General features: G+C 37.2%; 6 protein-coding genes and 1 long non-coding RNA gene across 8 annotated transcripts; 4 read left to right on the plus strand and 3 right to left on the minus strand.

The window, feature by feature from the left end:
* Nucleotides 1-6: 6 nt before the first annotated feature.
* Nucleotides 7-4,481, plus strand: LOC141334406 (uncharacterized). Its single transcript, XR_012355551.1, has 2 exons — nucleotides 7-1,540; nucleotides 1,722-4,481. It is a non-coding gene; the product is annotated as an uncharacterized lncRNA (long non-coding RNA).
* Nucleotides 4,482-7,672: 3,191 nt separating this feature from the next.
* Nucleotides 7,673-23,634, minus strand: traf7 (TNF receptor-associated factor 7). The gene is made up of 20 exons (XM_073839478.1): nucleotides 23,504-23,634; nucleotides 23,356-23,413; nucleotides 22,945-23,030; nucleotides 20,359-20,475; nucleotides 20,129-20,221; nucleotides 19,821-19,854; nucleotides 18,417-18,600; nucleotides 18,170-18,304; nucleotides 17,854-18,071; nucleotides 17,696-17,769; nucleotides 17,552-17,600; nucleotides 17,338-17,465; nucleotides 17,161-17,243; nucleotides 15,751-15,790; nucleotides 15,548-15,664; nucleotides 15,016-15,138; nucleotides 11,414-11,533; nucleotides 11,186-11,317; nucleotides 10,984-11,103; nucleotides 7,673-9,896 (listed from the first exon to the last, which is right to left on the minus strand). The coding sequence occupies exons 1-20, from the start codon at nucleotides 23,597-23,599 to the stop codon at nucleotides 9,882-9,884; spliced, it is 2,022 nt and encodes a 673-aa protein (XP_073695579.1). The 5' UTR covers nucleotides 23,600-23,634; the 3' UTR covers nucleotides 7,673-9,881.
* An 8,351-nt stretch (nucleotides 23,635-31,985) lies between these two features.
* Nucleotides 31,986-40,202, plus strand: gng13b (guanine nucleotide binding protein (G protein), gamma 13b). Its single transcript, XM_073834426.1, has 3 exons — nucleotides 31,986-32,479; nucleotides 34,913-35,045; nucleotides 38,883-40,202. Exons 2-3 carry the CDS (start codon nucleotides 34,948-34,950, stop codon nucleotides 38,986-38,988), a joined length of 204 nt encoding a protein of 67 aa, XP_073690527.1. The 5' UTR covers nucleotides 31,986-32,479; nucleotides 34,913-34,947; the 3' UTR covers nucleotides 38,989-40,202.
* A 21,593-nt stretch (nucleotides 40,203-61,795) lies between these two features.
* On the plus strand, nucleotides 61,796-63,492 carry dctn5 (dynactin 5). Its single transcript, XM_073839491.1, has 6 exons — nucleotides 61,796-61,920; nucleotides 62,174-62,242; nucleotides 62,323-62,441; nucleotides 62,539-62,650; nucleotides 62,724-62,826; nucleotides 62,912-63,492. Exons 1-6 carry the CDS (start codon nucleotides 61,873-61,875, stop codon nucleotides 63,007-63,009), a joined length of 549 nt encoding a protein of 182 aa, XP_073695592.1. The 5' UTR covers nucleotides 61,796-61,872; the 3' UTR covers nucleotides 63,010-63,492.
* On the minus strand, nucleotides 63,371-70,098 carry rpusd1 (RNA pseudouridine synthase domain containing 1). Its single transcript, XM_073834503.1, has 6 exons — nucleotides 69,820-70,098; nucleotides 69,531-69,726; nucleotides 67,496-67,619; nucleotides 67,314-67,416; nucleotides 66,924-67,025; nucleotides 63,371-66,839 (listed from the first exon to the last, which is right to left on the minus strand). Exons 2-6 carry the CDS (start codon nucleotides 69,710-69,712, stop codon nucleotides 66,469-66,471), a joined length of 882 nt encoding a protein of 293 aa, XP_073690604.1. The 5' UTR covers nucleotides 69,713-69,726; nucleotides 69,820-70,098; the 3' UTR covers nucleotides 63,371-66,468.
* A 467-nt stretch (nucleotides 70,099-70,565) lies between these two features.
* ndufab1b (NADH:ubiquinone oxidoreductase subunit AB1b) lies at nucleotides 70,566-73,421 on the plus strand. Its single transcript, XM_073834598.1, has 5 exons — nucleotides 70,566-70,745; nucleotides 71,342-71,464; nucleotides 72,484-72,571; nucleotides 72,670-72,775; nucleotides 73,222-73,421. Exons 1-4 carry the CDS (start codon nucleotides 70,575-70,577, stop codon nucleotides 72,759-72,761), a joined length of 474 nt encoding a protein of 157 aa, XP_073690699.1. The 5' UTR covers nucleotides 70,566-70,574; the 3' UTR covers nucleotides 72,762-72,775; nucleotides 73,222-73,421.
* Nucleotides 73,422-76,361: 2,940 nt separating this feature from the next.
* On the minus strand, nucleotides 76,362-115,849 carry LOC141334426 (trinucleotide repeat-containing gene 6A protein-like). Of its 2 annotated transcripts, none has more exons than XM_073839503.1 (23): nucleotides 115,715-115,849; nucleotides 113,821-113,868; nucleotides 108,498-108,587; nucleotides 102,509-102,823; nucleotides 100,907-100,954; nucleotides 96,671-99,244; nucleotides 95,560-95,769; nucleotides 95,236-95,396; nucleotides 95,049-95,126; nucleotides 94,874-94,925; nucleotides 94,640-94,767; nucleotides 93,301-93,432; nucleotides 89,412-89,549; nucleotides 89,241-89,312; nucleotides 88,944-89,148; nucleotides 88,060-88,197; nucleotides 85,153-85,314; nucleotides 84,864-85,004; nucleotides 84,374-84,481; nucleotides 84,078-84,287; nucleotides 83,906-83,973; nucleotides 82,774-82,913; nucleotides 76,362-80,846 (listed from the first exon to the last, which is right to left on the minus strand). In XM_073839503.1, exons 5-23 carry the CDS (start codon nucleotides 100,950-100,952, stop codon nucleotides 80,471-80,473), a joined length of 5,139 nt encoding a protein of 1,712 aa, XP_073695604.1. In that variant the 5' UTR covers nucleotides 100,953-100,954; nucleotides 102,509-102,823; nucleotides 108,498-108,587; nucleotides 113,821-113,868; nucleotides 115,715-115,849; the 3' UTR covers nucleotides 76,362-80,470. The 2 variants fall into 2 exon arrangements, with proteins under 2 accessions (XP_073695604.1, XP_073695596.1); XM_073839495.1 differs by having other exon boundaries at nucleotides 88,710-89,148.
* Nucleotides 115,850-130,043: the final 14,194 nt, after the last annotated feature.

Genomic DNA, 130,043 nt, shown 5'->3' on the forward strand with positions numbered 1-130,043 from the left:
CCTTTCCTCCTTCACCTGCCCTCTTTCTCTTCCTGCCCTCATCATGTGCAGTGTCCTGTGTGCCTTAACATGAGAGGTGACCTCAGTGCTTCTAACACACGCAAGCAAACAGAACTGAGAAAGGTCCAGTGTCATGTGGGAGGCATTGCCTTAAGCCAGTAGGAAAGGAAGAGCCTGTGTGCTCTGATTTGGTGAGGAGTGACTTCATCCTTTAGTCATCTGCAACAAGGTGATATACAGTTCAGGCCTTGAAGTTTCCAGCCAAAATGTACAGTGGGACTATTCTTTGGCAGTTGAGTGGATGGTGAAGGTAGGCATTGAACACCAGAATAGCTATTGGTTAGCATTATGCAATAGCCTGTGTGGCCTAAGTAAAGTGTGATGATGAATCATCCACAATAAGACTAGGATGTTGACTTGAGTGACCTCAGAAACACAGGCAAGAACAAGCTATAAGGGTCCATTGATGGTTGACGGCTGTCAGAAGGTGGGACGTCAGGAAGCACAAAGTGAGGAAGTTGCAAATGTGTGCGTGTGTGAGTGGCATAAAACAGGAATCTAAAAGAAACTTGCATGTAAGATGCTACAGACTGGCAGAGTTGTGAACTAACAAGAATTTCGCAAATGTTGATGTGGCTTGATGCTCAGCATTTCCACCTACCCAAGAAGTCTTCTTCGTAGCTTAAAGGGGTACTTCACCCAAAAAAAAGAAAATTCTGTCATTGAAAATTAAGCCCCCTCATGTCGTTCCAAACCTGTAAGACCTTTGTTCATCTTCAGAACAAAAATTAATATATTTTTGATGAAATTCGAGAGCTTTCTGACCCGGCTTTCTGACCCTGCATAGACAGCAACGCAACTGACACATGACCCAGAAATGTAGTAAGAACATTGTTATAATAGTTCATGTGAAATCGGTGGTTGAACCGGAATTTTATGAAGCTACCAGAATTCTTTCTTTTTGTGTGCAAAAAAAACAAAACTAACATTAGAACGCCGGTTCTGCGTTAGCAGCACCACACGCTAGTAAAGGGAGAATTGAACCTTTACAAAGCTTCAAATCAATTGAACCAATTGCTTTGCAAAATGTGGTGTTTCGAAGTGCTTGAACTTGAGTGTTAATGCAACAAAAACATGCATAAAACCAGTTTTTAAAAACCCATTGCAAATGTTTTATTGAAAGTATAATACATTTAAATCAATAAAAAATACCATTAAATATGCAGGGTCTGTATATTTGTTTTTTTAAATATTTCATATTAATTTGTAGTGTTCACGCTTTGTTTGTTTTTTGGACAGCTTATACAGTTGAGGTCAAAAGTTTACACTTCTTCCAGAATCTGCAAAATGTTAATTATTTTACCAAAATAAGAGGGATCGTACAAAATGCATGTTATTGTTTACTTAGTACTGACCGGAATAAAATATTAAGTCCACTAAAGAGAAAACCCTGTTCAAAAATCCCCTTGATTCTTAATACTGTGTTCTTACCTGAATGAAAACTTCAGGGTAAATGTAACATATTTTGTCTTCTAGGACAGTGGTTCCCAATTCCAGTCCTGGGGACCCCCTGCTCTGCACATTTTGCATGTCTCCCTTTTTTAACACACCTGACAGAGATCATCAGCTTGTTAAGGGAGAGAGCCATGAACTGAACTAATGATCTGATGATCTCAATCAGGTGTGTTAAAAAAGGGAGACATGCAAAATGTGCAGAGCAGGGGGTCCCCAGGACTGGAATTGGGAACCACTGTTCTAGGAAACATGTAACTATCTTCTGTAGCCTCTAAAAGGCAGTACTAAATGAAAAAACAAAATCAAATTTAGGCAAAAACTCCAATTTAAAGTTCTCCATTCTGGCTCTTAATTCATCTGGAGCATCAGTGAGTGTTTGAACCTTCTGCAATAGTTGCAAATGAGTTCCTCAGTTGTCCTCAGTGTGAAAAGATGGATCTCAAAATCATACAGTCATTATTGGAAAGGGTTCAAATACACAAAAATGCTGGAAAACCCTAGAATTTGTGGGACCTGAAGGATTTTTTTTAAGAACAGCTGGCAGTTGAACTGTTCCGGGCAAACTTGGGACTCATGAACCACTATCACTAAACAAAAAAAAAAAAAAATTAAAAACAGCTGTGGATCATTCAGGTAACAACACAGTTAAGGATCAAGTGTATGTAAACTTTTGAAAGGGGTCATTTTTATCAATTCAACTATTATTTTCTCCTGTGGACTATATGTAAACGTTTTTATGTGAAATATCTTATTCAGGTCAGTACTAAATAAAAAATAAAATAAAATGCATTTGTATGATCCCTATTATTTTGGTAAAATAATTAACATTTTGCAGATTCTGAAAGGGGGTGTAAACTTTTGACCTCAACTGTATATAGAAGCCAGTAAAACACTATTACCTACTTCTCATCCTTTTAATTATGCAAATGTCTCATTAAAAATGTCTACAAATTGAAGAAACTGATCTGATATCAGGAAAAACCCATAGACGCTGATTCAATGGTTCGTCCGCTGTGGAGCGATCTCATGCGATCTCGCATGACCCCAAATGACAAACCATTAAAATTGTGCGTGTGGTGGAGACTGAATAGGAAGAGTTGTATTCTTGTAGCTTCATAAAATTAAGGTTGAACTGCTGAGTCACATGGACTATTTTATCAATGTCCTTCCTTTCTGGGCCTTGAATGTGTCAGTTGCATTGCGGTCTATGCAGGATCATAAAGCTCTTGGATTTCATCAAAAATATCTTGTGTTCGAAAGATGAACGAAGGTCTTACGTGTCTGTAACAACATGAGGGTGAGTAATTAATCACAGAATTTACATTTTTGGGTTACTATTCCTTTAAGAGTCTGTGAGCTTGGACAGGTGTAGTTCCATTGGAAGCCTGCATGCAGTCTGATCTCAGCACATCGCTCCTCAGTGGCTGTTGAAGGGTGTGAATGTACCATGGTGTGCCTGCTTTGTTTGGCATTCTTCCCCAGTATCATCCAGACAGATATTTCCTTAATGACCAAAGTAAGAGCACTAGTCCAAGATGCAGCCCATAACTTCTGCAACACATAGCAGTATCTAGGTTAAACATATTCACCGCGAATCACATTAGTAACTTTATAGGGACACATTGAGGGTAGACTGAGTGATGCTTTTACAGTTGTAAAGTTTGGTGTCTGTGGACATAAGATGTTTCCAGATGCCATTCTCTCTCATTCATAGTGAAAGCGCAGTTCGCTGTTATGACAGCACCGGTCATAGCCTCTGAATGTCATTATCTCATTGCCAGCAAACTCACAGTCTCTCATTATCTTTAACCATCTTTGTTGCCATGACAATCTGCCTGCTCATTATTAGAATCATCACAGTATCACAACGATCTTAAATGTAATTAACGAAAGGGCCCAAAGGAAGGGGACGCAAGCAAGAAAGTCGTTGTGTTAAGTCCCACAATGCTTTACACGCTTTCAGTAGCTCCATATATGCTTAATCCCTTCCCTGGTTCTCAGAAGAGCATTTGTAATATTTAAGTTATGAACAGAGATTATTATAGATGTTTTCAACAAGTATTTAATGATGAAGCATCAAGAGGGCTTGTTGATGAAACTGCAAATATTTGAGATAAAAGTTTAAAGTGTCAAAAGTGTTTTAAATGAATTGTAAATGGTCATTTTTTTAGAACTCCAGTTTTCTTTTTTAAGGTAGCTTTTTGTGATAAGTTTTTTGACTGCCATGTCTTCAGATGAAATAAGTTGTATATTATGCAAATGTTATGGGTTTTTTTTAAAAACATGTATGTGCCTTGCTTTAGTTCTTTTCGTTTTGTCTTTCATGTGTGGAGGATATGTGGCCGGTCTTTGTCCACCAGATGTTCAAAGTTACATCCCTTTTTGTTGCGGTCTGCTCTGTAGACAGAGCGCAGATGTCTGGCATGGGAATGGCTTTTATAAAAGCTTCATCGTGCCTATCGCTTCAAAGAACTAGGTGTCGATCCAGTGTTAATCGAGTTGTTACGGCCCTGTCCCTCCTTCTTCTGTGTATATAGCTGGATGTTTGTCACTGTGAGTGTGAATCGTCATTTTTATTTTAAAACTTGTTTTCTCCACTTCTCATTCCGTCTTTTTCTTATTGTCATGTTTGCTTGTTTTTCTTTTGTCTTTTTTAAATACCAGAGAAAAAAAAACTATGAAAAATAATGAAATTCTGAAAACACTGAAGTCAAACTTATTGTTGGTGCAAGATGTTATTTAATAATGAAAGCTGTTTTCAATTCCATCCTATTTGCAGAGACGTTTAAAAAAAAAATGAAAAGAAAAAGAAATCTGCACTGCTCAGTGTGTGCAGGCTGTATATTGTGTTGATGTTCTGCCATTGACTTGTATGATACCTGCTGTGACTGGCATTGGGAACAGTGGTGTGCTTGCAGTGACTGCATCAACAGCCACCTGCTCTAAATAAACATTATATACAAACACTCTTATAGCCGTCCAATTACTGAATACCAACAAGACCAGCTGGAAACTGCTTAACACCATAGTGTTTCATTAGTTAGCATATAAGCGCTAACAACCCTGCTGAAAAAAACAGCTAAAACCAGCTGGTCATAGCTGGTCAGCAGGCTGGTTTTAGAGGGGTTTAGGCCACTTTCCCAGCCTGGCCAGTCAGGTTGGTCTTAGCTGGTCAGGCTGGGAAACCACCAGCTAAAACCAGCTACTTCCAGCTTAAACCAGCTAAGACCAGCTAACCAACCTATGCTGGTTTTAGCTGTTTTTTTCAGCAGGGAAGCTAGTAACGTTACCAAAGGGCGACACATCCCTGCACAGATTTATTTCTTAGCTCAAAATGTATTAAAGGGATAGTTCATCCAAAAATGAAAATTTGATGTTTATCTGCTTACCCCCAATGCATCCAAGATGTAGGTGACTTTGTTTCCTCAGAAAAACACAAACGAAGATTTTTAATGAAAACCGGTGCAGTCTGCCAGCCTTTTCATGGAGATGGATGGGCACCAAACCTTTAAAAGTAAACAAAAACACGCACAGACAAATCCAAATTACACCCTGCGGCTCGTGATGATACATTGATGTCTTAAGACACGAAACGATCGTTTTTTGTGAGAAACTGAACAGTATTTATATCATTTTTTACCTTTGATACACAGCCACGTCCATCTGTCATGAGCACGAGTTTGGCATCAGTCACGTCACATGTGCACGCGCTTCTGGCGTAGAATACGCAAACTCCGGAAGCCGCGATCTGTCGCATGAATACGACACTCATTGTTTACACAGTGCACAGAGATTGTGGGTATAGCGGCTATTCAAAATGGTAATTACTTGTGCTTGTCCTGATTGTTTAAACCGATTTAAAGCTAAAAGATTGCGTTTGCTTGCGCAAACTCATCCGGGACTTTTCACTGATTTCCCCTTACGGCGTTTGCGTATTCTACGCCAGAAGCGCGTGCACATGTGACGTGACTGATGCCAAACTCGTGCTCATGACAGATGGACGTGGCTGTGTATCAAAGGTAAAAAATGATATAAATACTGTTAAGTTTCTCGCAAAAACCGATCGTTTCATGTCTTAAGACATCAATGTATCGTCACGAGCCGCGGGGTGTAATTTGGATTTGTCTGTGCATGTTTTTGTTTACTTTTAAAGGTTTGGTGCCCATCCACGTACATGATAAGGCTGACAGACTGCACCGGTTTTCATTAAAAATCTTCGTTTGTGTTTTCTGAGGAAACAAAGTCACCTACATCTTGGATGCATTGGGGGTAAGCAGATAAACATCAAATTTTCATTTTTGGGTGAACTATCCCTTTAAGGACACTAGAGGGAGTCAACGCCACATTATGACTCAAATTACTCAAGTTCACTCAATACAAGCATTGAAAGTTTATGTATTTTATGCAAGTAACTGTTTTCAGTTGGTATCTGAACAGTCTCAACCTCATATTCTCTCACAAGCTTAAGTGGATAAATTCTGTCATATAGAATTACTCACCCTTGTTGTTCAAAACCCGCAAGACAGTCGTTTATTTTCGGAACACAAATTAAGATGTTTTTGATGAATTCGAGGGCTTTTTGTGCGCAAAGAAAAGACAAACGACTTAATTCAGCAAGTTCTTTTCCAAGTCACTGTTTGACGCGCGTTCACGAGAGTACCGTGGATGTGTAGTCACAGGAAAAGAAATTGAATAAAGTCTAATAAAGTATTTTTGTAGCTTCACAGAATTAAGGTTGAACCACTGCTGTACATCGACTATTTTATCGATGTTCTTACTGTCTTTCTGGGTCTCGAACGTGCTATTTAAGGGTGATTCTTAGACTATGGGCACTTTTATGTACTTTGGTCATATTTTTAAAAATACATATAATTTTGGACAAATTCCTCTTTCTTTGTCAAGCTATCAATAGAACCAACCTAAAAAAAATTACTACCTTTGTATTATGATTTTTTCATACTTTTCAACCTTCTTATAGGTGTCAAAATCAGTGTTTTCTCCTTGTCACACACCCAGACTTTTAAACTTCAACAATGAAAATAGTTTAAAAATATGACTTATCTGGCAACTATTAATGTCCTTGAATTAAGCACTAGTAAAATAATTAAAATACATTATAGTATTTAATATGAGACCTCTATCAATATTACTTTTTATACAAAATATTCCATTTCCACCACAACACTGTAATGTATCTTTAAAAAGTTTGTGTGAAAGATTTTTTTGGTGTTTTCTATGGAAACGTTGAGACATGGAGGGAATTTCCATTTTCATCAACAACAAATGAAGAAAAATCAAAGTAAAAATTGCTTGATCAGTTAATATATTTATTCTACGTCATTTCCACCACATGCTGAACCGTCAATGGTGTTATTAAAAAGCTAAAAATTTTAAGTTAAATAAGAGTATTTTACATACACGAAATGCTAAGTAATAATTCAAAGCCAATCAGTGAAGCTATCTTCCATTTTTTCACAAAAAACTACTGAAATGTCATTTCCACCACACTGCCCTCTCTGTGGTGGAAATGACATTATGGTTACAAAGCACAATTTATATGGATTGCAAGAATAGATTTGCATGACTGCAAATGTTTCAATCCAGAAACAGTCATGTTCCAGCATTGGGATGAAGCTTTCCTACATTTACCTTAATTTCTTGTCATTTCCACAATACGCTGTCATTTCAACCACCACGTCATTTCCATCACAAACACATTTTTAAAAAATATTTAGAGTTCTCATCACACATTAAAAAAAATATCCACAATTTATGAATCATGCTTTACTTAATATAAAAACCAAAGTTATTCTATTTTTTAAATAACAGCTACTGATATGCACATTTGTTCATTGCAGGTCGAAAATAAAATGTAAAATATTAACCATTTCTCTTGTAATCTAAGTTTGTCCTCTTACAGACCTTAAAACTAGACATTATTTAAACTTATGAGACTGTGTTATGTGACTTTTGAAAAATTTTTTCTTCTTCAAATTCTCAAGGCTAAAAGTGCACCTAGTTGAAGAAACGCCCTTAAATTGTTGTCTATGCAGAGTCTAAGCGCTCGGATTTTATCAAAAATATCTTAATTTGAGTCGGACGAACGAAGGTCTTATGGGGTATGGAACGACATAAGGGTGAATAATTAATGACAGAATTTTCATTTTCGGGTTAATTATGCTTTTAATGAGGGAAAAATACATGAACAACACTGCTGAAATCTATTACTTCGGTTGTCCTAAATGTGTGGAGCTCTATTGAGTATCTCCATGCCACAAAAAGGCACTGATATTCAAAATAACTGCTTTACAGCCTACCTTTTGACTTAGACTAGCGTTGACATTAGTACACTTCAGGTTAAAGGGACAGTTCACCCAAAAATGAAAATTCTGTCAATTTACAATTTACACACCCTCATGTTGCTCAAAACCTTTATTTTTTTTTTAAATGAACCCTGGGTATCAAGACATATATGGCTTAATATAATGTAAATTATGTCTCTTACTAAAACCCATGAAAGTTATTTTAAAAATCCACATTGTTTCATACATATTTTGGACTATTGAGGGTGCAATTATTTTGATGATTCGTGACCTTCTGGCGCTACCTGTTGCTATTTTTAATCCCAACACAACTCATAAAATAAAATACTGATATGATGACCACTGAAGCTATTGAAAGAACTTGTGGAGATGGCTATTACATATTTACATCCTACAAATATGGCATCTAGCCAGTTCTTTCAGTAGTTGTGGTCTACTAAAAGCTTTAAAGGCATCAAGGCTAAAGTGTAAAGAACAAAGTTGCGGGTCTTGAGTTTTATTTGTCTATAGGCATCTTTCCATTCTTTTCTCCTCTTCTTATTGCTACGTCGCTTGCTTCTCTTGTTGCCCTTCAACTGAAAATTACAACCAAAAGCCACACAATGTGGCATTGTATCAGTATTTCATTTTCCAAGTTGTGTTGTGGTAAAAATAGCAACAGGTTGTGTAAGTGGCTCACCGTGCGCAACCATTTCATGTCATCGAAATAATGGAGGCCATTGTCCAAAATATGTATACAACGATGATGTTTCATGTTGTCTACTACATATTTCATTAAGAGACATCATTTACGCTATATTAAGCCATAGAAGTCTATATATCCAGGGTTCCCTGTAAGTAAGTTGGTAACCAAATAATTTTGAAACATTTTTCAAAATATCTATATGTATTTGTCATACAGGATGGGACAAAACAAAGATGAGTAAAAGATGATTCATTTTTAGGTGAACTGACACTTTAAGCTGAGAGAGAAACTCAACTTCACGTTAATGCAACACAGTGTGACCTTATTACTTTTTGAAAGTTATGCAGGGATGCTTAGTGATAATGAATTAAGTGCTTTACACTCATCAAACTAATTAGAATTACTGTTATTCAGTTCAAAATGACTTTGTAACTAGCATGAATTACGCTATAAAAGTCTTGCTAGATTTGCATGGGCAAAATCTGGCTTCCATGGCACACATGGATCCATGCAGGAAGCAGTTGTACTTTTGGTAAGGAAACATTGCATTATTTACACAAAAGCATGATGGATGAGTTGGTCATACAAAGGTTTCACATCGGTCATCAGGCAGTTAGAAAATATCTGAGCAGTTTCGAGCGCTCAGTTGGCACTGTCAAATCTGCGGTAAAAACACGGGCACTGTTAACCAAAACAATGCTCTGCTGTTTCAGGCCCAAGTTGGTGTAGTGTACGTCTTCATTCAGCCCTGGGATGATGCATCTCCACTGGCGTCAGACTAAAGCTTAGGCACTCACTCAGTCGTGAGACTGCAACTCATAAAAGTCAAAGTTCAACAGTCATCGCTGAGGCCACTGACGCAGCAACTTTTCCATGATTTTAGGGAACATGAGTCACGACTTTAGACTGGATTCAGCTTCATTTGCAGAGTTGAAGTTAACCAAATCTAAACCATACTTTTATAGGAAATGGTCTTATGTATATAAAATACAGTGTTGTCATGTTTATGACCTATGCTGGCTGCGCTCCGCCCGGGTCTTCATAAACACTGAAGGTCTGGAGGTTCTGTTTGCTGTCAAGAAGCGTCCAAACGAAAGCAAACGAGCAACATCCATCCGGCGCACGAAGCAAGGCGCTTTTGTCTAACAGTTTACTGCAAAATTCACACGGGACAAATGCCCAAGTCCACAGGGTACAGAATAAAAACATTTCTGGTTCAACGTATGTTGTAATGTTCTCTTCATACTAATATTCATACTGTAAGTCTGTGCATCAGAGTTCATGTTGTTTCTGAGTTCCAGGAAATCTGCGATGCATTACTCAACATGTCGACAGCTAATAATGATTAGCTGTCATGTTTAGCACGTCCACACCTGAGAAGGAGAAACAGAATAAATCGTTAGAGCTCATATGTGACCCTGGATCACAAAACCAGTCATAAGGTTAAATTTTACAAAACTGAGATATATGCATCATATGAAAGCTCAATAAATAAGCTTTCTATTGATGTATGGTTTGTTAGGATAGGACAATATTTGGCCGAGATACATCTATTTGAAAATCTGGAATCTAAGGGTGCAAAAAAATCAAAATACTGAGAAAATCACCTTTAAAGTTGTCCAAATCAAGTTCTTAACAATGCATATTACTAATCAAAAATTACATTTTGATAGGTTTACAGTAGGAATTTTACAAAAAATCTTAATGTAACATGATCTTTACTTAATTTCCTAATGAATTTTGGCATAAAAGAAAAATCAATAATTTTGACCCATACTATGTATTTTTGGCTATTGCTACAAATATATCCCAGCGACTTAAGACTGGTTTTGTGGTCCAGGGTCACAAATAGAGTGAAAGATCTGATAGCAGTAGAAAAGGGTTTAAGGAAAGGTGTACACAGTATTGATCAAATGTGACATTTGTTGTCGTTCCAAACCTGTAAAAACTTTGTTCATCTTCACAGCACAAATTAGAATATTTTTGATGAAATCTGAGAGCTTTCTGACCCTGCATAGACAGCAACACAACTACCATATTCAAGGCCCAGAAAGATATAGTAGTAAGGACATCAATAAAATAATCCATGTGACATCAGTGGTTGAGCTGTTTTATAAAGCTACAAGAATACTTCTTGTGCACAAAGAAAACAAAAATAATGAGTTTATTCAACCATTTCTCCTCTTCCGTGTCAGTCTTCGACTATTTTAAAAATGTCCTTACTACCTTTCTGGGCCTTGATTGTGGTAGTTGCGTTGCTGTCTATGCAGGGTCAGAAAGCTCTTGGATTTCACCAAAAATATCTTAATTTATGTTTAGAAGATGAAAGGTCTTACTGGTTTGGAAAGAAATGAGGGTGAGTAATTAACAGAATTTTGGGTAGAACAAAAAAGTAGCCCATATCTTGGCAAGCTACAGTTTCAAAACAGCATCTCTAAACTCATTGTATGATTCTCTGACCTTTACAGTGCTGTCTACAGCTCCAGAGAAGAGTCTTCCTCTGGACACAGCGAGTGCTGTTACACTGCCCTGGTGCCGCAGAAGAGTCTGGGTGCAAATCATGTTGTCCATGCTCCACACCTGCACAAGAATAACAATCAGTGCATAAAGAGGTGGCACAAATCCCTGTATTTCACACTCTAAACTCAAGTCTTGTCCTTACCCTGAGAGAGCGATCATAGGAGGCACTGAACACTTTGGTCTGATCGGGTGTTGAGATGACGGCCAGGGCATACACTGTGCCCACGTGGCCTGTCAGCGTCCGCACCTGCTCTTTGGACTCAATGTCCCAAACCTTATTCACAAGGAAAGAGGAAAAATCTACATTTTAACAAATGTTCTGACATTTTCAGTTTTATATAAAGGTATTCTAAATTCTAATACTACTTACATGAATGAGGTTCTCATAGGTGCCACAAACTATATGGTGATTGGTGACTGCAATGGAGTACACACTGCCTCCAGAGGTCTGGAGCACATGGACACACTCCAGAGAACGGATGTCCCAGATCTGAGGGGAAATAACATGCAGACCATTTAGCAAAAATCCATTTTTGTTGACACTAGATAGTATGCCCTTTATAATGCAAGTTCTGCATGAGACATTAAAAGAATGTGTCCATATTAAAAAATATAAATAAAAATCAATAGTCAGATTACTGCTGAAGAACTACACTACCCAAAATCCTTTTACTTTTGGATCAACCAATTAGAGAAGTCACTGTTAACATGAAAACGAGAAGAGTGCAAACAAAGCTTAGCAACAACCCCCACACTCATTAAGAACATGCAAATTATGTAATTGAGTCAGTATCCCTACGCTTTCTATCTAATACAAATCGAGTATTTGTATATATTCCAATATTTAATATTTCAAATATACAGTTGAAGTCAAAAGTTTACATACACCTTGTAGAACCTGCAAAATGTTATTATTTTACTGTTATTTTTATTTAGTGCTGACCTGTGTAAGATATTACACATAGAAGACATTTACATATAATCCACAATAGATAATAATAGTGGAACTTTTACAAATGACCGCGTTTAAAAGTTTACATACACTTGATTCTTAATACTGTGTTGATATCTGTATGATCCACAGCTGTGTTTGTTTAGTGATAGTTGTTCATGAGTTCCTTTTTGAACAGTTCAACTGTCTACTGTTCTTCAGAAAAATCCTTTAGGTCCCACAAATTCTGTGGTTTTTCAACATTTTTGTGGATTTGAACCCTTTTCAACAATGACTGTATGATTTTGAGATTCATCTTTTCACACTGAGGACAACTGAGGGACTCATATGCAACTATTACAGAAGGCTCAAACACTCACTGATGCTTCAGAAGGAAACACGATGCATTAAGAGCCAGGGGTGTAAACATTTGAACAGAATAAAGGTGTGTACATTTTTCTTATTTTGCCCAAATATCTTCTTTTTGTTTTCTCCCTTCAAAAGCTACAGAAGATAATTACATGTTTCCCAGAAGACAAAATAAGTTAAATTTACCCTGATCTTCAAATTCAAAACGTTTTCACCCCCCTTGGCTCTTAATGCATTATTTTTCCTTTTGGAGCATCAGTGAGTGTTTGAACCTTGTGTAATATTTGTATATGAGCCCCTCAGTGAGAAAAGATGGATCTCAAAATTTTACAGTCATCGTTGGAAAGGGTTCAATTACACAAAACTACTGAAAATCTAAAGAAATTGTGGGCAATGAGGGATTTTTCTGAAGAACAGCAGGCAGTTTAACTGTTCAGGACAAACAAGGGATTCATAAACAACTATCACTAAACAAAAAAAAAAAAAAAACACAGCTGTGGATCATTCAGGTAACAACACAGTATTAAGAAACAAACTTTTGAACGGGGTCATTTTTATCAATTCAACTACTATTTTCTCTTAACATTTTGCAGATTCTGCAAGGTCTATGTAAACTTTTGACTTTAATTGTATTCATGATCAATAACTATAAGTCAGTAGTTCATACTGTACAATATTTATTTTATTGCATTATTCACCATGCTTTGTGGGTTGTGTAGCTTTTTGCCATCTGTCACACTGATTTTCCCTTTCCTCCAATTATCATAAACTACTTTTTGTTCAATTAAAGGTTGTAATGTTGTAATCCATCCCAGAGTTAGTTTGTTTAGTTCATTGCTTAACCTCTTTATTAAATCATTATTTTTCAAAACACTATGGAAGCAATGAATGGGAAATAATTTCATAACATAGTCTGCTGAAAAAGCGATGGTCACTGTTGCACTCTACAGTGATTGTGGAGCATTGTATCTATTTGTGAGCATTTGCAGCAGTCAGCTTCCTTTCTGAGATCTCTGGGGTCTTAATTAGACAACTTGAGACAACAAGCAGCTTTGGTTTGTCTGTCTTATCTGGTTTTACAACAACTTGGGAGAACTGCTCTCTTTTTTACCAGTTAGACTGAACAGTAAAGGAACTTATAATGTAAACTGTAATGCTACTGTTACAGGAATATAAATAAAAACAGGGCCCTTTAAAAACAAGGACAGAATCACTGAATAAAATGGAATTTCCTTCATAATGCGGAATGTCACAGAAACTAGCAAAACTGGGAATTGCAGAAACCAGTCACAAAAATGGAATATAACACGGAAGTAAGCTTATGGACGAGACTTCCGGTTCATTAACTGCTACAGGGAAATAACGAGAAGAATAACAACGTGCAGTAAATGGTACAACAGTTTGCACTACAAACCAGTGTGTTCATAATTAAGAGAATACATTAAAATAATATGGTAAGACACACCAATTTGCATTATCAAGCAGCAAAATGAGCTGTTTTGTACAGCTAAAAATATCTAGACGCAGATGGGACCAGAAACCAGACCCATAAAATTTACAAATGGCCGTACACACTCCTTATAGAAAAAATAAGGTGGCTATGAAGATTTCAGATGCAAAACCCAGTAAAAGCCACCTCCATCAAAAATGATACTTCAAGTCAATGCTCTGCACATAGTATAAGTGCAAATGTGATATTGATTTTATACAACAATTCAATAAATAAGAAATTAATATTGTGTTATATTTTTGACACAATATCATGTTTGAATGAACAAATGACTTGCTCATTAATACATTTACCACCATCTTTTGATAGTTTTTGTTTCCTATTTATAGTATCATTTCAGAAGGTCATTTAAAAGAAAAGAATGCCAGACAGATACATTATGTTATACATCTTAAAGGGACAGTTCACCCAAAAATGAAAATTTGATGTGTATTTGCTTAGCCCAGGGCATCCAAGATGTACGTGACTTTGTTTCTTCAGTAGAACACAAACAAAGATTTTTAACTTAAACCTTTGCAGTCTGTCATGTAATATAATGGCAGTCAAAGGGACCCACGGCTTTGAGAGTCAAAAAAACATACATAGACAAAAACCAAATTAAACCCTGCGGCTCGTGACGATACATTGAGGTCCTAAGACACAACACAATCAGTCTGTGCAAGAAACTGAACAGTATTTGTATAATTTCTTTTAACTCTGATCCACCGCAATGTCCAACTGTCCTGAGCGCGTTCACAACGGTGCATGACCGGTGCATCAGTTTCTTGCACAGACTGATTGTTTCATGTCTTAGGACTTCAATGTATCGTCACGAGATGCAGAGTTTAATTTGATTTTGTCTGTGTATGTTTTTTTTTTTACTCTTAAAGCCATGGGTCCCATTGACTGCCATTATATGACTGACAGACTGCAACAGTTTGAGTTAAAAATCTTTGTTCGTGTTCTACTGAAGAAACAAAATCACCTACATCTTGAATGCCCTGGAGGTAAGCAGATAAGCATCAAATTGTTTTTTTATTTTTGGGTAAACTATCGCTTTAAGAGTAAACTTATGAGCATGACTGGATGTGAAAGCTGAAAATTTAATTAATCAGTATGCATACGGTCATTTATGATGAAATCAGGGCGTTTCTGAAGCAGTTCAAAGTTTAACACTTCTAACCTTTATGGTTTGATAAGATCCGCTGTACAGATGATTCTGAGAAGCAACCAGAGCTCGAACCCAGTGATTCAAGCCAGTTAGTTCCTTCTTTAGCTTCAGCTCTGTGCCCACAATATCCCACACCTACAGAAGAACAGAGAACAAGAAAGAGAGAGATGTTCAATCACTTGAAGAACATTCAGAACTGGTAAACTGGAAAGTCCCAGAGAGATGAGATCATTCTACTTTAAAGCCTCCACTCCCTCATTCCTCCCACACATCACCATGGAGATACGAGCTCAGCGTGCGCTCTTCAGACGGGCTCTCAGAGCCAAGTGGATCTAATTCTGCTCCACTCGTGTCTCAGTAACTTAAGTCTGTGCCTTCTCTTCTTTGCTGGAGCACAGATCGCATCCTTCACATCACTTTAAGAAAACCGTACACGGCAAACATGTACATCAGCAAATGGGGCAGAGTGAAGCTCAATATTAGCTGCTTGATTGGGCTTGCGTCTGCAGACACGCACATCTTCTCTTTAACAGATGCCACTGACCTTAATGGCTTTGAGAGAGCCGCTGAACAGCATGTTGTGTGAGGACACCAGAGTGCACACTGGGTTGTCATGGGCCCGGATGGTGTTCACTTTCTGCAGGGTCTGGATATCCCAAACCTGAGGGAGAGCAAGCACATATCTGCATTAGATGCACATGGACCATGCGATGAACAGTTTGATAAATGCATTGGAGGAACACCTACAATGATGGTGCAGTCAGCTGAGCCACTGTAAAGCTTGTTCCTGTAGCAGAAAAAAGAAAATACAAAACCCATTGTCCAATTAATACCAACATGATAACAGTTTCAAACCCATTTTACTCTCACAATTATGTTTCCAAATCTAATTTTTGTTAAATTTTTACATTTTAGTTGCATTCTTTATTATGCAATGACTGGCACAAAAAAGTTGTTTTACATTTGAAAAACTATGAAAACATTTTTCCTTTCTGTAACATTATGCATGATCAATCACAGTAACCCAAAAAAACAAATAGGGTCAATTTTGATTTCCTTTTTTGACTTCACAGCTCATTTGTATAAATTTTACACATTTAAATAAATAAATATAAAAACAGAAACACTTATTGCATATTTACACGTTTATTTGTAATATTGCAAGATAATATTTATATAGAGGAATTAGCAATATATATATATTAATTACTTAGACTACCAGTTAAAAGTTTTTGGACAGTAAGATTTTTCATGTTTTTTAAAGAAGTGCTTTCTGCTCACCAAGCCTTAATTTATTTGATTCAGCATATAGCAAACACAGTACAAAATTTTAATATTTTTTGGATTTACAATAACTGATTTCTATTTGAATATATTTTAAAATGTAATTTATTCAGATGATTTCAAAGCTGATTTTTAGCATCATTACTCCAGTCACATGATCCATCAGAAATCATTCTAATATTCTGATTTGCTGCTCAAATTTTTTTATATATATATTATTATGTTAAAACAGCGGAGTAGAAGTTTCTTTGATGTATGTTTGAAAGAACAGCGTTTATCTGAAATAAAAATCTTTTGTAACATTATAAATGTCTTTATCATTACTTTTGATCAATTTAAACCATCCTTGCTAATTTAAAAGAATATATCTATATTTCTTTCCCGGAAAAAAAAAAAACTGACTCCAAGCTTTTGAATGATATAGTGTATGATGTTACAAAAGCTTTTTATTTCAGATAAATGCTGATCTTTGGATCTTTTTATTTATCAGAGAATACTGAATAAAATGTACTTGACCGTTTTAAATATTGATAATAATAATAAAAAAATGTTTCTTGAAATCCGCATATTAGAATGATTTCTGAAGGATCATGTGACACTGAGGAGTAATGATGCTGAAAATTAAGATTTGATCACAGGAATAGATTACATCTTAAAATATATTCAAACAGAAAACAGTTATTTCAAGTAGTAAAAATATTTAAAACTTTTACTGTTTTTCTGTACTTTAAACCAAGTAAATGCAGGCCTGGTGAGCAGAAGAGACTTCTTAAAAAAAAAAAAAGAAAAGAAAAAACTTACTGTTCAAAAACTTTTGACTGTTAGTGTATTTTTATTTGTTCAAATATTTATGCCTGAACTCAAAATACTTACCCCTGAATGCACAATGCCAAAACTATGCCATCATGGCCCTCAAGGGTCTTCTGGCACTTATATGTGGTGCATGTGTCCCAAACCTACGTTGGAGCACAAAAGTACAAGCAATTTATCCAGATGAAGAGGGATGCACAAAAACAAAAGCGACAGAAAGCTAATGGCATGTTAAATTACCTTGATGGACTTATCTGATGACCCACTAAAGAGGAGATCGCCGGTAGAATAGACACACAAACACCACACTGGACCCTGGTGGCCCACAAAAGTACCCTTGCATTTGAAGATCTGCTGCGGGTCGTAAGCTGCAAAACATTTCATGCAGTCAGACAATGACATATTTCATTATCCTCACATAAATTCGGAGTATAAATGAAAAAAAGACACTCACAGCCTAGTATACCCATATTGAGCCTGGCATTGATGTGGGACAGTTCATCCTGCAAAAAGAGGGATGGGTTAGAAAGCTCTTAATACTGAATCACAACAGTCGTACGCCTTAATTTAGTGGAAGCCAGAGTGAAAATAGACCAACATTCAGCATAGAAGCATCTCGTCTGAACTCCATCAGATCTTCACTGAGCTTGCTCTGGTTCTCATCCAGCACATCTGCCATATTAGCACAAGAAAAGACCAACATTCAGGCATCTTTTGGCTTAAAAACAGTAAGCAGTTAAGAGTTTGTTTCCTCACCAAACTTGAGTTCCAAGTTCTTCTCCAGCTGGTCTAGTTTCTCTGAGAGTTTGCCCAGCATGGAGCGCAGGAACGAGATGTCCTGGTCCTTCTGAGCCAGTGTCACCTGCATCTCATGGAACCTGTCATCGGTCTGCTGGAGAAACTCCTTCAGCCCTTCGAACTTACACACCTCCAGGTGCGTCTCATATGTGTCCTGATTGCCGATGAAGGTGCAACTGGAAAAAAAAATTGGCAGAGATAAATTCAAGGCTGTTTTATTTTCTTATCTATGGAGCTGTAGGAAAGAATGATAGCTTTTCTCAAACTTCCATACCCATATTTAGAGTGAGGGCACTTAATGTGTTCACACTCCTTCAGATGGGCCTCCAGGTTCATGGTGAGCAATGGAGGACAGTTGGGGTTGTTGGGACAGCGAACAGGTCTGTAGTCACAGCTTACTTCATGATCTCTGAAACAAGTAATCCAAAGTCATTACACTCCCTTCGCATGACTCATGACTATGTCGCAACAATAGAAATGAAACGCTGATATTGTGAAAGCCAATGAACCGGCGTACTCACTTCCTGGTGCTGAGCTTGATGGTGAAAGGACAGCCAAGTGGGTCAACCTCAAAGGCACCGGGTTTGCCCGAGGCAGCTGGCCGACAGCCGTACTTGCAGTGGACAAAAAGCTCTCCGATTTGCTCGGCCACCGCTATGTTATTCACTACCACTGTGAGCTTGGAGTTGTCCACGGGGCATTTCTCTGTGGAGAAACAGGTTATTGGCAAAACAAAAATGCCACTGTATGTTGAAAACATCGCTCAGACCAAGAACATGAAATGAAAGATTCAGCATGGAGAGGAAATGAAAGAGGAACTGAGGTAAAGACCTGGTAGAGAGATAGCACTTGGTCTTAGCACTTTAAGCCACACCTGCCAATGGCGAGTGAATTTAGAAACATTAAATATTAAAAAAATAAATAAATTTAAGGAAGTATTCAGAACTCTGAATTTTCTTTCACAATTTATGTTGCATGCACCTTTCTACTAAATGCTTTTTACCATTTAAAAAAATACACTATTTGAATATATTTAAAATGTAATTTATTCCTGCGATCACAGCAAAATTTTCAGCATCATTACTCTTCAGTGTCACATGATCCTTCAGAAATCATTCTAATATGCGGATTTGCTGTTCAAGAAACATTTATTATTATTATCAATATTTAAATCAGTTGAGCACATTTTTTCAAAAAATTTTGATGAATAGAAAGATCCAAAGATCAGCATCAGCTTATCTGACAAAAAAAGCTTTTGTAACATTATACGGGAATAATTTACATTTTTTAAATTGTTTTCAAATAGAAAACATTATTTTAAATTGTAAAAATATTTCAAAATTCTACTGTTTTTGTTGTACTTTGGATCAAATAATTGCAGGTAGGTGAGCAGAAGAGAACATTAAAAAAAACATTAAAAATCTTACTGAAATAATAAATCATTCTAATTAAGAAATACATTTTTATCTGCTACTATAAAATCAATAACCTCAAAAAAAACTTCAAGACAGATTAAGATCATGTACAAGTCATATTTTAATTTTGCTTTGATGTAAAAAAAAAAAGGAAATTAACGTAAAGAATGTAAATCTGATGAAAACCTAATTTTTCCATCTAGGCATCCTTGATATATTCTGAATGGTTGATATATTCTGAATGGATCCACTCAGATGATGTTTGTCTATATCTATGTCAGACAAAATCAGATTTTCACTACATGATTATTGTGGCCAAAAGAATTTACAACATTACTGTATACCTATAATAACCTATAAAAAAATAACAATATTATCAGTCAAATTCATGTTCATGTTGTGATTCACTTTTTTGGCCAATGAATGAAACTTAAAATAAGTGTAGGGAAACGGTCATCATAGGAAAGGCGAAAGCAGGACAAATGCTGAAATTAAAAATGCTATCCTTACCTGAGGTCAAGGCACATCGCCTGCAAAATGTGTGCTGAGGTGACAAAGGAAGAGAAAAGAAAACACAATGAGAGTGAATAAAAACTGAATTTTCATTTTCAACTACTCAGCTATTTTAAGTGTAATTCATCTCTCAACAGACACTTGTACTGTGGTGTTCAATGGCCTGACAGAGCCGTAGGAAACGGGTCAATGAGGCGTGCTGTTCACGGCCCAAGCTGACAGGAAATCAATACATGGCCTGGAACCAGATCATGACAGACAGCCCTATCCTGAGGGAGAGGTGAGGGGACGGCTGGCTGACTCACTCCGCAGGTGGTGATGACGGGGTCCTTGAACACGCTGCAGCACAGCTGGCAACAAAGCTTCACTGAGGGCTGCTCCGCAAACACCTGTGGCTCCTGGGTAGGAAAAGAGAGGGCGAGTGAGAGCGAGATAAGTCAATCTCGTGCTAGGCACAGGTGTATGCCTGTCAGTCTTTTGCGTCACTATACTAGATCAACATGCGAAAAGGAAACAGAAGAACGCTGACACTCACTGTGTCTTCCTCTTCCTCGTGCAGGGAAAAGGTGGAGCGCAGCGACATGTTGGACTCGGAGTGCAGAGAGCGAACCGAGATGGCAGAGTCTGAGCGACGAGGGGTACTAATTGGTGGCTGCAGAGACAGAAGCAAATTTGCAGAAATACTTTATAAAGGTTATTTAGATGACATCTGCAAGCAATTGTGTGACATACCCAGGAACGTTTATATACAAGTAAACTTTTCAATTTTTAAATACATAGGCAACTTTCAGGACATGCAAGCAGCCATAGCAACTTAAGGCCTATTCACACCAATCCATTTGTTAAGTCCAAACACTCTATCAGATGCCACAAGAAAGCAACAAACGGTCATAATTTACACTTACAATGTGTTATACACTATTAAAAAATTATAATCCTAACCTTTATCTTTAAATCCCAGATGGCCAGACAATGATTCATTTTTTGTAAATCTTTAAAATATTTGTGGCTGGGATGCTGAGCACAAAGATCCAGTCATAAAAATGGAATTTACTGTATAACATGGAAAGTCATGGAATTTGACAAATTTGGGATGAATAAATCAAAAGTAGGTCAGCTCACATAAATCAAAACGCAATACAGACTAGTGTCTGTGAATATTAAGCTGCAAAAAGACTATTTAAATATAAATCCCGCATGATCTCTATGTCTATGTGTGAATGAATGGCGCAAACGCATGGTTTCGTTTACTACACATATGCTAAGAGTACATGAACATAATCTCTAGTACTGCTCTGAGAGTTACTTCATGATCATTTTACCGTTTCTTTTAAGAAAAACTATCGCCATCGTAAGGTCTTCAAAGCAACCGTCAAAATAAAAATGTTTTGAAGCTAGTTAACTTGAAGAAATTGTGACAGAAATATATTACTTAATGTAATGATAGTACTACTGCAACTACTAAAATTATTAGTCAAATATTAAGGAATATTTACCAGAAAAATTGCTTACTAGAATTTATTTACCAGAAAAATGTAAATACACAATAATAATTAATTAATTTTAATTCATTTAAGATGCCTTTTGATTATTAAAAAATTAATGAAACCAGAAAATCAATGGAAAACATAGAATGAGAAAAAATAAAACAGAATTTGAGTTCACAGAACCTTAAAATGTAATTTTTGTTAAACTTTTAATAATTAGCTGTTACACTGTGTATGATTCATGATTTCAATTAATTAGACATGTTTTTTATTAATATTTTAAATTTAACCATTAAAACAGAGTCTAGAAAAAAACAGAATCCAGAAAAATGTAAAAGGAAAAAAAAACAACAGAATCTGGAAAAAATGGAAAAATGGAAATTGGGAAAAAATTAAATGGATTTCATAGGGCTCTACACCAAAGATGACAAATATAAAGATAAAGATAAGGATATAGTTCTAAAAATCATTCTCAATATTAAAAAATAGTTCACTTTAACGGTGAAGGCACAATTCAGTGCACTGATGAGGCTTCAGTGACAGATTTCACACAATATTATTACACTGTTTTTTATTTTTATTTTAAAGCACTAATATAATATAAACCATGTTGATTTTACTATAATTTAATTCTCATCTCACATACAATCTCCTTTCACAAGTGTGTATTGTTTCTTTTTTTTCCAACAGGGTATTTGTTTTACATAATTCTGTTTCTATAGTAAAAATACAAAAAAAGGGTTTTCAAGACTAAAGATAAAAAACTGTTACACAATTCCCCAGTATGTGTAAATGTAAAGTGCTAAAAGAAGATAGAAGATAGGAAGTAGTTCTTCTTACTGTAAGCTCAGATGCAGTCCTAGCGGGTTCACCGTAAATGTTCTCTAATTTGACTGAACTTACTGAACTGATAACCACAATTATGAAAGGTTTGCGTTGGAGGAGATCTGGCTTTATGTGAATAAGTAATTCTGATTTCTGTAATACCCGCCTAGGCGTTATAAAAAGACGCACTCCCTCCTAGACAAACCCCATCCTATAAACACACCTTCAAGCTTCCTGTAACCAGGAAAGTGTGTCATCATCACTCATCTCACCAAAATCAACATCAGTAAAACTTGACTTGCACAACAAAGCAACAACTACTAACAACAACAAACTAATCTGATTCAGCTACTTCAGCTTATCTCACATACTGGCTTTCTGTGAATGTCCAAATGTACAGCCTACAGGAAAACACCTTCTGATTCACTTAAATTTAGTGAAAAACAAATCAGATTTTAATATATGCATTACCATAAACCAATTTTGCACCTAGCCAGGCATTAACAGCCACATTACAGGATACGCCTATGCAAATATTCATGCCGTGGCTTTGTGGGAAATATATTTTTTTTTTAAAAAGAGCATGCTTGAGCACTCTCACATAAACAGTCTGCATTTCTAAACCAGAAACAGCAAAACAATTTATCAGATGCATTTATGAAAAACTAAGCACTGCTCAAAGAGCAAATAAGCTAGTCCAAAAGCTTGCCATTATCTACGTCAACGACAAAATTGTGAGGTGTTTGATTTCCATTCCTCAGTATGTAAATGTGATTGGCTGTTTTGCAAAGGAATGGCGTCGTGATTACCATGCCATCATCGTCGTCACGAGGGGAGTAGGTCAGAGTGCTGGAGGATGAAGGGGTTCTGCGATGCTGTTTGTAATTAGTTTCCGCTGAAATGAAAGAGCACGAGCATTACAAGCCACTGATTGAAGCTTGTTGCTAGGCAAACGCTCACATGGGTTTCTGTACAATCAATGCTGATCGAGGTCATTTTCAACACCAGCAATTTCATTCATAGTGGTGCAACACTCAAAATGTAAATGTTAACTCTTCATTTACTCTTTATTTTTTAGATATTTTAAAACAGCTGTATCATGCACTTTAATACAGCTGTAAGGACCACTTAATATGTCATCTTTATGCCATATTTTAGTTTTTAATGACCTTTTTCCATCTTCTAATCTCAATCCATGAAGTGCAACAGATAATACTGACCTTTTGCTACTTGAGGGACTGCTGGGAACGTGGATCCAAAACTAGCTTCCATTTTGGTCTGCATACAAAATATTAAGGAAAAAAAAGATTTATTGTTTCACATAAATCATAATAATGTAAATAAACGTGAATGTCCATTCGTTCTTACCCGGTTGCTGATGTCAGGTGAGGGTACAGTGGTAGCGGCACCTGCCACAGATCCTTCTGAGAAACGATCGAAGCGTGATGGTTTACTACAGCTCATAATACAACAAAGCTCCGTAGAAAATATCTGCTGCAGCCTGTAGATAAACAAGAGAGAGAAAAAAAAATCACATTTCAAACATAAGCTATCTATCTATGTACATACACACATATGTACATAAGACATATTACATATACAGTTGAGGTCAAAGGTATTCATACACCTTGGACAATCTGAGAGGGATCATACAAAATGCATGTTATTTTTTTTATTTTTATTTAGTACTGACCTTTAATAAGACATTTCACTTAAAATATGTTTCTATATAATCCAAGAAAAGGTTTACAAAAGTAATAGTTGAATTTAAAAATTACCTCAAAAGTGCAAATACGCTTGATTCTTAATACTGTGTTGTTACCTGGATGATCCACAGATGTTTTTTTTTTTACTTTGGTGTAGTAATAGTTGCCCACGAGACCCTTGTTTGTCCTGAACAGTTCAACCGCCTGCTGTTCTTCAGAAACATCCTTTAGATCCAAAAAATACTTTGGTTTTTCAGAATTTTTTGTGTATTTGAACCTTTTCCAACAATGACTATGATTTTGAGATCCATCTTTTCACACTGAGGACAACTGAGAGACACATATGCAACTATAACAGAAGTTATCTTCTGTAGGTTCTGAAGGGCAGGACTAACAGAAAAAAATATGATATTTAGGCAAAATAAGAAAAATGTACACATCTTCATTCCATTCAAAAGTTTTCACCCCTAGCTTTTAATGCATTGTGTTTCCTTCTGAAGCATCAGTGAGTGTTTGAACTTTTTGCAATAGTTAAATATGAGCCCCTCAGTTGTCCTCAGTGTGAAAACATGGATCTCAAAATCATACAGTCACTGTTGGAAAGGGTTCAAATACGCAAAAATGCTGAAAAAGCAAATAATTTGTGGGACCTAAAGGAATTTTCTGAAGAACAGCGGGCAGTTGAACTGTTCAGGACAAACAAGTGACTCATGAACAACTATCAACTGTATGTTATACATTAGTATGTCTGTAATTTGCTATACTTTATCTAATAGTGCATTCTGTTCATTTTTAAGGACAAAAAATAAATAAATCAAACCTCAGGACAATTTAAAATGAGCACAATGTGAATAAAACGTTTTAAAAATTAAGAATGCTGAACCTAAGATACGGTGTAAATGTAACCTAAAATCTTCAGAAAAAAAGTAAACAACCCATTTTCGAAAAGCGCTGTTGATTTAAATGTGACGATACACACTCTTTTATTAAATATTCAAAGAATATCTGCTGTGAAGAGAAGCAGACACACTTCCCGACATATAACATCAAAACAAATCAAAGCGTTTTATGTGTCCGAATAAACATGAACGGAACTGTATGTTAGCAATACAGACATAAGATCAAAGCTTCAGCTTTCTTTATGTCTCACAATTGGTTTGATTCAAAACGTCCAAAAGCACCTATTATAGACAAATATGCTTTTGAAGTACGCAGCTCACTATATTTTGAGACGGCCAAGATTTTGTTAGCGGGTGACTGCTAAAAATATGGACATTGTTCTATTAGCATCAGATAAAACGCGAATAAAACACATAGCATGTTTAGCGCACTGTTAGCAACAGCAAAACAAGCTAGAAGACAAACAAGCCGATATGTTTGATGATCTGTTAGTGATTCGCGTGCCTGAAGTGAGCTGGCTAGCTGTGTTGGCTAGCTAACGAAGTTGGTTTGTCGAACAGCTTTAATAAAACAACAGATTTAGCTTTACGAAAATGTAGTAAGACAGACCTCTAGCTTAGCTGCAAAAGACATGATGACATTAGCAACATCTCGCATGTCTATTTAGCCAAACAAAGTAGGTTCTCACCATGATGCTAAATCAAAGTCTGCAGATGGTCCAAATTTAATCTTTTTCTCACACACCCAGACGCATATTCCAGAGGATTGTGGGACATGTAGTGCGGAACAGCAAATGTTACGCTTCATTGCCAGGAACTGACACAAGTTCCTGGAATCGGTCGAGGATTATTGAATATTTAAAAAGATGCGATTAATATGGTTGGATCATGATTTTTACTGGGCATTTTCAAGTGAGTTTAAAAGTTTAAACTTAAATTGTTTACATTAGTGGTTTGGATTTTGATTCTTTTGAGTCGAATCTTTTGAATCCTGCAGGTTGCACCGTTAGTTCAGTATGTGGCTCTTTTTGGATTGGACTCGATTCGAGAAACGGATTCGTTCAACAAGTCTTATTAAAATGTACTCTTCTCTCTGCAAGCCAGGCTTTAAAAAGTAGAGGCTCCATGGAAAAATGAGTCAGTGAATGGAAGTGAACGAGAACGATTCGCTCCTTTTGATTCATATACTTAAAAGATTCGTTCACGAACAGCACTTGTTCCAATTCAACATGTACGTGTCACATCACGTTGCGATTTTTGTTAGTAAGTTATATATTTTAGTTATGATTGCCTCCGTTTTTGTGTACAACAATGTTTGTCATTCTATTCTGTACCTACAGTTCTGTTTACATTACAATTCTGGGTCTACCATTTTGAGTTAATTAGTTAAACGGAAGGGGGTGCTGTTTGCTCAGATCCTAAGTGTTCATGAATTAAACTCCTCTAATTCATATTCACTCAGCAGATCAGACAAGCCTGACAGCAAAAATACCTTTTTATAAGTTGTTTGCTGTGTTTGACTTATGATGTTGTCTCAAAAACAAAAAAAACAAAAAATTTACTTAGGCCATGATAAGTTTGTTTCTTCATTACATCACTTGCTCACCAGTGGATCCTCTGCAGTGAATGGGTGCCGTCAAAATGACAGCTGATAAAAATCATAATAATCCACAGGACTCCAGCCCATTGCTTAACATCCTGTCAAGCAAAAAGCTGTAAGAAACAAATCCATCAAGATGTTTTTAACTTAAAACTGCCTCCAGCTATTGCTTTCTTCAGTAAAAAAAAAATCATCTGGTAAGAAATTTACACAGATCAAGCAGTGTTTACAAGCAAAAACAATCAATTATGGTTTAATAATGGATTATAGACTTGTGTTTTGACCAGTAGTGACTGTCTAATGTTAATGATGGACTTGTTTCTTACAAACACACAGTTTTTCACGAGATGTTACTTGTTGGACTAGAGTTGTGTACAATTACTTGTGTATTATCGTGATGTTTTATTGGCTCTCATTCTGACGGCACCCATTCACTTCAGAGGATGCACTGGTGAGTAAATGATGCAATGGAGAAACTCATTCACATCAACAATTATTACTTTAATTTCTGCCATGTAGTTTTTGTCAATTACAGATATTTCAGTGAAATATTTTGGAAATCTTCCTTTGTGTGCAGTAAACTCTGTCACCTGCTGTGGTATTTTAGGAATATGCTGTACATATTAAAATTTTATAATACCTATAATTGTATCCATTAAAATGTATGAAATGATAATGATATTTTGGCAGTGTTACTATCATCCACTTTTGAGCAGAGATGAATGATTTGACCTGCATTCACCTGGCTGCAGACGCTCCATTATGCTGTTCTCAGGTACACCACTTACGGCCAAAATAAATGCTGAAATGTTGTGAATATTACATGTGTTGGACTACTACACTCTTGATTCCTTTCAGCTGCAGCCTCCATTAGAGTAGCTTACGGCCCCTTGCATTTGCTCTCTGTGTTAAAGCACTAATGGCAGATTCTCATGGACACCCATCAATTTAGGACACATGGAACGTGTTTTTATCTTCAGAATGCGGTCCCTGGCTATTGAAGGGTATCTGTGTAAATTCTCTTTGATGAAGCATCGCTGCCTCTATGAACTGTTGTCCTACATGCCACTTAAGATACTCTTTGCACTGTTAAGCCAAAGAATAGCCAGCGGACCCATCAAAAGCTTGACCCCGTCGGCAAGCCATTGCAGGAAGTTCTTCATTCAGGATCCATTAAGCGTATTCAGAGCAGCGCTCCATTCTTCCCGATTGCCCATGCAATAAATGATGGATGCCATAAAAATAGGATGTGCTAAAGTTAGGGAGTAGATGCTGAAGGGAGAACTGGACTGGTCAGTGGTTATTAGTCTGTTTCTGTTTGTGAAACACATATATCTGAAAAAGAAAATTCAAACTGGTTAATGCATTTTCTAAATGCAGCTAATACTGATCAACTGTATTAAATACACTTAAAAAGCAGTCAGATTGGATAAAAATACTTAAAAACAATCACCTCTTATAGTTTAGTCATGACATACACTCACACTTTAAAAATAAAGGTTCTTTTTTTGGCATCAATAGTTCCATGAAGAACTTTGAACATCCATGGAAGCTTTCAATTGCAGAAAAGGTTCTTTCTAGTGGAAAAAAGGTTTTTTAGATTTTTTAAATGTTTTTTTTTTTTTTTCAAAGAAATGTTCACTGAAAGGTTATTTGGGAAACCAAAATTGTTCTTCTATGGCATTACCACAAAAACACCCCTTTGGAGCTTTTATTTTTAAGAGTGTATGATAATGAGTTTGGTGTTCTAGTACTGTGATCTTATAATGGAGGTTTGCAATCAACTCTCAGAATATGTTTAATCCATCTAGAATTGTGCACATTAATTATCTGGTGCACCATTAATCTTATCAAGCCTATATTTAGCATATAGGTACTTTAAATTATATTTATCTCACATGTTTTGTCTATAGTATATCAGCAGTGGTTCACTTTGGTTAGAGGCATCCACTTCTTCTCCATCTTCACATTATTGATTTTGTTTAGTTAATGAGATGAGCAGTTTTCATATTAAATGGATTCTGTGGTGATTTTTTTTTTTAAGAAACAGCCATTGGTTAATGTTTTTGTCTGTCCTTCACCAAGAGTTCCGTTGTTTCTTTTTGCATTAGATAAAAATGCATTGCATGGTGATTGTGGTCCAACAAAAGGAGGCCGATTTGCTGCTCCTGCTGTCCTACAGGCAACTCTCCTCATCTTACACCTCCTGATGTTGCTCTTGGGTGTAATATCACAGAAGACTGACATAAATGCTGCTCTGAGATGAGCAGATGACAGATGTCCTTGTATCAGCCAACAGACAAAAGTTTTAAATCTCCCCAATAGCAGTTTACAGCTGTTCCACTTTTGATAGAATATTATTGCCAGTGCTTTCAGTTTTGTGTCAAATTGTGTGCAATAGCATTTGCAATATGTGACCCTGGACCACAAAACCAGTCGTAAGAAGCATGGGTTTATTTGTAGCAATAGCCAAAAATACATTGTATGGGTCAAAATTATTAAATTTTCTTTTATGTCAAAAATCATTAGGATATTAAGTAAAGATCATGTTCCATAAAGAGGTTTTGTAAATTTTCTACCATAAAATCTTTAAAACTTAATTTTTTTAGTAATATGCATTGCTAAGAACTTCATTTGGACAATTTTAAAGGCGATTTTCTCAATATTTAGATTTTTTTGCACCCTCACATTCCAGATTTTCAATAGCCAAATATTGTCTTATGACTGGTTTCGTGGTCCAGGTTCACATATATTTATTACAACCTACGGATCAAATTTTGTTATGTTTCTGTTTTGCATAAATGAACAGTATTAAACAACACAGTCTCTATTGTTCACACTGTGTAACTTTTGTCCCTCTAGCAGTTAAAACAATCTAAAACTTCATGTGTTTTACAGAAGAACATTGTTTTGGTTGTGGCTCTGCTCCTCTGCATTGATAAATGAGGTTTGAGGCACCAGTGGACACAGGACATCCTATTAGAACAGATGGGGAATTTTTGTTTTGGTTTTAAAACCGGTGATTCCCCAGAGGCTTGCCACTTTGAATGATTCATGGTCAATTTTTCTAATTTGTTGTGACAACAAATTTTCAGCTTCACGCTGTTCACAACCAGAGCTACTTTTGTAGCGTGTACGAATATGATGCAAGATGCATGGGCAAATGATGTATGATGAATAATGCAATTTTACACAAAATTCGCCCGACAGGTCTACAATATGAACACTGAAATGTAACCCTGGACCACAAAACCAGTCATAAGTAGCATGGGTATATTTGTAGCAATAGCCATTGTAACAATACAGTGTATGGGTATAAGACCATTCATCTACGGAACACAAATTAAGATATTTTCTGAGAGCTCTCTGACCTTGTGTAGACAGCAACACAGCTGCCACATTCCCAGAAAGGTAGTAAGGACTTTATTAAATTGTCCATTTGACATCTTTCAACCATAATTTTACGCAGCTACAAGAATAATTTTGTGTGTGCAAAGAAAACAAAAATAATTACTTTATTTAACAATTTCTTCTCTTTCTTGTCAGTCTTCGACTGCACAGCGGAGATTGACACGGAAGAAAAGACATTGCTGAATAAATTCACATAAATTCATTCTCATTGCTTCCGGTTCACTCGATTTGCATTTGCATTGTTAAATATAAAGCTATTTTACCTTCAAAGATACCTTCAAAGTAGATACCAAAGAGGATCATAACCAATGTCCATCACATATAAGGATTGATATATAAAAGTTTTGTCTTTATTCTTTTCACTAACATTTAGATTAAAAAAAAAAATAGAATTAAATCCCATATGAAAATTGGTTTTATTATAGTACATGTGTAGTAACCATGGTTTTTTGGTGTATTGATTAGCATTTGTATAACCACAGTTTTATTACAAATATCATGGTTGAACTATGGTTAGTGTAGCAAAACAATGGTTAATTTGTGGTTACCATAATTTAACTATAGTAACCATGTTTTTTTGGTTTCATTTGTAGTAAAACCATGGTTAAAATTATGGTTAAAGCTAGCTTGTTTAACTGATTACCTTAAAGGGGTCATCGAATGCAACTAACTTTTACATATTGTTTGAACATTAATGTGTGTTGGCAGTTTATGTACACAACCAGACTACAATTATAAAAATCCACACAGTAGTATTTTTTTAATCTTTAAAAGTAATACCCCCTTTTTAAAATAGAATCCCACGATAGAAGATTGACATGAAGACCGCCCTCACCGAGTGCACAGTCCGACTCCGATCGTCAATTTGGTCGACTCAGGTGCAGGGGAAGACAAGAATGTCTCTGATTGAGCGATTGAAGTGTTCTGTTGTTAAATGTAATAATAAACATAGCCGTCGTCATTTACTCCTGACATCAGAGCCGCTAAAGATGCAGAGGATTAACGTTACTTTCCGTTTTAAAAGGAAAGCACCGATGCTGATCTACATATGCGTCTATGTTTGTGTGAATCATTCATGATGCAGCTTTACCCACAGCAGAAGTGAGTATAAGGGTTTTTTATGCATCTTTGCAAATGGCCTTTCTTAATAATGTGCTTGTTGGCAAGTTTCATGGCTGAAGTAAACATTAAGGCTCATCATCCCATGGCAGAGAGAGGCGGGGCGAGCAGAGCTCATTTGCATTTAAAGGAACATGCAATAAAATGAGTTGATTTTTTGCAGAGCTGATTTTGACAAGGCAAAAGGCTGTTTTTTTTACACTACTATTGAGAATTTTTTACCAAAGTATATTATAGACTCTGAAGAATCATATGAACTTGTGGAAAATGGGCATCTGATTACCCCTTTAAAAGTCCATAAATATCGCCATAATTTAATACAGCTATTAACATGTTCTCCGACAAGCGAAAACGATGAGACGTGTTTTCCGTTCGACATATACCCTGTTACAGAATGCTTTAAATCCAACCTTTTCTACAAAGTGGAAGTAACCCTATGTGTGGTTCATTATCTGCAATAGATAAATAATGTGAAATTTGCACTACAAACCAGTGTGTTCTTAACTAAGATAATACATTCAAATAGCATGGTAAGTCACACCAATTTGCATTATCAAGCAGCAAAAGGAGCTGCTTTGTACAGCTAAAAACAGCTGGACGTGGATGACACCAGACCCATAAAATTTACAAATGGCCGTGCCTGCTCTGGGGTGCGTTTCCCAAAAGCAACCATGGTCGCAAGTTCCGTCGTTACCAATAGAGTTCAATGGAACTAACGATCATAGTTAGCTAACGATGCTTTTGGGAAACGTACCCCTGAAAGAAAGAAAAAGATAGGAAAGTTCGAGATCCAGCTCAAAATACACTCCGTTTCCACACGGTCTTTCAAACTACATGTTGCTTGGCAACAGGAAAAGCTTGATATTGCAGCTGGAACTATTTTAGTTGGCGGAGAGAAAATAAACAAACTTGACCAATTTTTCTTGCTTACTAAACGGTTTTATTTAAGTAAGAGATTCGACAGCCGTGATATTCAGAAAAGCACCCTTGCGGTGTGATTTTGCTTGAATTAAGCAGGACATAAATGAATGGTACAGCTAAATAATGTAAATGTTTTCTTTAACAAAAACGCTTAACCTCACGTTGGAGCTCAATTTGGGCATAGATAGTGGACTAAACGTAGCAGGAGAGTAGAAGCCTATGCGTATGGAAAATCTAAACACCGACACGGACAATTCTAGCGAAAAGGACATCGGGTGTCCTTTTGTCTCCAACATTAGCAGAGGCATTTCGACTTGAACAGCATATAACCGCCCTCCGATTCCCCCCTCCCAGACAGATTTGCCCCAGCACCTCCTCTACATTGGCCCAGCAGCGGCTGAACAGCGTCCTTGCACTTTACTAGGCTGTAACCACTGCCATCAGCTCAACTTCTTCAGCATCGTTTCAGCTGTCTCTGCCGCTGCTGCCGGAGCTCAGCAGCCTATCTTTAGTCTGTCCGTCCAGTCCTTTGGCTGTCTACATCGGATACACAGTCGTCCGTCGTTTTTCGCCAATTAGACACAGGCGTATGTCTGTTTTTGATTAATCTGAGGACATTTCCCATAGATAAGAACAGTCTGCACCAAAGACGGGCTTCGGGTCTATTACCCAAAGATACATCACCGAGGTAAGCGACACAGATTTGAATTCATATCGATCTCATCCTTTCCGTGATCGACTCTTGATGACAGTTAACATAACTTATGATGTTAGCGTGAAATGTTAGTTAGTGATATCCACATATTCTCATTTTGTTGCATTTCATATCGTTTTCCCCACTCCCTCCATCACCGCTGTGGCTGCCAGCGATTTTGCCGGTGTTACATAAAACTTCGATTTTCATCGTCCTGCTTTTATACATCTCCTTTTTTTGATTAATACAGTCATTGGGTTATTTAAATGTAGACTATATTTACAGGAAGGAGTAAATTAGGAAGCCTATTTCAGCCTCAGCCTGCAGTATCTTCCTAATAGTTTTATCTGCTATGTGAAACCTAAATATGCCTATTGGAGGTAATTGAGATACAGCAAGTCATGCTGGTTTTCATCAGATGATCATGTAGCAACAAAAAATGTGCTAACATATTTATTGACTGATTTAATTTCTCTTCCTCTTTAGTTCTGTCCACACCACTATATCAGATAGGATGCAACATAGCCTACACATATTCAATGCTTTTGCTTAGTACATTTTGAATTCATTTTGTGAGTCAAAATGACATTTTATCCTACCTATTTGAATGCAATGTTGTGATGACCTACATCATTGAACGACCTACATGAAGAACTTGGCTTGGGAAGTTCATCCTGGTCCTCCATCTAATATGTCACACTGTCCTACTGTACTGATGTGTACATATAATATTATGAACAAATCAAACACGTCAACCTGAATAGTATCATCCATTTATTTGATGCATTAATTATATTCGGTTCATCACTAATGGGTGAGTGGAAAAAAGTGGTTTATGGCTTGCGGCAAACTGGTTTATATTCTAGGACACTATTGATTATATATTTGTTTAGGACTTCAGTGAAGCACTGAAATCAGTGTATTTACCTTCTGGCAACAACTGATTTCTACTTCCATTGTATTGATACACAATGTAACTTTTAAAAAGTATTTCTATGAATGAAGTATTTATGGATGGTTTAAAAGAAGTGAAAAGACAGCACAATCTCCCAGCTGCTCTTAGTGTGTTTAGTCTCAGATAGTGAAATCAGAGCTTTTAAAGTGCGAGGCTCCAGCGCCTGGCTGGTGTTGCTGGGAAGCGCTTAAAAGCCTTTATGGGACGGATGTAGAGAAGCAGCAGAACACCTGCATGCTGAACTGTCTCTGCTCTCTGGCTCACAGATGCCCTAATGCTGGACTCCTCTCAAGATTCAAACTCTCAAGACTCAAACTCTGATCCCTCTTAACTCCTGCTCAGAGAGGAGGAAGCTTTAGACATGCATCTAATTACTGAGATCTTTATTTATTTGAAAGCTAAATACATGCACAAGTACATCAGATCAAAACAGAGAAGGGAAAAACTGAATAAGTGTGGTTACAGTATGTTCACTGTAGAAATGTGATTCATGTGGTGAAATCTATCAGTTTTTCAAGTCAAAAATAAAACGTAAAACTGAATTAGCCTTATAACCTTAGACTACACCATTAAAACATTTTTTAAGGGATAGATCAGATAGGGAACAGGCTCTTTAAGTTGATAAACGGACAAAAATACAAGAAGTCAATAAAAATTAAATTACTGAATCAAAAATGTTTTATACACCATAAAAAGCTGAATAAAGCTTTCCATTGATGTATGGTTTGTTAGGATAGGACAATATTTGGCTGAGATACAACTATTTGAAAATCTGAGGGTGCAAAAAAATCTAAATATTGAGAAAATCGTCTTTTAAGTTCTCTAAGTGAAGTTCCTAGCAGTGCATATCACTCATCAAAAAATACGTTTTGATATATTTACGGTAGGAAATTTACAAAATATCTCCATGGAACATGATCTTTACTTAATATCCTACTGATTTTTGGCATAAACGAAAAATGTAAAATTTTGACCCATACAATGTATTTTGGGCTTTTGCTGCAAATATACCCGTGCTACTTAAGACTGGTTTTGTGGTCCAGGGTCACATATTAGCTGAAAAGACCAGATTGAATTATTGTGGTAGTCAAAGCAACTAAATAAACATTGCAAAAAGTGATGTCATTGTTTATTTTTATAACGTGGAACATATGCAAACTGTTCCGCATGTTCATACAAATCACATTCATTTATCATTATTACATACAAATAGTGTGAGGTGTTGGTTTAGCAAGATTATTATTTACAATCCTTATTGACTGATGCAAAATCAGCTGTTTGAGATACATCCAAATAAAAATACATTTGTATGTTACATTTACATTTTGAGTGCTAAAAACTCCTCTTAGTTTAGGCTGTTGAACGAATCACTGAGTCATGTAAACGATCCGCTAAGGCAATTTAAGTACAAGCATCTGTTTTGGGACACAATGTGCAAAAACAATCTTCTTTCTTGTTTCAATCTTGTTTAGGTTCAGTTTGATCACTTCCACATCAAGCCGCAGTCATGGATGAGATGGACTTGCCCCAGATGAAGAAGGAGGTAGAAAGCCTCAAGTACCAGCTGGCCTTCAAAAGGGAGAAATCCTCAAAGACAGTGACAGAGTGAGTGTGCGCTCTTTTGTTCTTCACACTGTGATAGTCTCTGTTCCAACCCATATATTTTACGCTGTCGCCCCATATCACAACAGAAAAGATAATGACTTCTACCCTTATTCTATTTTTGTTGCGTTTCGTCACGTAATCAAGTACAGAGAAACCGAACAGCAAGTCATTAGAACATCACCCAAGTATTCTGTCCTCTTATTACACAAATACTTAAAGCAATAGTTCACCCAAAATTACAGATTTTGTCATTGTTTACTCACCCTCATGTAGTTCCAAAAGAAGAGTTTCTTTCTTATGTTGATCATAAAAGAAGATGCTGGTAATCAAACAGTTGATGGTCCCCATTGACTTCCATATAATTTATTTCCCTATTATGGAGGTCAATAGGAACCAAAAACAGTTTGGTTATTTAAAATTCTTAGTTCTTAAAATATCTTTTGTGTTCAACATAAGAAAGAAACTTATGCAGGTTTGGAACAACATGAGGGTGAGTAAATGATGAATCCCTTTAATTGTCATTGGTTAAAATGGCATTGAGCAGTCAATGTTTTGTTATAATGAATTTCTGCTGTGGATAAAAAAAAAAAACGCATTTTATGGGTTTCAGTAATATTTCAGTACACACTACAGTGCAAAGGTTTGGGGGTCAATATGAATTTTTTTTATATTTCTAAAAAAAAGTCTCTTATTCTGACTACGGCTGCATTTATTTGTTCAAAAATACAGTAAAAATAGTAATATTGTGAAATATAATTAGAATTGGAAATAACTGTTCTATTTTAATACACTTTAAAGTGGAACTTATCTCTATGATGGCAAAGCTGAATTTTCAGCAGTCATTTCTTCAGTCTTCAGTGTCACATGATCCTTCAGAAAGAATTTTATTTACACTGATTTGCTGCTTAAGAAAACTATTATCTATGTTGCAAACAGTTGCCTAATATTTTTGTAAAAAAAAAATTCATTCATTTTCAGCTTTCTTTAATGAATAGAAAGTTCAAAAGAACAGTCTTTGAGATTTTTTGCATTGTAAAATGTATGTCTTACCAGATCAGAGATACCAGATCTGTTAAAGACTTTACTGTCTTTACTAGGCGTCGACCGATTATCAGAACTAATATTAAACATTTTTATAATTATCGGTATCTGTCATTTTAAAAACCATTTATGACAATATTTTTGTCAGAGCCCTTGTTATTCTTAACTTTGAAATTCATTTTCATTTTTACCCCAGACATATATATCGGTTTAGGCTATGTTTTCATTTTAAAACGCGTAACTTTTGCAACAATGTTTACACTACTCCAGCATTTTTAAACCATCAAAAACTGAGACTTTCAAAAATGCTACAGACCCCGTTTTAGTTTGAAAACTCCAGGGTTGCATTTTAGTGTAAACAGACCAAAACAGAGACTTTTGAAAACGATGGCATGACTGCCCACATTGGCCCTTGATGACCATGTAAACAATAACATCATGCTCATTTGTTGCGTCTCATTTAAGAAAAGTAACCATTAAATTGCAAAGTGAAAAAAGAAATTACACCCCAAGAAATAACAGTCAATTTTATTGTGGTTACTTCTCTTAAAATAAAATATGCCTGATGACTTGGTTTTGATTTTGCATTTTCAGTTGTGTAGTGTGGACAGAGATTGTTTCTGAAACGCAGTGAAAACATCGGTATAGACGAGGATCATTTTGATTTTCAAATGCGTGTTAAAACAAACGTGCACTAGTGAAAACAGGGCCTCAAAGTATCGGTTATCGGTCTACTTGATCTGTAAAGATGCATTTGCACCAGACGCGAATTCAGCGTTAAGCGCGAGTTATTTACATGTTAAGTGAATGCAAAGACGCAATACAGATCCTGTGGAGGGAATTTCGCGATTTGCACAAATTAAGCATTTGACGTGCTTAACACGTGATTCGTGCGAGTTTGAAAAATCTGAAATTTGACGAATATTTGCGCCGTGTTAACCAATCAGGAGCTTGCTCTAGTAGTGACGTGATTACGACGTAGCAAGCGGAGGCAGAAATCCGAAACAACAGCGGAGGACAAAATCATTGTCGCTGTATGTGGATACTCGGAGCTGTACGATACATCTTCGTACTTTTATAGAAACAGGAATAAAAAGGATCTTGCTTGGAAGAAAGTGAGTGAGGATGTCGGACAATCTGGTAAGTTGTAAAACACGCTCTTTACTCAATTTAAGCTATATATATACATATTGAGACACAGCACCGAACAAGTCTACACCGTTTTTCAGCCTTCCACAGCACATAAAGTGCAGCTACCCTCTCAACAAAATCCATGTCTAGTTCGCAGCGAGACTGGAGCCGCCTGGCAGAAGCCCCTCCCATGACGCGAATCTGTGTCTGTTGTGAAGTGAATTTCATGTGCGAATGAAGCGAGTAAACTCAAAATGTTCAAGCGTCCACTATGTGCGAATAGCGTTATTTATTTGCGCAAGTCTAATGTGGTGTGAATGCCCCATAATGATCAGTATGAAAACACAAATCAGTCGACCCCTAGTCTTTACTGTCAAATAGGAATTGTAGTGTATGGTAAACATACGACCTCAACAATATATTAGTGCTATCAAAATTCGCGCATTAACGCAGGAGATTAAAATAAAGACCTTCCAGAAACACTTCAATTCGCCTCAGGTAAGGTGACGAGGCACGTTCAGTAGAACGTCAGTGAACTGTGGTCAGATGAGATGTTGTCAGGCAATATGTAGTAAAAACTAATTTATCTGTCCTGTCAGCCGCTATACTGTGCTCGTAGCACGCGCGCTTAAGTTGCACGCACAAATGTGACTGTGCACGCTGAAGCCTGTATAATTTCATATTAAAGTGCGAAATGAAACTACAAGCATACGTGTCAGATCTGCGTCACATTCAGCGGTAGCTCCTAAAGTAATAGCAGCCAAAGAACATTTCCATTTTTTTTTTGGGTAAATTGCCCTCTAATATGCTAAAAACTGCATTTAAGTATTTTGACCTAACTTATCCACTCACCATAGTTCGTATCTCATAGTTCCTGCTGTGGAGAGTAATCCGTTTTGTCAGTGGATTCTCTAAACTGCTTCCTGATTGAATAACCCTTACGCCACCATGAACTCACTGCAGTTATTTCTGAATTTTCAGGTTCACCTCATGTCACAAATTAGGCTGCCCAGAGGCCAGGTCCTCTTGGTGATTGTTCAGGACAAAGCTAATGCTCTCAGATCTCTGGTGCTTTACTCTCCAATTTGAGAGCAAGCGTGGCCTCCTAGTCACACCCGCCACTGTCACATTACAGTGACATCTCATTTCCCTGCGTCCCAGGGCTCTCTTCCTGAAATATTCACAATGGTAATTTCTCTGTTGCAAATTACCTTTTACCGGCCAGTAGTGAACAGCCCAGTTTACGCCAGCATAGAGGTTCCTTCAGCATTATTGTGCGGTTTAGCTGAATAAGCAGTTGTGGAGCCATAATGTTGGGTCATGATGTCTTAATTGCATTTGGATTTAAATGGAGTCTAGCAAGAATCTAAAAATATCACTCTCATCTTTGACACACCATTTCTATTAATCGCCCATGATGAATGGCGCTTCAGCAAAGAGTTACGTGATTATCACCCTCATTTATCATTTGTTAAACATGGGTGCGATGGCCCCGATTCCTTAAAACTTAACATCCGTGTTCAAAGTCACACGCATCCTGAGCAAATCTCTGCTCTATTTACTCCAAAACAGTGCTCATTTTGGTGAGGTTTGTTACTTTAAATAGATTACGCAGTTAGCATTGTGTCCCAGAATGATGAGGAAACTTCTCCTTCCTCTCCTCAGCCTGGTGAAGTGGATTGAGGAGTGTGTGCCTGAGGACCCTTTCCTGAATCCCGAGCTGATGAAGAACAATCCATGGGTGGAGAAGGGCAAGTGTGTGCTTCTATAAAAGAGTAGCAGCAGCAGCAGCAGCAGCAGCAGCGGTCGCCCCAGCCCTCCGTCTGAGCCTCCACCAGCCTGACAGGATCACACGGCGCTTGCTCTCTCTGTTTCATTCCCTCATCATGAATGTACAGCAGTTTAGCATCCACTGCACAACGAAACACACACTCATGCACACAACATTAGCTCTATCGTATATAGTCACTTGCAGAATTTGACACTTTGACATGCATTACTATTATATTTATAACCATCAATATATCTTTATATGCAGTTAGTGGAATTTCTCTTGCCTACTCGATTTCAGTGTTGTCGCCGCTGCTTGCATGCTCGATCTTGAGTTCAAGCATGTAGTGTCGACATCGAAAGGCCAGAAAAGGCCTGTTAGACAACATACCGCATGACAGGGGCGAAAAGAAGCGGCAAACGAATGAGTTTCCCTCTGTTACGCAGCATGTTCGGCTCTCCTGCAGGCCCGTGCACTATTTACACCACACACACAATCTCACTTACAAACCATTTTTAAACATGTACAGATCGTTTTAATTTATTAACTTATTTATGAGCATTAATTTATTTATTTATGGTTTGATTCACTACAAGCTGTCGGCGCCGACTGCTTTAGAAGCTACAGTGGACCTGCTGTTGTTCAACTGCACCCTTCCTTCCTTCAAAGCTAAAGGATAGAAAAAAGAAACGCATCTTGCCAGGTCACCATCGAATACTGCCTTGTACACAATTTCCTTAAAAAGAATGTATGTGTGTTGTGAGGGACTAGTAAACCATCAGCACCCTTAAGCATCGAATGGATATGCAAACGGAGAGGTTGTGCACTGGCCAAGGCTTTTTTTCTTCTTAGATTAACAGTTCAATCTGCACTTACGGCAAGGATGTGGGGTTAATTTATGACTTTTGATTTGTTCATGTTTTTATATATTCAAACAGTAGAAACCTGTCTAATTATCTAGAGGTGTGTTACATATGAGAATGCTTTGAGAAAATATGCATAAGATCAAGTACTAGTTTAATAAAAAGCAATAAGTGATTACATTTTTTTATTGAATGTTTTACAAAACATCTTATTGAATAAAGTAGAGGATTTTTAGACAGCTTTAATGTCATTTGTGTGTTTCACTTGGGTGTGTGTCATGGCCTTGGCAAGTTTATACTTGACTGTTTACAATTAGTTCACTTCCAAAATAAACATTTCCTGATAATTTACTCACCCCCATGTCATCCAACATGTCCATGTCTTTCTTTCTTCAGTCGAAAATAATTTGTTTTGAGGAAAACATTCTTGGATTTTTCTCAGCATAGTGAACTTCAATGGGGATCAACGAGTTGAAGGTACAAATTGCAGTTTCAATGCAGCTTCAAAGGGCTCTGCGCGATCCCAGCCGAGGAACAAGGATCTTATCTAGTGAAAGATAAAAAAGAAAAATGTATATAATTTCTAACAACAAATGCTCGTCTTGCCCTAGCTTGACTTCATCCATTACGTAGTCTCGTTGGAAAGGTCACGCATGACGTAGGTGGGAAATACCGACTAAGTGTTTACAAAGCAATTGTGCAAAGAAAGTCAAATGCACGTTACAAAAAAAGGTAAAACATCGAAGTTGGACAATTTTGAAGTTGAAGTTTTTTTCGCCCTACCCTACCTTTTTGAACGAAGTACACATATGAAGCCATAGACATGCATCGCTGAGCTAGAGCAAGCTGAGCATTTGTGGTTAAAAAGTATAGAAATTTTATTTTTTTTGAAATGATCGTTTCACTAGATAAGACCCTTATTCCTCGGCTGGGATCGTGTGGAGCCCTTTGAAGCTGCACTGAAACTGCAGTTTGGACCTTCAACCCATTGATCCCCATTGAAGTCAATTATACAGAGAAAAATCCTGTATTGTTTTCCTCAAAAACCTTCATTTCTTTTAGAATGAAGAAAGAAAGACATGAAGATCTTGGATGACATGGGGATGAGTAAATCACCAGGAAATGTTTATTCTGGAAGTAAACTAATCCTTTAATTTAGTTTGAGAATGTGCTAATATAATCATAAATTCTGATAAAAAAATAACAAAATAAAGAAAAAAATCACCACTTTGTACTAATTTGTTCCCTCATTTTAGTTTAATTGTGGCCATGATTAAAACAAGTAACAAATTACTACAACATGGCTACAATTTCACTAAAATGAGGGAACAAATGACTAAAATATGGCCATGAATTAATAAGTTGTTAGAAGAAATTCTTCATCTGCGGCCACATTATCTTTTTTTCAGCATTTTTTTCTTACTGTAAGAGCCAAGCTTGGATTACCACTTTTATGTTTTTGCAGGCTAAAGAATAAGAGAAGCAAAACAGCTAGACAACTGAATGGTTTCAAAGTTCAGACGTGAACTTGTTAATTTTACAGAAACACAACACTCATGGTTTGAGCTGAAAAACAGCAGGATGTGACACAACAACTGCGGGTCACACTTTATTCAATTTTAAGGTCCATTTCTCGCAATTAACAAACCATTTACTATGAATTTTCCCTTAATCAACTCCTAATCTACTGCTTAATAATAGTTAGGTAGTTGTTAAGTATTAAGGGATGCAGAATATGGTCAGGCAGAATATCTGCTTTATAAGTACTAATAAACAGGCAATATTTTAAAAATAGGCATGCAAACAAGCAACTAGTTATTAGTGAGAATTGGTCCCTACTAAACTGCTAAAGTGTTACCCAACTGCATGTTTACACAGACAAACAATTAAAAAATATCAGAGACAATTAAAAAGAATGTTTCCCATGTGAACGGCCTCTAAGTTTCAAACAGCTTGACAGACTCAATTGAACGGACTGCTGTGGACTGTAGCCAGGTTATAGGCTTATGTCCTATGATATTTAAATAAAACAAACAATAGTGACTTCTAAAACCACTTTGTATGTTTATTCAGTCAGTGCTTCCATCACATGTAAGCTAATGTCTTCATCTTCATTTGGCTGCTTTTCTCAACAAATATTACATTTACATTTATTAAGTTAGTAGATGCTTTTATCCAAGCCAACCTACACATAAGGAATACAAGTGATTAATTCTAAACTATCTTAGATGTTTTTTCTCCCATGTCCTGCTGAGAAAGACAACTGTCTTTAACACATCTGTATCTCTTTTTGTAAAAGTAAGCCATAGCACAACTTTGGTACAACAAGCATAATGAGCACAGTCTGTCATCTCTTTATCCGCATTCCCAAATCACTGCAAAAAGCATTACAAACTCATTTCCAGCTAAATAATAAAACACATGAGAGTCGTTTTCTCCAAACTAAGAAAACAGCATTTTTTCCCACTAAGGGAAAGAATGTAGCTCTTTTTTTTTTTACACACTTTGACTTCACTCTGTCCAGATCTGTGTATTGCAAGTGTAACGTTACCAGGCATTATAATCAAAGGCAATGCATCAGACCGTACAGCAGTCACACATTTACCAAACAAAGATACCATGAGTGGTTCTGGGGACCATAAGACTAATGCAGTGGATAATGGCTCACTCTCTCAGATTAGGATTGGTAATCCTGATGCCCATTGCCTAGCCACACATTCACATGATTGCTCTCTACGCCGGTTGAACCCGCAGCAGATGACACTCTAATCTGCCAAAAATAATCCACTCTCTCAGCCCCGCCACAAATCTCCATTTCTAAATACATATGGGATCACATGGACCAATAGTCTGCTTAAATGTACACATCTGGGGTAAAGTGCTATTCTGACGAAGTTTGACACAATGGCCGTAAATCTACATATATGGCTTAATACCTCTTTAATCTAAATACGGCAAATACATGCATTTGTACTCTATATCTGGATCTGAAATGGGGATTTATGCTAAGAAGGGCATATGGCCTGCATGTGAATGGACATATCACAGGAGATAATAAATGATGGGTTCTGACTTGTAAAACCACTTGCTGCTCTAAACACTCTTGCTGTTCTCCTTTGAGAATCCGAAAAAGATGTGTGAAGAGAACAATCTCAGAGTGTAAAAGTGTGATCCAGGCAGTATTTTCAACATCACAAAGGTCCAGTTCAGATGAGGCTAGTGGTCACCAGGGTTTGTGGTTGTTTAAACATACTTAGTGTCAATCCTACGCATATAATTTTATTTTTAACCACAAGGCAGTGCTAATCTAACCTTTTAGTCTGTGCATGACCATGTTTTGAAGGGACAGTTCACCCAAAAATTTAAATTCGTATGCGCCGTGGTATTCTTATGAACGCGTCGAAGCCGGACACAAAAGAGCAGAAATTGTTGAATATAGTTGTTATTTTTGTTTCCTTTGTGCACAAAAATTGTTGCTTCATAAAATTATGGTTGAATCACTGATGTCACATGGACTATTTTAACAATGTCCTTACTAAAATGTTTCAGTTGTGCTGCTGTCTATACAGGGTCAGAAAGCTCTTGGATTTTATCAAAAATATCATTTGTGTTCCAAAGACGAACAAAGGTCTTACGAGTTTGAAATGACGTGAGGGTGAGTAATTAATGAGAGAATTTTCATTTCTGGGTGAACTGTCCCTTTAAGAACACAATGAACTACATATTACCCGAAGTAGGCAAATATCCATGTCAAGTCCATTATCAAAACAAAAGAAACAACATTTTCATCTCATATATAGGAGATATATATATATAGTGCTAAATTTTTAAAATTTGAAAGAAAAAAAAATTACTAATAAATAAATGATTATGCAAAAAATACTGTACTTTGTAAGACTGATTATATTCTTTAACTTTTTTTCTTTATAATATCAGGGCAGCTGTGTCACTGACATTTTTTACTTATAAAATAAATTTTCATTTAGAAATTAAAAAAATATATATTTGGCAAGAGGTACATTCAAATCACTGTATGTATAAACAGATTTTTTTAAATGCTTTAAATTACTGAAAAATTACAAAAAGCAAAACAAATAAGCAAACGTAAAAAAAAAAAAAACATATATGCATTGTAAAAAAAAATGTTTAATCTTAAAATAATTTACTACCCCACTAAAAATTTTAAGTTTTGTCAACTAAAATATCCAACTTGTCACTTAACAACATTAAGTAACTTAAAATTTCAAGTTGACTCAAGCCAGTGGGGTAATTATTTACAGTGGGGTTAATTATTTTGTCGATTTTTTTTAATGCTTTAAATGACTGGGAATTACAAAAATTCTCAAAAAGGTAAATGTAAAATAATATATAGTAATACTTCACAACAAGGTTCATTAGTTAACATTAGCTACCTACTTTAGTTAACATGAACTACGAATAAACAATACTTCTACAGCATTTATTAGTCTCAGGTAATTTCATATTTTCTAATGCATTATTAAAATCAAAAGTTGTGCTTGTTAACATTAGTTAATGCACTGTGAATTAACATGAACTAACAATGAACTGTATTTTCAATAACTAACATTAACAAAAATTTATAAATACTGTAATAAATGTATTGTTCATTGTTTGTTCATTTTAGTTAATACAATAACTAACATTAACTAATGGAACCTTACTGTAATGTGTTACCAAATATATACATTTATATCAAATTTCTATACATACATACATTTAAATGTCACTGGTCTATGTGTATACAGTAGGTAACACCAGCTGATCTCTCATTAACCTGATTTCCAGGTGCAATTTCTACTTCAGGCTCCATGAGGAGTTTATTTAGGAGTGGGACTCAGCTTAAGACTCAGAAGCATTCGTTCTGGTATCGGGGTTGTGAGATGGACAACGGCAATGAGCAAGTAGGCTTCTTGAGACTTAATATATGTAGAGTGTATGCATGGAGTGTGTGGCCATTTATGAGCCATTTCTGTCACTGCACCGTTGCTCTTGTCCCCTGGCAAAGGCAACTGATCCAGTTCTGTCAGCGCACTCTTATATAGTCAACCTACACGTATATTTTAGCACTGTCGAACACCTGCACGCCTCACTCCATTTGCCTGAGCGCCAAGGGAGACAGGTCAAGCTGAGGCCATGCTTCATTTCCTCAAATGAGGACAGTGCAAAGATTCTGGAGACACCCTTTTTTTGCTCTCCCCTCTAAACTCTTCGGTTTCCGCGCCCAGGGCTAATTGGAATCGGCTGAGTGTAAATTGAATGAGTGGAGATGTGTGTTGGGATTGTGATCTTTGGCCCACTTTTGGCACATGTGCAAACGTGCTCTAAGAGGGAGATGTATGGATGTAGCACTGCGAACAGCAGCCTGATCGTACACTGAACCTGAGAGGTTTCTTCCCAAGGTACGTGTTCTTACAGTTCAGAATCGGCCATTTTACAAGGCAAACAAAAACAAACTCGAGCACGGCTGCCCATTATTCCACTGTGGTGTCATTACATGGCTGAGTTAACCCCAGTGGGCCTGCTGTGTTTGCACAACGTTCTGGCTGAACTGCCCAAGAGGGACTGAATGCTTCATATTCCGCTCAGTGTTACGTGGCCACTCCTCCTATCTCTCAGGCAACCAAGATGAAAACACGTACAGTGGGAGTCTTTTGTTAATAAGCAAAAAGCATCATCCTTCACTTCGCCTCACCTCCTAAGTCGCGCATAAATGCTGTCACTGCCATCCCTCCTTCAGACAACAGGCAGTGACAGGAAGTATGTGCTGTGACGTGCCTGTGTGCCCCAGCGGTCCCTCTTTAGGAGATTAAAGCCCCGAGCTGACAGCTCTTTAATCTCTGGTGCTTTGTTAGCAGACCAAGTAGCAGTGCCTTATGGGGAATAGGTCTGGGACGAAGTCTTCCACAGCATTTCACATCATCAGCAGCTGAGATAGAGGTAAAAATCATCAAACGTCACCCTAAATATTAATCGCTGAGCTGACAGATTCTGAAAAATGCATTTAAAATATTATTGAAATATGCATCTTCTCGAATATTTTTTGCCAAGGCCAACATTTTAAGTATGTTGCAGTCCACGGGACATTCCAAACCGTGCACATCATCCGTGTGCCATCTACGACTGCCGGCAGCTGTATATGCTGTATGTCTTACTGTGGAAAAATACTGACTCACTCTAACTGACTGTGTGACATAAGGAGAGGGAGCGGCACTCAGGGAATTCCATGGCAACACGCTGACCGAGAGACGACAAGATTCTAGAAATATTCCAAAAGAAGAAATACAGGGTACATGCTTTAAGACCACAGTCTTCCTTTTATAGCGCTCTATCCCTGTGTGCTTTCAACAGTGGGAGATTTGCCAGTGTGCCAGTGTTTATGGGGAGATAATAAGGTTGCATTCTTTGATTCTGCGTTGTTCTCTTGCAAGATACTTTTTGAAAACATCCTAATTAATTTGTAGTTGGGTTTAAAATGTAGCGAAACAGAGCATACAAATGGTTGTGGATTATTAATAAATCAAAGACGTGCAGACAGTGCAGACTGCACAGCTGGAATAAAATATTTAGTGGTAAAGTTTTGAATGCACGCTTACGAAAATACCACCCACAGTGCAAAAACCTACAAAACACAGAATTACGCAAACCATTTGATTAGAGCAGGATCCAAAAATTACAACAGGCCCCCATAATACTAAAAATGGGAACAAAATTAGAATATTAAATAGTGCTGGTGCTAATAGCCCCATGGTTAGTGCGGTGACCCGAGTTCGAATCCCGTCTTGTAGTCCTTTTCCAATCCCACTCCTTTCTCTTCACCCAAAGCTTTTCTGTCTGTTCTCCACTGCTTGTCTAAATAAAGGCATAAAAAGCCCCAAAATAATACAAAATAGTATATACACTACTGTTCAAATGTTTGGGGACTATACAATTTTTTTAATGTTTCTTATGCTGTACTACCCAACAAGGCTGTATTTATTGTAACAAAAATACAGTAAAAACAGAAATATTGTGAAATTTTGTTACAATTTAAAATAACTTTTCTAATTTATTCTCAAAATGGCATAATTTTAAGCAGCCATTACTTCAGTCTTTAGTGTAACATGATCCTTCAGAAATAATTCTAATATGCTGATTTGCTGCTTAAGAAAGTATTTGAAGTAGGGATGCTCATATTGACCGTTTAACCGTTAACCGACAGTAAGAATTTTAACCGATTATTACTATCAGTTAAACGGTTTAAAAGGGTTTTTTTCTATTCTTTTTTTTTTTTTTTTTTTTTTTTTTTTTTACGTTTGCTGCATGGTGAAAGAAATAATGCTATTTGTAAGTTATCCGTTTACTCACGCGCAGTGTGGCTGTACAGACATATTTCGCTTCACCTTTACTTAGTAAACAGATGTAGTATATGCAACTCAATGGCAAGTGGCATTACTGGGTTATCAGAGAGTGAATCCGTGAGTGAATGTATTCAAATTCTGAATGAATTATAGTCTAGAAAGTGCGCAATAGGCGCTCCCGTTACAATCACTGGAAAGCTATCACTCATCCTAGAGTAGTTCATCGCAATCTCATAAACTTATTAAAAAGTAATAAAATAACCTTTACACTGCACAATTAATCTCTTATTTATATAATGCCAACACTTTCTTTGTTTTAATAAGAGAGTTCGCGAAAGTGTAGATATCAGCAAAACTGAAACCGGCACTTTGGTTGGTGAGTGGATTGTAACATAGCCTCCTCTGATTGGCCACAGTGATAATCAAATCAACATACATGTCTGTGATTGGCTATTGCTGAATGCTGTAAAACACGCGCTTCTCCTCACGCATATGACAGTGGATGGAAGTCCAGAACCACAAATTGAAAGGGTTTTTGTGATGTTGTTTTGTTCGCGGATCTAAGAGTTAACAGGCAGCGGTCCTGCCTATCCGTACAGCATGTGGACATGTTAAAAACTAGGCACACTGAGGTATTGGCTGGCCTGCTATATATTTTTATGTCCGACGAGAAGAATAAGACCGGTACAGTTCTTCAAAGCGCATAAAAGGATTCAGTGTGTTTTAGTTTTGTCATCTTAATTAGGTAGTTATTTAATTTATCCATATTTAGTGTAGGCCTATTTATATTATTCTTTTTTTTCATTCAGATTTTCTCTGTTCTCAGAACCGCTGCGGATGTGTGATAATTTAAGTATATGTCAATACAGTTTTTGTTGTTGCTCTGTATGCTGCTGTTTGCACGTTAAAATAAAACATTTGCTTGTATTTTTAATGTATCATCACAGATACTCGTGCATTCTATTTTTATTTTAAACTAATTTATTATTCTAATTTTATCAGTTAACGGTTAATGTTCGGATAACGAGCAGCGGTTGTCGGTCAGGAAAATTAACCGAAATGAGCATCCCTAATTTGAAGAATAGAAAGTTCATCAGCATTTATTTGAAATATAACTTTTGTTTGTAACAAGATAAAAGTCTTTCTTTGCTGTCACTTTAAAGGGATAGTGCACCAAACAATTCTGTTGTTAATTACTCCCCCTTATGTCATTCCAAACTCGTAAGACCTCCATTCATCTTGGGAACACAAATTTAGATATTTTTGATATAATTCAAGACCTTTCTGACCCTGCACAGACAGCAACACAACTACCACATTCAAAGCCCAGAAAAGTAGTCAAGACATTGATAAAATAGTCCAACCGTAATGTTATGAAGCTATGAGAATACTTTTTGTATGCAAAGAAAACAAAAATAATGTCAACAGTTTTTTCACTTCCGTATCAGTCTTGATCGTGCATTTACGACAGTATCACATATGCGTGTGGTGCTGCTGACGCAGGAGCCGTCATTCTGTCGTAGAACCCTGATGCGCCGCTCCTTGTTTACAAGCAGAGGAATTACGGATGCATTGTGGTACTGTCATGAACTTGCACCAAAAACGGACATGAAAGAGAAAAAATTGTTTAATAAACCCAGCAGGCACATAACATCATAAGACGTTGATTTTTGGTTAAATTTTGGTTGCAACGTCTAATGACAATGTTAATTTTACATCCAATATCAATGTCAACTGACTTTGATATTTAGTTGTTTTTAGGCTGTGTTGCAAAGTAACCAAAATCCAACGTGCGGTATAGTGACCAAAACCCAGCATCTTCTAAACGTCATAATGGCAATGTACACACAATGTCAAATTGTAACATCATTAGACATTGATCTTTTGTTGGTTTTAGGTCATGACATTAACTAACCAAAATTTTACGTCATGCAAACGTCTCAAGCCATCATCAGATTGACGTCAACCTCCAACATCGGACAGACGTTCCATTTTGGTTAAAACATTAACCATGTGTTGCTGTCACAACCCAATGTCAGGTGGACATTTCCAACCAAAAGTCAACTCGATTTTCATTTTTAACCAAAATGGAACGCCTGGCCGAAATTGGAGGTTGACGTCAATCTGTCGTTGGGTTCTGACATCAATTTGATTTTCATTTTTAACCAAAATGCAACATCTGGCTGACATTGGAGGTTGACATCAATTGACATCAATTGTCGTCAATTTTGGGCGAATTCCAAACGGCTATTTTGCGCCCTTCAAGGGCACTTCTAGAAGGGGACGCCATTTGTAGGGACGTTCCAAACGAAAGTGAGCAACTTAATCCCTTCACGAAGGGCCCTTCCAGAAGGCCGTTAGCGAAGGGAACATTCCATGGTCACTTCACGGAAGTGATTTCCGTTAGTGATCACGTTTGCGCAGCGTTGTCAAGGTAACATTTCGTCAGTCATTCCCTTCGCCAAGGGAGTTCCAAACGGTTAAAAGAGACAGAAATGCCCTACTCCCTTAAAAGAACTCACTTCAAAGGGATCTGCCCTTCGGAGGGAGTAGGGCGTAGGGATGCGCACTTCCATTTGGAATTTGCCCTCTGTTTTCTTCGCACACGAAAAGTATTCTAGTAGCTTCATAATATTACAATTGAGCCACTTATGTCACATGGACTGTTTTAACGATGCACTTACTACCTTTCTGGGCCTTGAATGTGGTAGTTGAGTTGCTGTCTATGCAGGGTGAGAAAGCTTTTGGATTTCATCAAAAATATCCTAATTTGTGTTCTGAACTGAACTTGAACAAAGATCTTATGGGTTTTGAATGACATGAGGGTGAGTAATGACAGAATTTTCATTTTTGGGCGAACCTTCCCTTTAATGCGTCCTTGCTGAATAAAACTTTTAATTAATTTAATACATATCAATCCAATTTAATGGAAAAGTTACTTTCTGACACTGCATGAGAGTTGGAACATCAGACACATAGATTTATTTCCCCATCCAACCTGGTGAGATCTACTGTGCATAGATAATGCCACTTTTCTTTGTCAGTTTTGTTCTCTCCTGCTCCGTCCCTTAGGTCTAATTAACCAGCTCAGGCTCAGCAAAGCGCAGTCAGCCAATTCAAAGGCATTAACAATTCATGGACAGACATCACAGAAATAACCAGACCTTCTCTTTCCATTTGCCTCTGGAAGGGGGAGGGTGGGTCAGGGAGGTCCCTGGTAGAGAGCCGTGTAGGTCTATCATGTAATCGGTTCGCTCTCTCCTCCGGTACAGCATCCTTTTGCTTGATCCCATGAGGTTGCACATGCTGGAGCACTCTTATGAAACTGGACCCCTGCCATAGAGATTGAATGATGCACAGTGAGATAGAGTTCCTTCTGCACCATCAAAGAAGGCCCATCAACACTGCATGATCTTTATGAGACATTAGAGACCATATTTACTTTTGCTACAGTAGCAAACACTTTAAAGGGATAGTTCATCCAAAAATTTAAATTCTGTCATCATTTACTCACCCCTGTGTTGTTGCAAGCATATATTTGCAAGCATATATAAAATATACTAAAATATAAAATAACATCATAAATAAGTGAGCCGTATATAAACACACTGAGCTCTGATAGCTCATGTCACAGAAAACATATTTCTCACACAAACAAATAAGGAGGTCTGCATTTGCCGCAAGATTTATGCCTCGACTTTTGGCATCTCCCCGTCCAGAGAAAGCTGCTCAATAAAACATTGCTGTCATGGTAAAACTTTAATGGCTCTGTCTTCGAGCATTAACCCACATGAACACACATTTAGGGCATCTTTTCTGCATAAGCCTCAGTTGAAAACACCCGCCACCCCACCTCCCCACTCCTAAAATCACCAGATTTAACAGTCATTTAGAAAATAGAGCTCCCCAGCTCAGATCAAAAGGCATTATGTCTGTTCAAATGGCAGCATGGGTGACTGTGTATTAACCCTTTTACATGACAGGTGGATGAGGCGTCCTATAAATCATCCTCTATTGTTGTATGTGGTTGTTGCTCTTAGCTACAGTAAACACAGACAATGGTCTTCCTTGTATATTCATAAAATGTGTGATAGACATTAAATAGATAACATTAGTTCACAATTTTGTCATCATTTACTTACCCTCATGACACTCCAAACCCAGATTTGTTTTACTTCCACTGTGAATTTTCAATCTTGGCCACCTCTTTCTATTGTTGTGTTTTTATATTATTTTTATTTATATAGTTTTGCGAGATAAACCCCCTGTGTTTATTTTAAATCGATATTAAATGACAACCATCTCCTCCTCTGTTTCTGCCAAATCAAATATGGCGCCGTTAAGGAGACACATAAGAACCAATGGCGTTTAGCGTGAATGATGTTAGGCGCCATTTTTGTAGTCCGTATAGCTTTTGTAGTCCATTTCAGCTTCGACTGTGAGGGAATAATTATATCTATCTAAAAATAATTATATAATGGCAGAATTTTAACTATTAATTTAAGCAAATATGAGCTAAAACAGATCCTTTGGTTAGAAACAATAGTCACACGTACACACTGAACATATAGGCTACGTCAGTGTACACAAACAAGTGAGATTTGTGGACGCCCACATCCACAAAAACAGTGAGGGGATTAAGCGCTAATCTGATGATGGGGCACTCCAGTCAAATACAATAAAATAAAATAGACCTCCTTTTATTGAAGGCTGTTGATTAAAACAGCTTACCTCGCCATATACAAAAGCCACATGATCCTAGAAATCCACTGAAGCCTTGCTCCTATAATGTCCTAAGCACGTTAGAGGCCATTACTGAGGCCAATTACTAAGAAACTAAGGTATTCAAATCCATTTATTAAATAATTAAACTGGTTTAATTATTTTAAATAATGTAGGCTAAAAAAAGTGTTTAGATATATGTTAAAAAATGCTATTTTGTATAGATTTTTGCTCTTTTTAATGCCACGTGACTATCTTTTTTTTTTAGCAACCTGTTCCAAATAAATATTCTTTATTTGACTATATCATAGTATCAACTCCATATCATTTTCTCTGCCTCTCTCTCTCACTCACACACACTTCTCACACACACAAAAACATGCATACATATGGTGGCTGTATAAGACTTTGTTACATCACAGTGGAGGCTGCAGGATTTCAACAAAGTAGAAGTCTGCCCTCCATCGTCCTGTTCCCTGAACATATCCACAGATCACAGTCAGTGGCCACATTTAATTTAATGATAAAATCAGAATCAGAATCAGAATGAGCTTTATTGCCAGGTATGTTTACACATACTAGGAATTTGTTTTAGTGACAGCAGCTCCACAGTGCAACAAAGTGACAGTGACAAGACAAAACATAGATTACAAAGAAAAGATGAAAAAACGAAGCGTTTCATCCTAGTGAGCAATAATATAAACATATCATTAGTTGACAGTGCAATACAGAACTTTATTAGTTTAAATATTGTATAAATAAGATCTTGTCAAATATGAATCATTTGCAAAGTTAATAGGGTACATTTTGTGTTAAAAGGGCACATATATCACATTATACATAAATCGTTTGACAAAATTTGACAGATTAACCAATCACAATGATTCATTTTACATGTACAACATTTTTCGCTGGTTTGTATCCAAAGGCCACCCACCTTCCTTGAGCTGAATAGATTTGCTGTGCTTGTTTGATTGAGCAAGGAATTTAAACAGAATATTTACAAGTTCTACTATCATAGTGATTTTTTTCTGGCTTACACGATAAGCTGCAATGATGACTTCTGTATGACTAATTCCTTTCCCTCGGGCTGTACTGGAAACACACGTTGTCCTATGAGGCGAGAAATCTCAGAGCTCCACGGTCCTCCTCCTCCTCCAAGTGTGGCAAAATATGATTCACCATTCACATCTCCAGAGCTGGATCTATTCTTGGTGTCTTAGTTTTGTGCATAAAGCAAAAACTTAAAAGAAATCCCAGGGCCGCTTGTGTTTCTTCATCACCATCAGATAAAGAAGTGCTGCTTCATGGTTTTCAAGGTTCAGGTTACTTGCATAGAAGGATATAAAAACAGCCATGTCAGTCTTAGGTGGACGAATGCATTGCTCAGTCCTCTTTAGGAAGGAAGTCCACATTGGCGCTCTGGTTGGTGAGGGCCTGTTCCAGCAGGGCTCTTTGCGTGACTGCAGGCAGGTAGAGGAACCCGTAGAGGAGCCCCAGTAGCAGAAGAGCGATGATCAGAGGAAGACCCCAGTCTGTGGTCATGATTGGCTGTTCACAGCGGGCCTGGAGGAAAGAGCCCTGCATTGTGCCGGTAGCCGTCGGAGAGAGTCGGAGAAAAGCGTCTGTTGTCCAGAGGCTGCTTGAAAGTGTGTGTCCGTATGCGTCTCTTTGGCAGGACACACCTGCCACTAGCCGCTCTGCTTGGCACCGAGACACAGCTGTCAATGATACACTCCAGCCAGATGTCACCAAATCAGGCCTGCCCGAGGAGGGACATCCCCAGACTGACAGCAGACACGATGACCTACGTCAAAGACATGCAGAACTCTGATGGCGTCATACATAAACATCAAGCAAAGAATGTTTCGTCGTCAAACCCTTATAAGTGTATTACCTGTGCATGACCTTGTTGACCTATAAGCCACTCTCAAGGTGGCATATGGGTAACACTGAATACAGCGTAGAGCTGATTTGAAATGTTATGCAACGTTGTTTGGGCACATCACACTGTGTTACGACTAATACCTGCTTTCAGTGCTTCCTCATTACCGAAAATCACCTCCCAAATCTAGAATATGGATTATAGTGCTTGCATAACGTAATTATGTAATTCTTGGTAACATTTTATGACACCATATTTTATGAATCAGACTAAATTGCCTGCACTTCTTGGATAGATTTGGATTATTGTGGGATATTTTACACATAGACTTGTAGCGCAGGGTTTTTCAAACTTTGAAATGCCATAAAGCTCCCAAATATGATAGACCCCCTTCCTAAAACATAAAGACAACAGTATATAATAATAGTAATAATAATAATAATAATAATTATAATACAAATACACTCAATAAAAAAAATAAAATGTTGTTTTGACCCAGCTGTTGGGTTAAATGTTTAAAAATTACTATATGGCTGGCTTAAAATGAACCCAAAATAAGTTGTAAATTAAACACATAAATCAGACACGTAATTACTATGTGGCATCAGCAATAATCAAAGGGTGAACATTTATTAATAAGCCATTTAAAAACTGATTATTTATTTAATCATTATTTATTTTAATAATAAATGTTTGTTTATTGAACATTTTAATAAATGTTAATTAATTTTAACTGTACATGTTAAGCAGTAGTTAAGTTAAATAAAACTACACAGAAGATGGGGTTAAACATTTACACAACCGCTAGGTCAAAACAACCCAATCGCTGAGTTTGTCCATATTTCACCCAGCATTTTTTAGAGTGTAATAATAATAATAATATTAAAAATAACAACAACAACAACATATCTAATGAATAATAATAAATAGTGCAAAATGTTGTTAATAATAAAAATATATATTTTTTTAACATTTTTAATATAAATAATTTCATAAAAGAAATTATTCAGATTTATTTTGAAAAACAGAAACCGCTTGTCCTATTTATAGCATAATATATATAAACTTATATACAATAATACTAATAATATAAAAAAAATTTATATCGGACATTTCTAAAACATATATATTTTAAGATAACTTTTTCTTTCCAATTTTCTGCAGACTCCGTAACAGCCCCTTGCGGCCCTCTAGTTTTGTAAGGAAGTTTTAAGACATAAAAACATATTCAGAATAACTGTCAAGTACAGCATAATATATATATATATAGTGCCTTACGAAAGTATTTAAACCCCTTAATTTTTTTCACGTTTTGTTATGTTACAGCCGTATGTTAAACTGTTTTAAATAATGTGCTTTTTTCCACATCAATCTACACTCCATAAACCATAATGACAAAGTAAAAAGCATGTTTGTGACAACTATGCAAATTTATTACAAATGAAAAACTGAAATGATTCCATTGCATAAGTATTCATACCCTTATCTGGGACACTTGAAATTTAGCTCAGGAGCATTCATATCACTTGTAGATGTTACTACACTTCGAGTGAAGTTAACCTGTGGCAAATTCAATTCAATGGGTATGATTTTAAAAGACACACACCTCTCCATAAAAGGTCTAATAGTTGGAAATGCATATTAGAGCAAAAACCAAGACATGAGGTCAAAAGAACTGCCTGTCGAGCTCAGAGACAGGATTGTGTCAAGCCACTCATCTACGGAGGAGTTCAGAAAAAGGTTCTGCTGCACTGGACAACTAGGACTCTTCCTAAAGCTGGCCTCCTGGCCAAACTGAGCGTTCAACGGAGAAGGGTCTTGGTGCGACTGGTGCCCAAGAAGCTCCATGATCATTTATGCAGATGGGAGAAACTTACAGAAAGACAAACATCACTGCAACACTCCACTGATCTGGGCTTTATGGCAGTGTGGCAAGACTCAATCCTCTCCTCAGTGAAAACACATGGAACACACTCTGAATTTTCATCAAAGCAACTAAAGAACTCTCAGATTGTGAGAAACAAGATTCTCTAGTCTGGATCTCAATTCCAAGCATCATGTTTGAAAGACACCATGTACTACTCATCACCTGCAGAGTACAATCCCAAAAGTCTCATGCTGTGGAGCTGTTTTTCAGCGGCAGGGACTGAGGGACTTGACAGAGTAGAAGGAAAGATCAACAAAGTAAAAAATTGAGATAGCCTTAATGACAACCCAGTCCAGAGCATTCACACAGAAAGTAACTTTCCAGCAGGACAATGACCCTAAGCACACAGCAAGAGTGGCTTATAGACAACTCTGTGAATGTCCTTGTGTGGCCCAGCCACAGCCTAGGCTTAAATCAAACATTTCTGGAGAAACCTGAAAATGTACATCCAACCTGACAGATCTTGAGGGGTGAAGAGGTGAGCAAGGAATGGCAGATAATTGCTAACTGCAGATGTGCAAAGCTTGTCGCATCATACCCAAAAAGATTTAGGTACTTAAGTAGGTATGAATACTTATGCAATGTACTTATTTCAGTTTTTTAATTTTAATAAATTTGCAAAGGTTGTCACAAATCAGTTTTTTTGCTTCATCATTATGTATGAAGTATGTATGGAGTGGGAAAAAAAGCTATTTTAAGCAGTTCAACATAACTTTCATTTTATCATGAAGGTCTATCCTTGAAAGGCCTGGTTATTTATACATTCAGTTCAAATGAGCCACATTTTCATTTAAACTTAAAGCAGGAAAAGGACAGTAAGTATGATGGTGCTCATACATGCATTCTGACTCAGACAGGCTGTCTTAACCTCCACAGAGAAAGGCCTCTCCCTCAGCGCCTGCAAAATCAGGTCACCTCACTGTGGAGCACCAAAGCAAGGACAGGACACACAGTGCTGGTGAAACCTCAAAGGTGTCCATTGTTTTTTACACACAAAAGCATTTTACACATAATTGTTCCCTCTGTTTTGTCTTTTCATGATTGAATCCGATTCATCATTTATTTATTTATTTATTTGTTGTCAGATGTTGTAAAGATTACAGACAGACATGGCTAGTCAAGACACAGAGGTGCCTAGAGTAGAGTGACAATAGAAGGTCTAAGCAACAACTTGTTTTTTTATTATGAGTGAACATGGCTCTTAAGTGGAATATTTTTGCAATTTGGAAGCTGTTAATTGCTTTGGATGAAGAACATGAACTTAATAATGTTGTTGTTGCAATTCTTTAGGCCTATAGGTCATTCATCATTAAAAACTGTGTTTATTATGTCAGGGTCAGGGTCATTTTCTCAGAGCTTTATTAAGAATGTGTGTTACACCAAGGTGTAATATTGTACATACATGAGTAGTTGACATTTAACTAAATAACACGCGGAACACACCATACCTATCAAATTAAACATGTTCAGACTAATAAATAAATAAACTACCAGTCAGAAGTTTTTAAACAGTAAGATTTTTAAAGTTTTAAAGAAGTCTCTTCTGCTCACCAAGCCTGCATTTATTTGATCCAAAGTACAGAAAAACAGTACAATTTTAAAATATTTTTACTATTTAAAATAACTGCTTTCTTTTTTTATATATATATTTTAAAGTGTAATTTATTCCTGTGATTTTAAAAGCTGATTTTTTACTCTAGTCGCATGATCCTTCAGAAATAAGTCAAAAAACAGTTATGTTAAAAAAAAAAAAAAGAGTACATTTTTTTAGGTTTTTTGATGAATAGAAAGTTCAGACAAACCTCATTTATCTCAAATAGAAATATTTGGTAAAATTATAAATCTAAGTCTTTATCATCACTTTTGATCAATTTAAAACATCCTTGCTATAAAAGTATTCATTTCTATAATTTATTTCCCAAAAAGAAAAGAAAAAATATACTGAATCCAAGCTTTTGAATGAGTGTATAATGTATAATGCTTTTTATTTCAGATAAACGCTGATCTTTGGATCTTTCTATTCATCAAAGAATCCTGAAAAAAATGTACTCAGCTGTTTTAAATATTTATATTAATAATAAAAATGTTTCTTGAACAGCAAATCAGCATATTAGAATGATTTCTGAAGGATCATGTGACACTGAAGACTGGAGTAATGATGCTGAAAATGTAGCTCTGATCACAGAAAAAAATAGATTTTAAAATACATTTAAATAAAAAGCCGTTATTATAAATGATAAAAAGATTTCACAATATTACTGCTTTTGCTGTAGCTTGGATCAAATAAATGCAGGCTTGGTGAGCAGAAGAGAATTCTTAAAAAACATTAAAAATCTATACTGTGGTAGTGTAAATAAATAAATTGGACACCTGCATTTTCTTTCCCTATTACCACAAAATTGTCCAAATAATTGGCTCTCCAGAATATCCAGTATTGTCATTCCATCTGTCCATTTATTCACAGCTAACCTCAATATTAGTTACAGATTTAATGAATAAATTAGCCAGATTAGTTGATTGTTTTGATACAGAAAAAAATGATGTGTGAACAACGAAACATATAACAGATGATACACCATATGAGCTTAGAATTAACGTCTCGGCTATAACTGACATTTTAAATATTCTACGAATACAAAATTTGTTTTTATTATTAACATTGGGGATGCACTTATTTGATCAAAAGTGACAGTAAAGATGTTTCTAATGCTACAAATGTTTTCTATTTCAAATAAATGCTGTTCTTTTGGACTTTCTATTCCTCAAAGAATATTCCACAAAAATATAAAGCAGCACAACTGTTTTCAACATTGATAATAATAATACATGTTTCTTGAGCAGCAAATCAGCATATTAGAAAAATTTCTGAAGGATCGTGTGACACTGAAGACTGCAGTAATGATACTGAAGATTCAGCTTTGCATCACAGAATAAATTACATTTTTAAGTATATAAATAGAAAACAGCAATTGTAAATTGTAATAATATTTTACAATATTAAAACTATAATACGTTTGTTGTATTTTAACAAAATGCAGCTTTGGTAAGCATAAGAGTCTCTTTAATTGCAAAAAATTTTATTGACTTTAAAACATTGTTTTTATATTTACTGCACACAGCATGTCCTGCCAACCATCTATTTCAATGGCCATTATACTAAAGTAATTATATGATTCAATACATATGATCCAGTTGCAGGGAGGATGGCATTAGATAGCATTTTCCCAAAACAGGAAGCATTACATAACCACTCAACAGAGACAAAACCTACACACTCCAAATCAGGAGAGAAAGAAATAACAATTAAAGGACAGAGAGAAAGGAGACAAGCAAACAGTGCCTCCAATTTTCCTATTCTTTTCAAGCACATCCTGAACAAATCATCTCGACACACACAATCATCTCAATACAGTCCTGACTTGGGCTCCACTGGCTCTTCTCAACAGATAGATAGCGTGTCCGTCGCCCACAGACATGGGGGCTGTATGTATTATATAAAGCCCTCGTGAAACCCTGGCCACTGCAATGATGACTACATGATGACGGCAAGTCTCCACATATCTTACACGCACACACACAAAGTACCTAAAAGCACATTCTCTAGACACAGTGACCCCTGCGCTATTTTTAGCTCCGCTAGTGCTGAGAACTTCACTGCTAAAGGAAGCATGATTCAGAAAAGTATGAAAATAGTTTATGTTATTTAAAGAGCCCTGACAAACACTGCAGAGACAGCAATCTCTGGACAAGACAGAATTTAGTGATGAAAACAGTGAAGTCTTGCTTATGTGAACATCAAAACACTCCCTTCAGCAGATATACAAAGAGATAAAGCACCTCCTCAGTGCTTGGACACATATAAACAGATATGCTTCCTGAGGTAAATCTATCGATAAAGACTCAAATGAGCAAGACAAATCCTCCCACACAGACGCCAACAGCCAATCATCAACACATGGTCTAATAAGAATAGATTTTACAGTTAACTGTTTGTGTTAAAGATACACGCAGGCCAACGGAGCATGAGGAGGGAGTGTTGGTTGTGGGGGCACACAATGTATAGCCTATAGCTGTGTATACGATTGAATAACTAGTCAATACAACGTCAAAGTGACCTCTGCTGTGAGATTGTGATAACTGATCTGTGGTATTGTATAACTATAAGAGAATTTCAAGCTGGCAGATGTGGTCAGCGAGGGATTACAGGAGCACCTTACACAACAGTGTGTTTGCTTGAGCACATTTCAGTCAAGGTGAGTGGGCTGTGTATTCAAGAGGATGTTCCCAGCTCATGAGTAAACAGAAATACTGCAGAGGTGCTTGAACTAGAATGTATTTTATGATAAAGAAACAACGATTAGAAATGGATTTTTCAAATTGGACTGATTGGTTTATAGTCAATAGCTTCCCTGCTGAAAGAACAATAGAAACCGCCACAGAAATTTTAATGGTTTCCATTACAAATACCATGACAAACCATCAACTTTTAACCATTCAAACAATTAAAAAATGGGTTCCTGTAGTGTGTTTTGGGACATATTATAAACATGAGGATTTAGTGGTTTTAACAAGCCATCAGTAGAGACCAACAGGCACCATTACAGTTTCCATTAAAACCACAATTCCCATTATAACCAGTAGGCCTAAAACCATTACAAATTTTGTGATGGTTTCCATTTTTTTTATTTTTTAGCGGGGTTGCTAGAATTTATGGCGCATCTTTTTAGTTGTGTTTGTAGTACATACTACACTAACTTTTGCATAGTAAACTTTTAACAGACCGATAAAAGCTCATCAAAATTGTGGGTGAGATTCGAGCCCACGAGAGCAGAGCTCTGTAGATTAATGAGGCACGTTTCAAAATCATACCGCCTCCGTACTGCGGGAAAGTGGGAGTTAAAACTGTGAAACGATACAGCAGCGCCATTTTGCGGTTGAAGAGGGTCTGGCAGGTTATACAATTTTGCAGGATGGATACCCGAGCCGAGCCCGACGGTACCCGACGGAACTCGACGGGCCGGGCCGGGTTCGGACAGATATTTAGAAAGGATGCTCGGGTTCGGGTCGGGCTCGGTTACATCAGCGCGATAGTGCGCCTGTGTTATAACAGCGCTTTTTGCCCCGTGTGCACTGATGCGCTCATCTGTTGACATTTCCGAACGCCTTCCTACAGTTGCTTAATAAAAGCGGGCTTTCCACACAAAAAACTGCACGTGTCATTAGTATGAGAAAAAAAAAAGATTTTAACTGTGTCGGGCTGGGATCGGGCTCGGACATAAATATCTTAATGCCTGTCGGGTTCGGGTCGGGCTCGGTTACTGATCTGTCGGACGCGGGCCGGGCTCGGACAGAAAAATGCGGCCCGATCCGCACTCTATAACAAAGCATGAATCAAATATGATTTGATAAATTGATATGCATTCAAATATAAAGCATAAAACACATAAATATTCAGCAAAAATATAAATTAACTGAAAGGAGACTTACACTTGCGTTTCTGTTCGCTGTTTGTTGTTGATCATGCATATGTATATTTTATATATTTAGTTATTTTCTCGTTAAAATATTTGTGTATATGCAATGGAATTATATAAAAATAAATAACGTGATGTGCCTGGACCACAAAACCAGTCATTAGGGTCAGTTTGATTGAATTGAGATTTATACATCATCCGAAAGCTTGATGCATGGTTTGTTAGGATCAATATTTGTCCGAGATACAACTATTTGAAAATCTGGATCCTGGGGGTGCAAAAAAAAAAAAAAAAAAAAAAAAAAAAAAAAACGAAATATTGAGAAAATCGCCTTTAAAGTTGTCTAAATGAAGCAAAGCACATTACTAATAAAAAAAAGTATTTATGTATTTACGGAACGGAATACGGAATACATATATTCATGGACCATGATCTTTACGTAATCCTAATAATTTTTGGCATAAAAGAAAAATCGATCATTTTGACCTGTGCTATTTATGGTTTTGTGGTCCAGGGTCACAAATAGTTCCTTGCCATTTCTATGTTCTGCAAGTGATGTCTTGGCACTAACCGGAAGCGGAAATAGCAAGGGAGCGGTTGACAGCTTCTGGTCATCTGAAGCGGTTCGCCAGGAAAACAACAAAACTCTGCAAAGATGGAGCTTTGTGAAATATTATACAACAAGGCTGAATACATTGAGACGGTAAGTTAATTCAAATCGATAATATCCGTCAGCTGAATTAAGCGGTTGCAAATGATAAATGCAGATGATCTGATTCGATTATTATGTATCTGCAAACCGAATGTGCATTGTATTAAACACAAAGATGGTTCACCAGTACAAAAGTGTTAGTTTGTCATAACTGTATCATTTGCACATGGTGTTTATGAAATACTCACATCAGCCCAGAGCTGAACCGTCATGTGATGCTAACATTCACATTTGATCTCTCCAGGCATCAGGCAACAAAGTCAGCAGACAGTCAGTTCTTTGCGGGAGTCAGAACATTGTCCTCAATGGAAAAGTGAGTTTGCTCTTTTTTATTTCGTCTTATTTTCTCCACCCATGTGTTAACTATACAAAATGACCTCTTTATTTTTTCAGACTATCGTGATGAATGACTGTATCATCAGAGGAGATCTTGCTAATGTCAGAGTTGGGCGTCACTGTGTCATTAAAAGTCGTAGTGTGATCAGACCTCCGTTTAAGAAATTCAGCAAAGGGTGAGCATTGCTGCTGATTTAACATGAAGAATCTGTATTTTTACTGATACACTTTGGTTTGATTTAACTTTGTTGCTTTTTGTTCTGTGTACATCAGCGTGGCTTTCTTCCCCTTGCATATTGGAGATCATGTGTTCATAGAGGAGGACTGTGTTGTCAATGCCGCACAGATAGGATCATACGTCCACATTGGCAAGAACTGTGTGATTGTAAGTAGCCCTTTCATTTGTATCTTCCAATTTTGATCTGGTGGTGCTTAATTGCAACGCATGGTTTGTTTAGGGTCGGCGCTGTGTCTTGAAGGACTGTTGTAAGATACTGGATAATACTGTCCTTCCTCCAGAGACAGTGGTTCCTCCATTTACAGTATTCTCTGGCTGTCCAGGTAGGCATTCTTAGATATTATTATATTATTTATTACTAAGTAAGTGTAAATCTAGTCTAAGCTTGTTTGTTATTCTGCATTTCAGGTTTATTTTCAGGAGAGCTCCCTGAATGCACACAAGAGCTCATGATCGATGTCACCAAGAGTTACTACCAGAAATTCCTCCCTCTCAGCCAGATTTAGGACTGAACTTTAGATTGTGTCTCACTCACTTTCATTCTGGGACCAAAGGAACCAATATGGACTAATATTCCCTCAACTATTTCTTTGGCTCGGTTGTAAATCTAAAAAAAAACAAAGAAATACCACTATTAGTTTTGTTTACAGTTGTATCCACTTGCAGTAAAATCCCTTGCTATGATCATGGCTGTGTTAACTTAACATAGAATCGGAAATTAGAAAATATGTGACTTGTACACAAAACACCATATCTCTCTGTCTTGTCATGTCAGTATTTTTAGATTTCTGTTAATGCATCTCATATAATGTCACTGTACACTGCAGTCCTGTTGGTGTGACTGGGAAAAATATCATGACGCAGTGATTAGCTGTTAGACTGAAGGGCCTTTATTTATTAAACTTTGCCATTTCTGCAACACTAAACATTTTCTGTTTGTAAAGACAGATTACAGATGGTAATAAATGCTTTTTGTAAAGAAAAAAAAAGTTTATTTTAAATGATCACAGCATGTTTTAGAGGCTTTTACCAAACAACACGCTCCTACTGTAAGGTACAGTCACATTGGTGACCACTGTCTATTGTCGACAGTGTAGCTATGTAAGAAGCACAGCTCACACAAAGGTCACTTTCAAATCAAGCAGCCTTCTGTTGGTTAGTGGTGAAATCATGTGACCAACTTGAACCTGTTGTAAGAATCTGTTTGGGGACATTTTTCTCCCTCGGATCTTGATCACGTGAATTTCTATTTAAATGGATTTAGCTTATGTATGTTTGCTGAACAACAGTAATTGTAAGTGCACCAAGTCTTACAAATATCTATATAGTATGACATGCAAAAAATACTCTTCAGATAGACTCATTCAATTACATACTTAAATTTCATTTGCCAAAGCAACATTTTCAGTTTTTTTGAGGTAGGGATTGTTTAGTCTATTTGAAGCAATGGATTTCTATTAACATGCTTCACACAATTCAAGTACATAAATTAAATAGACATTTTATCCATGTATACTGTAACTTGGCTGTTTGTGTAATGAGAAAAAAAAACTAAGTCTACGCCCCTTCTAGACCACAAAAAATACAAAAATAAGAATTAAAAAATCATAAATATGTAAAATCTCTTGCTTTAAAAGCACAAATGTTAAATCCATACAGTTATGCATTCATACAATGCACAATACCACTCGTACACATAGCATACTTGCATTTGAAAGAGGAAAAGATACTTAATTGAGATCATTTTTAAAAAGTTATTCCTTTCAGCACTCTAATATCATGCTCTACCTTTTCTTTTGATATTTTTCCAAATTAGGTATACTACTGTTCAAACGTTCAGAGTCGGTAAGATCTTTGTTTTTTTTTTTAAAGAAAATTAATAGTTTTTAATTGTTTTATTCAGCAATAAATGTATTTATTCAGAAACAAATTACATTTTAAAATATAGTGGCAAGCAGCAATTAAGGGGCCAAGCACAAGAGAGGTAAACTGAAGAGCTAAGGAGCTGTCTTTAATTACTCAGTAAAAACCAGGGTTCTCCAACCCTGCTCCTCGAGAGCAACGTTCCTGCAGAACTTATTCCAAAGCCACTAGAAGGCAAGCCTGCAACCTTTAGCCAAAAAAAGTGTAACGGCTTATGTTAATAGAAAGGAGACCAGAGGCTGTTTTTCAATGGATGTCAATTTACTACGCTGAATAAACATCTTTTTAGAGGAAACAGCTCATCATTTAATCAATTGACAGCCAATCGACTAATCTTCAACATATTTATACTACACAACACCTTTGGATTGAACTATTTTTAGAGTTAACACCAATAAGAGAAGTCACTGACCCTTTTACGACAGGTGGGATTCAGCTTAGGCCAATTCTCATTAATTCCTTTGGTATCCGCAAACTGCGATTGAGTGTCGCACAACTCTGAGATTCAATGACATCAAGGCTGTAATGTGATTGATTTTTAAGGCACACGTGACCAAGTTCACCTCTGCTTAAATTCCAACCCTGCTTAAACACACCTGTCTGTATTTTAGTAGCCCTGAACACCTTGATTAGCTGGTTCAGGTATGTTTGATTAGGGTTGAAGAGTTACTGTTAAAGAGATTTGTTGATACAGAATTTTTTCCACAAAACTCAAAATGGCTAATGCCCAGAAATGCCAACATAATTGGACTCAGTCAGTATGCCATTCTGAATCTAACAAAACCAACCTTATAATTTTTGGCCAAACTGGTTAGAGTTTATTAGCAAAAATATATTTTGACCAGTAGGTGGCGCTGCGCCAAAACTATTCATGGGCCTTCCATTCATGCTTGTTATAACACATACCAAGTTTGACCAGAATCTACTAAAGCATTGCGGAGATATAGCCTTATGTCCATTTTTGCAAAAACTTTGTCAAATATGTTAACGTGCTTATGCATTTGACTTGGTATGAGTCAAGTAATCAGAGGGGGAAAAAATTGCTTTTAGACCTAGGTTTTAAAAGTTATTACCAGAAACATGAGTGCAAATTTTGTGAGACTGTCCTCTATCTGTGTGCCATTTTTTTTTTATAACTTTTCCGCAAGCAATTCTATAAGATTCATAACAATATGCTAAAATGTCTGAAAAATACAGCATTTTACTATAAAATTTGGAATGGTCCACATTCAAAATGGTTGACATAGGGTGTTAGGGTAAATTTGGTATTGTTTGATTTGGTATGCCGCTCTAAATTAAGATCACTCTTACAATTTTTGGTTAAACTGGTCAGCAATCTTTTGACTAGTAGGGGGCGCTGTGCCGAAACTACTCATGTGCCCTCAGGTCATGCTTGGTATAACACATACCAAGTTTAGTCTCAATCCACTAAAGCGTTGTGAAGATATAGCCACATGTCAATTTTTGCGCAAATTTCATCAAATTATTTAAAAAGCTCTTTTCTGACATTGATCTGAGCCAATTTTGGTGAAAATCAGACAAACCGTCTAGGATAAGTTTGCAAAAGTTCAATTTGAGAAAAAAGTTTGAGATAGAGACTTCAAATTTGCTATCTGTGTGCCAAATTTCATCACTTTCCCTTAAGCGGTTCTATGGGCTGCCATAGACTCCCAGAGTGGAAGAAGAATTAGAAAACTAATGGATACAATAGGTGCTTGGCCCCTAAATATATTTAAATAAAAAAGTTTTTTTTTAATCATGAGAATATTTCACAATGCTACTGTTTTTACTGTATTTTGGATTATATAAAAGCAGGCTTGGTGTGCACTTTCTTTAAAAAAAATCAATCTTACCAGTGCTCTTCTTCATAAAAAAATAAGTCAAATGCTTTAAAACTCCTTCGTGCCTTCAGTTCTTACTCTATACGGTTCTTGAGGAGCGCTGGCTACCATCTATCTTTCAGAAAATAGGGTACTCTATAGAGCTGGGGACACTGCAGTGTAGCTTCAGTATCTTAGTGGTAAAACAGGTAAAAGGGTGCCTCAATCCAGATTCCATTCACATAACCACTGCTGACACTGTGCCTGTTGCTCCTCACTCTCCACTGGGCTGCTGTTCCTGGGCACAGGCTCTGGTTCTTCTTGGATTTCAGTTTGTGGTTTTGTCAAAATATTCTTCAGTAGGTCATCCAGAACATTCACAAATCTTTGTGGTGCCCATTTGGAGTCGAGGGTGGGTACAAAGGGATCTGGGGCTGTGACGTGGATTGGTTCATCCTCTAGTGGGATGTGCAGGAAGTAGGCATGCAGCATCATGCGATACGGAGCATTGTCCGTGCGTAGACTGTAAGTGTAGTCTCCCACTATGGGGTGACCAATGGCACTGCAGTGAACTCGGAGCTGGTGCGTCCTTCCTACAAGGTTTTTGATACTTAGAGTTTTTCCATTTGACACCATGTTTCATCTATATTTTGGGTGTATTGTTGATAAAACTGTACCTGTCAGAGGCTGCAGAAGCACTTTTGTGACCGGATCGCCGTCATATTCTCCATACTCTAAAACTGTCAGCTCTGTTTGGCAAGGCTTAGGATTCTCACAACCTACCACACATAATATCAAATGGATGTATGAATGCGTTTCTATTAGTTTAAATCAATAGTTCATCCAGAAACAAAAATGTGCTCACCTTCAGACTATCCAAGATGTAGAAGAGTTTGTTTCTTAATCGAAACTCTTAATTGAAATTTGATAAATCTGTTCTGATGAAGAAACAAACTCATTTACATCTTGGATGGCCTGAGGGTAAATTGTCAATTTGGAAATTTTTCATTTTTGGGGTGAACTATTTTTAACATTTGTGCTTAATTTGAGGCAAAAGAGATTCTGACCTTCAGTTCCTTCAGTACACATCATATGAGTCTTGCCCTCTGTTGTGTTCTTGCCGATCGCAAAGTCCAGGGTCATTTTCTCCTCAGCCACAATGCCACGGACCTGCACAAGAAATATAAATGGCCTTTATTATTATGAAAAACCTTTTATATATCTAATGAATGTCTGAATGTTACTGTACCAGAGCGAGATAAGCTTTAGTAACAAGTCTTTCTTTAAAACAGCGGTATGCATGCCCTGCTGCTGCCTTGTTCAGTGCTACACACAAAGCACCACTGGTAGAGAAATCCAGTTGATGGCAAAACCTGCAAAATATCAGAATAAAATGAATAAACTACTGATAAGATACAGTTGTGGCCAAATTTTACACACACCTTGCAGAATCTGCAAATTGTTAATTATTTGACCAAAATAAGAGGGATCATACAAAATGCATGTTATTTTTATTTAGTACTGACTTGAATAAGATAATTTCAGACATTTACAATAGTACACAAGAGAAAATAATAGTTGAATTTATAACAATGACCCCGTTCAAAAGTTTACATACCACTTGATTCTTAATACTGTGTTTTTACCTGAATGATCCACAGCTGTGTTTTTTTTTGTTTAGTGATAGTTGCTCATGAGTTCCTTTTTTGTCCCTTGCCTGTTGTTCCTTTAGATCCCAAAAATTATTTGGTTTTCCAGCATTTTGTGTATTTAAACCCTTTCTAACAATCACTGTATGATTTTGAGATCCATCTTTTCACACTGAGATATTTATTTGTAACTATAACAAAAGGTTCAAAAACTCACTGATGCTTCAGAATTATGCATTAAGCACTGGGGTTTAAAGGATCAGGGTAAATGTAACTTATTTTGTCTTTTGGGAAACATGTAAGTATCTTCTGTAGCTTATGAAGGGCAGTACTAAATGAAAAATATGACATTCAGGCAAAATAAGAAAAATTAAAGTTTACACCCCTGGCTCTTAATGAATAATTTTCCTTCTGAAGCATCATTGAGTGTTTGAACCATCTGTAATAGTTGCATATGAGTCCCTCAGTTGTCATCAGTGTGAAAAGATGGATCTCAAAATCATACAGTCATTGTTGGAAAGCGTTCAAATACACAAAAATGCTGAAAAGCCAAAGAATTTGTGAGACCTGAAAGATTTTTTCTGAAGAACAACCGGCAGTTTAACCCATCTCACCAAAAAAGCCCTCTGCATAGCAGCAGATCCATCCCACTCTGTGCAAAGCTTCTTCAACCTGCTGCCATCAGGGAGGAGACTGCGGAGTCTCCAGGCCAGGACCAGCAGACTGAAGGGACAGCTTCATCCATCAGGCTGTCAGGAAGCTTAACTCTTTACCAGCTCTGCCCCCACTCCCTTCTGTCCCACAAACTTCCTGAACTGCGACACACACACATACTCAAACACACTCACCCACCGACCTGCACCAGTCACTTGTGTAGTGTAGTGTAGTTTGGTGCTCCGCTAACTACCACTTACTATACTCAGACTACCTCTAAAGACTTGTCTGCTATAACTGTCACTTTATTACACTTATAAGCTCCTTTTGCACCTTATTCTTTTTGCATTTGCACTACTCTGTCCAGTTTGCACTGTTTGCACTGTGCCATGTGCCCTTACTTGTATGTTGTTTTTGTTTTATATATATTATATGTATAATTGTATTTATTTGTATTTTTAAATTCCTACCTTTTGTATTTAATGTTACGTGTATGCACCTAGGGGCTGAGAGTAACACAATTTCAACTCTCTGTATGTCCGGTACATATAGCAGAAGTGACAATAAAGTTGACTTTGACTTTGAGTTTAAATATTCAGGACAAACAAGGGACTCATGAACAACTATCACTAAACAAACAAACAAACAAACAAAAAAACACAGCTGTGGATCATTCAGGGAACAACACAGTACTAAGAATCAAGTGTATGTAAACTTTTGAACGGTAATTTTTATATATTCAATATTATTTTCTCTTATGGACTATATGTTAATGTCAATTATTTTAAATTATCTTATGCAGGTCAGTACTAAATAAAAATAACATGCATTTTATATGATACCTGTTATTTTGGTAAAATACACCTCCAAGGTGTACATAAACTTTTGACCTCAACTGTACATGTGTTTGTTTAAATTATTTGTCTCAGCACAAAGTAACAAAAAAAAAAAAAAAAAAAAAAAAACTGAAAAAAAAAAGACCTGAAGCCGTAGTAGGTGCCAGGATCTGCAAGCTCTGGGAAGCGATGTTTCAGCTGACTCTGGACAGTCTGTTTCTCATACCACATTTTGCTGTCAATACGGATGTCCCAATGTTTATTGACAACTATATAGTTTGCACTGTGGTACAAAACACACAAGTTCTCCAGGCTCGCAGGCTCCATGCTCCAGTGTTATTCTGTGTGGTACATTAAAAAGTTAGGTGGCAATATTTGTAACACATATAATAAAACTGTAAAAAGTATATAATGACTAATAAAGACTGACTTACCATTAAAGGCACAGATAGCACATGTTGTTTGCCTTGTTACCTCTGTATTGTTATTGACCCAGCTTTAACTGTTGATGTGCAGCATGCTGGTTGTGGATTATTTACATCCAGTCTCCTGTTTATCTTTCCTCGGCGCAGAGCAAACCTTCTCCTTTTGAAGAAGCATTAAATCCTTTTATTCAATGGTCGTGCAGATGTATTATTAGACTGCTTTTCGTTTCTAGATAACATCGTAGGTTAAATAAATTTACTCTGATAGAGCATTTCTCTATGATCATCCCATGCGTAACTGGCAGCCATGATAGTTTCAAAATAAAAGCCTTGTTATTTTAAACTATATTGCACATACAGAATATTCCATAATTGAATAGTTATTTTATGTAATAAAAAAAAAGTTAACAAGAATAACATTAAAAAAAGCAAAATAGTTTACCGTTTCTCTAATTCCGATTCGTAGTCATTCTTTTGAGTCGGATCTTTTCAATGAATTGATTTCGCTCACTCGGTTCCGTTTTCGAGCTGATTCTTTGAAGCAAACTGTTCAAAAGAGCCGACTCGCACAAACGTTCTACAGATAGTGATGCATTAATAATTCGTTTAAGTCTGAACTGAATGAATTTATTCATTCATTTTGAACGAACTGTTCAAAAGATCCGATTCGCGGAACACCATACTTGCCCCGACAAAGTGCGCACGCGCATGTCAAATTTATGTCCAGTTTGTCGCAGTGAATTGTGGGATAGAAATTCACAGACATGGCGTCCCGTGCGCTTGCATCCTGTGTGCGCTCCGTCGCTCGCACCTCTGCAAGGTTAAGTCATGGGAATGTGCTCACAAGATCCGCCTGCGCGCCCTTCGTCTCAATCCAGCGACCGCTGTCTGTCATTTCATGCAGCCAGCGGACGAGGTGGACTGAACTAGTCCGGGTGAGTTTACTGCAGATGGGGAATGTTTGTATGTGTGGCCTACTAGTGCTGGATTACTCAGTGACCTACCTGTGTCTTTCCGACAAATCTATTCGTGCATGACAGTTTGGAGACAAACAAAGTAAAAGTAGTGTGCATTCACAACATACATCATCTACATCAGTTACTAATGTTTTTTCAGTTATGACTTGCAAGACTGTTAATAGCTGATCAACGCCCAAAGTTTATACATACTATGACTCTTGTCTTTACAGCAACTGCTTCTGCCAGTCTCCTTGCATCTTTTACTCTAGTTATTATGTAGTTCACGCAAAAGTGAACATTTTGTCGTCAACAAAATATGTTTGGCAGAATGACAGCCGCTTAATTTGATTGTATACAATTATTTCTCTAAGAGATTATTCAAAATGACAAACGTGTTTTTTTTCTGTAACACCAAGGTGGTCACCATTTGTGTTCTACTGGTCTTTCTTTTAATAACCCTGGCATTGTGTTTAATATTGTTGACTCTGTGGTGAATTGTGTGTTCCATGTGTAAGTCATTTTGAACAAAGCATCTGGTAAGTGAATAAATGTAAATATTTGAATGTCTTTAGATTTCAGGCCCATCTGCTCATCTGTGTCGGCATTATGGGGATCTTCCACCCCTCACTTTAGAGAACATCCAAGAGCGTGTCATGTACGTCCTTAAACTGTACGACAAGATCAATCCAGAGAAGGTGAGCGATACCACAGACTTATTGTACTGTAACATTAAAGCCTGGTTTCACAGACATGGCTTAGACTAAGCCAGGATTAGGCCATAGATCAATTAGAACATTTAAGTCATTTTTATAAACATGCTTAGAAAAAAACATTACTGGTGTGCATTTTGAGACAGAACAAAGGCACTGATTTATTTTAAGATCAATCAGTGCAATTTTATTTCAGTTGAAACTGCTCAGACTTAGATTTTAGTCTAGGACTAGGCTTAAGCCTTGTCTGTGAAACCGAGGGTACATGTATAAGATAATCTCCATCTAAATTCTAAGGACAATGGTATGCAATTTCTGTGTTAACTGGAAACTACATACCTACCTTCTGTATTTCAGTGCATTTCATTTGCTGTAACACTTTACAAAATGTTCCCATTAGTTAATTCATTAACTAACAATGAGCATTACATGTGGTACAATGTTTTTTTTGTTAAAGGGTTAGTTCACCCAAAAAATGAAAATTGTGTCATTAATTACTCACCCTCACGTCTTTTCAAACCAGTAAGACCTAAATTAAGATATTTTGATGAAATATGAGAGCTTTCCGACCCTGCATAGATGGGAACATAACTGACACGTTTAAGGCCCAGAAAGATGTGTTGAAGACTGACACGGAAGAGAAGAAAATGTTGAATAAAGTCGATATTTTTGTTTCCTGTGTGCACAAAAAGTGTTCTTGTAGCTTCATAACATTGAACCACTGATATCACATGGACTATTTTTAAGATGTCCTTACTACCTTTCTGAGTCAAAAAGCTTTTGGATATCATCCGAAATATCTTAATTTGTGTTCTGAAGATGAACGAAAGTCTTACGGGTTTGAAACAACATGAGGGTGAGTAATTAATGACACAATTTTCATTTATGGGTGAACAATTCCTTTAACGTTAATAAAAATACAACTGTTTATGTTAGCTCAGGTTGTTTTTTTTATTATTATACATATTCCTAGCATCATTTTCTGACTTTTTTTCTTCCTCAAGCTGCAAACATCGACTCATTTCATGAAAGATCTGGGGCTGGATAGCTTGGACCAGGTGGAGATTATAATGGCTATGGAAGATGAGTTTGGTCAGTATGGGTTTGTTGCCATACCATTAAAAACTGTGATATACCTTCTAAACATTTAATTTGAATTGTGGTACTCAAAGATATTGTTCCATCCGCAGGATTTGAGATCCCAGATGCAGAGGCCGAGAAGCTTATGACTCCGGCGGAGATCGTGCAGTACATCGCAGATAAAAAAGATGTGTATGAATAGAAGCAAGTCAAATGGTATGTACATCCTGGCTTTTGGGCTAATGCTTAGATTGTAGGTAACCATTGCTTGCTTAATAATTTGTGACCCTGGGCCACAAAACCAGTCATAAGGGTCAATTTAAAAAAAAAAGAGATTAATACATCAATATTTGGCTAAGATGCAACTATTTGAAAATCAAAATAAAAAAAGTAAATATTGAGAAAATATTGGAAAGTTGTCCAAATTAAGTTCTCTGCAGTGCGTATTGCTAATCAAAAATTAAGTATTGATATATTTACGGTAGGAAACTTACTAAGTATCTTCATGGAACATGATCTTTACTTAATATCCTAATGATTTTTGACCCATACAATGGATTGTTGGCTATTGCTACAAATATACCCGTGCTACTTAAGACTGGTTTTGTGGTCCAGGGTCACATTTTATCTTAAGTCTCACATTTCCTTTTTTCCCTCCACAGGTACGGATGATTGACTCCGTATTAAACAATATGGATGTGGATCAGCTACGTCCACACAGTGTCCAGTTTCTGTCATACCATTTTCTTCCGTCTCTTGCTTATGGAGTCAACTGCCTTGTCTTGTACTGTTGTATTTAATGAAAATGTCACTATAAACTCGTGGGAACTTGAGCTGAAAATAAAGCGAAGGCTAAATTGTAGTTCTTTGGTTTGTCATGCCCCAAGCAAAGCCTCATTGTGATCCCTCTAGCGGATGGGCAGTGTAACTGCAACTTAAATTCAAGGTCAGTGCCACTTTGCCAATGTCAGTGCAAGAACTTAACGCTGCTGTGCAATAATTCATCAAAATACTGCATCCACTCACCAGTTTAAAATACATCATTTCAACACCTCTTCAGCAGCCTGACAGATTTCCAGATTTCCCACAATTTCCAAGACTGTTTTGTGTGCTTATGCTCACTAGATAAAGGTTGTACAAATTCAGGCTGATACACTAAAGAATAATTTAGACTGATTTATGAACCAGTTAAGTATATTTTCATGGCATAATTAAAAAAAGTGACTTTTTTTCAGACTTTGGTTTTTTCATGACAAATAAGCACTCAAACCCATTTAAAAAGTTTTTTTTTTTTGTTGTTTGAAAATTCATTTGATGCTGCTAGAGGCACAGAAATGACTGCAGCTTTAAAGGTGTGTTTAGGTCATTTCATATTTCACTGGTCATAGATTATATAATGGCACCAGCATGAGTCAGCTCACAAGTTTGTTTATGACATAAAAATACCATTTTGCAAGCATATGTCACCCATGATTTATTCTGCAGTGACACAGTGACCAATAATAGGATTACTGAGCTAAAGCAATTTCAAAATGATGGCCTACATTCATGTAGAATAAAACCACTGTATGACTGGAGTCTTTGTCATGTAAACATTTTAAACCTCTTAAAAGCACTGTTAAGGGGAGACTGTGAAAGACTAGTGGAAAGAATCCACCTAAAAGACACTAAGTGTTTCTTTCATAGCACTTTATTTGTGTCAACAGATTTCAAGTACAGTACATAGTTTTATTATTTCTTTTTTTTTTCTCCTACACTGAGCCATAAATCTCCACTTCAGTGGCACTTACACCAAACTTTACATTTGTATTCCTGTTTATATCCTTAAGGTTTTTACAGAGGGATTTGTTCATATACAATTAGCTTGATCTTATACGACATTTTACTTCCCCAAAAAGGGTAAAAAAAATACATGGTTTTCTGTCTGTTCAAAGTTTTTTTTTTCTGAATTGAGTAACAAAATGAGATACCCAAAATCCCCTCTGTAAAAAGATTTGACTTTAATGTGTCAAAAAATTAAACAAGAATTTCAAAACTGACTTAATCCAGGGTTTAGATTTTAGAAAAAAAAGAAAAAAAGCAAGCTAGTGTTAGAGACCTAAAAATAAATAGAACAAAAGGAACAGAAGCAGAAGGTTTTTTTCTTTTTTTTAAAGAAAACAAGCAGTAAGTAAATTAATAGAGATAGAATACAACAAGAACAGAGTTAGTTTTTTTTTTTAAAGAAAACAAGCAGTAAGTAAGTCTAAAAGGGCAAGATTTTTTCTCTCTTTTTTTTTTGAGGGCCAAATAAAGATGGAAGAGATGTGTTTTTAGCCGATTCTTGAAGATGGCTAAGGACTCAGCTGTTCAGAATTAATCTTGCAGACGCATTCTGGTCATTCCACCAGAAGGGTACATTTAGTGTAAAAGTGATTTTGTTGCTCTTTGGGATGGCACAATAATGCGCCGTTTACTTGCAGAACACAAGCTTTTAGAGGGCACATAGGTCTGAAATAATGAATTTAGGTAAAGGGGAGCAGAGCCAGTGGTGGTTTTGTAGGCAAACATAAATGCCTTGAATTTTATGCGAGCAGCTATATGATAGCCAGTGCAAATTGATGAAGGGGTGTGACGTGCGTTCTTTTTGGCTCATTAAAAATTAATCTTGCAGCCGCATTCTGGATTAATTGTAAAAGTTTGATAGAACTGGGTGGAAGACCTGCCAAAAGAGCATTGCAATAGTCCAGCCTGGACAGAACAAGAGCTTGAACAATGAGTTTTAAAGCATATTCCGAAAGAAATGGCCTGATCTTCCTGATGTTGAATAATAGCAATGTGGTCTGAGAAAGTCATCTGATCATCAATTACAACTCCAGTATTATATTTCATTAAATAATGCCTCATTTGCAAGAGCTAACATTTTAGTAAACTTGTACTACAAAAATGTTTGAAATGATCTGGGTAAGATGATAACTTAGGTTTATTTTTTTTTTACCCTATTCACCTGCAGTGTCTTGCCTTAATGTTTTTTTTGTTGTGTAGAAATATTCCATATACCAACAAGCAAAACATTTATAGTTATCAAAATGAAATTGTCTTCAACGCTCCCATTTAAAGCATGAACAAACCTGAAAATGAAAACCGTCATTAATTACTCACCCTCATGTCGTTCCAAACCTGTAAGACCATCTTCTGAACACAAATTAGGGCCCAGAAAGGTAGCAAGGACATTAATAAAATAGTCCATGTGACATCAGAGGTTCAACCCTAATTATATGAAGCTACGACCTTAACTTTATTCAATTTCTTCTTCAGTGTCAGTCTTTGTTTATGAGAGCATCACAACGCAGTTTTGTGATGCTACTGATGCAGGAGCTGGCGTTCTGATGTAGAAAGACCATCTATCTTAGTTAATAGTCTGTATAAGTACAGCTGGGCAAAAAATTGCAAATCACCCTTTATCAATGTCTTTTCTACCTTTCTTGAACATATCAGTTGCGTTGCTGTCTGTGCATGGTCAAAGCTCTTGGACTTCATTAAAAATGTCAATTTGTGTTCTGAAGATGAACGAAGGTCTTACGGGTTTGAAACAACATGAGAGTGAGTAACTAATGATAGAATTTTCATTTTTGGGTCAACTAAACCTTTAATATTATTGCATATTAGTTGCGTGTACTCCATGTAAATGTTTTGTGATGAGGCCCTATGAGGCAACTATTCACCAGCTACGTATTTGCAGTTGCAATTGATAAAATGTGGTGAAATTAATGCAAAAAGTGTTTTCCAAATGCATAAAGAAGAAATGACATTACACACGATATCACTGTTAGGTTTTATTGCGGGTTGTACCCAAGTTATACAGCTTTTTGTATTCCGATATCAAGATCAGGACTTTACAAACAGTTATTATCAGTCTACAAGTACAGCCAACAAAAGACCTAAAAACTACTCTATTACTCCAACTACCTCGTTACATATGCACTTAAGGGTACTAAAATCGAAAAACCAAGCAACAAAGAGAAGGAAAACAAAAAAAAACAAAAGAAAAACAGCATTACAGGAAACATTCATCACTACACATTTGAGTATCTACCATGTATTACTAGACTAAACCTTGTGTCAATTGTTACCGATACAAATAAGGATTGTCCTTCAAAAAGTGCAGTTCCCCAAGTTAAAATTCTAAGATGACCCCAGGAAGACGCTGAAAAGAACTTCCTGCTCATTTAAGTTATCTTATTGATGTTTATTTCTAGTCATTTTTTAAACAGTCTACCAAAGCAGTGTGCATATAGGTTACATGTGAGCAAACTATTTTCCTCGACAGACCACTAGAAGAAATGTTGGAGTTGAGAATTTGCCGTTCCACAGGCCGTCCCGTGAGGAGCAGCGCCGTGGAAAAGGAAATGTTAATGCAACCCTCCATTTGCTACAACTGGCCAATTTTTCGTGTGTGTGAGACAAAGTGAAAGAAAATGTCAATCATGGCACATTACAAGGAATCGCGTTTTTTAAATCCGACCACGACGGCGGTCAGGATTTTCTTAAGCAAAGACACAGACATGGAAGCCTCACCCTACACTGCATAGACTCTCTTAGAATTTCCCCATGGTGGAAGTTTCGATTTAAACTCTCGTTCGTCCGTTTCTTGTGCTGGTTTTACTAAAGCTTTTCGGGTTTATAATGACATGACAGCGATACTCACAGTTTAAGTCAATTGCCTTAGCACATTGTTCAACAGTAGGAACCATTTAAAAGACAAGGGTATATTTGCTCACAGGATAAATCAGAAAACAATGACATTTTTCAGTACAAAAGTAGAATGTCAGGCCAAGTCACTTTGTCGTTTCCTCTACGCTCAACCTGGCTATAAAAACGGGGATTGTACATTGCTCATGAATATCCTCAAAACATCCATTTTGCAAGTGACATTTGAAGCATATACATTGTCCAGCTTTTACAAAAGCACAAATCCCTTTCCACCCCCTGCTTGATAATTTGGCATGACAGTGAATTATCAAAATGTCTCAGCATGACAGTTCTGTCTAACACCAAACAGCTGCACATACATAAAACAAAATTAAGAGGAAAAAACAGGGAGGGGGAACCAAAAAAGATAAACAAAAGCAAATTAAAAGTGGAAATCAACTGGGTGCCAATGGCTTTTCCCTACGCTTTCGAAAGTAAAAAGCCACAAAGAAGCACGTCTGAAGCACCCCCCCCATTCAGAACCATTGGTAAAGCTCAGCGCTACGAAACATGTAACCAAAGCACGAAAGATTGAGCGATCCACATCGAGGGAGTAAACAAAGTCACGGCATAAACGATCGGCGACACCTGTAGTTCTACGCCCCCTAAACACGAGGAGAATACTTGGGCTCCTGATGCGCAGGAATGGAGTGGACCACTCAAGCACGCAGGCACAATGTACACGAAGAATCAAAAGACAAACAAAAGGCAAAGTCCTCCGTCCGTGCCGTCCAGTCTCCAAAAAAGCTACACTCTGCCTCCAGAACACAAATACAGTACAAGCTTTTCTAGTTTATTATGTACACCAAGTGCAATTCCAAGAAAACAAGTCATTTACGGCTTTCGTTATGTAGTTTCTCTCCAATGTTTCACTTTAAGATAAGCCAGGTCTGGAATTAAGTAAACAAGTCCTTTGATTGAAGTATATTTGGTAAAGCGGTTACTTAAAATGGTTCAATACTGGCACGCAACCATAAAGTGAGGGTAATACTCAGGGTTTTGTACGATGAGTCATTAAATATGGATAAGTTAACACACCATGCAAGTTCTACTTCTCAAATAAAACAAAAATGGAGCAAACACAACAGCTTAAACAATTAAGGTCCATGGCTTAGCCTAATGCTGACATCTTTCTCTCCCTCTCGCTCTTGAAGCGTCTCCTAAATTGTGCACCTAAAATATAGTACAATAAAAGGTCAATAATCTACGCACATATTATTTCTAACTACCAGCAATAGATTACATTCACCTCTAATCCAGCCTTCCTTGGCCACAAGTACAGAGGCAAGCCATTTTCAATGACAAACCAGCTTTGAGGAAGGGGAGGGAAAGGGGGGGAAAAAAAACCCCGAAACAAAACAAATCTTAAATTAAAATAAAATGGTAATGAGCAGCCAAAACATTGATTTATTAATATTGTAAGGAACTTCAGATTTAACACAACCAAACTGTACACATTACAATCATTTTTCTATTTGTAAACAGTTAAAAGCCACTTGACTTGTTGCATCTTCGGACACAAATTGAATCAAGGCAATGAAATGTGGACGACTTTTGCACTGTTAAAATAACCAAACAAGATTTTCTTTAACACCAGCTCTGGCGATGAGGAAAATATATAGAGATATATGTATATAATATATCAAACAATGTATATGCAAATTACCGAAACATATAAAACATTACTTCAGACAAAGAAAAAGCGATTCTGTAGGCCGAGTCGTTGGCTACAGTATGCATAGTTACAGATTTCTGCTTTTTCTTCTGACGTTTTTGACAGTTACTTCGACAGTCACAAAGCGAAAAACATTGAGCCACTCAGTGGGAAAAAGGGAAGAAGGACTAGATAGTGATTCAGCAAACCATATCCACTCATTAATAAAAAGACAGCATATTCGAAAAGCAGTATGTAGAATGTCTCCAGCTTAAAGCAGTTATTTGGCAGAGAAAAACTTACAGAGCTATAAGTAGTTTCAGTGCTAAAAGTTGGATTTTCCTACAAGGAGTTTCTATGGGGGAAAACTGGCTATATTTCCTGAGAACCATGCTGGTTATTTAGCAGACAAGAGGAATAGATAAAATAACCAATGACATGGCCAAACACTGATCAGTATTCCCAGAGATAAAAAGCTTCGTCTTCATCCTCAAGATTTGTTTTTGTTTTTGTTTTTTTGTTGATTTTTTTTTTTGGTATTTTTTATTTGCTTTTATAATTTTTCTAAGATTTTGCTTTGATTTTTTAAATTCTTTATGCATTTTTTTTTCTTTTTCTTTTTTTTTTTACTCCATTTAAAATAAAAGGAAGAATGACCATACTTTCCCCCTCAAAAAGTTTTGTAAACAAGAGGGCACAATGTGATGCCTCCAAAACAAAATTGAAAGCCTATTTTGAAAGTGCTGTTCCCCCTGGCTTGCAGGTCGGGTTTGCAAGTCACAGCTGTGGCTACAGTTTTTTAGACTGCAGAGCTAAATTCTTTAGTTTTAAAACAAAATTGGTGCAATACTTATTTCTGTAATATCATCAAATAACCCTAAGTCAGCATCTATATCTTGATCTCGAACTCCACAATACCACAATAAGGTAGGCGTACATCAAGGCATAGTAGAGCGCACACTTTTAAGAACATCCTTGAGTAAACAACTACACTGGAACTGTCGGCTCCCTCCATATTGCAGATTATACTGAGAAAAACCACATTCAGTGCAAAGTTAAAAAAGCTCAAACTCCAACAATTGTCAGCAAACAAAATGCAAATAATAAAAACAAAACGAAAAGAATTGGAATTCAAATAAACATGATGAATAAACAGATGAGCTCATCCGAAGCTTTTTTCTGTATGAAGAGCACTACCTGGAAGTGTAAATACATCCTTTCACATTATAGAATTGGCCTGCATAATTCAAGTATTCAAACTGATATGTTTTGGGCTAAAACAAAGTGGACATATGTGCAGAAAAGAACGTAACTTGTTTCCACAGGGTGACCCCGCATTGTTTTTTTTTTCTTTTTGTAAGTGAAGAAAGTCTAACTAGTGCCATTTGATTTTTTTCATATATAATATATATATGGTCATATGATTATGATTAAGTATTTCCACATTGAGGTCACGGGTTTGTATGTTTGTTTTTTTGGTCATTTTTTTTTTTTTGTCGTTTTTAAGTCAGAAGGTGAAAGATGCACTACATGGACTCCCCACCTCCCATCAGGTGGTCAACAGGAAGGAAGGAGCTGATGGGGGAGGGACTGTTGATTCTCCCCCCCTCACCGCCACTGGGGCTGCCCCACAGGCTCGTGGAGTAATTGGGAACGCCCCAGAGAGACGAGCCATGCAGGTCTCCGCTGCCAGCTCCTGACAGCCCGCTGCCGTTCCAGTGATTTGGATCAGTGCGGTTCGGGAAGGGGTGAGAACCTTCGATGGATCCGATCCGGTTCTGAGAAGAGCCCAGCGTTTGCCAGCTGGGAGAGGCAGTCATTGACTGACCTTGTGCAAAGAAACGATTAATTTCCTCTTCACTAGCAAACTCTGCAAGAATAGTAGTGTTCCCTAAAACACACCTGAGGAGGAAAAGGAAGAGCAGAACCTGTATCAGTACGATGCCTCATTCTTTTTGTGAACAAAAGTTTTTGTGAACTTCAGCATGGAGTTCTGGAAATTTGGAAACAGCTTTCGATCGAAAGAGAGAGCACAGCCTGATAAATCATTCATTTGTGACCCTGGACCACAAAACCTCAAGTAGCCAAAAAATACACTGTATGGGGCAAAATGATGCCAAAAATCATTAGGATATTAAGTAAAGATCTTGCTCCATAAAGATATTTTGTACATTTTCTATCGTAAATATATCAAAACCTAATTTTTGATTGGTAATATGCATTGCTAAAAACTTCATTTGGACAACTTTAAAAGGTGATTTTACTAATATTTTGAGAGATCACCCTCAGATTCCAGATTTTCAAATAGCTGCATCTCTGCCAAATATGTATAAATCTCAAATTAAAAAAATTGACCTTTATGACTGGTTTTGTGGTCCAGGGTCACTTTTAACAAGCATTACGGGTCTTAAACGAATCATTTCAGATACAGAATGTTTTTTCCCCCCCATTACAAAAATCTATTAAAGTAATTGCTAAGAATACTAGTATATTAACAGAATGTTGGAGTTATTCCAAATAAATAACCCCCATATAAAAAATGTAAATATTTGATTTTTGCTAATAACTTGAGTGCATGATTAAGTTATATTGTGCATATCACGTTAATGTAGTGGTTCTCAAACAGGGAGCCAGGGGCCAGTAGAGGGCCTCAGCAAACTTCCAAAGAGCGAACAAACATATTTCTAGTTATGCCAAGCTTTAAAATTAGACAAAAACCTTGGCTTTAAAGGGATAGCTCACCCAAAAATTAAAAACTATTCCTCAAAAATAAAAACAAAATAACCTGCAAGATCTCTGTTCATCTTCAGAACACAAATTAAGATATTTCTGAATAAATCAGAGATTTCTGACCCTCCATGAACAGCAAAGCAACTACCACGTTCCAGATCCAGAAAGGTAGTAAGGACACTGTTAAAATTGTCCATGTGACATCAATGGTTCAACTGTAATTTTATAAAGCTTCAAGAACACTTTTTGTGTGCAAAGAAAACAAAAATAACTACTTTACTCAATTTCGATGCACATTCACAAGAGTATCCTAACGCATACATGTGGGTGCTGCTGATGCAGTAGCAGGTGTTCTGATGTAGAATCCGGATGTGCTGTGCTTTTTTTTTTTTTTTTTTTTACAAGCAGAAGACGCATGTATATGTTGGGGCATCCTTGTGAATTTCTGCTTTCTTTGCACACAAAAAGTATTCTTGTAGCTTCATGAAATCACAGTTGAACCACTGATGTCACATGGACTATTTTTCCTTACTACCTTTCTGGGTCTTGAACGTGCGAGTCGCATTGCTGTCTATGCAGGGTCAGAAAGCTCTCAGATTTCATTTTTTTTCAATTAAGTATCTTAATTTGAGTTCTGATAATGACGGTGAGTCATTATTGACAGAATTGTTATTTTTGGGTGAATTATCCCTCTGTTCCCTCACATTAAAAGTGGGGCCTTCAAATATTGTCAAAAATGTTGAGAACCACTGAATTGCATAAGTCGATTTCATAATAGAAAAAAAAGTTGTTTTAAAATGCACTGACAGTCATTTAATGTGATACACAAATGTATCAAACCTCAATATATTAATCATGTATCACAAGATGATAACATTAACTTGCAGTCTAAAACAGTACTTACTGAAAATTCTAATTACTATAATTAAAACCATTTAGTGCTTATGATAAATCTAGTTATTCCAGAAATGATCAAGTTATTAATAGCTGACTTAAATACACTAATATCCTTATAAACGGCTTAGTAATTATTAGCTTTAGTAGTAACATTTATCTTTACCCACATGAGGGGGTGGGAAAAAAAAAAAGATGGACTTACATGTGCAGTGACTTCTGGGCTTTTGCCGCCTCCTCCTTAGAGCTGTAGCAGACGACAGCATTGCCATGGGGAAGGTTCAGATGGAATGTGATCAGTGGACCGTGCTGCATGCACAGAGTTCGCAAGGTGGAGCCATCAATCTGTAAAACATGGACATGACTTCTTACCCAAGAGTTGACTCTGCTGTGGCTTTATATATAAAACAATCCCTAGGTTTCTACACAAAGTATTTGCTTTAATAACAACCATTAATTACAAAAACGTTATTAAGAGTTGGCCACAGAGAATTACAAACCTGATCATGGTGAAATTTTATTTACATGAGCAGGGGACTACACTGACATCAAACTGGTAATTAAATTCAACAAGATGCAACCCACTGCCCAAAATGCAGCTTATAGACTTAGGCAAAAGTATTTGTGTGCCTGATACATTAAAGGATAGTTCACCCAACAATTAAAATTGTTAATACTCCCTTTATTCAAATTTCATAGTTATCTTAATTTGTGTTCTAAGGAGGTATTCCTTAGAACACAAATTAAGATAATTATGAAATTTGAGCTTTCTGACCATCCATAGACAGCAATGCAACTGACATGTTCAAGGCCAAGAAAGGTAGTAAGGAGATTGTTAAAATAGTCCATGTGACATCAGTGGTTCAACCGTAACGTTATAAAGCTACAAGAATAATTTTTGTACGCAAAGAACCAAAAATAATGTCTTAATTCAACAATTTCTTCTCTTCAGTGTCAGTCTTTGATGCACATTCAGTTGCGTTGCTGTCTATGCAAGGTCAGAAAACGCTCATATCATCAGATATATCTTAATTTGTGTTCTGAACATGAACGAAAGCCTTACGGGTTTAGAAGGACATGAGGGTGAGTAATTAACAACAGAATTTTAATTTTTGGGTGAACTCTTCAATCCCAACAGATTTGCTTTTTGTGTAAATTATCTATGTTAAGTAATTAATGGCGATTCATAAAACCCTAAATTACAAAACGGTGTTGATAATAGTTTTAAAGTGCATTTTCAATGCGTTTTCTGCTATAAATGCTGCAAAAATCAGGCAGTGTGAATGCTATGACCTGTTAAAATGAGTCAGTTCATACCAAATCATTATATGTCTTACCTGAGGTGTGAGGTTTTTGAGAACAAGCCAATTAGTTCTCCCTGAGCTGCTGTCACCCCAGCTGGAACCTGCAGACAATGATGATTTTAGGTCTCTCTTGTTTCTTTAAACTCTACATCATTTACACTATTAATAGAGTTTATGTAGGTGAAAGGGATTATAACTGACTAACCAGAATTGAATCTGGATTCAGAGCTGCCCCAGCCTGGCAGTCTCAGAGAGCCGTTGTCCCAAGATGAGGGCTGTTTCTGGCCAGTCAGACCAGGCGGGGGGCGGGACGGAGCAGAGATACCTTTAGAGGGGAGAGGAACCTTCCACAGCTCATGAGCCAAAGAGGTGTTGGTGACTGTACCAGGAGACCATTTGGAGTCACTGTTTCTGGCTGCAGGAAAGAAGAAAATATGAAGTTAAAAGAGTGTATAAGGGGCACAGGTCTGCGTGGCTACATCTAAATAGCTGCCCACCAACCTGAAGTGCTTTGTGCTGTACTGCTGAGGGAACTATTGTGGTTGGAGGCACGAATGGATGTCCAGGCACTATTTGAAGGCAGCGTGGTGTTAAGTGATGAGGATGGCCCTGGAAAAACACACACAAAAAAATAATTGATAAACACTAATATACACAATTCAGCAAATTATACTACAGAGTTTTTGTAATGTTTTTGAAAGTCGTCTGCATTTAATCAGACACAGTACAAATAGTAATATTATGAAAATGTATTACAATTTAAATGTAACTTGTCTATTTTAATATATTTTATAAGGTAATTTATTTTTGTGATGGCAAAGCTCAATTTTAAGCAGCCATTACTCCAGTCTTCAGTGTCAAACAATCCTTCAGAAATCATACTAATATGCTGATTTTGTCCAAAAAGTAATCAATATTGAAAACATCTTACTGACCCCAAACGTTTGAACGGCAGTGTATACAGATTTAGCTGGTTTAAAAGATTGCTTACCATTGTTCCTGTCCCTGAGGTGATCAACATCCCGGACTGTATTAATGGAGAGATTATTAATCACACTGCCAGGAGTGACAAATGGGTCAGTTTCAGGATCAATGTTTGGATATCCTTTCCAGGGCTCACCAGGACGGAACTCTGCCAAACAAACATGACTTGGTTAGTTCAATTACGCTACAATGGCACAGCACCATATTCAACCATCTGAGCTTCTCTGTAATATTTTGTTTCAATGCAAGATTTGATTGGAACAAGTAAAGCATTTATGAAGCAAATGTGTCCGAACCTGGTGGCCAGTTGACATTGGTGGAACCATGAGGTGATTTGGCACGGCTGGGCCAGCCATCTCCCACAGAGCCAGGAGGACTAATGGGAGCGTTACTGGCATTGATGAAGTCATATGGACCAAAGGGTGAGTCTTCAAGCCTCAGGCCAGATGTTATAGCACCTAGAGTAAAATCATATCCATCAGACTTTTCGCACATTTTCAAAACAGCAAACATTACCTGTCAAAGTTTTTTGCAATCTTTTCTGCTCACCAAGCCTGCATGTATTTGATCCAAAGTACAGCAAAAACAGTACAAATTTTACCATTAAAAAGAACTTTTCTATTTGAATGCATTTCAAAATAAAATTCATTCATAAAAAGCTGAATTTTTAGCATCATTACTTCAGTCACACGATCCTTCAGAAATCATTCTAATATTTTTATTTGCAGCTCAAAAAAACATTATTATTAATGAAAACAGCAGAGTAGATTTTTTCAGGTTTTTTGATGAATAGAAAGTTCAGAACAGCATAATCAAAATCTTTTGTAATATTATAACTGCCTCTATCATCACTTTTGATCAATTGAACAGCATCCTTGCTAAATAAAATTATTTCTATAATTTCAAAAACAAAACTCCAAGCTTTTGAATGGTATAGTTTATGATGCAACAAAAGCTTATTATTTCAGATAAATGCTGATCTTTGGATCTTCCTTTTCATCAAAGAATCCTGAAAAAAATGACTTAACCGTTTTAAATATTGATGATAATAATGTTTCTAGAGCAGCAAATCAGCATATTACAAGGATTTCTGAAGGATCATGAGACACTGAAGAGTAATGATACTGAAAATGTAGCTTTGATCACAGGAATAAATTACATTAAAATATATTGAAATAGAAAGCAGTTATTTTAAATAGTAAAAATATTTCACAATATTACCACTTTTGCTGCATTTTGGATCAAATAAATGCCATTTGGTGAGCAGAAGAAATATTAATCTTACTGATCAACAACTTTGAACTGGCAGAGTATGAAAAGCTTTTTTGTTAAGATAAAATTAGGGCTGCACAATTATGACAAAAAAGTATTGGTGATTATTATCCCGGTTGATGGCCGCGTGAGCGTGATGCGTGTTGATGTCTAACTTTTAGACAAACATTTACAAAGACCGTGATTTATCAGCTACGACTGACCCTTATTAGGTTGGTAAAGTTTATATCCTCAAACTGTGTAACGAAGTGCTATATTTTGGACTAAATTATGGGGGATCACGAGAAACAAGGGACTTTGCGAAGTTCCAAAAATAAGAATGAGAGCGAGTGTTGCAGCAGCAATACTGCGGTAATGAAAGAACTGAAAGTGATTAACTCAAGACCGGACCGTATGCTGAGCGACATGGAAAAGCAAGTCAACTCTAGAATTGATAGCATGGAAAAACAACTAAATTCTAGTGTTGATAAGTTGCGTGGATTGATGGAGAGGATGATGTTGGAAAATCAGGATATTGTGCGGAAAGAGATTGAAAAGGCCTCTAAAGACATGAAGGCAAATCTGGACATTGAGGTGGGAATTGTGTGTGCACGGATGGAAAAGATGGAGCAGAAAATATCCGAAAAAGAAGAGTTTTGATCCAGATGTCTCCCTGATAGTTGTGGGGCTCCCTCAATCAGAAGGAGAGGATTTAATGGCCAAAGTGAAGGATTTGCTGAATGTCGGCCTTGGATGTGATACTGTGCGCTGCCCCGTGGAAGTGGAGCAGCTGCCGGCGCATGGAGACCGACCAGGGATCGTCAAAGTGGAGATGAACTCGGTTCAGGAAAGTTTTTGGAAAGGTAGCTGTTGAAGGGGATGCAGGTTGGGATCCTTGTATAATAAAACAAAGATGTGAAATGGTGCGATTGTGGAACCGTCTTGTCAGTCTGCCTGAGGAAAGGTTAACTAGGAAAATTTTTAATTGGGACAGAACAAACCATCACCCCTGGTTTAGAGAGGTTTCAATAATATTGTCTGCTTCTGACATGCATATAATGCTTCGGAATAACCTGCAATGTAATATAAATGATGTCAGACAGGGATTAGTTACAAAATATAAAGATCAATGGAAGCAGGAGATTTGGAGGAAGCCAAAGCTTAGAAATTATGTTCAGTTTAAAAGTGATTACGTTACAGAACCTTATATTTTGTTTAATTTAAAGGCAGAGGTGCCTCTGTGCTCAGCTAAGAACCGGTACCTTGCCTCTGGCAGTAGAAGTTGGTCGATTTAAAGGTATACCTGAACATTTACGTTTGTGTGAATTTTGTGATCTCCAGGTTGTGGAGGATGAATTTCATTTTATTTTTCATTGTCCTTTATACAGCGATCTAAGGTATTATCTTTTTGAATCGATTCAGTTGAAAAATCTTGATTTATTTTGGAAATATGAAGCTGAAATGCTGTGTTGGTTGTTTGAAAATAATGTTTTTTGCTTTTGCAAAATTTGTGGAAAAGGCCTGGTGTCTGCGGCAAAGTATTTTGTATCCCACTTGACAAATTTTTTTTGTATGTGCCCATATGTTGTGCTTTGCTTTGTATTCTGCCACGTGGCTATTGTATATAATCTGTCAAAGTGTCTAATAAGCCCATGATGGCTGGGCACCAATTAAGGTGTTTGACACTCAAATAAAATATATCATAATCATCATTGTATTCATTTGTGTAGGTCAACTGCATGGCATTCTTTATCTACAAATCCAAAACTCAATTTACTGCCATTTTACACATGAGAATTTCAATGCTAAACAGTCAAAACTCTACACTCTCAACAAACAAACAAATAAATAAACTTTAACAATTAAATCACAGCTGTTGTAATAATTATTTAAGATTAACTGTGCAGTCCTAAAACTGATTACAAAAAAGAAACAAAAATGGGGAAACCCACCAGATTTGCTGGGGTTTTGATCAAGTGGCGAGTTAACGGAAATGTCCATGGCAGTCCACTTCTTCAGACGGGACTGTGGCTCCTTAAAACCAACACTTCCAATGTCGAGGTTGTTTACATTCAAGTTTGAGTTCAAACCTAGAGAAATACAAAAAAAAAAAAAAGTTAAAAAACAAGAAATACATTCAGCCCGAAAATGAGGTTAACAGCATTTGTGGTATCCAGGAATTAACATCAACAGCAGCAACAACAAAAAGTGCACTTAGCAGTTTTTTTTCTCATTAATTTTGATAAAGAGCACTTCATAATCATTAATTCTGGAGACTGCATCAGTAAAGTCAATGCTTTTGCATAACAATGTTCATGCCACTATGCCAGTTGCAACAACGAAAAATTACCAAGTGCACAATAAAACATGGGAAAACATATGGAAGGGAAGACAAGCACAAAGAAAATCAACCTTATTATTGTCAAGCGGCAGAAATTATAAGTAGAAGCACCATACGTATGCCAGCCAAACATTGGATTTCCAATCAAATAATAAGGGTCTGAACTCAAAAGGTTTCGAAACATAGCACGGTTTTCTTTTCCCTCAAATAGAAAATGCAAGAGGAAATTTAACTGGGGACAACAAAATAGACTGTATTCACCTCTTGCTGGCAGAGAGCTGCTGTCAGGACAGAAGTTCTTTCCTACCCGAGGGTTGATGGGAGAGCCTGGCACCATGTGGCCATTGCTCAGAGGTGGGGCTAGGAGGCTATGACTTTGACTAATGCCAGCTGGCTGATAGCCTGACATGTCAGAGGCAAACATCGTGTTGGGCTTGGCAGCTTGGTGCAACAAAGAGTCACTCTGGCCTACATTAAGATGGGGAGGACACCCACCTAAAGGGAAATTACTGAACGAGCTCATGGAACTTTGTTCTTTCTGAAGGTCAGAGGCATTGGGGGGCATGAAGTTCTCCATATAGGACTTGAGGCTGGGCTGGTGCAACGAGGGTGGCTGAGGGGAAGTCTGCTGCTTCATCAGGGAGGGATCGAGATGGCGGGAAGGCTGGATCATCTGCTGGGACGAGCCCAGACCACGACCCTACACATCATCACAAATGAAAAACGTCACGTCAAACGAGCCAAGAAATAGAAGGAAACGGAACATGTAAATAGGTCTAAGAGATCACAAACCTGTTCCTGTTGCTGGCGGCTGTTAACAGGCATGGGCCTCTGGCTTTGCGCTTTTTGCTGCAAAAGGAGACGCTGGGTCGGGAGGGAGAACAAAATGTAAGCATCACAGGGAATGAGTGAACTTTTTCAGTCAATTATCTTCTAGCCTGTTGCTTGCAGCAAGATCAATACCTGTAACTGATTAATCTGAGAAAGCTGAGACAGTTGGTTGAGCTGGGACAGCTGGTTCAGCATAGCCACCTGCTGGGGGCCAAACAGAGGGTTCAGACCTCCATTATTGGGAGAGTACTTCAACAGGGGTGGTGGAACCTGGGAAAAGAGAAAGTACACATTTGTTATAAACCTTTTTATGAAAAGTTCATAAATATAATCAATTAATCAAAATAAAGAGGTACATGGTTTCCATATCTGGTCTACACATTTAAATGTATCCTGTCTATGGTAGCTGGATTGAGAATATTTATTTTAATTAATATCGTAAAGGTATAAGGATCGTAAAGGTCCGCAAGCCAACCCTTTATTATTATTGATCATATTTATATATAAAAATCACAAAATTGTGGTGCAAATTGTGAAGCCCTACAAAAAGGCAAAGCAAATTTGTGACCAGTTGCAGAAGCTTAGCCACTATATTAAGACCTAGTTAAAAACTAGTTTGACCAACCAACAATTAGCCAAGGGGTAATCAGTCTTTTTAGGTTCAAATTAGGCCAATCTACTTTTTCTGTAACTTACATTAAAAAAATTCATGACTAACTTGTAAGACTAGTTCTAAGGCCACTGGAGTTGTAAAACTACATTTTAACACACAAATCAAATTTAGATTTAGAGTCACTTTTTAATTCATTTCCAGGCCTGAAATCACACTTTTGAAACTCCCTTGATACTTCCAGGGCTGTGGGAACTAGGGTTGGGCGAATTAATTAATTGTAGCCTACTGTTTCCACCAGTGCTTAATTTGAAAAGGATTTTTAAAGCTTTAAGTTCAAAATCGCTCTCATTGATTGCTTACTGCTTATGCCGAGTTCAGTCTGCACGATTTTCAAAGCAATCGCGTCACAGATGTTTTCACACTGCATGACTATCTGGGGTAGCATTCCGTCGCTGCTGTGTTCACACTGCACGATGGATCGGCGACAGGGGGTTTCACACTGCATGACTTTACAATAGGAAGAATCGCCGACAACTTTGTCCCGGTCCGCAAACTACGTCTCACAACCAAACACACGCAAGAAGTGACATGGAAACAACGCGAGGTCAGGCGTGCAAGTTCTCACGTGAGACTGGGATTACTATAAAAAAACATGGTAGCCCGCAAGAAGCTTGTCATACAAATTGCATGTGCACTCATTTGCAGCGAAAAGAAAAGAAGCCGAAGCTATTCTTGTTGATATTGTGGTCTAATACCTTCGTAACTCCTCCCCCAACTTCCCACTGGCCTGGATGTTGCTGTCTCATTGGCTGTAGGTAATCGCCGATGTGATTTTCAGTCAGATCACCTTTCACACGCCATGATTTTGAATCGCCGACAGGTCCAGATATTTAGCATGCCAAATATCTCACGGGTGTCGGCGACACGTCAGCGATTCTCTCAGATCACGTCTTTGATAGTTCACACTGTGTGATTGTCACTCACGTGAACGAGCACCGATTTGCCTGTGATTTCAGGCATTTGTCAGCGATTTCTCAAAACCTGTCGGCGAGTCAAAATCGGGGCTGAAATCATGCAGTCTGAACTCGGCCTTACTCTCTCCAAACGCATTTAATGAGCAGCGGAATGTTTAGAGAGAAAGTGTAATATCAGAAATAATACCAAATCAAGCTAAATATTTTTATGCATTAAAATTATAAACACTATAAACATAGCTATAAGCTAGTTACCCTGACTCCAAAACGAATCATTTAAAATGTAACGGTATTCAGAATGAAACCAAGTTTAGAAACCAAAACACGAAACTAAAATTACCAGGCGTTGGGCTCACGTCAGTGATGCGCGGGTCAATGTATAAACAACCCGAACCCGACCGACGTTTTCAACTAACCCGCCCGCAACTCGGACCGCAAAAAATAAAGAAAATATTGTACCCGACCCGCTTCCTGACCCGCATGTTTAATATTGGCGACTGACACCAGCGATTATATGCGGTGGAGATGCGTTCACTGTCAAACATCATTCGGCATTAATTAGGTAATTTTGTCAAAAGAAATGTTCTTGATTACAAGAAGAATACAGATTGTTCTTGTTGTGATTTATTTTGTCTTTCCTTTATACAGTTTTAAGTAGTTTCGTTTTCGAAGTACTCTAAATTATGTCAGTGATTCTCCGATGTTAAATATGATCAAGAATCATTTTATTTCGATCTACAGTGTAATAAAAGTTAAGAAAAAGATTAGCCTATAGCCCTAAATATATAGACTACAAGCTAATTACTTTTTTCTTAACTTTTAACTTCTAAAAATGATCAAGAATATTAAATCAACTTAATAGGCTAGGTTAAAAAAAATTTCTTATACAAACATAACGAATGCACTTCAAAACAAAGTTTTCATATATAAATTCAGGAATCACGAATATGACAAAATAATATTATTTTATATAGCCTATATTAATTGTATAGCTATAATAGTTGTATCAAATGAATAAGGAAATTATAGTGCCTTGAATTTAAGTAATGTTTAATTTCGTTCGTTTCGCTCTCTGGAAATGTAAAGAAAAATACCGTTTTTACTTGGAATTTGTTTTTAATCCCTGGTTTTAAACAAGCATATACATGAGATAATTTATATATTATTGCTTGAATAAACGTTTAAAATAGTGCTAGAAATTGTATAATTAAGGAAATTAAACAGACCTAGGCATTTGAAAAGACATAGTGAAATGTGTCTAATAATTCCAAAAAGAAAGAGAAGCATTGGACATAATCAAAATATTCGAGACATTTATTAGGAATACCATTTTCTTAACAATTAGGATGCTGCATGTGTTTATCCAGTCTAATCGAAGTGTGCGTCTCTCCCCCGACTTTCCCAACAAAAATCCCACCCCCTCTCAGAAAATACATAAAACTGACATTACTGAGCTATATGCCTTTAAAAGTAGCCTATTAAAATAGTACAATGGCATTGCTCAGTTCAACGTGTTGGGAAATCGGGAATTTTGTCCCGCCTCAGCATTTATTCAACAGTTAATAACGCTCAACATTCAAAAGGTAAATATTATTCAGCCAATAAAGTGTAGGTCTAAGTATTTCATAGAAAATGGTCTAGTAGCCTACTATATAAATTACAAAGGTTTAATTGGCATCTTTATTTCAAACAACCCGACCGACCGCGACCCGAATATCATTAAAAATATTTTTGGATGACTCGTAGGCCTAACCACGGGTGACCACAGGCACCCGCTCATTTTGGATCAACCCGCGCATCACTGGCTCACGTACCTCTGTAATTCGGCACAAATCCAAGTGTTTCCATATTCCCAATGTATTTGATTGATTATCTGTTATTTATAATGTATACTAGGCTTTGTATTGTACGTTCGTATTTCGATGGAAAAAAATATATTCTCTTGTTTTTTGTTCCAAGCTCTGTTTGTTATGATAAAACCATGAAAAGGGCATATTTGGTGTAGTTTATTTAATCTAATTTAATTAAAATTATTTAGTTTTTTTCTGCTGTTTTTGTATGCCTCATTTATTAATGTAAACGAACTAGTTTGTGTAATTCGTTTGGAGTTCACTGTAATTTGTATTGTATTCCATACAACTTCCTTGTTATCATTTCCTCATAATAATAATAATAATAATAAAATAAAGATGCGGAAATTGAAAGCATGCATTTCATTTGGCTATATAGTGTGATTATGTGTGTGTTTTTTGCAAGCGGGTTGCTGCTGCTGCGGCGGGGGCGGGGCGGAGGATCGCGATGCCGGCTCAGCATCGTGATGTCTATCGGCCATGGACGATGGCATCGTCTATCGATCCAACCCTAGTGGGAACCCTGTACATCACACATGTTCATCTTAAAGTAAGGTGGGATTTAAAAACCCAAGTAACATTACCTGAGAGGGAAGTAGTGGAGGAGGCACTTGGTTGCGTAGACTGGGCTGAGCGGAGTTCATAGGTTGTGCTGGAGGCTGCTGGGCGTTCCGGCCTTGTGCTGCTGCATTACTGACACCGTACATGTTTACATTCTGCAAAGAAGCAAGACACCCCGCATGTAAATGAGCATCCTGGCAATCCAGCGCATTCACAGCTTCAGCACACAGGAAGCAGCATGCACTAACTCACCTGCCTAACAGAGGCAGAGTTTGGATGGTGAGGCAAGCTGCACTGGTTTGGCAGTGCGTTATTTGTAGGGGAAAAGCTGATATTCTGCATGGAAGTGATCTGTGAGTTTTGCGACTCCTCTGCTACAGAGCTATCATACACAGGCAGTGAAAGCTGAAGCACAATCACAGGCCAAGCAGTGAGGAGCAGGACGCAGAGCGCAACAGCAGAGAGGAATTGGACAAAGACCAGAAGGAACACCAGGCCACCAGAGAAAGACACACAACAGCCACAGAAAAGGAGAAAGAAAGGCTATGTTAGCATCCTCTTTGGCATGTTTTAGGAAATGAAGAGATTCTTAAATTTTAAATTAGGGAGGGATTAGTTAGGGTTAAATTGGAATAAGGACTAAGACTATTGAAAGAGCTGATTCTAAATACACCATGAAATCAACTGTAACATTCCTAATAAAACAGGAAGCTTGGGCTAGGACATATCAAATGTCTTGTCCGTTTATTCTAAATAATGGCCGTGTGACATGGAAGAATCGAATAGTAGTTTTAGTTATGTTTTCTTTGCGCACAAAAAGTATTCTCATAGCTTTTTAAAATTACGGTTGAACCACATGGTCACATGGACTACTTTAACAATGTTCTTACTACCTTTCTGGGTAATAGTTACACTGCCGTCAGGGTCAGAAAGTTCTCAGACTTCATCATAAATCTCTTAACTTTTGTTCAAAAGATGAACAAAGGTCTAACATGTTTTGGAAAAAACATGAGGGTGAGTAATTAATGACAATTTAAATTTTGGGGTGAACTATACCTTTAAGCTAAACCAATTTAAATTCACCCCCGTAACTGTTCTTTTTTTATTATCTTCAGAAATACTGATATTTACTTTTATTAGAAAAATTATTTACTCATTTTAATCCAATTAAAATGGGGGATGGAGTAAAAAAGGTTGAGATCCACTGGTTTTGAAGCCATAACCATTCGATTTTGATATCATGGGGTCTTTAAGTTGCTTTCTCGTCCCATAGAGGGTGCTAAAGTACCTAACAAGCAGGAGTACAAGAATGGTCAAAGTGAAGGCTCCAATACTATTACAGCAGAAAAGGAAATAACTGACCTTATCCATATAGGGATTACGGTCCATAGGAGAGTCCTTGTGGATCTGGTGGCGCGAAGCTGGATTTTTCCCGTATTCTCCCATATTAAGAACGTGCTTGTCAACATCGATGCGCTTGTCTGTCATTCCTGCAGCAGATGAGAATTTTAGAAGATAGATTTTACAAAATCATGCTACTACTGCAACAAACATTACTCAGTATCAGCATTGGAGGAGCATGTGAATGCGACCTACCTCCAGACATATCCATCTTATTGCTCTTCAGGGAATCTTCAGCAGAATCCCTCTGTAAAATAACAGAAGTGTCAACATAATATCTAATAACATACTGGTACATAAAGGATTTGAGACACATAATTAGTATAAGCAAGTTTCATGGAAAAGTATAGCAATCAGACTTGATCCTTACAGGGTACATGTTGTTGAACTGTTTCACAAACTGATTCATCCAAGGAGAATCATCTTGCTTGTTGGGTCCTTTGTTTAGCTAATAGAAAAAACAAATAATGTAAATAATTTTGTTCTCGCAACAAGTAAATTCAGGTAAATGATACATTAAGCAGTTCTGCCAGATTAAACGAGGACTTCATTATTACTTTTGGAGGCATTTTCTTGGACCAGTTTCCAGTTTGGTTCATTTCTTGTGATGAATTGTTGTTCCATATGCCTATCTCTACCACATCTTCCTCCTCCCAGTTGGAGTGCCCTGTCATAGACATCTCCTCTCCACCCCAGTTATCTTGCATAGGTTTGGATCCTAAAAAAAAAAAAAACAAAACAAAAAAAAACAACAACATTTAAAATGGAGAGGGGGAAAAAAAAAAAAAAAAATCACTGAACATTTTCCCACCTGATACTTACACTGGAGAAGCCAAACAAAACAAGAATAAGTAAGTGCTTTGATTGGAGATGGGACGTACCAGACTTGTGCTGAGGCTGCTGTCCTATAGCAGCGTTGCCCCAGCCACTGCCTCCTGAGTTTTCCCTCCTCTGCTCTTCCCAGCTGGAACCTGTATCAACAGGCTTTCCCCAAGCAGACGTGCCATTGTCCACACTGACAGGTGGAGCAACATGCTCACCCCAGGTAGAGGACTCCATTTTTTGTGGCCCACCATATGGCTCTCCCCACCCTGTGATCAGACAGCAAAAAAAAAAAAAAAAATACTAATGATTAAAGACCAGTATACAAAATGTTATATCGTTCTGCATAAAAAGGTGCACATGCAACAATTAAAAGAATGTATATTACTATGTTGCAAACAAACTGAAATCTGTCAGAGCAAACAAGAATCAAAGTGTAAGGTATAAGCTACACGGAAAATAACTATGCAACAACTACATTGCATCTAAACTAAATATTAAACACGTTTTAAAACTGAAATCTATTAAAGACAATGTAACTGATATTTATAAATAAACTCCAGAGTGGCATTGGACTGTACTTGCAAAGTTTCCAATGGCCCAAATCCGACCCTTGCATAAACATGCTTATGTAAGCTTTGTTTACTCTGAAGTCCTTCTGATGGATCAGTTTTCATTTAACCACCAAGGTTTTTGCACTTTCACCATCCAGCATATGCCCTGAATACTTCCTTTAAAAATAGCCCCGTTCATGTGTGCCCTGCTGCTCAAGTTGCTGCCATATGACTGCACCATCGGTCATAATGTAACCCAAGCCTATTTTTCCCTGAGCACAGCTTATCCACAGCCAAATCCAAATGAAGTACACTATTTGAACATGCACCTTTTACATTTTTTGTTTAGCACATAATTAAAAAAAATAGAAAAAAGCTGCACTTCTACAATGTATATACATTCCTCTGCACTGCATAAACACATTTATATATAGACGCGTGCACACAAACACTTGCTCGTAAGTTCAGAGCTTGTCAGTGCTGGAAGTATTAGAGGAAAGGGGTGGGAGGAAAAAGCGCATCCAGAGAAATTCCAAAGGGATGACTGCATGACTAAAGATAAATATAATGGGTGAGTAATAATTGCCAAGGCACTGCCAAAAAGGAAGACACCCACCTGAGCTGCAGTTCTTTTCCTTTGGAGCCGTGGAGCTTTGGGCTTGTGGGGGCTGAGAAACAGCCATGCCATCCTGCTCTCCAGCAGTGTTCTTATTCCACATGTTTACGTTGCTGTACTTATATTTGTTGGGATCTCCCCATGCTGCAGTACCATCATCAATCTCCATTCTACGCCTGATGGATTCAGGTGATGGCTCTTCCCATCCGGTGGATGATTCTTCTTTGGAGGCAGCGGGCATCGGACCTCCCAGCCATCCTGTAGGCTTGTTTTGACTAGGGGCTCCAGTCTGATAGGTGTTCCCACCACTCCTGAATGTTCCCATGCTGGATTCTTGGGACTTGCCCCACTCGGAAGAGTTGTTCGGTTTTGTATTGTCGCCCCAAGTGGAGTTGGAGTGGCTTGATTTGATTGGCTCGCCCCAGGTTTGGTTTTGATTGTTGGTCTTGGGTGGCTCTCCCCATCCTGTGGTCTGACCACTCTGGTCAGGAGTGTTGGTGCCTCCGCTGCCTCCCCAGGTGTTGCTTGTCCCGCACCGCCCAGGCTCACTCCAGCCCGATCCTGAGCGGTCACTGTCACTGTCCCAGCCACCTGAGCCATTCTTCTGGGGCTCTACCCAATGGTTTCCCTTCGGGCCTTCTCCGCCCCATCCCTCTCCACCCCATCCCTGCTTTGCCTTTGGGGGATTATTCCAAGAGGAGGACTTCTCATCCTTGGCGCCGTTCCACATGGAACCGCCCTTGTTCATTGTAACAGAAGGGGCATCCTCCCATCCACTTTGCCCAACTGGGCCTTTGGTTTCTCCCCAGCCAGTTGAAGGTTTCGGTTCAGTCCAGCTAGACACTGAAGAATCGCTACTTTTGTTGGTGCTGGGTCCATCTCCCCAACCACCTGAGTTAGACGACGCCTGAGGGGGAGCACTACCCCAGCCTGTCTGTCCATTTCCTGCCTTTTTCTCTGAGTTTGAAACATCCCACGCAGTGTTCTGGCGGACTGGAGTTTGTCCCCACCCTGTGTTGGACAGCACCCTGGGGTCCACGTCGATTTTAGAGAGAGCTGCATTGATCATGCCCTGCTGATTACCCCTCCTTCGGTTGGCACCACGTTGCCCATCCCTGTCACTGCGACCTCCCGAACTCTCTCCACTTCCTTCACTGCCTGTGGACTTGTTCCATGTGCTGCCTTGCGATGCTTGACCGGAGCTCCCTATACCGAGAGCATCGTCCTCCAAGGACTTCCATCCATTTGTTCCCTTCCTGCTCCCATTCGTGCTATCATTGGAATGCTGACTGTTGCTGGGCAAAGTGTTCCACTCCCCGTTTGAGACCTTAGTGCCAGTGTTTGAAGAGGATGAGGAAGAGGAAGACGAGGAGGAGGAGGCACTCCCCCAGGGGCGAGGGATCCCAGCTGGGCCCACACCGTTGCCTGCTCCCCAAGACATATTTTGTGAGGTAGCGGGCGCTGAGTCCCAGCCTCCTCCACGACCGCCCATCCCGTTATTATTATTATTCTTTAAAGAAGCAGCACTCACAGAGGAGCTGTTGGCTCCAGACTGCATTAGAGTTGCATTCACAGTGTCGCCCACAGCTTGGCCTTTAGGGACGGGACATTTGTCTCCAGAGTAATTAGTGCCGGGCGGAACGCCCCATGCTGTACCACAAGACCCGCTGTTAATTCCCTCACTGTTGCCATGTTGAGAAATGGAAGTGCCATTAGAGACTGGAGAAATAGGGAGCTGAAGGGAGCCCCCTGTACTCATAGGCCAAGCTCGGTGCCCTGGGGGCTGTTCATTCATCTGCATTGAACCTGTAGAGTTTGGTAAACTAGAGGTCATCGTGTTAGTAGTGTTATTTGGTCCATTAAATTCAGTGTTAAGGTTTTGAGGCTGCCCACTTGGAACCTTGTTTGTACCATTGACTTCAGCTTCGGACATATTTTCCTGCAGGCATCCCCAGGACATCTTAGAGTTGATACTCTGCATGCTGGGTGTTTGACCTATGGTGCTTTGTTGAGTGTTGGTGCCACCATTTACGTTCCCCGCAGGCCCATGGGGGTTGGGCCCAGTGTTCTGAAGAACGGGCCAGGCACCATGGTTGGCATTTGGGTTCAAAGTGCTTGGATTTATACCTACATTGGTTGAGGAACCTTGGGTACCCCATGCATTTATTTTGCCATGGCTGCTTTCTGCCAGCTTGCCGCTGGGGCCCTCGCTGGAGCTTTGACATGTGCTTAGCATCGAGCCATTGGATACACCCCAAGGCCCCTTAACACTCCCGTTAACCACATTATTGCTTCCATTTGCAACCATGAAATGAGAACCTTGTCTATTGCCATTGTTGTCACCACCAGTGCTCCCAGGCGCCATCATGCTAAGATTTTTTTCCGACCCAGAGCTGGAGGCAGAGTCAGCATCCATACATTCTGAGGCTAACTCTGGGTCACTACCAGTGATGGAGGGCCAGGGTCCCTTATCTACAATAACTTTTCCCCAGTTGCTGTTCGAGTCGCTGCAAGTTGAGCCAGAGCTCCACGTTAAATTTTCATACTGAGGCTCCAGACCAGCATGTTCCAAACCTATGAGAGCAAATAAAAGGTCAAGTCAGTTGAAAATGCAAAAATCTGGAAACACATCTGTTTTTGAACTAAATAAGAGTGTAGTGACTGAAAACATAAGATTCCATCCAAAGGATGTTTGTTGGGAAAATTTAGACATTTGACCAAGGCATCACAAAGGAATTTTAAATCCAGACAAGTGGACAAAAAAAATCATGACAATACAATTTGGATGTGTATGCGTCACAGTTTGTGTAACAGCTTAAGCATAAGGAGACGAATAAGGAGACGAAAAGGGACTAAAACAAACCCCTTACCCTTTAAAAATGCTAACTGTAATACATCCAGTGCAAATAAAACAAGCCAAATGCTGTACATAAACATACTGAAAATAGTAACATTTAGTAATCTTTGTTCAGAATTTGTAACAACTTAGCGATTTATGGATTATGTGACAATGGCTAACTGCCCATAGGCCCTGTCTCTGTCCTGCTGAGAAGTGTCTCGCTCAAGCCAGACTGAAACAGTAGTAGATCTGCCACCATTTTGTAGCAGCAGCATGATCATGCTGCATGCCAGGATAGAAGAGGAGGGAAAGACAGACGACTGCTAACAGCAACACTAAGTGTGAAGCGTTTCTGCGAGTTCACTGATTTTATGTAGATGTGGCAAGTGTGGCAGCACTAAACTCTAACAATAACCCAACTGCTGTGTTCCTTGAAATAAATTTTCTGCTCTAGCTTTCATATTTTTCTGCAAGATGGCTGCCAAGCTTCCTTGAGCACTGTTCTCTTGCCAAGCTTGGCTGTGTTACCAAGAGATATGGGAAGACAAAGAAAGACAGACAGTCTCACTGCTGGTCTCAAGTAAACTGTTTGTTCAAGAGTGACTCAATAAAATGGGAGATTCTGTCGAAGGTCACTGAGGTAAAGGAAAATTACAGTTACATTACATTTCGATATAGTATTTCATCTCTCCAGGGGAGACAAAAAGAGTTGTCAACCAACATAAGACTTGTAGACTCCAAGGGGATAGAACAATGGAAATTCTGTCATCACGTCATTCCAAAACTAACTCACTTTTTGTTGAACACAAAGGATATTTTGTCCATATAATGCAAGTCTCTAATGTGGTCTCCAAAACAACTTTGGGTCACCACTGACTCTCAGTGTATGGACAAAAAACACAGATGTTTATTTCTTCTTCATGTTCCACTGAAGAAAGTCAGTCATACAGGTTTGAATGAAGAGTGTTAGTAAATGACAGACTTTTCATTATTGGATGAACCATCTCTATGAGGAGACTTGTACTTTTTTATGGGCAAAGTGTACAATCTCTGACTAAACCAATTTAGTGAGAACTTTGTACCAGTTGGCAGCACTACTGGTCTTGCCTTACATAAAGGAAAAACACAGATTTGGCATGAAAAAAATTGTAAAGTCAGTCTACCCATGCCAAGACATTTAGAAAAATTTCTTTGTATAGCAACTGGCTAAATTTAGAGAATCAAAAATACTTATTGACACTATGAAGCATGCACCACAGAGACATCGACAACAACTTGCAATCTACCTAAATACAAACAGCTGCACAGATCTTCCGGCGACTTTTGGACTTAACACATACACTAAAGAAAATTGGTAAACAACAGCACATGGTAAGGAAAAAGAAAAAGTGAGTCACCTGTTTGGTTAGGGGAGTGGCTGACGGAATCCCGAATGGGAGCCATGCCTACAAAACAAAGAGCAACACCATGAGTAAAAACAGCTAGAAGAAGCCACAAAATAGGTCTCAACACTAATAAAACGGCCAGACCTCAAGACCACATAGTAAACAGCACTGTTTATTTCTACAGCTATGATCTAAGAATTTTACTTCAACACAAAATGAAAACAGTTGAGTTTATACAAAGATCTTTCATTAGAAGACATGCTACTATTTACATGAGTGACTCCATTAGCTTAACTGTACTAAATTGACTTCTCATTTTGGAAATAAATGGGAGAACTAATACAGTCAACCAGACAATGTTTACAATAGGGGTGGGACGATACAGGTAACTCACGATTCAATTCTGTGACGATATGTGGCCCACGATATCGATAATATCACGATTCGCGATATCTACGATATTCAATATATTGGAAGAAATTTCATCAATGATATATCACGATATATGTGACTGAAAAAGAAAAAAATACCCATAATAAGGAAATCTTAAGCATTTATTAATGCCAACATTTTCAACACTGTGCAAAGAAATATGCATTTGCATAATAACTCACTGCCTCCTGGTCTTAAATGTAAACGCTGTACAGCTAGACAGATAAAAGTGCCTGAACATTAAAAAAACAACATGAACATTAACATGTGTAAACCGTGATACTGAAACGTCAGTAGTAAGTTACTGTAAAGTGCTTTATGTTAACCTGGACAGTGGTCACATCAAGGCATATTCTTCTTGAGGAACACTAACGCCTGTTTCACACATACTCCGTCTGCAGTGCGTATGCAGTCCGTGTGCGATGCAGAAGCAGCACGGACTCGTTTTGCTTTCACACAGAACACGTTTTATAAACAACGTATTATTCAATGCACTTGCACACCGCTTCTGGGACGTACTGCCGGACAGCAACCGCGTGCAGTGTGAACGCTCTAATCCGTTAACATGGGTGCGAAAAAAAATACTCAACGCATACGTACTGCAGACGGAGTATGTGTGAAACAGGTGTAACTGATCAGCATGCTCAACTAGCGGGTGCGTCTTTGTTTGGTTTTCGTTATTTTCCGCCATTTTTCTCACTTCTCTTTTTCTGCGCTTCTTCTCTGTTGTTGTTAGAGAACTTGTGTTCTTCACTGGCCGCTGCTTCTGCCACTTTACCCCTATTTACTCGAACAGCGCCCCCCGCAAACAGAATGGTAGATATTGGGTAGTGACAGTGACACTGACGACGGGTAAATTAATCATTTTGTGTTGCAATAAAATATCGATATCGGCCGTTAGTGTATCGATTATGTATTGCGACAGAGAGCACAACAATATATTGCAATATCGATTTTTTTTCCCCACCCCTAGTTTACAATCTGAAAATGATCAAATATTGGCAAAACAAGTAGCCACCTATGAACACACACATAGCCGTCCTTGTATATTTAACCAAGATGTTTTCAAAGCCTGAACACCACTGCCTATCAGCAATGGCTAACTTTAAACATACATATCATGGATCTCAGCACACCTGGCTGATCCATAACCCACAAGGTCATTCTGCAGAGCACCGTTACCTGAGAGGTGGCTTTGGGCGCAGTGTAGGACAGACCTCTCAGTCGTAAGCTCCCCTGGCTGGCTAGAGTTGAGCTGCACTTGAGTTCCCAGGGTGGCAGCAAGGACCGTGAGGGATTGCCCACACTTCAACAGCTGTTTCTGTTTGTGCTGACAGAGACGCGGAACTTCACAGAGCGGGTACTGAGGCAGGGCTTGGGGCTGGCCGCTGGCTGAGGCCCTCTTGGCATTGCTGATGGCGCAGGTTACAGTGGAGGTGCTGCTGTTCTAATTGGCAGACTGAGGCTGGCTGAAACTGGACTTGATATGTTCTGGCACTGAAATCAAAACAAAAACAGGTATTTAAAATGATGCAAAACCTATATTTTCATTCTGCACAATTTAAAGTTAATCTACACACATCGACTTTGGTATAACAATGCTGTCTAAAGAAAACATCTCAAAGTATACCATGCAAAACTTTGTAAAAGTCAGGTTTATTTGTGGAAACCTTCCTGATCTAGAAATGTAAAAAAAAAAAAAAAAAAAAAAAAAAAAAAAAGAACTGACCTAATTTTAAACACTATAGAGGCCAATCTAAATAAGATATGACTGTAATTAAGTTATCTACTTGGTTTGCTTATAGAACATAAAGCTATTCCAGTCATACTGGTTATCATGTTAAATCCACAGTATATTAATAAGGCCCCCTCTACACTGTTGCCTCAGTTATTTCTCCAAACTCTAAAACTTTCCATAATGTTGATAACATAGTATAGACTTATGGCTACTATGTAGGGGTGGGCGATATGACCTAAAATTAATATCATGGTATTTTTAATCTTTTGAACGGTGACGGTATAATATCACGGTATTACTTTTTTGGTACATTTTGGGAGGAGTAGCCTGTCCTGTCCCTTTAGTATGTGAATAAAGTTAATATTTTTATAATATAGTAAGTAAATGGTAGGTATCCTTATCAAAAAGAGACATGGGAGAGTATGCATTCTTAACATATTTATTTTGCAAAAAACCTAAAGATCTTACTTAAGTGTACAACAAAACAAATTATTTTTTATTGAAATTTAATTTCTGCAATATTTAAAACCTTTAAATAACTGGGGGAAATCAACCCATGGCAACAGTTTAAAAGTAGACCAATTCTGTGGGGAAAAACGCGGACTTGGCAACCCTGCATCCAACACGAGCTGCTGGAGTTAATGTCATTGTACAAATGAGTACGAAATTTGTCCTTTTTCGTTTTTTATTTTCTGCATTTCGATCGCATCCATAAGCATTTTGATAAGGATGGTGAATATTAGAAAACTAAAAAAAAACGCATACGAAAATCGGACTCGGTGTACAATGACCTTTATATTTGAATGATCACGGGTCGAAAGTAAAGAGAGATTACAAACACAGACTGGAGGATTTGTTGCAATCTTGTATTTACTGACAAATATCTATTAACGTTAAAAGATGTGCTGCTCCCTTTACACAGAGTGTGCGTTATCACAAAATCGAAAGTAAAAGTAAACAGGCCGGTTGCGTTCGCCTCGCGCCCGCTCTATTTGTGATCCGCTGTGTAAATCCTTTGGTCGGCCGCCGGGAAAAGTCCCGGTCGTCCCGATTGCCACTCCGCCCCTGGTATAGGCTACAGGCCCGACCTTTCTTCACGATGTTTCACCAGTCGTTTAATGGCCACTTTTACCTTCCACCTGCAAAGCTGATACGAATATGTTTTACTTTTTTATTTACAACAAGATATATAGTATAAGGACAGGTATTCGACCACAACTGAACGTTTGAAGAAAATTTAATGCCTTATTTAGAATTAGCTATTATTGAATGCAGCCGTTCGAGGCACATAATTGATTTATTACGGTATTGACGGTATTAGAAAATCCATGTCGTGGCGCAATGTCACACCGGTGCTGACTATGACACCGGAGTACCGCCCACCCCTACTACTATGACACAAAGAGCAGTTGTTGTCAAAGTCTAGCAGTTTATTAATACAATCTCGCACAATAATCAGAAACTGCATGAGATAGTAGGTTGAAAACTCAAGTCTTAATCTCAAGAGAGTCATAGTCCATGTAAACAATTGTTGATATGCGTCACAACTTCTGGGCTCAATAAAACAATCTCATTGAAATATTTCCACTCACAATCATAAAAAAAATATATATACCAATTGAAAAAAATAGATATGACTATTTACTACTAAATACACAAATTCTGAAGAAAATGGTGCACCAGTATACACTGCCGTTCAGTAAGATTTTTAATGTTTTTTTTTAAAGAAGTCTCTTATGCTCATCAAGGCTGCATTTATTTGATCAAAAACACAGAAACAAATACTAATAGTGAAATATTACAATTTAAAATAACTTTTCAATTATAATACTTTTTTCAATATAATTTGTTCCTTTCACGCAAAGCTGAATTTTCATCAGCCATTACACAATTCTTCAATATCACATCTGAATGAGAAATCATTCTAATACGCCGATTTGACAGTCAGTTATCATCAATGCGGGAACCTGTTGTGCTGCTGCTTGATATTTTTTGGAACCTGTGATACTTTCAGGATTCTTTGATGAATAAAAAGTTAAAGAACAGCATTTATTAAAAATATAAACAATATAGGTCTTCACTTTTTATCAATTTATCTTTGCTGAATAAAATTTTCATTAAAAGAAAATAAAAACATTTGAATGGTCATGCACATTGTTACAAATGATTTCTATTTTGAATAAATGCTGTTGTTTATCCTGAAAAACAGATTACAGGTTCCAAAAAAAAAAATATTAAGCAGCAAAAAACTTTTCAACATTGATTATAAATCAGCATATTAGAATGACTTCTGAAGGATCATGTGACACTGAAGACTGGAGTAATGTATATTAAAGTAAAAAGTATATTAAAACAGAACTGTTATTTTAAACTGTAATGTCATTTCACAGCATTACTGTTTTGTATTGTATTGTATTTTTGATCAAATAAATGCAGCCTTGATGACCATAACAGACTTAAAAAAAAAACATACATTAAAAATCTTACTGATCCAAAACTTCTTAATGGCAGTGTATGCTATTACTACAGAAAAACAAAACCATTCTAAATTATTTAACAATATTCCTTTATTTCAACAGCCTTCCTGTATTTTAACCCCGCCCCAACCTGTCACAGAGACCACCTTTCACATTCCAATTAATTCCCTCAGGAGTTAATACAATTAACATCCGTTTTCACTTCTGTAATAATTCACATTACAGAAGTAAAATGGAGACTACTAGACACAGGCAAAAACACACATTACCCCTTAAATGGCTAGTTTACCGAACAAACTTTAAAACTTGTACATTTCTGGGTGAACTATCCCTTTAACAGTAAACTTGCACAACTGCATTACAATATTCCAGCGTTCTTGAACAGTCAAGACAGACTGTATGTAACACAAAACCTTTTGAACCTGAAATTTTATTATGAAACTGTTACATCCACTTAATGTACTGGTACAGTATGAGATGGTAATATCATATGATGCTTGCCATCATATTTGAATGCCGTTGCAAAGAATTTCAAAGAATACAATGCTACATGCCTGCAGAAACATGAAACCATCATAATGCATTCATGTTCTTTATTGAAAATCTAGTTAGTGCAAAAATAAGCAATGCATCTGATTTCAGCTTCTCTATATAAATTCTAAAGTCACCAACAAGTAGTTTAACAGCCCTCCACTGCAGATCCAGCTCCATACCACCGTTAATGCACTGCACCCTCAGCACAACTGTTTGCAATATCCAGCAGTTTGTTCACGGACATTGTTTTGGCTGTGGAATTTCCTCTTTAGGAATGACCTCACAGAGCAGCAATTCACATTCACATTTAAAGAAGAAGAAGAAAAAAAAGAGAATTAAATAGATTTCAATAAACAGACCACAGGGTGCAAAAACAGAGACCATCCTGATCTCTCCAGAACAGGTCCAGTCTACAACAGAGAGCTTGTTTGATACACTATTCCTCTCACATCACAGCAGCTGTGAAGATTTAACAAATTCAACAATTTAACATAAAGAGACTGGAAGAGCTCAAGATACCAAGTAAAACATATTTGTAGTGTATTACAAAAGCCGAACCTCTACCTTCAAGTAATACAGGATTAGATCACAGCTTTCTTTTCCCCTCCTCTCCAGGTTTACCAGAAGCCTTCAAAGACTTCCAGCTTTGTTCGTTCTCTTTGCATTTCATAAGAAAAAAAAAGTGGAGAGGCATGGTGTCATTTTACTGCTCGAGCTGAAACTCCTGCCAGCTCCTCCTGCAGCGGGGGCTCAGTGAGGGGGGAGCCTTTTTGGGGGCTTTCTTTTTTAAAAAGTCTACTTTTTCCACTTCAATGTTTTAGCGAAGGAGTTCAAAAGGAAACAAAAGTGTGAAATAATACTGCAAGCATGCAACAGGTCTGTTTTCTCTTAGGGGCAACTTCCTGTTCAGACAACTTCGACTCGCTTGTTGTGGAATGACAACCGTCAGGAAGTCAGGTGGTCACGTTGCAACAAGCACAACTACCCTGCAGATCTGTTGCACTGCAACAACCAACCCTTGGTGCATTCAAATGGCAAGCCTGCATGACTACAACATTAGAGAAAGCATAGATGCTTTCCGGTTTACAGAGTCTTAGAAGATCTTTCCAGGAACACCAAAGACACTGCTGAAATGCAAAAACGACAAGAAAAAAAAAGCTGAAGCAAGTGGAGTCAAGTTCTAATAATAAAAGATAACAATAATAAAAACACTCCCGAGATAACTCGCAGACATGATCAGGTCTGCAATTTGTCTTAAAATTACAAGTATGCACGAACAGAACAGGTCTCGACTTGAAACGGCTGTCCATATTTGGTGTCAGTTATGTCAGTAATCTATAAAGCCGACAGGACAAGGTACTATCACTTAGGACTCTGAAGTTTTACTTCAGGCACTTTTAAGTGCTTTTTCCAGCCTCGATGAGTTAATGCAGACCATCTCTGCCAGTGGCTCTTCCTCGCAAGCGAATGTGTCTGTATTGTGCACGGTCATTGCTAAGCAACAGCTAGGTGCTTTAGTCAACAAACTAAACCTTCGCCGCAAAACACAGACACCACAAATCATTTCTTGAAGGGTTTTCCATTGTATGACCCTAAGGTTCAGCTAATAAAAAGACAAACTTTTGACTCTTTCATAGACCAAAAGGGCAGATGAGGACCAAATCGTTTCCAGCTGAACTGAAGTGATGAAATAAGGAATAAACGCAAGTGTGAGTGTGTGTTTATTATCTAGTCAAAATAAGAAGGATGAAAATATTGTTGTGCACACAGCAGCCAATAAGACTGAGTCAACTTTATTGCTTAAGTATCACGAAGAAGACACAAGGACATCTGGGCCAACAGATAAGTAAAAAGTCACCCGGGGTAACTAGGGAGGGGTGAGTCTTGGATATTTGCTGTGCGAATCTCTGAGCAGCAGCGTTTCGCCCAGATACCGAACGAAGCTGATGCAGTATCTCCGTCACAACACTTTAAGGTCTTTTCCCTAGTTAACCACAATTTTTTTTTTTAATTTGATAAATCTTCATCAATTTTAAACTCTTTTCCAAGGTGAGCATTTAGTCACTGTTGCCAAACTGAACTAAGTGGCAGTCACACCGCTGGCTTTAGCCTTAAGCTACTGTGAGAGCGAAGACAAGGTCAAGAGATAAAGACCTGAGCTATTAGCCTTTCCACATCACTCAGTGGAAAAATGCTACGCCCACTGAACAAGTTTCTATGATGTGCCTTGGTCTGCATAAATGGCAAAGTATGGTCACTTAAGATAAGGCGGCTTTGATATTCTTTCCTAATCAGAAATAAACAAATAATGCAATTTCAAATCATGAATATGGCACGGTAGCTTATGCCGTGACAATGTTCAAAAGCCCAAAAATAATGCTATCTGCCATTTTCAGCCCCATAAACAGACAATAATTCCTACCTTTATACCAGCCCCCTCTTCCTTATCGTCATTCCAATGAGCTCTACACTTTCCTCCGTCCACTCTCCATCCGTGTTTTGAATGATTTCCCTGAAAACGAAAGGATCAAATGGCAGATAAGACACGATAACTTGGCTTCATCTTTAGCAGCTCTACCAGTTACCCACAGCTACATCTCCAATATAAATGAGGCAGCAACGCAGTTAGTAAAAGGGAGAAAGCTTCCGGTAATCTCCTTAACGGATTACACTGGGAAATTACTCCTCTATAAACAGCCAACTATCTCTGTGGGTCAAACCGGCAAGCACTTTTTCCCTGACTATCGACACTCTAGTTCTGCACAATCATTTGCTAATCTATGTAAGATGTTTATGTAGTAAGTGAGTCTACTGAGCTCAGCAACTCACTGGCGACATGCACTGTAGATTAACAATAAAATATGTTTGCTTTTTTTTTTAAATGATGGGGGAAGGAGTTCAAAAAATAAGAGACCTTGGAAATGAGAGACAAGTTGTAGAGGTAGAGCCTCTAATTAATAATTAAAAAAAAAAGTTAAGGTGGAGCAAGTGTTTACATTTTTGATAAAAGCCTACAAATGTGACCCTGGAGCACAGGACCCTTAAGTCTTATTTATCTTAACAACCCACACATCAATCGAAAGCTTATTTATTCAGCTTATTCAGCAACCTTATGACTGTGGTCCAGGGACACAAATATATATTTTCCCAATACCAGTATTTACCATAACTACGATATTTCAAAAATACAATACTATTTACAAATACGATAATATTGTTAATAATTCTGCACCAATGACGGCAACATAGTAGGTGGCAGCACCATAAAGACCAAAGTATATATATCTTTTTTATGAACACGTCAGGGTATTTGTACAGTCGAATACATAGCCTTTTAAAGTATACTCCATTTGACAGTTTACACAATCACAGGTGGGCGATACATGCTTTAAGTTTCACTGACCAATAAAATTGTCTTCAAAACATTTTAATTTCTCTAATAACCCCCTCATACAAATGCTTGTCAATACAAGTGACACTTATTATTGCAGTATGTATTGCAACTGATTGCAAAAACCAATTAATTGCCCGTATGCAAACTATTTACAAAAACCAAGCAGCACGCGTTAAAAAAAAAAAGGGAAAAAAAAGCAAGTATAATTTGGGCTTATTGCTGTCCTAAAAACAAAAAAGGCAACAACGCAGTAGTAAGTTTCCATCCAAAGTTGCACATTTAAATTATGTGCAAAATTGGAATCACATAAAACATTTGCAAATAAGCAAATGAGAACAAAATAGTCACATCCTGGCACTAAATAGCACTAAGAAACGTAGAAGAAGCCACTAAATATAATAATTTTCATATATAATAAATTACTTGTGCTTCAGAGTAAGCAGACAAAACAATAAATGCAATTATTGCTTTCGGAGGTGGATGCTGCTGTTTGGGAACGCAGTTGAGAGTACTGGAAGGCAATTATACAGAAAACACCTTGACGACAGACTTTGTTCAGTCATTTAGAAATGACCATAACATTTCAGATGCTGTGCAACAAGACTGGTCCGCTGGTTAGTCAAGTTACCCTGAGTCACATGACTTTAATGCACATGGAGGAATTTATTTACAAAATGTAATAAAGGTCTCCCATTATTCGCACAAGTCAAAAACCACCTCAAACATTTCTTGCGAATTAAGTGATTTTTTCCCCAGAAATACGGCATTTCAATTACTTGTTTCTGATGTGATACTTCAAAATGCGCATAAAAGCAGGTTGATGGAAACAGCTAGTGTGTAGCTACTACTGCTGCCCAAAAAAAAAGGAAAAAGAAAAACTGTGAACTCTCTAGTGTGGGAGTTTTTCAGATTACATAAAAATACGGGGTTTCAGACACCCCAGTCTGCAGAAAGAGTCTGGAAGAGTCGATCATCAGCAAGTTATTTTTGTACGCTTTTGTACAGTAATGGTTACAAATTCTCTCTCCTCCTCTCTACACTTGTATTTTGAGTTTGATTCATTGGCCATTCATTTTTTTTTTCTCCAAAATTTCTATAGATAGTGATATTTTTGTGAATTATTTTGGTCATGATATTAATGTACTCGAAATCAGCCCTTTTTGGAATAATGTGTACAGATGAGATCAGAAATATATATTATGAAAATAAACTGCACTTGATTTCACATTGCCATGAGTTTACTGGCACACAAAAAATATTGACAAAATGTGACATCTAAAACAACTGACTCAAAGAGACTGTGATAATAATGGAGACTTCACTCTCACTGATACAGCAGCCTGGTAAGAAGGGCAGTTACCAACAGTAGGGGGTAGAGAGTTACACTGACTCCTGTTTCAACAACTGGAGGTGAAACCTTCAAGCTCATAAAATAAGCCTGCAGCATCACATAAACACGTGAAAGGGCCAAACAAGTATCTGATGTGAAAAGTAGAATATAGCCACTTCCAGGGGGGTAAAGTCAGCCTATCAAGATTGAGCTTGGGGCCGCACAACCCTGCCCCTCCCCCAGGAACAACCTCTTCTCCTTAAAGTGTTTAACCAGATGGCCATCTCAACAACAGAAGCCTCCCATACACAAACAAAGACAGCGGCATCTGTTTATGAAGCGCCAACATAAGCACAGCTAAAAAGATGACCAGTCAAAATCATACCAGCACATAACGTCACTGTAAGACTTTAAATATAAAGAATCCACTAAAAATAAAAGAATGAATTCTAATTAATAGTTGCTCTGAGTTGGGCTGCACAATTATTTGAAGTTAAACCGAAAACATGATATGGCTTAGCGCGACTGTCAAAATTACTGACTTTTCTTTTATGCCAAAAATCATTAGGATATTAAGTAAAGATCATGTTCCATGAAGATATTTTGTGGATTTCCTACCATAAATATATCAAAATAACTTTCGATCAGTAATATATATGGCTAAAAACTTCATTTGGACAACTTTAAAACTATTTTTTTTGCACCCTCAGATTCCAGATTTTTAAAAGGTTGTATATCTGCCAAATTTTGTCCTATTCTAACAAACCATACACCAATGGAAAGCTGTTTTATTTAGTGTTACAACTAGTGTTGTGGTCCAGGGTCACATATATTAGTAAAGTGCAGCACTGTGTTCATTTATACACAAGTAGCTCATGATCCAGTGTTTTCAGTGTCTCAGAGCAGCTCAACTTATAGTAATCATCTCTGCAATGTGCAGCTTTTGTGAAAGCAACATGCAAACCATCTTTCCAAACTTGTAATGGACAAACACTCGAAACTGGCGGTTGTCAACTAAAGAAAAGCTTTAAGAGCTCCTTGCAGTTTTACCACTGGTTTACCATTTAAAGACGAATTAAGACAGCCATAAATATTAGAACTATAATGTTTCATGTGTACTGTAAAATATCATTCTTAAATATTTCAGAATGAAATACATTTCAATACAATTCTTATTTTACAGTAAACTGTTCCAATAGTAATTTCTTATTTGTGACCCTGGACCACAGGAATAGCCAAAAATACATTGTATGGGTCAAAATTAAAATTTAGTTTATTCATTCTAATCATTAGGATATTAAGCAAAGATCATGTTCCGTGAACAATTTGTAAATGTCCTACAGTAAATATCAAAAGCTTACTTTTTATTATTAATATGCAATGCTAAGAACTTCATTTGGACAACTTTAAAAGCTATTTTCTTAATATTTTGATTTTTTGAGAACCCTCAGATTCCAGATTTTCAAATAGTTGTATCTTGGCCAAATTTTGTCCTATCCTAACAAAACATACATCAATGGAAATCACTTTTTCGGCATTCAAAAAAAAAACATGAATGTGTTTTTTTGGGGTTGCTTCTAACATGCATTTGTGAACGTGCAAAGCACCTTTCCAAACATTCATAAACCGGCTGTTGTCATCAAAATAAAAGCTTTAAGAGCTCTTTGCAGTTATACTATTGGTGTACCATTTGAAAACTAATTACAACACCCATAAATATTAGAACTATAATTTTACTTTTGTACTGTAAAATAATATTCTAAAACATTTCATTTATTTTACAGTAAAATACCCTGGACTTCAAAACCAGTCTTAAGTACGAGTATATTTGTAGCAATAGCCAAAAATACATTGTATGAGTCAAAATGATCATTAGGATATTTAGTAAAGACCATGTTCCATGAAGACATTTTGTAAATTTCCTACCGCAAATATATAAAAACCTAATTTCTGATTAGTAATATGCATTGCTAAGAACTTTATTTGGAAAACTTTAACAACAATTTTCTCAGTATTTATATTTTTGGCACGCTCAGATTACACATTTTCAAATAGTTGTCCTATCCTAACAAACTATACACCAAATGAAAGCTTATTTAGCTTTCAGATCATGTTAAAAAAAATCTAATTTTCAAAAAAAATGTACACTTATGACTGGCTTGTTGTTGTCCAGGGTAACATTTTGTATATTTTGCATTTCTATTATTGTATTTAATAGTATTATTCTAGTCATATTGATATATAAAGTACAGCAAACTTTTAACTTTTTATCAGAAAAATGGCAATTTGATTTACCCCAAATTGTGCAACTCTACATCTTAGTCACCAAGACGATCTGAATCAGACTTGGGTTTTTTCATTATGCGTCAACAGACAAAAAGCATTGCGATCATATGTGAACGTCATACAAAGAAACAAAAATAACAGGAAAATGGTTTAAATGCTAGAAATATAGTCAAATATGCAATCAAACTCTGTGAAAGCCAATGTGTTATGACCTAGTCCCTGGCACTGTTAGGTGTGGACGTGATTATGACTATGCAGGGGCAATGTTCATTTCCATGATAAGAAAGACCTGAAAACTGTCTATGATTAACTTGGAGTTGAAAGCATGCCGGTTAAGCAATATACAGATGCTTCTCTGGATCACAACAAGACAAAAACAAATCAAACTGAAAGTGTTCTCGGTGTCTAAATCAGTAGTTTTTATTCTGGTACGTATTAAAATGACAACAAACTCCGGCAGCTATAAACAGTGGAGGCAAGGGTTTGTGACTCATGACTGCAATACAGTAGCGTCACAAAGAGCTACGCAAACACTGTTTTTGTCAAACATTTTAAAACAGCAAAGCTTGCTCAGCACTGGGAACCCCTTTAATTCAAACGGAACTGCATTTGCTTACACCAGCAGCAGCTGCTTTGACCCGGCTTTGTTAGTGCTGCCCAGCACAGACATGAATAGGAAAAGCCCAGAAGGACGCAAGCGCTTTTGAATATGACTACAGAGAGAGGAGTACTGACCTGTGTTGCTTCTCTTCAACGTCTTTGGTGGCAATAGCATCCAATTCTCTGTAAGGAAATAAAGATGGAGATGTTAAACAAACAATCTGACATTCAATTTTCATTCTCTAGTATGTGAAAGCTGCCAAAACCAATACACATCTGACAAAATCAAAGTTCAGCTGGATTATATAGCTTGACATTTAACTTTAGTTTCCCTTATGAAGATTAACCATGGCTTTAGTACAAACTACAAATTAACCATGGTTTTGGCATTCTAACCATGGTTCAACCATGGTATTTGTAGTACAACTGCGGTTTTACAAATGATAATCAATACGCCAAAACACTATGGTCACTACTCTTTTACTTAAGTAAAACCATGGTTAATTTTCAGAAGTGTTTGTGTACAAACGGCAACATATTGTGTGAACAATGACAAGGCACCTTGCAGGCTAGGAAAATTATAAATCCAGAAACAATGGTTTCCTTCTGAAATTTTCAGTTTCATTACTGGCGAAATAGCAACTACAGAAGTAATTCAAGTGCCACATGCTTGGGTGATTTATCCAGTGACAAGCACAAACATCCCATAACAACACACACCACAATGCAACCAAAATCAATTCATTAAGCCTCTCGCCATATTTACAAAGTAGGAAATGAAGGAAAAGACAGATGGACACACTTCTAATTGTGAGTCACAGAGTGATTGGGACGATTTCATGCTTGAAAAGCAGCCTATAATATTCAACCAGACTTAGTTAACCTTACTTATAAAACACTATGTGGTTAATAAAGAAACAGACTTCTTGAAAACAAAGCAAGTGATTGAGTTTAACATTAGCTACACTATACGGTTAAAGGCAGAGAGCAGCGCCAGTGACACCACCTCCCCCACCACTGGCTTTCAGCTGCTGCTGCTGCTGCTAACGGGGCAAACCAGCAACCTTGACCTGCCCTTAAAAAACATTACAACATAACGCTCTCAAAATATATTTCTAAACAACTTTTACTCTCAAAGAGCGACTTCGTCATGTCTGTGTTTTCTTTACTCTGGTCTGGCAGAAGGGAACAGCTTTTTCTGTGGCATTTTCCCTTCTGTGTTAGCTGCCGTGACTGCGTACTTTAAAAAGCTAACGTTAAACGCCAAATAAAAACATTAGAACTAAACACTCGGTACTTTATGAAGCTATTAAAAAGAATAAAGTGGGTTAAAAGAATGCAACCTGCCTATCCAAATATTAAATATCGTTTTTCTTGATGTGCGCAATCCAGCAGCTGAGCTAAGAGCGCTAACAAACCAGCTGGCTACTAAAGCTTGAGTCTTTTAACAGCTTAACGAATCAAACACGGTTTTATTAATGCTAACATTAGCTAAAAAGCAACACAATCGTATTTTTGTTGAATTATTATAAAAACGAATGCTGCTGGGAGCAACCAACTTAAATTAACGTTAACCAGAAAACGAGTCGACGTCGAGAAAAGTTGCAGGACGTCGAATTAAACATTCAAATTAAAATCGACATTTTTTAAAACACACTATAGGAAAGAGTCCCGAAACCTCATTTAAACGGTGTACATTCATAAACTCGACTTTTATATTTGTAAACACGTTAGTAATGATACACCAACTGCAATGTCACTTCGATGCCATTATGTGAAAGCAGGAGATCATGTTCAAGAAATGTAACGTTACCATACTGAGATGCATAATCATGCAGACAGTACAGTATTCATATAAACGATTAAATTGTGTAACTATCATGCAAACGCAAACAACACATTAAAACATTCACCCGTGCTTCCAGTGCTGAGCTCAGCTCAGATATCGCAGATACGCTGCTGGATAAATTTACACCGCTGATATGGTTAAAAATCCTAAACATCCACGCAAACGCACCGCAGAACTCACCTCTTGTAGTTTAAAGTGCAGTAGAGATGAAATGAAAGCAAATAATAAGGCTATAGAAATTCAACACATTTGCAGAGTCTAGGAGGGGAAACATTTGTCCTGCTCGATCGCCATTTTCTTCTCTCGCATTCATGCATTCATCCCTGTAACTGCAGGAAGAGCTCAAACGCTGCTCTCAGAGCACTTCCTCCAACTCTACACACTCACCTCCAAAATGGTGGCCACATGCAGGCTGTGTTTTAAAACCTAGTGAGCTGCCTATCTAGATTGCACTTTTGGGCTTCGCGGACATGTGCGGTATTTTGGACATTATAAGGAATTGAGAATCATCGTTATAAAACATCTATGATGGGTGAAACGTGAGCTTAGCTGATTTTAATGACCAAAAGTGATGTCTAGATGGGCAGCTCACTAGGTTTTGAAACACGGTCAGAGAGCTGATGGTTAACCGAGACTCATCATGGTGGCTTTGCTGTTTTACTAATGTTAGATGCGTTGGCCAACGTAATATGAAGTCAAATTTTGGAGGGAAAAGTCACTGGGTTATAATGAGAAAATTAGTATATGACAAGGAAAAAATAGACCAAGAGAATTCATAATAGAAATGGACATTATAATATCATCAAGGAATATTTCAAATAAGCACTATTAAGCGGATGGACTTAATTAACATTTAGACAGTTTAGGAAAATGTCATTGTTATGCCGAAACCAATGTAATAATATATAATAATAATATATGCTAAAACAAAGGGGGGGTTCAAACAATTGAATTGGTTTCAAAATGTGCAAAAGTGACTCTACAAACCAAACACATAAACAAAGCCTGTTTCAAGTTATTAAATGTGACCCTGAACCACAAAACCACTCATAAGGGTAATTTTTTTTTAAATTGAGAATTGCACATCATCTGAAAGTTGAATAAATAAACTTTCCATTGATGTATGATTTGTTTGGATAGGATTATTGTTAGAATATTTGGCTGAGATACAACTATTTGAAAATCTGAGTGTGCATGCAACAAACAAAAATAAATAAATACACAGAAAATTGTCTTTAAAGTTGTACAAATGAACTTCTTAGCAATGCATATTACTAATCAAATATGAAGTTTAGGAAATTTACAAAATATCTTCATGGAACTTGATCTTTACTTAATATCTTAATGATTCTTGTCATAAAAGAAAAATAGATAATTTTGAAACATTCAACGTCTTTTGGACTATTGTTACAAATATAGGCTGCCTATGCTACTTAAGACTGGTTTTGTGGTCCAGGGTCACAAATCTATTCCATTTTGGACCCATATTTATCTGACTGCATTTTTCAAAAATATTGCGCTCTAATGGATGTCATATTTAAAATTAGGTTCAACACATTAATTATACACTGTACTCTAGTAGGTTTGATTTTTTCTAGCGTCATTGAAGTATTACAAATATGTGACCCTGGACCACAAAACCAGTCATAAGGTTAAATTTGACAAAACTGAGATTTATACATCATATGAAAGTTCAATAAATGAGCTTTCCATTGATGTATGGTTTGTTAGGATAGGACAATATTTGACTGAGATACATCTATTTGAAATCAGAAATCTGAGGATGCAACAAAATAAAAAAGACTGAGAAAATCACCTTTAAAGTTGTCCAAATTAGGTTCTTAACAATGCATATTACAAATCAAAAATTACATTTTGATATGTTTACAGTAGGAATTTTACAAAAAATCTTCATGGAACATGAACTTTACTTAATTTCTTAATGATTTTTGGCATAAAAGAAAAATCAAAAATTTTGACCCATGCAATGTATTTTTGGCTATTGCTGCAAATATACCCCAGCGACTTAAGACTGGTTTTGTGGTCCAGGGTCACATATGTCGTATTCAGAACTTTTCTGTAAATAAACTATGAACACACAGGGAAACTACCTAGTCAAAACAGATTCCTCATTGTTCGGTTGTTTGTTTACAGTGAATACCTTAACCATTGTGAAACGCTCTACACTCTACAATAAATCTACAACAATATAGACACAGACCAGCTTTTAGTCTGGAATTTGCCTGCGTTTTCACTTTGAAGACAAAGCAGTGGCACACAGTTGAAAATGGCTCGGCTGCGCTCTCATTCTGCCTCGCTAGGCAGGAATCTCACAGAAGTGGCTGCCGATTGAACCGGCTTCAAACAGAAAACAACCTGTTTTAAATCTAGAAACTTGATTGAGATTTTACATAACCATTTACATAACATTTTAATTTAAATGTCACTGCACAGGATACTAAAAATACATGAGCAGGTGGAGCCACATTCCATTGAGTTCAGAGGTACAGCGCACAAATATTTCGCATATTTTGTATAATGCTGTTGCAAAGCAATGCCAACAATTGCTTGTGATACCACAGCAAAATAAGCCTTTTGTAACTTTAAACGTTATTTAATTATTCAGCTCTTATATCTTTTTGAACCTAGGATATCCTTTCATTGTCATTCCAAATGTTATGTAAGACATATTTTGTGCTTGATCACAGATGTCTGTCTTAAAATCAAATAAAGTAGCATCGCATAGTGCTCGGGAAAGCTCAGGCCTCGGCGTCTGTGGTATTGAGAATGAATTTTGTATGAGGCATGAATATTGATGATCAGCGGAGGTCCGGGACCAGCTGCTTGTGAGTGAGTTAGCTGCAGTAGGACAAGGGTCAGTTTGGTCAGGCCAGTGGGCTCCTCTCCCCCCTCCCAGACCGATGAGAGCAAGGGGAGCCTGGGAACGCGGGCAGATGCATTGTGCTTGGGCAGACAGGGCAGGAGGAGGGGAACAGCTTTGCATGACAAATACATGGCTGGCTTTGGCTTTCAGAGACTCGCTTGCAAACTCACTTAATAGTGAGCTCTGTTACGCTGGTGTGGTATTTCAAAATGCTCTAACCAACGAAACTTGAAAAATTAGCCAAAAAAATCACAAAAATACACTCATGGACAAACTTTGCATGCAACTAGCTTTATTTGCCTTCCCCTCTTTCGTCTTTACCTCTGTCCTCCTAATCCTCATTATTCAGTGGTCCCCAGATGTACCAGGAGTCTCACCAACAAGGGCACTATTTTTCATCTGCTCTCGCCCAATTCCTCCACTACCCCATCATTATATTCAATCTCTATCTGTCTCTCACCCATCCCCCTAGAGTCACTCTCTCAGACAGGGTGCCAGCTGTGAAAGGGATTTGTCGGAGCTGAATTACACTCTGCATCCAACCAATTACCTGTCCGACCGTTCGCAGGTCAGCCTGCACTGCCGTGCTTCCAGGCTCGATTTATCTATCAGACCACTATTCTGCAAGGCATTTATCATTTTCACACAGCCATGCGCCCTGTCATTTATAAATGTTAATACACACCACTGCCTCATCAACTGTTAACCCTTGAGAGTAAGACAGCATTTCTGCTGTTATGCCAGTTTATGGAAACACCCTTTCTTATAATATAGCTCGGTTTTCATATTATATTATATTATATTATATTATATTGTAGTGTATTGTATTGTATTATATTATATTATATTATATTATATACTCAAAAGTGTGGGGTCAAGGCTGCATTTGCTGAACAAAAATACAGTAAAAATAGTAATATTATGAAATATTATTTTATATTATATTATTATTGCATAAAATAGCTGACATATATAATCCAGAACTAGAAGTATTTATATTAAATGTATCCATTAATACAAAATACTATGGTAATACAGTAATGGAATGAGATTTTAATATCATAGTATTGTCAGTAATGCAAAACAGTCAGAATTTAATTTCTATCAGAGAAAGGTAAATCATATAGCAACATATAAAAGTGTATGTTAAAGGAGAAGTTCACTTCCAGAGCAAAAATTTACAGGAAATGTACTCACCCCCTTGTCATCCAAGATGTTCATGTCTTTCTTTCTTCAGTTGTAAAGAAATTGTGTTTTTTGAGGAAAACATTTCAGGTTTTTCTTTATATAGTGGACTTATATGGTGCCCTGAGTTTGAACTTCCTAAATGCAGCTTCAAACAATCCCAAATTCGGTTGTAAACGATCCTAGCTGAAGAAGAAGGGTCTCATCTAGCGAAAAACACAATTTATATACTTTTTTAACCTCAAACGCTTGTCTTGCGCTGCCAAAACTCATTTTTTTCCGGTTCAAGACAGGGTATGTCGAAAAACTCTGATCTTATTTTCTCCCTTAACCTCAAAAATCATTTCAAAATCATCCTACATCACTGCAGAAGTACCAACCCAGTGTTTGCAAAGTGAACATGCAAAGATCATCAAACACCCCTAACAACAAAAAGGTAAAACAGCGATGTAGGGCAATTTTGAAGTTGAGGGAGAAAATGAGATGGGAGTTTTTTGACATAGGGCCTAGCCTTACCGTCTTGAATCGGAGGAAACAGAGTTCAGGCAGAGCAAGACAAGACGAGCGTTTTAGGTTTAAAAGTATATAAACTGTATATAATATAATATAATTATGTATATACTTGTATATAAATTGTACCGATCGTTTCGCTAGATAAGACCCTTCTTCCTCATCTGGGATCGTTTACAACTGCATTTGGGATTGTTGCATTTTGGAAGTTCCAACTCTGAAATGTTTTCCCTCAAAGAACAATTTCTTTACAAGTGAAGAAAGAAAGACATGAACATCTTGGATGACAAGGGGGTAAGTACGTTATCTGTAAATTTTTGTTCTGGAAGTAAACAACTTCTTTAAAGGATTAGTTTACTCCTGAATCAAAATTTCCTGATAATTCACTTACCCCGATGTCATCCAAAATGTTGACATCTTTCTTCAGTCACAAAGAAATTAATTTTTTTTTGAGGAAAACATTCTAGGATTTTTCTCCATATAGTGGACTTCAATGGGGATCAGCGGTTTGAAGGTCCAAATTGCAGTTTCAATGCAGCTTCAAAGGTCTCTACATGATTCCAGACGAGGAATAAGGGTCTTATCTTGCGAAATGATCAGTCATTTTCTAAAAAATAACATTTTAGCTATATTTTAACCACAAGCATGGTTAGTTCTTCATCTGTTTACTCCGTTTCAAAAAGGTAGGGTAGGACGAAAAACTCCATTTAATTTTCTCCAACTTCAAAATCGTCTTGACGATGTTCGCTTTGTAAACACTGGGTCGGTACTTAAGTCGGTTACCTAAGTCACACATGACCTTTCCAATGTGACTACATAATGCATAAAAAGTCGTAGACACAGAGCTAGTGCAAGACAAGCATTTGTGGTTAAAAAGTATATACATTTGTATTTTTTTAGAAAATGACTGATCGTTTTACTAGATAAGACCCTTATTCCTTGGCTGGGATCGTGTAGAGCTCTTTGAAGCTGCATTGAAACTGCAATTCGGACCTTCAACCCACTGATCCTTATTGAATTCCACCATCGAAGTTCCTCAAAAACATGAACATCTTGGATGACATGGGGGTGATTAAATTATCAGGGCATTTAAATTCTAGAGTGAACAAATCGTTTAACATAAAAAAAAAACATTTTAAATCTTACAAATTTGATTAACACTGCAAAATATATATTTTTTGGAGCACCATGCTTTAACCTTTACACATTCATTCCTGGTGATCTCTTCACAGCTTGACTTGTTTCAGAGCCACTCCAGTCACGTAAAAGCAATATAAAGATGCAAATGGTGCTCGGAAGAGCGATCTTATTGTCATTCATGTATGCATGCAGTATATATTTTAAGATGGAGGCATTTTCACCTAGAGCTGCTGGCCACAGCTCCATTCAAAAACTTTGCTCCGGTCCAAATGAGACTCATTTGCATGTGCCCATCCCGCCCTCATCTCAATAATTCACACCTATCTGCGTAATGTGTTTCATCTGCGAGGCATGCATTTGAGTTTAGACTTGTGAAGTCTTCTAGACAACTCACACTGTGCTTTCAGTCTTCTGTATGGGGGAAAAGACCAGAAATGTATGAATTTTAAAAGTAAATGTCACATGTACTTCAAAGATCATGTCACTTCAACTAAAATTAAAGCCAGGAACCCTGAAGCACAATAGGAAAACTTTAAATTCAAGAAAACATCTTGCATTGAAACAATTTCCATGGCTAAAGATGAATTCTTTGCTATTGTAGTTTTGCTAATCTGATCTGGCTTGGGTCAAATCATATCCATAACATAGATGGACACCCTTGTGGCCCACATTGTTCCGTCTCACTGGGGGGTGTTTCTGTGAGCAGGGGTAAGGAACAGCTCTGCCAGTGTATTGCAGTGGAAGTCGGCAATGATACAAAATAGGCTTTGAATGACTGAACTCACACCATGACCATATCCACTACAGTAAATAGAAACTTTGACCTGTTCCCTTTATAGCCGCACTCCACTTTCCATGAATGGTTTTTATCCCCTATAGCAGCAGCCAGTAGTCGATGACGAATGAACAACAATATGCAGAAAGAATAAAGTCTTCAGACCAGGTTCAAACCAGCAGGGACCACTATAAACTAGCCTGGAACATCTTTAGAATTCATGCTGTTCTAAAATGAGATGAAATTAACTCCAAGAGCAACTAGCAGGAATGTTTCTGACAGGTACTTGTTAAGCAAATACATTAGTTAAACACGATAACATGTATTTTACTGAAACAAACCACATACTATTTGAATAATCAGCTTACCTGACCACAACTTGCCGTACATCAGCTTGAGACTTACTAGATCTACTATGTGAGCTGCAATTCAAAGATAAGAACTGGGGAGAACTGACAAGAAAAGATATACAAGGCCAGCGACTGGAGAGATGAGTGGAGCTCATTGCGAGCCCTAATGATGCCTCTCTCTTCAGATAGTGGTCTGCAGCCCTCACACCAGCTCTAATGAGCAGACCGCTCATCTTCCAGTGCCATCTATCATACTTTCAGGCGGAAAACACTATGTCTTTTCTCATCACCAGCCACACATGAAAGAGACCTGGCCACTTTAAAAGTAAATATCTTTATCTTGCCACTTCACACATGGGCCTGATTCACGGACAGAATGCAAATGGCCACTTTCATCTGAATCCTTTTGACCCTGAACGCAAATAGCAGCCAGGAAGGAAATAGGCAAATAGCAGCACTATACTGAGAAAAATATCTGGTTAAATTTACGGTAAAAAAAAACAAAAAAAAAAAACAGCACCTGTGGTAGCTGGATATTTAACATTAATATATTGTCACCTTAGAATTATAAGGTTCTATCTGACATTTTTTGTCAAAATTGAGTTATTCACATATTTTTATTCTTTGACAACTTATTTACATTTTTTGATGTTTCTTTTGTAAGCTGTGTACATTTTGGGCCTTTTTTTGAAAAGAAAAATGGTTCTATCTACAGAAGTCTACGGAATGCAAAAAATTTGAAGCTCAACATCTCAAAAGTTCTCAGAATGCAGATAGAACCTTATAATTCTAAGGTGACGTTGACGATGTTTAAGGTATTAGTGCATGTTTACAACTTACAACTGTACACTGAAAAAAAATGTTGGTGTAGAAACAATTTGTACTCATAAATTGATAGTAAATTTCACAAACAATGACACAGCAAATAACACATTTATTTAAAAATAAAATTTTGAAATTGAGAAAAAACATACTCCAATAGTCTGTTAATTTACACAATCAGTCATTTTTAATGTTTTTTTTTTTTTTTTTTTTTAAAGAAGTCTGCATTTATTTGATCCAAAGTACAGCAAAAACATTTTTCTTTTTTTTTTCCTATTTAAAATACCGGTTTTCTATTTGAATATATTTCAAAATTAATTTATTCTTGAAAGCTGAATTTTTAGCATCATTACTCCTGAATTTGATGATCAGGGTAAATTTTACTTGTTTTGTCTTCTTGGGAACACGTAAGCTTCTGTAGATTCTTAAGGGCAGTACTAAATGAAAAAAAAATTATATTTAGCCAAAATAAGAAAAATATGCACATCTTCATTCTGTTCAAAAGTTTACACCCCTGGCTCTTAATGCATCATGTTTCCTTCTGGAGCATCAGTGAGCGTTTAAACCTTCTGTAATAGTTGCATATGAGTCTCTCAGTTGTCCTCAGTGTGAAAAGATGAATCTCAAAATCATACAGTCAGTGTTGGAAACAGTTTAAATACACGAAAATGCTGAAAAACCAAATAATTTGTGGGACCTAAAGCATTTTTTATGAAGAACAGCGGGCAGTTTAACTGTTCAGGACAAACAAGGGACTAATAAACAACTATCACTAAACAAAAACAGCTGTGGATCATTCAGGTAACAACACAGTATCAAGAATCAAGTGTATGAACTTTTGAACATAAATTCAACTATTATTTTCTCTTGTGGACAATATGTAAACTTCTTTAATGTGAAATATCTTATTCAGGTTGGTACTAAATAAAAAAATAATAACGAAATAATTAACATTTTGCAGATTCCGTATGGTGTAAGGACTTCTGGGAATGTCCGTTTACTCTTTTTCACTGTGAATTAGTATTTTTAACATCAACATTTTTACTGTGCAGGTTTCTCAAAAGTTTCTATAAGTTAAATACATCCATTGCCGGAGGGGGTTATTTTTGCTCTGCAGGACAACAGATTCCCCCATCTTCCAACTTTAAAAATGTATGAATGTCCAATACTGTGTTTGGCTTTATCTCCTATGAATCTTTTATTGCATAACAGTGCAGTAGAGCGTGCGTATTATTTGGAGCCAGGAGCTTGGCAGGGTGTCAGGTAGCGAATGGGTCTCCTCACAACCACAGGACCTGAATACCATCCATGTGTTTTTATTTAGTATAACAAAAGACTCTTCACCACAGGGCAGGCTTCCATGAGAAACACTGTCCGGCATGTAAAGAGGAGGAGCACAGGAACCTCTTGACATGTTAATTGACTTGATTAGCATTAACATTACTAGGATTCCAAAAGGATCCAAAAAGCTCTACAGTTAACTCTTCATTTGGATGCAGTTTGATTCAAACCATCAGGCTGTATCAGTAAACACGGTTTTTATTTTAGATATGTAAATATGTATGTTTTCTGTGTCAAAATAGAGACATAAAACCATATATGTGACCCTGGACCACAAAACCAGTCATAAGGTTAAATTTGTCAAAACTGAGATTTATACATCATATGAAAGCTGAATAAATAAGCTTTCTATTGATGTATGTTTGTTAGGATAGGACAATATTTGGCTGAGATACATCTATTTGAAATCAGAAATCTGAGGGTGCAAAAAAATCAAAAAGACTGAGAAAATCACCTTTAAAGTTGTCCAAATTAGGTTCTTAACAATGCATATTACAAATCAAAAATTACATTTTGATATGTTTACAGTAGGAATTTTACAAAAAATCTTCATGGAACATGAACTTTACTTAATTTCTTAATGATTTTTGGCATAAAAGAAAAATCTAAAATTTTGACCCATGCAATGTATTTTTGGCTATTGCTACAAATATACCCCAGCGACTTAAGACTGGTTTTGTGGTCCAGGGTCACATATCAATACTTAATTCCCAACCGGCAAGGCTTGTTTTCCAGTGTGGAGCACAAAGAGAAACAGTTTGGAAAATGTGCATGATATTACAAGAACTCATTTCATAGTTTGGACAAAAAACAGAGAGTGAAATGGTCTAAACTACTTAAGGTTCTAGAATCATAAAGGGTCCAAAAAGGTCCCCTGCTGACTGATCCTAAAGCGAGCCATGGGTGGCACGAGGTGATGGTAATTATTACAGACAAAAAGCAGGCTAGAGAGTGCATCGCTGGACCCTGATGCGAGCATTCTTTCATGGTGAAAAATGCAGATCGAATCAGTGAATTATGAGCTGTAAATGCTAGAAAATGAAACAACCAGAACCAAGGTTGGTTGGATGTTGCCCTGGCATCTTGCCAAGAGCTCATTACCGCAGAACGCGTGTGCCGATGGGCCAGCCAATGTGACGCCCGTTGCCGTGGCAACAGCAGAGCAGACAGGCGATGTAATGCATCATATTTCAGCAGACCAACTCAATTCACACAGATCCAATCTATGGGTTGTAAGTGGGGGGTGAGCGCAGGCAGGGGAAAGCTGGTACTACAGCAATAAATTGCCATGAGACCATCAGCTTTCCATGCAGATTTTCTTTTAACGCTGTCTGTTAGAAACTGAAATATTCATTGTCCTGCACAAATTGGTTTTATTCAAATCTGGATGCAACTGCTTGCCATGGAGGGAGGTGACAATAGCTGGCACACACGGGTTACAGTGATGTGTGCCCAGTTTTCCTTATTCAGCTGTTATGTCAGAATCATATCCAAGCTATACTGTACAAGTCATATAGCTAATGACTTGTATACAGCTTTGCAATTATGTAAAAATGAAAAAAGTCCTTTGTGCTGAAAGTAAAGCATGTCTTAATATAAATAACATTATAAATGTTTTTACTATCATTTTTGATACAATATATATATAAGCATTAAAATAATATAAGCATTTCTATTTCAAAAAAGAAGGATCCTGTGATACTGAAGACTGGAGTACTGACTGCTGAAAGGAAAAGAAAAGAAAACTACAATTTCACAATGTCAGTGTTTACTATATTTTGGATCACATCAAAAAACAGCATTGGTGGGCATAAGAAACATATAAGAAAATATATATTCAAAAATTCAAATGTTTGGGATTAGTACAATTTTTTATGTTATTTTCTTAATTCTCTTATGCTTATCAAGGCTGCATTTATTTGATCAAAAATACAGAAAAAACTGTAATATTTTGAAACATTATTAGTTCAAATTATTTTTTTTATTTTAATATATTTTAAAATATGATTTATTCCTCTGATGCAAAGCTCATTTTTTTCAGCCATTACTTTAGCCTTAGTGTCACGTGATCCTTCAAAATGAATTCTAATATGCTGATTTATTACTTTTATTAAACAGTTGTCCTGCTTTTTTTGAACCTGTGATTGTTTTTTCAGGATTCTTAAATGAATAAAAAGTTAAAAAGAACAGCATTTATTCAAAATAGAAATCATTTCCAACAAAAGTCTTTTTTTTTTTTTAGAAATTTAACACATCCTTGATATTAAAAGTAATAATTTCTTTAAAAAAAAGAAAGAATAAAAATGTACTAACCACAAACGTTTACATTTTAGTATATAATGTTACAAAATATTTATATTTTAAATAAATGCTGTTCTTTTTAACTTCGCATTTATTAAAGAATGCTGAAGTGTCACAGGTTCCAACAAATTATTAAGCAGCACAACTATTTTTAACATTGATAATAAATCAGCATATTAGAATGATTTCTGAAGGATCATGTGACACTCAAAACTGGAGTAATGTAGTGATGCTGAAAATCCAGCTTTGCATCACAGGAATAAATTAAATTTTAAAACATATTCACATAGAAAACAGTTGTTTTACATTGAAATAATATTTCACAATATTACTGTTTTTTTCTGGATTTTTGATCAAATAAATGCAGCCTTGATACGCATAAGAAACTTCTTTAAAAAACAAAAACAAAAAAAATCATCTTACTGATCACAAGTTTTTGAACAGCAGTGTATATAAATTGGTGGATTGATATATCAATATAGTTTATTAACATGTTTACAGATTCAAATATCTAAGTACTTGCCACTTTTTTTTTTTATATCTCAAGTATCTTTAAGGTCAGGTATTTGAAATAGAATCCTACTAACATAAACAGCTTGGAGAGATCTAGTCTCGCGTAGCCAGACCTTCAGACTGACGGCTGAAGGTCTGGAATTCATGGCAGCTTTCATTGGCCAAGGCCCGCCCATAAGACCGTTTGATCGACATGTCAAACAACCAATCACAGTTCGTTTCGTTTAGCGTTACGTTTTGGTGCGTGGAAATGCCCCCACAACAATAGACTGGCGTGCAACAAGTCAGTCATTGAAATAACCAGCATTTAAAGTTAAATAGGAAGAGGGAGAACAAGCAGTAAGTCAGTAATTTGTTCGCGAACGTCGCAAATGTGTATAACAACAATGGCGTCTGCATAAGCACATTTTAGCAAAACGCTGAGTAAATCAGTCTGCACTTTGTTTCCCGGCGGACCGAAAATAAACGCGACGCTCGCGTCTCCCAGAAATCCGGTCAAATTCAACTAATCAGATGACAACTTCGACATTCCTGAAGAGTTTCCAGTTAAGTGTACCATATGCATCAGACGTTTAGCCAACGTTCCTTGGGCGTGACGTCTGAGGCTGAGACTAGGAGAGATCTGACCCTTTTGTAGATATCCCACCGAGACTTCATTCTCTGGGTACAGTAGTGGCATTAGGAGGGCAGACAGGCACACAATAGTCCCACACCAGAGCAGATGTTTCCTAATTACAGTAAGCTCTTTAACGCAACTTCACTCATTATTACAGCAGATCACAGGGAGATTTGGTGACTGTGAATTTCCTTTAACGAGCATCTTCACCTCTCAAGCGTTATAATGAGTAGATCCCAGGTATTGCCCTGCAGATAAGACTCTAACAGATGCCCCCCTTTGTCTGTGAAACCTCTTCAGCACATGCAAGAGAAAGTTGGTAATGAGATATACTCTTATCATCTCAAAAAACATTATGATTTATAATCAAAGCCTTATTTTAGTGGACATAGTTAAAATGTCCTCTCTCAATAGATTTGAAAACTGTTAGAACATCATGATTTTTTTTTCACTGTGCAGGACTATTGGGTTGGAAACGTCTAGTATGGAAAATAGTGTCCATCCGAGATGAGCCTCAGACACAAAGGTTTTAACCCATAGTGGAAAAACAGCATTGGATTCCTTTCCAGACCTCTAAAGAGAACAGGGATATTTCCACTCCGTGTTTTCTCCAGAGTATTGACATAGTGAGCAGTGATAAGGCCGTACAGAAGACGATTATTTATTCATGTGAGGGATAAAGTTGCACACCTCCCCGTCTTTCCCATGGGTACCGACTCAAAATCGTTCCGAGTTAATTTCCTGGCACTATCAGGGTTTCAATAATGCAAAGTCACTAAATCGACTCGCAGGGGCACTAATGTATCTAATGTCCTACAAATTATCACGCAGGAACAAATGCCTAATGTCTAACAAATTATCACGCAACAGACATCAAATGTCTGTTTATACAGACTTTTGCTTTTAAAATGCAAGTGAAATGCTTGTCGTGAATGGGACAGTGGTAGATTTGCTGTTTATGTACACGCAAAAGCAAAGGCTGAGGAGGCAGACAATCAGACAAGATGCCTGCTGGGCATCACAAACTGTTTTCTGTCTGCTCACTCTCTCAACCAGCTAGCCAAACAAAATCAAACACACCCTGCAGTACAGCTGTCAACCTTTAAGTGCCTTCAGCACATCAGCAGCCAATTAGGAATTAAAGAGATAGTTCACCCAAAAATGAAAATTCTGTCATTAATTACTCACCCTCATGTCGTTGCAAACCCATAAGACCTTTGCTCATCTTCAGAACGCAAATTAAGATATTTTTGATGAAATCTGAGAGCTTTCTGACCCTGCATAGACAGCAACGCAACTGACATGTTTAATGTCTTTACTACCTTTCTAGGTTTTGAATGTGTCAGTTTCATTGCTGTCTAGGCAGGGTCAGAAAACTCTCTGATTTCATTAAAAATATTTTAATTTGTGTACCGAAGATGATTGAAGGTCTTACGGGTTTGGAACGACATGAGGGTGAGTAATTAATGAGAGAATTTTCATTTTTGAGTGAACTATCCCTTTAAGGCTTAAATGCTCAATTTTTAGCCAGTTTACAGAGTTTAAAGACAACACGGCACAAGCAATGGCATTTTCTTCTTACTTCTGTATAAGATTTTATTTAAAAGCGCAGAGCTGCTTTGTTTACAGTTGTAACAAAGGAAATGCTGTATTGCTTCTGTTCCATAAGCGCCACCTGCTGAAAGAGAGTGAATTTGTGCTCTTATTCAGCCCATCTGCTGTTTTTGTTTAGTGCAGATATGGTTTATGTAGCAGAATTTCACAAAGATAAAGTCAGAATGTTCTGTTTTTACTTTAAATCTTAAAATTATACAATCTAATTCAAAACAAAAACAACTGCTCATGCAACATGTGTGTAGCATTTTGGTTTTTGTTTGTTATAAAGCAAATAAACAATAATAAACAAAAATTATGGTTCCCTTCGTAATACAATGCTGTTCAAAAGTTTGAGATCAGTACGATTTTTATCGTTTTTTTAAGTCTCTTGTGCTCACCAAGGCTGTTTATTTACTGAAAAATACAGAAAAAATGTAGTATTGTGAAATATTGTTACAATTTCAATATACTTATAT

This window comes from Garra rufa, chromosome 1 (genome assembly GCF_049309525.1).
Source record: "Garra rufa chromosome 1, GarRuf1.0, whole genome shotgun sequence".
In the NCBI taxonomy this organism is placed as follows: domain Eukaryota; kingdom Metazoa; phylum Chordata; class Actinopteri; order Cypriniformes; family Cyprinidae; genus Garra; species Garra rufa.

Bases quoted from the DNA above. Each gene is read 5' to 3' on its own strand.
- traf7 (XM_073839478.1), bottom strand. From the start codon at position 23,599: ATGAGCTGTAGTAAACCATCACGCTTCGATCGTTTCTCAGAAGGATCT. The intron at 23,414-23,503 runs GTAAGAACGAAT...TTTTGTATGCAG, and splicing joins CACCTGACATCAGCAACCGG to ACCAAAATGGAAGCTAGTTT. The intron at 11,534-15,015 runs GTTAGAAGTGTT...ATTTCCCCTCAG, and splicing joins GATCTTATCAAACCATAAAG to ATCTGGGACATCCGTTCTCT.
- gng13b (XM_073834426.1), top strand. From the start codon at position 34,948: ATGGATGAGATGGACTTGCCCCAGATGAAGAAGGAGGTAGAAAGCCTC. The intron at 35,046-38,882 runs GTGAGTGTGCGC...TCCTCTCCTCAG, and splicing joins TCCTCAAAGACAGTGACAGA to CCTGGTGAAGTGGATTGAGG.
- dctn5 (XM_073839491.1), top strand. From the start codon at position 61,873: ATGGAGCTTTGTGAAATATTATACAACAAGGCTGAATACATTGAGACG. The intron at 62,243-62,322 runs GTGAGTTTGCTC...TTATTTTTTCAG, and splicing joins ACATTGTCCTCAATGGAAAA to ACTATCGTGATGAATGACTG. The intron at 62,442-62,538 runs GTGAGCATTGCT...TGTGTACATCAG, and splicing joins TTTAAGAAATTCAGCAAAGG to CGTGGCTTTCTTCCCCTTGC.
- rpusd1 (XM_073834503.1), bottom strand. From the start codon at position 69,712: ATGGAGCCTGCGAGCCTGGAGAACTTGTGTGTTTTGTACCACAGTGCA. The intron at 67,620-69,530 runs GTCTTTTTTTTT...GATATTTTGCAG, and splicing joins GGCACCTACTACGGCTTCAG to GTTTTGCCATCAACTGGATT. The intron at 66,840-66,923 runs GTACAGTTTTAT...AAAACCTTGTAG, and splicing joins GCTTCTGCAGCCTCTGACAG to GAAGGACGCACCAGCTCCGA.
- ndufab1b (XM_073834598.1), top strand. From the start codon at position 70,575: ATGGCGTCCCGTGCGCTTGCATCCTGTGTGCGCTCCGTCGCTCGCACC. The intron at 70,746-71,341 runs GTGAGTTTACTG...GAATGTCTTTAG, and splicing joins GGTGGACTGAACTAGTCCGG to ATTTCAGGCCCATCTGCTCA. The intron at 71,465-72,483 runs GTGAGCGATACC...TTCTTCCTCAAG, and splicing joins ACAAGATCAATCCAGAGAAG to CTGCAAACATCGACTCATTT.
- LOC141334426 (XM_073839495.1), bottom strand. From the start codon at position 100,952: ATGGCTCCCATTCGGGATTCCGTCAGCCACTCCCCTAACCAAACAG. The intron at 88,198-88,709 runs GTGAATACAGTC...GTATTTCTCTAG, and splicing joins CAGCTCTCTGCCAGCAAGAG to GTTTGAACTCAAACTTGAAT. The intron at 84,288-84,373 runs GTTGGTGGGCAG...TCTTTCCTGCAG, and splicing joins TACAGCACAAAGCACTTCAG to CCAGAAACAGTGACTCCAAA.